General features: G+C 45.2%; 3 protein-coding genes across 6 annotated transcripts; 1 reads left to right on the top strand and 2 right to left on the bottom strand.

The window, feature by feature from the left end:
- Nucleotides 1-2,818: 2,818 nt before the first annotated feature.
- LOC135559090 (E3 ubiquitin-protein ligase RNF114-like) lies at nucleotides 2,819-12,197 on the bottom strand. Its single transcript, XM_064993457.1, has 6 exons — nucleotides 11,915-12,197; nucleotides 11,112-11,262; nucleotides 10,840-10,946; nucleotides 10,415-10,529; nucleotides 4,259-4,366; nucleotides 2,819-4,156 (listed from the first exon to the last, which is right to left on the bottom strand). The coding sequence occupies exons 1-6, from the start codon at nucleotides 12,088-12,090 to the stop codon at nucleotides 4,091-4,093; spliced, it is 723 nt and encodes a 240-aa protein (XP_064849529.1). The 5' UTR covers nucleotides 12,091-12,197; the 3' UTR covers nucleotides 2,819-4,090.
- Nucleotides 12,198-34,532: 22,335 nt separating this feature from the next.
- On the top strand, nucleotides 34,533-41,451 carry LOC135559089 (spermatogenesis-associated protein 2-like). The gene is made up of 3 exons (XM_064993456.1): nucleotides 34,533-34,593; nucleotides 36,783-37,617; nucleotides 37,792-41,451. Exons 2-3 carry the CDS (start codon nucleotides 37,282-37,284, stop codon nucleotides 39,130-39,132), a joined length of 1,677 nt encoding a protein of 558 aa, XP_064849528.1. The 5' UTR covers nucleotides 34,533-34,593; nucleotides 36,783-37,281; the 3' UTR covers nucleotides 39,133-41,451.
- A 15,027-nt stretch (nucleotides 41,452-56,478) lies between these two features.
- LOC135559087 (EMILIN-3-like) lies at nucleotides 56,479-134,449 on the bottom strand. Of its 4 annotated transcripts, XR_010458435.1 has the most exons (9): nucleotides 134,318-134,449; nucleotides 101,754-102,230; nucleotides 86,268-86,390; nucleotides 78,924-79,237; nucleotides 78,487-78,809; nucleotides 77,938-78,288; nucleotides 75,462-77,668; nucleotides 74,839-74,900; nucleotides 56,479-58,984 (listed from the first exon to the last, which is right to left on the bottom strand). XR_010458435.1 is itself a non-coding variant. In XM_064993453.1 (7 exons), the coding sequence occupies exons 2-7, from the start codon at nucleotides 102,026-102,028 to the stop codon at nucleotides 76,532-76,534; spliced, it is 2,523 nt and encodes an 840-aa protein (XP_064849525.1). In that variant the 5' UTR covers nucleotides 102,029-102,230; nucleotides 134,318-134,449; the 3' UTR covers nucleotides 75,083-76,531. The 4 variants fall into 4 exon arrangements, 3 of the variants coding, with proteins under 3 accessions (XP_064849525.1, XP_064849526.1, XP_064849527.1); XM_064993453.1 differs by lacking the exons at nucleotides 56,479-58,984; nucleotides 74,839-74,900 and having other exon boundaries at nucleotides 75,083-77,668; XM_064993454.1 differs by lacking the exons at nucleotides 56,479-58,984; nucleotides 74,839-74,900 and having other exon boundaries at nucleotides 75,083-77,665.
- Nucleotides 134,450-144,179: the final 9,730 nt, after the last annotated feature.

Below are 144,179 nucleotides of genomic sequence, written 5' to 3'. Positions count from 1 at the left end.
CTTGCTGTTTGGGGTTTTAGGCTGAGTTTCTGTACAGCACTTTGTTACATCAGCTGATGTAAAAGGGCTTCATAAATAAATTTGATTGATTGAAGAAGTAGAAATGCTTCACTGTCCCAATAATTACGGAGGGCAATGTATGTGAAGGTTGTGCTGTTTCTGCATGTCAATGTATATGTGTAGTTGTTTGTGTGTTTTTTTTGTTTTCCAAACTTTTCCCTTGAGACATTAAAAAAAGTAGAAAGGGAAGAGGGAGAGTTGCGTTATTGACTAGAATGGTGGGGATTGGGCGTGCAGGCAGCTCGGGTTGGCTGGGTGGTGGGCTGAAATTTGATATAGAGGATTTTTTAATAAAGACAAGTCTTTGTACATTATTATTAAAAGTTAATTTGTTAAGCAATTGGTTCAAGACGCAACAATATTGATTATTTAATTATCTTTGATCTAGTTCAGGCTTATCAATCACCTAAAATATACTTAATAATGATATTTTACCTAGCTTGATGACTGTGGGCATTTTTGCTTACTTTTTGTTGTTCTACAAATGGCTAGAAGGGCCATGGGTCATATTAGATTGTGCAGAAATGCAGGAAATTAGCTTTAGATGACCACCACCAGGTTATGCCTCCCCCCACTTCTAAAACCAAAGTTGCACCCATGGTAACAACACATTCACTACACCAATCAGGTGTATGTGACAATAATTTTCTTATTTTTTTTTTGGTAGATTTCAAATGCAAGGATCACTTAGATGTTGGTAGCTGCACCAAAATTACAATGAACAATGAATGTTCCAAAAACATACGTATTAACCGAGCTATTGATTGATTGATTGTTCAACATTTTCTTTACAGTCTTTACAACTTAAGATTTAAAAAGCAGGCAAGAACGTAAATCTTCAGATTTCAATGTTAGTCATATTATTTTCCTCTGCTTCCTACACATTCCAGACCTAGAAAGGCCTCACGTTTTTAACTTCCATCCTGGTTTCCTTGGTAGCGCGGATACATTTATTTTTTGTTTTTTTAAACAACAAATTGACATCCTTAGAAGTGCTGAGCGATTATTTGAAATGTATATTATTTTTAATTTTTTTAAACAACTAATTGACAGACGTCGGTTCAATTATTTGAATTCCATTTAGTTTTTTTTCTGTGAGCTGAAGGCCACATTGCCCAGTTTCTCCAGAGATAAATCAGATCAAGCCCGAACTGTGCAATGTAATGGGGAGTTGTATTTTCCAACAGGCCAATATTCTACACATTTTACCACAGAACAAGTGGTAATTAACTACAATGATCATAATCCATTGTCCAGTCTGTCTGTTTCTTTTATGCCTGCTACTTTAGGTTAGTGTGGGACAAACACAGAGAGGAGATATAAGAATGCGAGAGGAGAGAGAGCAGTTGGTTCATGAGGCATCTCTACCTGGAAATACATGATCTAAGTGATTGATAGTTGGTTTCAGCAGTCATAAAAGTCTGCCTTATTTACTTTGAAAAAACTACATTCTGATTTTGTCAGCCAGCAGCTCTATGGAGATGAGATGACTTAGAATGAAATAAAGTAATGAAATAAAACAAAAGTAATATATACAACTGAAATATTTTAAAGTCGTGAATAAATGGTTAATAGATTATAAGCCGTTGTGGGCAGTCACTACCATCATGGGACTTTAATTATTTTATTCTATGTTGATACAGCATTCAACCCACAAATGCATAGTACATTTAATGTGGGGGGGGGGTTTTGTTATCGAAAACTGATAATTTTTTTCAATAATCAAACCGAAACTGACCTCAAAAATAACTAAATGCTCAGTTCTATTCCTTGGCCATTCATGACTGTTGTATTAAAACTAACATTGATGTATCTTTTATGAACTTGTGGCAGTAACTCCGGCATGAAGTGAAAGCACTGTAAAAGTGGAAGATATAGTATCTCTCCAAAGGTAGAGCAAATTATTTATTAAGGAAATATCATTTCACAAATAAAGACCCTTCTTTAGTGATCTATCTGAATCTTACTAAATGTTCACCATCAATATTAATGGTCATGTTCAGGAGTACCAGAAAATAGGCGAAAACATTTTGAAATGGAAAAGAAAATGTCCTTATTCAACAAATTAGTGCCCTCCCCTTTTCTAAATATGTTATATTTTGCTGCTATTGAAAGCCACCCAGCTCTGACAAAGCAAGGGTGTAACCGTGGAGTACAAGATATGCAGGCTTTTGTTCCATCCCAGTGCTACATCTAATATGGTTGATCGTGGTCCATATTAAAGACCATGATTAGTTGATTATTCAAAACATGTGTGTGTGTATGTAAGTACTGGACTGGAACACAAGCCTGCACTCACAATAGCAAGACTAGATTTGAAGACCACTGCTCCAGATTCTGGAAATGAGACCCTGCCTCCAAAGTTTACTGGGTGGTGTGGCTCTACTGCCCTCCTCTGGCCAAACATGGGTAATCAAATCCAATTGTCCAATTATAAACAACATATATACTGCCCGGCTGTATTAGGTTCTTATTTAATATCTTAACTTGTCAATGCTATATGAATTCGATTCTCAAATGAACATCATCTACCAGGAGGGGGGTGTAGCATGCGCATGGGAAACCATGAGAGATTACACAGAGGGATGCCACATTGAAATAATAGGGCTCCTTTGACACATGCATCGAAGTCCAACACTCAGACTGGAGCCTCCACCAGCATAGGCTCTCACAAGGCACACACACGAGACCCATGTCTCTACTTTGGAGAAAATCTAAAAGTATACAGGAAAAAAGACAAAAACACTTAAAGGCCCAGTGCAGTAAAAAACTTGATTTTCATGTTTTATATATTTCTACACCATGAGGTTGGAATAATATTGTGAAAATGATAATGCCCTTTCAGTGAAAGAGCAGTTTGAAAAAACTTGCAGCCTGTTTTGGTGGGAGGAGTTTTGGCCTGCCTGGTGATATCACCAGGTGGTAAATTAGTTAATAGACCAATAGGTTAGAGCGTTCGATCCTCTGCCAAACCCAGCTAGTTTTCAATTCTCCCACTCCGACAGTCCTAGGAAAATTCTTGCTTGAAATTGCTCTTTGCTAAGAAGCCATTTGTTTTTGACCATTTTAATTGAAAACAATCACAGTAAGGTACTTAATTGTTACCTAGAAATGATTTGGTATTAAGATAAAAACAGCTGTGAGTAAACAATGTCAAACTACAGGGAACACATCGCTTCTCATCAGCAGAAGTAACACATCTTGGAGTACACATTCCTCCCGGAATAATAGTTACTGGCAGTTTACACTTTACAATGATTGCTTGCATTGAGGAGCAATGTCTCATCTATAGGGAATGACAGAGGCCTTTAGTGGCCAAAAGGCCACATTAGCATGGCAGTGCAATTAAAGGCTTCCACCATTTTAATATAGTCAACTGGGTGGGACTTCCAACTTCATTGGCTAATCCTTCCTGGTGACCCTGTTGGAGTCGTGTCCAACTGGGTCATCAGGAGGGATCAGCCAATCGTGAAGAAGAAAACGGACTACTTTCAAATGGAAGCCTCAAAAAGGCAATGCCCATGCTGTCAGATTCTAAAATGGCACAGATAGAAAGATGAGTCCTCTATGTTATCGTTGCATTTTGTTGGCAAAAGGTAGCCACCCAGTGGTTAAACCTCTCTTTGCAGGATCAAGTCATAACAGTAGAAAACAAACAACTGTGGAAGTCTCCGGTTCAGTAGGCCTATATGACAATGCTAACAATGAACAGATGAAATAGTCATGATTCAGCAGAATTATGAACGGTCTAACAACACAACACTTCTTCGGAGAGAGACACAGGGACATCACTCCACTTCTATACCAGAAAGCACATAAACTGTTTAACTTGTATTGTTTTATTTATGTTGGAATGATAATTGTAAAGTGATAAGAGGAGTTGCTTGGTAGGCCTCAAAGCTTCCTGGTTATGCAGCCTTACTATTCTTTTTCCTATGGTTACACCACTAGCCCAGTTCAATGATGGTGCAGTGCAACTATATGTTCCCTCAAAGCCACCTTTTCCTCCTTCCTCAAGGCAGACACCACCTCAGTTCTCCATGAGGGAGCGTTGTAGAGCCTCCTGGATCATAGTGTGTTCGTCTGTGGAGTAGTCCTGGAGAGAAAGAAAAGCAAGGCATTAATAAAAGATTTTCTTTACAGGAGGTCCCGAAAACAATAACTGAATTGTGACCAGTGTGTCTTAAGGCCCACTTACCACAAAGGTGTCATAAGAGAAGGTGTGTCTAATCTTTAGGTGCTGGAAGAAGTCAGCGCTTCTGTAGTTGGGGTCCCCCCAAGGCATAGAGGCACAGATAGGACACACCTGCAAGACAACAGAATATAACTTCTTCGTTCATCTCTGGACACAGATGGGACTTTAGCTTGACTTCACATGTAACATAAAGCAGTAATAGACAAAACATCACATACTGTGTTAAAGCAGCAGTAAACATGCACACTCACGCTGTCAAATGTCCGGCCAGATTGTCACTGGCCTTATCCCAATAGAAACCCTTTTGAATGCGGTCTCATGAAATCTAAAAGGTGCGTAGCGCTATGCCTGTTTTTGGAGTAACACACACATTCTGTAACATGATCCTCTCTACAGTGTTCTTAGACCCCTGAATAGCCACATACAGAAGGGGACGCTAGGTTTGCTTTTACATTACCACATTATGTAACATGATCCTCTCTACAGTGTACTTAGACCCCTGAATAGCCACATACAGAAGGGGACGCTAGGTTTGCTTTACATTACCACATCCTGTAACATGATCCTCTCTACAGTGTTCTTAGACCCCTGAATAGCCACATACAGAAGGGGACGCTAGGTTTGCTTTACATTACCACATCCTGTAACATGATCCTCCCTAGTGTTCTTAGACCCCTGAATAGCCACATACAGAAGGGGACGCTAGGTTTTTTACATTACCACATCCTGTAACATGATCCTCTCTACTGTGTTCTTAGACCCCTGAATAGCCACATACAGAAGGGGACAGCTAGGTTTGCTTTACATTACCACATCCTGTAACATGATCCTCTCTACTGTGTTCTTAGACCCCTGAATAGCCACATACAGAAGGGGACGCTAGGTATTTGCTCCTGCTGTACATTACCACATTCTGTAACATGATCCTCTCTACTGTGTTCTTAGACCCCTGAATAGCCACATACAGAAGGGGACGCTAGGTTTGCTGTCTTACATTACCACATCCTGTAACATGATCCTCTCTACTGTGTTCTTAGACCCCTGAATAGCCACATACAGAAGGGGACGCTAGGTTTGCTTTACATTACCACATTCTGTAACATGATCCTCTCTACAGTGTTCTTAGACCCCTGAATAGCCAGTCTCGAGTTGAACAGGTAGCACTGGGACAGGTATCTCTGAGCACTCCTGGTCCATACAGAAGGGGACGCTGAACAGGTTTGCACTTTACATTACCACATCCTGTAACATGATCCTCCCTAGTGTTCTTAGACCCCGTTGGTTCCTTGCACGTCTCCCTCTATCCTGTCACCTCATTTTTCTTGTCTGTGCTTTCAGCCTTGGTACAGTAGCTAGCTAGTTTGATTTGCACTGTTTTTAACAACAGATAGCTACTCAACCAGGCATTAGATTAGAGCAGGGGTCTCCAACCTCTTTTAGCAAAAAATACAAAAATTAAACGCCGCAAACAATTCATTATTTCTAGCTTTTAAATATCTTCTCTTATCCTCTAACATGCAACTCTTTCCTGGGTCCTTGGTGTACAAGATCAAATCAAATGTATTTATATAGCCCTTCGTACATCAGCTGATATCTCAAAGTGCTGTACAGAAACCCAGCCTAAAACCCCAAACAGCAAGCAATGCAGGTGTTGAAGCACGGTGGCTAGGAAAAACTCCCTAGAAAGGCCAAAACCTAGGAAGAAACATAGAGAGGAACCAGGCTATGAGGGGTGGCCAGTCCTCTTCTGGCTGTACTGGGTGGAGATTATAAAACAGAACATGGCCAGGATGTTCAAATGTTCATAAATGACCTGCATGGTCAAATAGATAATAATAATCACAGTAGTTGTCGAGGGTGCAGCAAGTCAGCACCTTGGGAGTAAATGTCAGTTGGCTTTTCATAGCCGATCATTAAGAGTATCTCTACCGCTCCTGCTGTCTCTAGAGAGTTGAACAGGTAGCACTGGGACAGGTAGCCCGTCAGGTGAGCAGGTCAGGATTCCATAGCCGATCATTAAGAGTATCTCTACCACTCCTGCTGTCTCTAGAGAGTTGAACAGGTAGCACTGGGACAGGTAGCCCGTCAGGTGAGCAGGTCAGGATTCCATAGCCGATCATTAAGAGTATCTCTACCACTCCTGCTGTCTCTAGAGAGTTGAACAGGTAGCACTGGGACAGGTAGCCCGTCAGGTGAGCAGGTCAGGATTCCATAGCCGATCATTAAGAGTATCTCTACCACTCCTGCTGTCTCTAGAGAGTTGAACAGGTAGCACTGGGACAGGTAGCCCGTCAGGTGAGCAGGTCAGGATTCCATAGCCGATCATTAAGAGTATCTCTACCACTCCTGCTGTCTCTAGAGAGTTGAAAACAGCAGGTCTGGGACAGGTAGCCCGTCAGGTGAGCAGGTCAGGATTCCATAGCCCCGCAGGCAGAACAGTTGTACAGTTTCAAGAGATGTTTTTCTCAATATACCGTACCTTGTCAAATAATGGTAAATAAACTACTAAGGGGCCCCATGAAATTATATTTTGTATTTTCCAGTTTTAGCCATGTTCCCGCTGTTAGGCCTACTGCTACAGGACGTTATGGCAGAGTTTGCAAAACAATGGCCACTCAATTAACAGGGGTAATAATCATGACGTCTTCAGGTACACCAACATAAATTCTGTAGAGTGCACGGTATTATGGGTAAAATGTAGGAAAATACTGGTATTAACTGTAATTGGAAGCCTCTTGTAAAAATTACTCTGTATAACACGTTCTTTACAGTAATAACTTAAGCACACTGTAGATTCAAATGATCAGTTTCAGGCTGACTATTTGAGTAAATGTTTTCTTGAAGCAGCTGTGAAGTGGAATATCATTTTAAGCAACTGTTGGGTAGGCACCTGGACTTGTATATAAGTATCTTTATTGGTAGCCAATTTAATTACTGCAAGTTCTCTTAGCTAACCTCGCTAGCTAACGTTTGCTAGCTCAAGTTGACACAAGACATTCCAGTCTGGTAAATATCTTGCTGTGCGACCTAGAAAAACCCAGAACATAAAAGATGGGTTTCCCTGTGATGAAGCCGCTGAGTGACAGAATACACAGAGTGCAGAAATGCTTTAATAACAAACGTGTATTCCATCCGTAAATACAAATACAATTATTAAATTACGAGCCTAGTTGGTTTAGACACGGAAAAAGACCGGAAGATGAATTTGGATTGGTCTGCCATGTAGCTTCTGTCAGTATGTGTTTATTTTCCTTTCGAACACATTGTTTTGAAAGATATCACAATAGCCATCGAGAACTACAAAAGTTTTGTTTATTTTCTCAACAACATTGATGCCATGAATTTAGCAAGCGCTATTGACAGATCAGTTGGAAAATAGTGATAGCTGCCTGCAGATTAATACTAAAGCTAAAGACATGACAATGTTTGTATTGGTAGGAGTAGGAGTTGGGATTATGCCGGTTCATTGTTTACCTACCTGAACAAGAGACTCCACTTTGCCAGATGATTAAATTAGCCAGGTGTGAATACGGTAATCTATTGTATTTCATGAACATGTGTCAGATAAGCGTCATCTAATAATTATTAAATATTTTTATCTGGACACTTTGTTTTTGATATCAACCATTTCACCGTTCACACCTTCTGTATCCTGTGCATGTGACAAATACACTTAGATGTTATTTCATATACTGTGTGTTTACCAGAACAACAGAACCGGCGCAAAGGTCAGATTAGGATATAGGCTAAGGACCAGATAGTGTATTTTTACCTGGTGTTCTTCCTTGTTGTAGGCTACTACTTACCACTTTTAGTCTTGAAATCTTTGGTTATTTACAAAAATACTCTGTTTAGCACATGACCTCACATGTGAATCCTTAAAAGAGATGGATGGGGCTAAGGCTTAAAAGGGTGTGAATGATACTGAATGGGTGTCGACAAAGAAGAGCTCTCCAGTAGGTGTACCAAAACATTGAAAGGCCATTTACTCAAAAGTGAGTTTATCAAAAGTTTATTAGTGTTCAACGCAGAATAACTTTCCCATTGTTCCTCAACTGCAGTGTATGATATACCATGTTCTAGCTCGGAGTCTCTACTTTTATCCAATGTAAAAAACACAATTTCAAATGTTGCTACATAAGACCGAATCAAGGTGGTTGGTAGAGAAAGAAAGGAAAATGTTGAGAGTCTGGTAAAATAATCAGTGTTATTGAGTAAGTTATAGCAATGTTTAATTAGTTATCTAGTGTTAGAAGGTGTATTTAGCCATCGTATTAAACATTTGTTCAATGGATAAATTGATTTAAGACTATATTGGATACGGTGCATTTGGAAAGTATTCAGACCCCTTGACTTTTTCCACATTTTGTTACATTACAGCCTTATTCTAAAATGTATTAAATTAATAGTTTATTAATCTACACACAATACCCCATCATGAAAAAGTGAAAACAGGTTATTTAAAAATAAACAAAACTTCCTTATTTGCATAAGTAATGAGACCCGAAACTGAGCTCAGATGCATCCTATTTCCATTGATCATCCTTGGTCAGGGAGGTGACCAAGAACCAGATAGTCACTCTGACAGAGTGACTGAGTTCCTCTGTGGAGATGGGAGAACCTTCCAGAACGACAACCATGTCTGTGTAGCCGATGTGAAATGGCTAGCTAGTTAGCGGTGGTGCGCGCTGGTAGCCTTTCAATCGGTGACGTCACTCGCTCTGAGACCTTGAAGTAGTGGTTCCCCTTGCTCTGCAAGGGCCACGGCTTTTGTGGAGCGATGGGTAACGATGCTTCGAGGGTGACTGTTAATGTGTGCAGAGCGTCCCTGGTTCGCGCCCAGGTCGGGGCGATGGGACGGACGTAAAGTCTATACTGTTACATCTGCAGCACTCCAACAAATCAGGCCTATATATATATACCTTGGACCATCCCTAAGGTTAAGTATAGTGGTGGCAGCATCATGCTGTGGGGATGTTTTTCAGCGGTAGGGAGTGGTCGACTAGTCAGGATTGAGAGAAAAATGAACGGAGCAAAGTACAGCGAGATCCTTGATGAAAACCCGCTCCAGAGCGCTCAAAACCTCAGACTGGGGCAAAGGTTCACCTTCCAACAGGACAACGGTCCTAAGTACACAGCCAAGACAAGACTTTGGGACAAGCCTCAATGTCTTTGAGTGGCCATGCCAGAGCCCGGACTTGAACCTGATGGAACATCTCTGGAGCTACCTGAAAATAGTTGTGCAGCAACACTCCTCATCCAACCTGACAGAGCTTGAGAGGATCTGCAAAGAAGAATGGGAGAAACTCCCAAATACAGGTGCCAAGTTTACAGCGTCACACCCAAGAAGACTTGAGGCTGTAATCGCTGCCAAAGGTGCTTCAACAAAGTACTGAGTAAAATGTCTGAATATTTGCGAAAATGTGATATTTCCGTTAATTATTTTTTTATGCATTTGCAAGGATTTTTTTTTTAAATCTGTTTTTGCTTTGTCATTATGGGGTATTGATGGGGGGGGGGGATTTAATCAACCACTGTATATGGCTGTACAGGTTCCTGGTTTGAGTCAGCCCAAGATGATTAACCTGACGATGGGATGATATGCCATGAATATATACAAATACTTGAACACTTCTCAGTCGGTCACGGGCCGGTACCAGTTGACACCTTTATAAGTTTATGTATTTTTATCAGCCACAAACCATCAATTACCAGCTAATGGGTCAATTACCGGCTAACGGAAACACCGTTACAGAACTAGACATTCTCATGCCCCCCAACCTCCACCACCTCACTCCGTGTTTCTTGGAAGCCGCTATCTATGACCATGACACTCTGGCAGGTACAGAATGACGGATGAGCATAGTGAAGCAGCGCAATAGACTCTTTCACACTCTCTCACAGGGCCCTTAGTACCGGATTTTACAAGCCATCCCCATTTAATTTCCCTTCTTACTTTCTCCCTCGCTCTTGACTTTCTGTCAAGCTCATGCTTATTTCTCCCCCTCTCTGCATCTCATGTTACTGGCTGAGTCAAGCCATCATAGACATAGCTAACAGTAACACACCATCTTTGTCCTCACGTTTCAAACAATCAATGAAAAATGCTTGAGGGAAACTAATTGTCAGGTGAGTCATGTTTCACTGAAGACCCCTTACCACGTGGCGCGTGTCCCGGGCATGCTGGGAAGTGCAGTGCTCCACCAGGCCGTCCTGGTCCAGGTTCTGGTAGTTACAGTAGGGGCATGAGAAAGTGAAGCGGTTCGGCATAGGGCTGGGGAGACAGAGGAGAAGTGGAATGAGGACGTCACTGGATATGTTTAGGGCTCTTTTGTATATATTATATAACCATGATCCCTCTGGGTTTGTGTTATTTCCATGAAACCCAATCACAGCGTTTATGCAAAAGTCAAAGCCACCAGTCAATAAATACATTAGGATATTGAGAGCCATTACAAAGTTGAGAACCTATAAAGATGGGTTGATTAACACATACTGAGAGGCAGAGAATATTACACTATGACCATATATGGATAATTGCACAGCATATCAAAGCTGCTGTACCACCATCCTCCACTTCTCACCCAATAATGTTAGGCTGGGTCTGGGCAGTGGTCCTGACCCCCTCCTCAATATACTCCTGGTACTTGGAGCATGCTGCCGTGTGGCCTCTCATCTGGGATAGACCCACCTGAATGTCGAGAAAACACAAGGCATCAATGCTAATGGTAGTGCACTTTATTTAAAAACATAGACAGACTTATCCACATTTATAATAGAGCATTCACTCACTTATCTTAATTCCTTTGACTATTCACATTGTTTTACAAACTGACAGACTGCTGGACACACACACCTGTGCTCCACAGCCCTTGCAGGCCGCCATTGAGGTGTGTATGAGGGCCTCTAGGTCAGTGGCTTTGGCCCAGTGGCCCAATGGTGCCCTACACACGGCACACACTGGCTTCTGGGGCCGCAGGCACTCCTGCAGACAACTTTGACAAAACCTGGGTGGAGGGAGAAGGGAAAGGAGATCGAGATGTTGCAAGTCATTCATAGGCTAAAATGAAAGCAAACATAGAGCCATCGTATTACAGAAGGAAAACGAAACTTAGACGTCTGGTATGACAAAACCAAACTTTGCTGTTGATTATTGAACCACTATGTTCCTCACTGACAATTGCTTTCTTCACTCTGTGAAATTAGAGGACGGTACGAGTAGAATGTGTTTTGTTGATAAATTCACTTCCTGATACAAACGAAAGACCTGTCCGCTGAGGACATTGGGCGTTGTAGTTCTTTACATATCTACAGAATGCATTTCTAATATAATTTAACTACAAAGGCCACAATTCAATTGAAGCCCATTTCTTGATGTAAACAAAACTGAAAGTAAAGCATAGATTTATGAACATGCAAATATATTACCAACATATAACATTGAAAGCCAAAAGGAAACATTAAATGGCAAGTTAAATATGATTTCCTGTCAGTAAGTTAGCTTGCCGGATCACATACATGTTCAATCCCTTAGCTAGCCAGCTCACAACACAGGTATCTTGCTGGTTGACGCCAGACAAGCTCGTTAGCTTGAACTTGGATGATGTCTAGCTAGCTACGTTCACAGACAAAATTTGATATTTGTGTAAAGATACTCACGTATGTCCACATTGTGTTGTAACAGGGCTATCGAAAATCTCGAGACAAACCGGACATACGAACTCTGTCCCGTCCCTGTCGCCCCCAGAAACATTTTTATTCTGCTGTGCGGAGCTAAAAGACCCTAGCATCGCCATTTCTTCTCTTCTCTGTCGGGTGGTGAAAAGGAGGAGCATCCCTAGCTTTTTTGCTGTTGAAGTTTGACAGATTTGGTCATCTTGAGCTGTGTTCAGCAGGGGTGTATTCACTGGAAACCAAACAGAAGCAAACGGAACGAAACAGGGCGGGACCTTCCTGGATTTCTCCAATAGAAACTCTCTTTGTTGCAAAACCTTTTCGAAAATATTTTGCTACGGGTGTGTACAGTACAATGGTAATGCCGGAGAAGACAGTGTTTGTAGGATATATTGGCAAGGGTGTTGTTAGTCCAGAGAAGTCGAGTGCCGTCAAACTGTGTCAATATATACTCCAAACACCGGCTTCGAGGGCAATATAACTTTTATACGGGTTACCAATATATTTAAATAATGATTGACATATTTTCATTAACGTTATTTTGATTAATTTATTCATACTATTTCATCCTTCCACAAGATATAGTCCCGACACAAATCTAGGGTTGCTCCCCAAGCCAACTAGTTGTTTGTTCTATCGGTTCTGTTTCTAGGGACGCAACCCAGTCGTTCAGTCTTGTTCTTCTGTGTCTATGGACGCGTCCCATTCGTTCAGTCTTGTTGTTCTGTATCTATGGACGCGACCCAGTCCTTCAGTCTTGTAGTTCTGTATCTATGGACGTGACCCAATCGTTCATTCTATTGGTGCTGTATCTATGGACGGACCCAGTCGTTCAGTCGTGTTGTTCTGTATCATGTGACGCGTCCCAGTCGTTCAGTCTTGTTGTTCTGTATCTATGGACGTGACCCAGTCGTTCAGTCTTGGTTTTCTGTATCTATGGATGCAACCCAGTTGTTTGTTCTAAATGTTCAATTGCCATACTGGCTGGCAACGATCGTATCCCTTGTTTGCTAGCTAGCCAAATACGGCTAACTTACAGTCAAGTCAAAAGTTCAGGAGAGTAGTTCAGGAGAGCTAGCTGACAACACAGCTAACACAATCACTTCAAACATGGAAGCTGTAAAGACTGCAAACTAGCTGCACTTCATTTCGTTTTACCTTTTGTAAATTGACATGTCTTTGTATATATCCATAAAAATTATGCCATCTGATTCATGATTTTGACTGGCTGAGAAACGCTGCCTGTCTGTCTCCTACCCAACTTCTACACATTCATTACTACGGGACAGCTGGAGATCGAATTTGAAAATTGAAACAATGTAGCAAGTGTTGGAGAGACAGAAAGCAAGGTTTATACAAATATCCAATGTTGAAAACTAAATGTTAGTCGAAAAGAAATGTTAAATAATGTCTAGATGCTTTTTATAGTGGAGATTTATAGTACCTTCTCCGCTATGCAATCTGGTTTCCGAGCTGGTCATTGGTGCATCTCAGCCACACTCAAGGTCCTAAACTATAACCATAACTGCCATCGATAAGAGACAATACTGTGCAGCCGTATTCATGGACCTGGCCAAGGCTTTCCACTCTGCCAATCACCACATTCTTATCGGCAAACTCAACAGCCTTGGTTTCTCAAATGACTGCCTCGCCTGATCCACCAACTACTTCTCTGATAGAGTTCAGTGTGTCAAATCGGAGGGCCTATTGTCCGGGCCTCTGGCAGTCTCTATGGGGGTGCCACAGAGTTCAATTCTCAGGACGACTCTCTTCTCTGTATACATCAATGATGTTGCTCTTGCTCCGGGAGATTCCCTGATCCACTTCTACGCAGACACAACCATTCTGTATACTTTTGGCTCTTATTTGGACACTGTGCTAACTAACCTCCAGACGAGCTTCAATGACATACAACTCTCCTTCCTTGGCCTCCAACTGCTCTTAAATGCAAGTAAAACTAAATGCATGCTCTTCAACCGATCGCTGCCTGCACCTGCCCACCTGTTCAACATCACTACTCTGGACGGTTCTGACCTAGAATATGTGGACAACTACAAATACCTAGGTGTCTGTTTAGACTGTAAACTCTCCTTCCAGACCCACATTAAGCATCTCCAATCCAAAATTAGATCTAGAATTGGCTTCCTGTTTCTCAACAAAACATCCTTCACTTATGCTGCTAAACTTACCCTCGTAAAACTGACTATCCTACCGATCCTCAACTTCGGCGATGTCATTTACAAAATGCTTCCAATACGCTACTCAGCAAACTGGATGCAGTCTATCACAGTGCCATCCGTTTTGTTTCAAAATCACCTTACACCACCCACCACTGCGACCTGCATGCTCTCGTCGGCTGGCCCTCGCTACATATTCGTCGCCAAACCCACTGGCTCTAGGTCATCTATAAGCCTATGCTAGTTAAAGCTCTGCCTTATCTTAGTTCACTGGTCACGATAACAACACTCACACGTAGCACACATTCCAGCAGGTACAGTGGGGCAAAAAAGTATTTAATCAGCCACCAATTGTGCAAGTTCTCCTTCTTAAAAAGATGAGAGAGGCCTGTAATCTATGACAGACAAAATCAGAAAAGAAAATCCAGAAACTCACATTGTAGGAATTTTAATGAATTTATTTGAAAGTTATGGTGGAAAATAAGTATTTGGTAAAGATAAAGTTTATCTCAATACTTTGTTATATACCCTTTGTTGGCAATGACAGAGGTCAAACGTTTTCTGTAAGTCTACACAAGGTTTTCACACACTGTTGCTTGTATTTTGGCCCATTCCTCCATGTAGATCTCCTCTAGGGCAGTGATGTTTTGGGGCTGTTGCTGGGCAACACAGACTTTCAACTCCCTCCAAAGATTTTCTATGGGGTTGAGATCTGGAGACTGGCTAGGCCACTTCAGGACCTTGAAATGCTTCTTACGAAGCCACTCATTCGTTGCCCGGGCGGTTTGTTTGGGATCATTGTCATGCTGAGAGACCCAGCCACGTTTCATCTTCAATGTCCTTGCTGATGGAAGGAGGTTTTCACTCAAAATCTCACAATACATGGCTCCATTCATTCTTTCCTTTACATCCTTTACATCCTTTACACAGATCAGTCGTCCTGGTCCCTTTGCTGAAAAACAGCCCCAAAGCATAATGTTTCCACCCCCATGCTTCACTGTAGATATGGTGTTCTTTGGATGCAACTCAGCATTTTTTGTACTCCAAACACGACGAGTTGAGTTTTTACCAAAACGTTCTATTTTGGTTTCATCTGACCATATGACATTGTCCCAATCTTCTTCTGCATCATCCAAATGCTCTCTAGCAAACTTTAGATGGGCCTGGACATGTACTGGCTTAAGCAGGGGACACGTCTGGCACTGCAGGATTTGAGTCCCTGGCGGCATAGTGTGTTACTGATGGTAGACTTTGTTACTTTGGTCTCAGCTCTCTGCAGGTCATTCACTAGGTCCCCCCTTGTGGTTCTGGGATTTTTGCTCACCGTTCTTGTGATCATTTTGACCCCACACGGTGAGATCTTGCGTGGAGCCCCAGATCGAGGGAGATTATCAGTGGTCTTGTATGTCTTCCATTTCCTAATAATTGCTCCCACAGTTGATTTCTTCAAACCAAGCTGCTTACCTATTGCAGATTCAGTCTTCCCAGCCTAGTGCAGGTCTACAATTTTGTTTCTGGTGTCCTTTGACAGCTCACAATACTCGTCTTGGCCATAGTGGAGTTTGGAGTGTGACTGTTTGAGGTTGTGGACAGGTGTCTTTTATACTGATAACAAGTTCAAACAGGTGCCATTAATACAGGTAATGAGTGGAGGACAGAGGAGCCTCTTAAAGAAGAAGTTACAGGTCTGTGAGAGCCAGAAATCTTGTTTGTTTGTAGGTGACCAAATACTTATTTTCCACCATCATTTGCAAATAAATTCATAAAAAATCCTTACAATGTGATTTTCTGGATTTTTTCTCTCTAATTTTGTCTGTCATATGATGAAAATTACAGGCCTCTCTCATCCTTTTAAGTGGGAGAACTTGCACAATTGGTGGCTGACTAAATACTTTTTTGCCCCACTGTATATCTCACTGATCATCCCCAAAGCCAACACCTCATTTGGCTGCATTTCCTTCCAGTTCTCTGCTGCCAGTGACTGGAACGAATTGCAAAAATTTCTGAAGCAGGAGACTTATATTTCCCTCACGAACTTTAAACATCAGCTACCTGAGCAGCTAACCGATCGCTGCAGCTGTACATAGTCCATCTGTAAATAGCCCACCCACTGCTCTTTTGCACACCAATATCTCTACTTGCACATCATCATCTGCTCATTTATCACTCCAGTGTTAATCTGCTAAATTCTAATTCTTCGCAACTATGGCCTAATTATGGCCTACCTCCTCATTCCTTTTCACACACTGTACACTTTTCCTTTTTTCTACTGTGTCATTGACTTGTTTGTGTTATTGGCTTGTTTGTTTACTCCATGTGTAACTCTGTGTTGTTGTCTGTGTCACACTGCATTGCTTTATCTTGGCCAGGTCACAGTTGCAAATGAGAACATGTTCTCAACTAGCCTACCTGGTTAAATAAAGGTGAAATAAAAGTTTTTTTTTAAAACACTGCTTTGCTTTACCTTGGCCAGGTCGCAGTTGTAAATGAGAACTTGTTCTCAACTGGCCTACCTGGTTAAATGAAGGTTAAATATATATATATATATATATATATATATATATATTTAAATGATCACGTTCCCGCACTGACTGACTGGGTGGAGGCTCATTGATTTAACGTTACGTTAGCCTACATGATACACAAGTAAAGTAATACTGGTGTAGTAAAAAAAGTAAAGTCCCAGAGCGCTAAGAACCTTGGCGTGATCCTGGACAACACCCTGTCGTTCTCAACTAACATCAAGGCGGTGGCCCGTTCCTGTAGGTTCATGCTCTACAACATCCGCAGAGTACGACCCTGCCTCACACAGGAAGCGGCGCAGGTCCTAATCCAGGCACTTGTCATCTCCCGTCTGGATTACTGCAACTCGCTGTTGGCTGGGCTTCCTGCCTGTGCCATTAAACCCCTACAACTCATCCAGAACGACGCAGCCCGTCTGGTGTTCAACCTTCCCAAGTTCTCTCACGTCACCCCGCTCCTCCGCTCTCTCCACTGGCTTCCAGTTGAAGCTCACATCCGCTACAAGACCATGGTGCTTGCCTACGGAGCTGTGATGGGAACGGCACCCCAGTACCTCCAGGCTCTGATCAGGCCCTACACCCAAACAAGGGCACTGCGTTCATCCACCTCTGGCCTGCTCGCCTCCCTACCACTGAGGAAGTACAGTTCCCGCTCAGCCCAGTCAAAACTGTTCGCTGCTCTGGCCCCCCAATGGTGGAACAAACTCCCTCACGACGCCAGGACAGCGGAGTCAATCACCACCTCCCGGAGACACCTGAAACCCCACCTCTTCAAGGAATACCTAGGATAGGATAAAGTAATCCTTCTCACCCCCCTTAAATGATTTAGATGCACTATTGTAAAGTGGCTGTTCCACTGGATGTCAGAAGGTGAATTCACCAATTTGTAAGTCGCTCTGGATAAGAGCGTCTGCTAAATGACTTAAAGGTAAATGTAAATTATATAGCTGTCAGCTATATTTGCCATGACTTACCGTTCTTTGTGCAGCTTCAAATGTCGAACAAAGTTGGAAATTGTTGCGCCTCCATCTGTAATTTTCTTCCCGCATGTTTTGCAAGTTGCAATCCGTTTTTTGTTGATACAGCCTTGTCTTTATATCCAAAAATAATAATTTTGGATATCATCTTTCCAAGGGCTCCATCTGAGTTCACCTGCCGACAATCCTCGTCACTGCCACTCATAACAGGGCCTGTTAGATAACACACACACCTCATTGCAGTGTAATATCCACCTAACGTTGACCTGCTCCACTACCTCAGGGCCTGTTAGATAACACACACACCTCATTGCAGCGTAATATCCGCCTAACGTTGACCTGCTCCACTACCTCAGGGCCTGTTAGGTAACACACACACCTCAATCCAGCGTAATATCCACCTAACGTTGACCTGCTCCACTACCTCAGGGCCTGTTAGGTAACACACACACCTCATTGCAGCGTAATATCCACCTAACGTTGACCTGCTCCACTGCCTCAGGGCCTGTTAGGTAACACACCTCATTGCAGCGTAATGTCCACCTAACGTTGACCTGCTCCACTACCTCAGGGCCTGTTAGATAACACACACCTCATTGCAGAGTAATATCCACCTAACGTTGACCTGCTCCACTACCTCAGGGCCTGTTAGGTAACACACCTCATTGCAGTGTAATATCCACCTAACGTTGACCTGCTCCACTACCTCAGGGCTTGTTAGATAACACACACCTCATTGCAGCGTAATATCCACCTAACGTTGACCTGCTCCAATACCTCAGGGCCTGTTAGGTAACACACACACCTCATTGCAGCGTAATATCCACCTAACTTGGACCTGCTCCACTACCTCAGGGCCTGTTAGGTAACACACACACCTCATTGCAGCGTACTATCCACCTAACGTTGACCTGCTCCACTACCTCAGGGCCTGTTAGGTAACACACACCTCATTGCAGCGTAATATCCACCTAAAGTTGACCTGCTCCACTACCTCAGGGCCTGTTAGATAACACACACACCTCATTGCAGAGTAATATCCACCTAACATTGACCTGCTCCACTGCCTCAGGGCCTGTTAGGTAACACACCTCATTGCAGCGTAATATCCACCTAACGTTGACCTGCTCCACTACCACAGGGCCTGTTAGGTAACACACACACCTCATTGCAGTGTAATATCCACCTAACGTTGACCTGCTCCACTACCTCAGGGCCTGTTAGGTAACACACACACCTCATTGCAGCGTAATATCCACCTAACGTTGACCTGCTCCACTACCTCAGGGCCTGTTAGGTAACACACACACCTCATTGCAGCGTAATATCCACCTAACTTGGACCTGCTCCACTACCTCAGGGCCTGTTAGGTAACACACACACCTCATTGCAGTGTAATATCCACCTAACGTTGACCTGCTCCACTATCTCAGGGCCTGTTAGGTAACACACACCTCATTGCAGCGTAATATCCACCTAACGTTGACCTGCTCCACTACCTCAGGGCCTGTTAGGTAACACACACGCCTCATTGCAGCGTAATATCCACCTAACTTGGACCTGCTCCACTACCTCAGGGGCTGTTAGATAACACACACACCTCATTGCAGCGTAATATCCACCTAACGTTGACCTGCTCCACTACCTCAGGGCCTGTTAGGTAACACACACACCTCATTGCAGCGTACTATCCACCTAACGTTGACCTGCTCCACTACCTCAGGGCCTGTTAGGTAACATACACACCTCATTGCAGTGTAATATCCACCGAAACGTTGACCTGCTCCACTGCCTCAGGGCCTGTTAGGTAACACACCTCATTGCAGCGTAATATCCACCTAACGTTGACCTGCTCCACTACCTCAGGGCCTGTTAGATAACACACACACCTCATTGCAGACTAATATCCACCTAACGTTGACCTGCTCCACTACCTCAGGGCTTGTTAGATAACACACACACCTCATTGCAGCGTAATATCCACCTAACGTTGACCTGCTCCACTACCTCAGGGCCTGTTAGGTACACACACACCTCATTGCAGCGTAATATCCACCTAACGTTGACCTGCTCCAATACCTCAGGGCCTGTTAGGTAACACACACCTCATTGCAGCGTAATATCCACCTAACTTGGACCTGCTCCACTACCTCAGGGCCTGTTAGGTAACACACACACCTCATTGCAGCGTACTATCCACCTAACGTTGACCTGCTCCACTACCTCAGGGCCTGTTAGGTAACACACACCTCATTGCAGCGTAATATCCACCTAACGTTGACCTGCTCCACTACCTCAGGGCCTGTTAGATAACACACACACCTCATTGCAGAGTAATATCCACCTAACGTTGACCTGCTCCACTACCTCAGGGCCTGTTAGGTAACACACACACCTCAATCCAGCGTAATATCCACCTAACGTTGACCTGCTCCACTACCTCAGGGCCTGTTAGGTAACACACACACCTCATTGCAGCGTAATATCCACCTAACGTTGACCTGCTCCACTGCCTCAGGGCCTGTTAGGTAACACACCTCATTGCAGCGTAATATCCACCTAACGTTGACCTGCTCCACTACCTCAGGGCCTGTTAGATAACACACACACCTCATTGCAGAGTAATATCCACCTAACGTTGACCTGCTCCACTACCTCAGGGCCTGTTAGGTAACACACACCTCATTGCAGTGTAATATCCACCTAACGTTGACCTGCTCCACTACCTCAGGGCTTGTTAGATAACACACACACCTCATTGCAGCGTAATATCCACCTAACGTTGACCTGCTCCAATACCTCAGGGCCTGTTAGGTAACACACACACCTCATTGCAGCGTAATATCCACCTAACTTGGACCTGCTCCACTACCTCAGGGCCTGTTAGGTAACACACACACCTCATTGCAGCGTACTATCCACCTAACGTTGACCTGCTCCACTACCTCAGGGCCTGTTAGGTAAACACACCTCATTGCAGCGTAATATCCACCTAACGTTGACCTGCTCCACTACCTCAGGGCCTGTTAGATAACACACACACCTCATTGCAGAGTAATATCCACCTAACATTGACCTGCTCCAATGCCTCAGGGCCTGTTAGGTAACACACCTCATTGCAGCGTAATATCCACCTAACGTTGACCTGCTCCACTACCACAGGGCCTGTTAGGTAACACACACACCTCATTGCAGTGTAATATCCACCTAACGTTGACCTGCTCCACTACCTCAGGGCCTGTTAGGTAACACACACACCTCATTGCAGCGTAATATCCACCTAACGTTGACCTGCTCCACTACCTCAGGGCCTGTTAGGTAACACACACACCTCATTGCAGCGTAATATCCACCTAACTTGGACCTGCTCCACTACCTCAGGGCCTGTTAGGTAACACACACACCTCATTGCAGTGTAATATCCACCTAACGTTGACCTGCTCCACTATCTCAGGGCCTGTTAGGTAACACACACCTCATTGCAGCGTAATATCCACCTAACGTTGACCTGCTCCACTACCTCAGGGCCTGTTAGGTAACACACACGCCTCATTGCAGCGTAATATCCACCTAACTTGGACCTGCTCCACTACCTCAGGGGCTGTTAGATAACACACACACCTCATTGCAGCGTAATATCCACCTAACGTTGACCTGCTCCACTACCTCAGGGCCTGTTAGGTAACACACACACCTCATTGCAGCGTACTATCCACCTAACGTTGACCTGCTCCACTACCTCAGGGCCTGTTAGGTAACATACACACCTCATTGCAGTGTAATATCCACCGAAACGTTGACCTGCTCCACTGCCTCAGGGCCTGTTAGGTAACACACCTCATTGCAGCGTAATATCCACCTAACGTTGACCTGCTCCACTACCTCAGGGCCTGTTAGATAACACACACCTCATTGCAGACTAATATCCACCTAACGTTGACCTGCTCCACTACCTCAGGGCTTGTTAGATAACACACACACCTCATTGCAGCGTAATATCCACCTAACGTTGACCTGCTCCACTACCTCAGGGCCTGTTAGGTAACACACACACCTCATTGCAGCGTAATATCCACCTAACGTTGACCTGCTCCACTACCTCAGGGCCTGTTAGGTAACACACACACCTCATTGCAGCGTAATATCCACCTAACTTGGACCTGCTCCACTACCTCAGGGCCTGTTAGATAACACACACACCTCATTGCAGCGTAATATCCACCTAACGTTGACCTGCTCCACTACCTCAGGGCCTGTTAGGTAACACACACACCTCATTGCAGCGTAATATCCACCTAACGTTGACCTGCTCCACTACCTCAGGGCCTGTTAGATAACACACCTCATTGCAGCGTAATATCCACCTAACTTGGACCTGCTCCTCTACCTCAGGGCCTGTTAGGTAACACACACACCTCATTGCAGCATACTATCCACCTAACGTTGACCTGCTCCACTACCTCAGGGCCTGTTAGGTAACATACACACCTCATTGCAGTGTAATATCCACCGAAACGTTGACCTGCTCCACTGCCTCAGGGCCTGTTAGGTAACACACCTCATTGCAGCGTAATATCCACCTAACGTTGACCTGCTCCACTACCTCAGGGCCTGTTAGGTAACACACACACCTCATTGCAGCGTAATATCCACCTAACGTTGACCTGCTCCACTACCTCAGGGCCTGTTAGATAACACACCTCATTGCAGCGTAATATCCACCTAACTTGGACCTGCTCCTCTACCTCAGGGCCTGTTAGGTAACACACACACCTCATTGCAGCATACTATCCACCTAACGTTGACCTGCTCCACTACCTCAGGGCCTGTTAGGTAACATACACACCTCATTGCAGTGTAATATCCACCGAAACGTTGACCTGCTCCACTGCCTCAGGGCCTGTTAGGTAACACACCTCATTGCAGCGTAATATCCACCTAACGTTGACCTGCTCCACTACCTCAGGGCCTGTTAGATAACACACACACCTCATTGCAGAGTAATATCCACCTAACGTTGACCTGCTCCACTACCTCAGGGCCTGTTAGGTAACACACACCTCATTGCAGTGTAATATCCACCTAACGTTGACCTGCTCCACTACCTCAGGGCCTGTTAGGTAACACACACCTCATTGCAGCGTAATATCCACCTAACGTTGACCTGCTCCACTACCTCAGGGCCTGTTAGATAACACACACACCTCATTGCAGAGTAATATCCACCTAACGTTGACCTGCTCCTCTACCTCAGGGCCTGTTAGATAACACACACACCTCATTGCAGAGTAATATCCACCTAACGTTGACCTGCTCCACTACCTCAGGGCCTGTTAGGTAACACACACACCTCATTGCAGCGTAATATCCACCTAACGTTGACCTGCTCCACTACCTCAGGGCCTGTTAGGTAACACACACACCTCATTGCAGCGTAATATCCACCTAACATTGACCTGCTCCACTGCCTCAGGGCCTGTTAGGTAACACACCTCATTGCAGCGTAATATCCACCTAACGTTGACCTGCTCCACTACCTCAGGGCCTGTTAGATAACACACACACACCTCACTGCAGCGTAATATCCACCTAACTTGGACCTGCTCCACTACCTCAGGGCCTGTTAGGTAACACACACACCTCATTGCAGTGTAATATCCACCTAACGTTGACCTGCTCCACTATCTCAGGGCCTGTTAGGTAACACACACCTCATTGCAGCGTAATATCCACCTAACGTTGACCTGCTCCACTACCTCAGGGCCTGTTAGGTAACACACACACCTCATTGCAGCGTAATATCCACCTAACGTTGACCTGCTCCACTACCTCAGGGCCTGTTAGGTAACACACACCTCATTGCAGCGTAATATCCACCTAACGTTGACCTGCTCCACTACCTCAGGGCCTGTTAGGTAACACACACACCTCATTGCAGGGTAATATCCACCTAACTTGGACCTGCTCCACTACCTCAGGGCCTGTTAGATAACTGGCACACACACCTCATTGCAGTGTAATATCCACCTAACTTGGACCTGCTCCACTACCTCAGGGCCTGTTAGATAACACACACACCTCATTGCAGCGTAATATCCACCTAACTTGGACCTGCTCCACTACCTCAGGGCCTGTTAGGTAACACACACACCTCATTGCAGCGTAATATCCACCTAACTTGGACCTGCTCCACTACCTCAGGGCCTGTTAGGTAACACACACACCTCATTGCAGTGTAATATCCACCTAACGTTGACCTGCTCCACTACCTCAGGGCCTGTTAGGTAACACACACACCTCATTGCAGCGTAATATCCACCTAACTTGGACCTGCTCCACTACCTCAGGGCCTGTTAGGTAACACACACACCTCATTGCAGTGTAATATCCACCTAACTTGGACCTGCTCCACTACCTCAGGGCCTGTTAGATAACACACACACCTCATTGCAGCGTAATATCCACCTAACGTTGACCTGCTCCACTACCTCAGGGCCTGTTAGGTAACACACACACCTCATTGCAGCGTAATATCCACCTAACGTTGACCTGCTCCACTACCTCAGGGCCTGTTAGGTAACACACACACCTCATTGCAGTGTAATATCCACCTAACTTGGACCTGCTCCACTACCTCAGGGCCTGTTAGGTAACACACACCTCATTGCAGTGTAATATCCACCTAACGTTGACCTGCTCCACTACCTCAGGGCCTGTTAGGTAACACAACTCATTGCAGCGTAATATCCACCTAACGTTGACCTGCTCCACTACCTCAGGGCCTGTTAGATAACACACACACCTCATTGCAGCGTAATATCCACCTAACGTTGACCTGCTCCACTGCCTCAGGGCCTGTTAGGTAACACACACACCTCATTGCAGCGTAATATCCACCTAACGTTGACCTGCTCCACTACCTCAGGGCCTGTTAGATAACACACCTCATTGCAGCGTAATATCCACCTAACTTGGACCTGCTCCACTACCTCAGGGCCTGTTAGGTAACACACACACCTCATTGCAGTGTAATATCCACCTAACTTGGACCTGCTCCACTACCTCAGGGCCAGTTAGGTAACACACACACCTCATTGCAGTGTAATATCCACCTAACGTTGACCTGCTCCACTACCTCAGGGCCTGTTAGGTAACACACACACCTCATTGCAGTGTAATATCCACCTAACGTTGACCTGCTCCACTACCTCAGGGCCTGTTAGGTAACACACACACCTCATTGCAGCGTAATATCCACCTAACTTGGACCTGCTCCACTACCTCAGGGCCTGTTAGGTAACACACCTCATTGCAGCGTAATATCCACCTAACGTTGACCTGCTCCACTACCTCAGGGCCTGTTAGGTAACACACACACCTCATTGCAGTGTAATATCCACCTAACGTTGACCTGCTCCACTACCTCAGGGCCTGTTAGGTAACACACCTCATTGCAGCGTAATATCCACCTAACGTTGACCTGCTCCACTACCTCAGGGCCTGTTAGGTAACACACACACCTCATTGCAGTGTAATATCCACCTAACGTTGACCTGCTCCACTACCTCAGGGCCTGTTAGGTAACACACACACCTCATTGCAGTGTAATATCCACCTAACGTTGACCTGCTCCACTACCTCAGGGCCTGTTAGGTAACACACACACCTCATTGCAGTGTAATATCCACCTAACGTTGACCTGCTCCACTACCTCAGGGCCTGTTAGGTAACACACACACCTCATTGCAGTGTAATATCCACCTAACGTTGACCTGCTCCACTACCTCAGGGCCTGTTAGGTAACACACACACCTCATTGCAGTGTAATATCCACCTAACTTGGACCTGCTCCACTACCTCAGGGCCTGTTAGGTAACACACACCTCATTGCAGTGTAATATCCACCTAACTTGGACCTGCTCCACTACCTCAGGGCCTGTTAGGTAACACACCTCATTGCAGTGTAATATCCACCTAACGTTGACCTGCTCCACTACCTCAGGGCCTGTTAGGTAACACACACACCTCATTGCAGTGTAATATCCACCTAACGTTGACCTGCTCCACTACCTCAGGGCCTGTTAGGTAACACACACCTCATTGCAGGGTAATATCAACCTAACGTTGACCTGCTCCACTACCTCAGGGCCTGTTAGGTAACACACACACCTCATTGCAGCGTAATATCCACCTAACGTTGACCTGCTCCACTACCTCAGGGCCTGTTAGGTAACACACACCTCATTGCAGCGTAATATCCGCCTAACGTTGACCTGCTCCACTACCTCAGGGCCTGTTAGGTAACACACACCTCATTGCGACGAGGCAGATCAGTCTACTGTGGTTTTACTGTGGGTCCTCGTACTACCTCTTCTCCACGTGAGGAACAACTCGATGAAGACATAATAACAATGGAAAGCGTGTCTTTTTGAAACTGTTTTGCTATGGGTGTGTACTAATGAATTCACCCCTGGACACAACGCGGGCCAATGTTCAGATATAAATGTTTGATGTAGAGCATCCTACATTTATTCACCACCAACTGAATTTAGCTCTGCCCGGAGTTCCCCTGAAGTACTTAATTAAAAATACTTTAAAGTAGTACTTCACTATTATATTTTTTAAAACTTTTACTCAACTAGATTCCTAAAGAAAATAATGTACTTTTTACTCCATTCCTTTTCCCTGACACCCAAAAGTACTCGTTACATTTCGAACGCTTAGCAGGACAGGAAAATTGGCCAATTCACGCACTTATTAAGAGAACATCCCTGGTCATCCCTACTGCCTCTGATCTGGAGGACTCACTAAACAGAGAACATCCCTGGTCATCCCTACTGCCTCTGATCTGGAGGACTCACTAAACAGAGAACATCCCTGGTCATCCCTACTGCCTCTGATCTGGAGGACTCACTAAACAGAGAACATCCCTGGTCATCCCTACTGCCTCTGATCTGGCAGACTCACTAAACAGAGAACATCCCTGGTCATCCCTACTGCCTCTGATCTGGAGGACTCAGTTAACAGAGAACATCCCTGGTCCTCCCCACTGCCTCTGATCTGGTGGACTCACTAAACAGAGAACATCCCTGGTCGTCCCTACTGCCTCTGATCTGGAGGACTCACTAAACAGAGAACATCCCTGGTCATCCCTACTGCCTCTGATCTGGAGGACTCACTAAACAGAGAACATCCCTGGTCATCACTACTGCCTCTGATCTGGAGGACTCACTAAACAGAGAACATCCCTGGTCATCCCTACTGCCTCTGATCTGGAGGACTCACTAAACAGAGAACATGCCTGGTCATCCCTACTGCCTCTGTTCTGGAGGACTCACTAAACAGAGAACATCCCTGGTCATCCCTACTGCCTCTGATCTGGAGGACTCACTAAACAGAGAACATCCCTGGTCATCCCTACTGCCTCTGATCTGGAGGACTCACTAAACAGAGAACATCCCTGGTCATCCCTACTGCCTCTGATCTGGAGGACTCACTAAACAGAGAACATCCCTGGTCATCCCTACTGCCTCTGATCTGGAGGACTCACTAAACAGAGAACATCCCTGGTCATCCCTACTGCCTCTGATCTGGAGGACTCACTAAACAGAGAACATCCCTGGTCATCCCTACTGCCTCTGATCTGGAGGACTCACTAAACAGAGAACATCCCTGGTCATCCCTAATGCCTCTGATCTGGAGGACACACTAAACAGAGAACATCCCTGGTCATCCCTACTGCCTCTAAACTGGAGGACTCACTAAAAAGAGAACATCCCTGGTCATCCCTACTGCCTCTGATCTGGAGGACTCACTAAACAGAGAACATCCCTGGTCATCGCTACTGCCTCTGATCTGGAGGACTCACTAAACAGAGAACATCCTGGTCATCCCTACTGCCTCTGATCTGGAGGACTCACTAAACAGAGAACATCCCTGGTCCTCCCTACTGCCTCTGATCTGGAGGACTCACTAAACAGAGAACATCCCTGGTCATCCCTACTGCCTTTGATCTGGAGGACTCACAAAACAGAGAACATCCCTGGTCATCCCTACTGCCTCTGATCTGGAGGACTCACTAAACAGAGAACATCCCTGGTCATCCCTACTGCCTCTGATCTGGAGGACTCACTAAACAGAGAACATCCCTGTTTGTCCCTACTGCCTCTGATCTGGAGGACTCACTAAACAGAGAACATCCCTAGTCATCCCTACTGCCTCTGATCTGGAGGACTCACTAAACAGAGAACATCCCTGGTCATCGCTACTGCCTCTGATCTGGAGGACTCACTAAACAGAGAACATCCTGGTCATCCCTACTGCCTCTGATCTGGAGGACTCACTAATCAGAGAAAATCCCTGGTCATCCCTACTGCCTCTGATCTGGAGGACTCACTAAACAGAGAACATCCCTGGTCATCCCTACTGCCTCTGATCTGGAGGACTCACTAAACAGAGAACATCCCTGGTCATCCCTACTGCCTCTGATCTGGAGGACTCACTAAACAGAGAACATCCCTGGTCATCCCTACTGCCTCTGATCTGGAGGACTCACTAAACAGAGAACATCCCTGGTCATCCCTACTGCCTCTGATCTGGCGGACTCACTAAACAGAGAACATCCCTGGTCATCGCTACTGCTTCTGATCTGGAGGACTCACTAAACAGAGAACATCCTGGTCATCCCTACTGCCTCTGATCTGGAGGACTCACTAAACAGAGAACATCCCTGGTCCTCCCTACTGCCTCTGATCTGGAGGACTCACTAAACAGAGAACATCCCTGGTCATCCCTACTGCCTTTGATCTGGAGGACTCACTAAACAGAGAACATCCCTGGTCATCCCTACTGCCTCTGATCTGGAGGACTCACTAAACAGAGAACATCCCTGGTCATCCCTACTGCCTCTGATCTGGAGGACTCACTAAACAGAGAACATCCCTGTTCGTCCCTACTGCCTCTGATCTGGAGGACTCACTAAACAGAGAACATCCCTGGTCATCCCTACTGCCTCTGATCTGGAGGACTCACTAAACAGAGAACATCCCTTGTCATCCCTACTGCCTCTGATCTGGAGGACTCACTAATCAGAGAAAATCCCTGGTCATCCCTACTGCCTCTGATCTGGAGGACTCACTAAACAGAGAACATCCCTGGTCATCCCTACTGCCTCTGATCTGGAGGACTCACTAAACAGAGAACATCCCTGGTCATCCCTACTGCCTCTGATCTGGAGGACTCACTAAACAGAGAACACCCCTGGTCATCCCTACTGCCTCTGATCTGGAGGACTCACTAAACAGAGAACACCCCTGGTCATCCCTACTGCCTCTGATCTGGAGGACTCACTAAACAGAGAACACCCCTGGTCATCCCTACTGCCTCTGATCTGGAGGACTCACTAAACAGAGAACATCCCTGGTCATCCCTACTGCCTCTGATCTGGCGGACTCACTAAACAGAGAACATCCCTGGTCATCCCTACTGCCTCTGATCTGGAGGACTCACTAAACAGAGAACATCCCTGGTCATCCCTACTGCCTCTGATCTGGAGGACTCACTAAACAGAAAACATCCCTGGTCATCCCTACTGCCTCTGATCTGGAGGACTCACTAAACAGAGAACATCCCTGGTCATCCCTACTGCCTCTGATCTGGAGGACTCACTAAACAGAGAACATCCCTGGTCATCCCTACTGCCTCTGATCTGGCGGACTCACTAAACAGAGAACATCCCTGGTCATCCCTACTGCCTCTGATCTGGAGGACTCACTAAACAGAGAACATCCCTGGTCATCCCTACTGCCTCTGATCTGGAGGACTCACTAAACAGAGAACATCCCTGGTCATCCCTACTGCCTCTGATCTGGCGGACTCACTAAACAGAGAACATCCCTGGTCATCCCTACTGCCTCTGATCTGGAGGACTCACTAAACAGAGAACATCCCTGGTCATCCCTACTGCCTCTGATCTGGAGGACTCACTAAACAGAGAACATCCCTGGTCATCCCTACTGCCTCTGATCTGGAGGACTCACTAAACAGAGAACATCCCTGGTCATCCCTACTGCCTCTGATCTGGCGGACTCACTAAACAGAGAACACCCCTGGTCATCCCTACTGCCTCTGATCTGGAGGACTCACTAAACAGAGAACATCCCTGGTCATCCCTACTGCCTCTGATCTGGAGGACTCACTAAACAGAGAACATCCCTGGTCATCCCTACTGCCTCTGATCTGGCGGACTCACTAAACAGAGAACATCCCTGGTCATCCCTACTGCCTCTGATCTGGAGGACTCACTAAACAGAGAACATCCCTGGTCATCCCTACTGCCTCTGATCTGGAGGACTCACTAAACAGAGAACATCCCTGGTCATCCCTACTGCCTCTGATCTGGAGGACTCACTAAACAGAGAACACCCCTGGTCATCCCTACTGCCTCTGATCTGGAGGACTCACTAAACAGAGAACATCCCTGGTCATCCCTACTGCCTCTGATCTGGCGGACTCACTAAACAGAGAACATCCCTGGTCATCCCTACTGCCTCTGATCTGGAGGACTCACTAAACAGAGAACATCCCTGGTCATCCCTACTGCCTCTGATCTGGAGGACTCACTAAACAGAGAACATCCCTGGTCATCCCTACTGCCTCTGATCTGGCGGACTCACTAAACAGAGAACATCCCTGGTCATCCCTACTGCTTCTGATCTGGCGGACTCACTAAACAGAGAACATCCCTGGTCATCCCTCCTGCCTCTGATCTGGCGGACTCACTAAACAGAGTACATCCCTGGTCATCCCTACTGCCTCTGATCTGGCGGACTCAGTAAACACAAATGCTTCATTTGTAAAGTGTAGGATTGTGCCCCTGGCTATCCTTACAAGTTTAAAACAAGAAAATGGTGCCGTCTGGTTTGCTTAATATAAGGAATTTTAAATGATTTATACGTTTACTTTTGATACCTAAGTATATTTTAGCAATTACATTTACTTTTGATACTTAAGTATATTTTAAACCAAATGCTTTTAGACTTTTACTTAAATGGTATTTTACTGAGTGACTTTCACTTTTAGTTGAGTCAATTTCTATTAAGGTAACTTTACTTTTACTCAAGAATGACAATTCGGTACTTTTTCCACCACTGTCAAAACATTGATCATAAAAATGTGCATTACATATACAGTGGGGCAAAAAAGTATTTAATCAGCCACCAATTGTGCAAGTTCTCCCACTTAAAAATATGAGAGAGGCCTGTAATTTTCATCATAGGTACACTTCAACTATGACAGACAAAATGAGAAGAAAAAATCCAGAAAAACACATTGTAGGATTTTTAATGAATTTATTTGCAAATTATGGTGGAAAATAAGTGTACCTATGATGAAAATGACAGGCCTCTCTCATGTTTTTAAGTGGGAGAACTTGCACAATTGGTGGCTGACTAAATACTTTTTTGCCCCACTGTATTACTCTATTGTAGCCATTCAATGTATTTACATGGAAAGAGGAAGCTACAGACATTTAAACCTAGCTTCACTGGTAGCTCACTAGTGGCCCATCACCAAAAAGTAATGACAAATGCATGATGTTGGAACGGATGCAATGATAGTATCCTCACACAACATGGATACAGATAGCACATAACATAGTTATGTGCAAAACATAGAGGGATATCTTCAAACCATCAATGTAGTACCTTGAGACAAGGCTGAGTATAGCCCATGATCTCCCCCACGGCATCTCACTCACAGCACTCCATCCACCTTCTTGGTCAAATAGCCCTTAGAATGCCAATAGTGTTCAAAGCTGTCATCAAGGCAAAGGGTGGCTACTTTGAAGAATATAAAATCTATTTTGATGTGTTAAACACTTTTTTGGTTACTACATGATTCTATATGTGTTATTTCATAGTTTTGATGTCTTAACTATTGTTCTAAAATGTAGAAAATAGTAAAAATGAAAACCCTTGAATGAGTAGGCGTGTATATCATTTTTTCATTACCCAACACTCACCTTATTCTACTACTTTGACCCTATCTGATCCTACCCAACGCCCACGACCTGAGAGGACGGGACACTACTGTTAACAGCAATTTCCTGAATTATCTTATGACCACAACAAAACTACTTATTTCACTTAACGAAAGATTGAACTAAATGGTGTTTCTTTAAAAATAGGGACCTGGCTGACATGGATTGGTTCCTCACCTTATTCTCCTTGTATCCATGGTTGTTGGTAATTTACCAGGTAGTCAAAACATATACAAGGACTGAAGCGTCCTTACTCAACTAGAGATTGAACAGTTTTTTCTTTGAAAGGATAGTCCTGTCTGACATAAAAATGCATTAAGGAGAAAGGATCCAAAGACACAGAGGCTGGTTAACTTTCTGCACATCTCTTCATTTACCATGCTGGCTGCCATGGTTAACACAAACGCAGGACATTCAATTCTACTTGAATTCAAGTAGCAATAAGTATGCCTACCTCTCAGGGAGGTCAAACAGGTGTGTGTGTGTGTCTTAGTCAGATTATCCCGTGTCCACAGCAACACTAATAATTATTATCTACCCCCAGTGAATGTGATTTACTATGGTCTTAGCCATGCTCTCACTAACCCTCATATTATGTCTTTCTCCCCTTCCAGGGTGCCTGAGGCTCTTGGACTGAGGACACCCTGACCTGACACCTGGATGTGCCTGACCCACTCCCCACACACCCAGAAACTTGGGTTTCATTACTTACCATGTGACTGAGGACACCCTGGCCTGACACCTGGATGTGCCTGACCCACTCCCCACACACCCAGAAACTTGGGTTTCATTACTTACCATGCGACTGAGGACACCCTGGCATGACACCTGGGTGTGCCTGACCCACTCCCCACACACCCAGAAACTTGGGTTTCATTACTTACCATGTGACTGAGGACACCCTGGCCTAACACCTGGATGTGCCTGACCCATTCCCCACACACCCAGAAACTTGGGTTTTATTACTTACCATGTGACTGAGGACACCCTGGCCTGACACCTGGATGTGCCTGACCCACTCCCCACACACCCAGAAACTTGGGTTTCATTACTTACCATGTGACTGAGGACACCCTGGCCTAACACCTGGATGTGCCTGACCCACTCCCCACACACCCAGAAACTTGGGTTTCATTACTTACCATGTGACTGAGGACACCCTGGCCTAACACCTGGATGTGCCTGACCCATTCCCCACACACCCAGAAACTTGGGTTTTATTACTTACCATGTGACTGAGGACACCCTGGCCTGACACCTGGATGTGCCTGACCCATTCCCCACACACCCAGAAACTTGGGTTTTATTACTTACCATGTGACTGAGGACACCCTGGCCTGACACCTGGATGTGCCTGACCCACTCCCCACACACCCAGAAACTTGGGTTTCATTACTTACCATGTGACTGAGGACACCCTGGCCTAACACCTGGATGTGCCTGACCCACTCCCCACACACCCAGAAACTTGGGTTTCATTACTTACCATGTGACTGAGGACACCCTGGCCTAACACCTGGATGTGCCTGACCCACTCCCCACACACCCAGAAACTTGGATTTCATAACTTACCATATGACTTTATTAAAAGCTATCTAGCCATATCTTGAAGTGTGAGTACTTTCTCTATGGTCATTATGGATATTGTCTGAGCCTGCTGGCCACTGATACTGGTATTACCCTTTCCTTATTGAAATGGTGGATAAAGGAAGACTATGCTATCATTTTCAATTCAAACACAATGAAGACATTGTTAGATTGCTTTTATACTGCCTATCTCTCCATCTCTCTCGCAAATCAAATACAGATTTGTTCAAACTGGATGTGTGACTTCTTTTCCCAATGATTTCCTAAGGCTTATTCCATACCAACGCTAGATGAGGCTGAATGGACACAACACCACACACAACCACAAGGCAACTAATTCATCTCATTGGTACATGATATGTTCAGTCTGTTGAATATTTCATTCATGAAAATATGGATTATATCTCTATTTGAGTTACATATGAGGTTCTGTTGTGATCACAATAAAATCCTAACAATTCAATAAAGAGTCCCACAGTCAGGCAGACAAATCTGAATGTTCTTTCATAAAGTGACAATTAGTTTCCCTGGCTGATATGGCTTCTACTTAAATATACTATCCTAGTAAATTAATAATATGACATTCTCTGCTATAAACCTTTCTCCAATATAATCGGATAATTTACACAGACCCACTGCGGATCTTCGTGTGAAAAGGCGTTCCATGGGCTGTTTTGCCAACGAGCTCAATGTTTTCCAAAAACAGATGATCCCAATAATTTAGGTATCCTAGTAAATCAAATTTCATTTGTCACATACACATGGTTAGCAGATGTTAATGCGAGTGTAGCGAAATGCTTGTGAAACATTACTCCCTCTGGTATGTTCTATTGTGACCTGTCTGGGACTCGTTGTTTCCCTGTTTACTACTCAAAGAGATTTTACTTATTAAGACGAAGACGATATTTACTGCAATACACTGGTCTCAAATATATTCGCATAAGCAGGCTATACAGAACCATGGCGGACCCACTGTAAAATGAGTCTTTTTTTCTGTTATTGCTTGTTTCAACAGACTCAAACCCATCCTCTGCCTTCCTCAGTCTTTTCAACCTCCTCTCTCTTTCCCTCCAATCCTCCCCCTTCTGAAAAGGTTCAACTTTTCCCAGCCTAAATGATTTCTTAGCCTCCTCGAGAGACAGCCCTGTACTCCCTCCTCTTTAAAGTGGAGCCTCACCCACAGCAATCAACCCGTCTTTATTCCGGGCGAGTGGCCGTTCTACCGTCGTCTCCAGGCGCGTTCCTGAACAGGGCCAAGCCCCTCTCCGGAGAGTGCCCGTGCGCCAGCTGATCCGGATGAACTGTCACAACCGGGAGCCTGCGCACTGAGGCCACGGGGATTTCCAGCAGTACAGCGGAAAAGGTAAGGTGCTGAATGTCCGTGGCGTCTCTCTCACTCTGATGAAACAGGTTTTACAACAGCAGAACATTAAACATGCATAGCTCGCCTTTGACGCGTCTGTCTGGACATGTGTGAAGGGCCCAGAGATGTCCGTTCTCTGTGCGGCTGGGGACCATCAAACAGTTCCTAGCTAACGGTAGTTAGCTCCTGTGGCTAACGCCCATTAGCACCACAGCTTGCCAGCTCTGGCTTGTACATGACACTTCCACTGCGTACCCAGCTGACCATTGTTAACGTTGCAAGGCGTTATTGTTCAATTCGATGTATAATAACGTTTTAGTCGTGGTTAACTGGTGGGAATAACGCAGGCTAACATGGTCGGCAAGCTAACCCAGGTGGTTGTGTGTTTTCAGATGCTAACTAGTTAGCTAGCTTGCTAAGCGGAGTACTAGAAGTTCGTCCCTTGCGCAGCTGGTCCTTTTTGCCTTCAATCTCGGTCACCAAATAGTTTCGCCAGGTCAAACACATTTTCACTAATATTAAATCATAGCACGTTTTTGGGTTCATTCAGTGGTTTCATGTAAAATAATTATCTTTGAAGTACAATTTTTATATTCCTAGAATACAAGTTGAAAATGGTACTGTTTCTGCTTCCTGTTGTTTATTTTTTAAATATAATTTATAGCAGTGAGTGTCGAAACAACGGTTTTAAATGTCCCAATTCACAATAATTATTCTGAAATATGTTGTGATATGTTGAAGACCAATGCATAAAAATGTTCCCTATAAACACCTGTCACACTTGTGTTCAGATGACTTGTGTTTTGCCAAATTAGTACCTTTTTAAACTGCTCATGCAGTTTAACATTTACCAAGCGGTACTCCAGACTGAAATTGATTAGGTTGTTCCACTATACTCAATTGCACACGCAGATTAATCACTCATGTCAAGAATGTATGGAAATCAATGGAACTGGGATAATTGGCTGCTGCTATGTGCCATTTGCACTCTTCTAAAAAAAAAAAAAAACACAACACACTTGGGTATACTACATGTCGATAGATTAGAACATTTATCAACTCATCTCCTTGTGGGACAATGTTTATGGTAGATGGCCAATACTAAACAAGGCAGTAGCAGTGATTTGCTGATTCCCTTTTCAATTCAAATATAGCCATCTCTTAGTTATGCCTTTCGATTTTGAAATTGTTGCATGTTGATCATTTTATTTACAGCGATCTGGATGAATAGAATTGCAGAATTAGCAAGTGCCGGGATGATACAAGTATTGTGAAAGTAGTTAGTATCGTGGGAAGGAAACACAAAGCATATTTAATTTCTTTAGGAAAACAGCCCTAATGTTGGAAACTAACGTCATTATGTTGTCATCCAGAGTCACATGTATTTATTGTCCAAGCTATAGCGCACAACATTTTATAGGACAAAGAGTTTGGTCTGCTTTGTTTTCATTTTTGGCCTGGATTTTTTTGGGATGGGGGAAAAACTCTGAACTTCATTGTCCTAGAATTTGCCAGCATATTTGCAGCCCTATAGGTAGCTAAACCTTACACTGATGCAAACACTAATTTGAATGTCAAAAGGATATTGCTGTGAAATGCAGATTTGAGATTAATTTACATTTTAGGTCAGACTGCATGGTAAAACATTGTCAATTATATTTCTCTATTTTGAAATCCATACAATTATGCAGGTAATATAGGTAACTTCAGAGCTTGCTCTATTCATGAATCAGCATACCATGTAGCCATCTGCCTTTTGAGCTGTTCATTTTTCTGTTGATCATTCATGCAAAGTGGATGTGAGTGCAGTTTTTTGCTAAATGGTTAGCTAGCTATTTAGTGCACTGTGGGGCAAAACATACATCCATCCATGCTACACACTGCACATTTAGTGTCAGTAACAGAGGGGGTGTGTCACTCACTAGGATACACATTCCCTTCCCCTCAATCACGCACACACACACTGAGATCGATGTTCTCTACCCCCTTTGTTTCAATGGGCCATTTAGCATGTTTGGAACATATTTGGCTGCTTCTGTGTCACCTGATGTCAGCATTGCATGAATGCAGAGAAAGAAGGGAAATGTCCCAAGCTCAATACGTCATCTTTATTGGCACAGTGAAGTGTGTGTGGTGTGCGCATATGTGTGTTCAATATCCTACCGCATATCCCTCTTTTGTCGTTGCAGCTTGGAGTTTAAAAAATGCACAACATCATGATCGTGACCTTCTCTGCCTGGTGACCTTGAATTCACTACTTTTGACAGGGCAGAGGCTAGAGCTCCAGATGCAACTCAGGACCACCAAACTGTGAACCACCAGCCCCCTCTGACCTCATTTTATTTCCCACATTTTCCCTGGAGAGCCCACATAGACTGCTAATAAAATTTACCAGAGATGCCCCAAAGCAGAGGGTGGTCTTACAGGCAAAAGCCTAACCACCCCAATTACCCTAAACCAGGAAGCAGTTAAGTTCAATACTACTACCGATCCCCTTTCGTCTTTAGAATGGTGACCGCTTCCTGATTGAGGCCAGAGGCGTTTTCTAGTGCATTTCGCAAAATCCTCAGCGGAGTCTATTTGTGTGCATGTCCTGAGATGGCGGCAGAGAGGGGCTGCTGAGTGTCGTCCCGGTCCTTGGCATGAGAGGGGAGTGTCACGGCTGAGCAGTTCACTGCTGCGCTGCCAATGGATGCTAAACTGCAAGAGGACCTGTTCCGGAGGTACGTGGCATGCCTGGAGAGGCGGCTGGAGGACGGAGGGGGGAATGCGGGCCCTGGGAAAGGCACATCACAGAGGGGCAGCGAGGCCCTACTCTCCACGGCCACGGCCCTGCTGGGGGCCTACCAGCCAGACCCGGGCCAGAGGTTCCGCATGGTGCGCTTCTATGAGGTGGTGGAGAATGCCATGCGCTGCCTGAGAGGCTGCAGTCTGCGTGGCCTGGAGAGAGCCTTCCTCACCCTGGAGATGGTCTGCACCAACCTGCTGCTCTTCCCCTGGAAGAAAGAGTTCCGCTGCATCAAGGTACCATCATCTAAAGCTTCTGGAATGGACTTGTTTCTCTCATCTGACTGTTCTGATGGCAGGATTGTTGTCCTATATTAATATGGTCCCTGAGGTTAAACATTGTATTGCATTTCAATGAATTTGCTGGAACAGTCCTTAATAATTGTGTCCTCCTTTGTCTCCCTCTTCTAGACTTTCACAGGCCCGTATGTCTACCACCTTCAGGCTGTCTTGTGCGACGCCGATCTCCGTTCCCTCCTGCGTTCCATGGGCTACTCCCATGAACACGAGCTCCAGTTCCATGTCCGGGACCACCCTGGTGGCCCGGCCCACCTCCGGCAGCTAGCCTTCGAACTCTTCCTGGCCCAGGCAGAGTGTCGTCTCCTTGGGGAGGTGGTGGCTCTGGCCCGGGGCTCAGCCTCTGAGCTGGAGGCCCTGGAGCAACGGAGGGGCTGCCGGGACGACGCAGCCGGCTGTGCCGAGGTCCTTCGGCGGCGGGACAGCCTCGGGGCTGACATGGCCCGGCTCTCTGTGCGACCAGTGGACATAGGTCACCCTCACCATCTGAGGAGAGGGGGAAGGCCGTCCAAGTCAGTGGATGTGACGGATGGAGCTGGGCATTGGCACACAGCCAGTAAGCCTGTCCTGAAAGCCTCTCTGAGCCTTAGGAAGGAACCTCTGTTTGTGGATGCAGAGGAGGACATGAAGGATGAGATCATCAGGCCCAGCACCTCCATATCCATGTTTTCTGTGGCTGCCCCGCCTTCTTTCAGCCCCTTGGCTGACTTCTTCCCTATCCAATCACCGCCCTCTGTTGATGCCTACTCCTCCTACCACCTCTCCTCATTGGATGAGATTGATCTGTACACAGAGAGGGGTGGGCCTGGGGTTGGAGGTCGACAGACGCCTTCCAGACCTTCATCCAGGGAACCCTGGGATGCCAGGGATGGCTGGGCGTTCAAAGCCCATGGCGGACTCTCTTCTCTGGGGGTGAAGTGTCAGGGTTGTGGCCTGGGCTGCTCCAGCCTGGCCTCCTGCCCTAGGTGTGACATGATCTTGTGCCCGGCCTGTCGCGACATCGACCCCTCCCCCTGTTGTGGCCTGCAGGAGTACCCAACCCCCAAATCACCCCGCCCTATGGATGGCTACCTCCCAGTCAAGGAGAAGCTGTCAGTATACTCCAACACCCACTCTCCCCACCCCCATATGCACCCTCATCCCCTCACCCTCACCCAACAGCACACCCACCCCCACCCCCAGATGGTAGAGAAACCCCTTATGGCCACCAAGCTGTTTCCCAGCAAGTCGGTAGCCAATGCTGACCGAGCAAGTCTGGGGGGGTCGCGGTGCGGGTTCTGTAACAAGCCGGGCGCGTCTCACACCTGTGTGAACTGCTCCAAGGTATCGTGTGACTCGTGCATTAGCCTGTACGGCAAAGACTTGTGCACACGTAAAAACCCCCAGCACAGCTTTGTCCCCAACCATCAGCTCAACTTTAAGTCTGGAACCATATCACACCTGGTGTACCGATGAGCAGGGAGTGAACTCTCTCACTTTCCTCTCACCCTTCGCTTGTACCCTTGCACTCTCCCCTGCCCTTTCTTTCCTCCCCTCCCTCATATCGTCTCTATTAGATGTATGCCTCTGGAATACATACATTACACATGTTCATAGGGAGTCCTCTCTCTCTGCCTTGTAAAAGATCATGCTTTTTTAACTGGTTCCTCCTCTTCCTTACTGCTCCACCCCCTCTAGCTTAGTCATGTGACGTCGTAGGGCTTCCCAATCCCTTAAATCTATTCCTCCTTCAAACGAAACGCGCCAGGCGGCTCGAAGGAAAGCCGCCCAAACAAAACACAAGCTGACATAACTTGTCAGCCGAGGAGACTCCGTTAGATGTGTCGTACAGAAGAGTTCTGAAACTGGATTGTGTGCACTGATGAACTTTTTAACCTTGAAAACCAATAGGAAAGAACACTGAACTTACACTGGAATTAAATAGTATATATTTTCAATGGTTCATTCCGTAGATCAATGTAAGACTGTTCGTTGGGTGGTGAAAGAGGCTGGAGTGAACATTTGGTGTGGGGGTTGATGCTTTAAAGGGATATTTTGAGACCGACTATTATGGCAACTGACCACTATTTAAAGAACAATCACTTGTACATTTACCCTTAAATATTTAAAGTGTATGGCTGAGGTTTACATGCTGCTGTGGAAATTGGAGATGTTTTGTTGTATCAGTTACATTTTCACAACACACCTAAATTCTCATTGCTATCATGCTGATATGTCATCCAGCTTCTTGGAGGTGGCTGTTGTTAGTAATCCAATAAACTGGAGGACCCTAAGAAATGAAGTCTAAAGCCAGTGACAGTCCCGAAAATATATATGAACTTCACTCTTTGCTACACTGGCATTTAGACACTACAGGGAGGAGTTTCTGTTTATGACAGGGAGGAGTTTCTGTTTATGACAGGGAGAAGTTTCTGTTTATGACAGGGAGAAGTTTCTGTTTATGACAGGGAGAAGTTTCTGTTTATGACAGGGAGAAGTTTCTGTTTATGACAGGGAGAAGTTTCTGTTTATGACAGCTTACCCAGATGGTAATTCTCCCAACTGATCTTCAGTTAGTGTTTTACAACCTGTTCCTTCTCCTATTTACAGTGGGGTTTGAAACTATTGACACCCTTGATAAAGATAAGCAAAATAAATCAAATACTGAGCTATACTGTCTGCTGAAAAGAATGTGCCAAGAATACCTATTTTCATGTCAATTAACTAATGTAAACACTTGGAGTTTACTGAATGACATTGGCATTTGTTTTGTAGCTGCTGCTTTGGTCAGAGGTGAAAATAAATGTCTTTGGCCATGCACACCAGTGGTGGGTTTGGCCTTGAAATGAGAATGCAGAAAATAACATTCTTACTGTAAAATATGGTGGTGGATCTTTGATGTTATGGGGCTATTTTGCTTCCACTGGTCCTGGGGCCCTTAAGGTGGGGGCGGCAGGTAGCCTAGTGGTTAGAGCATTGGACGAGTAGCCAGAAGCATTTCGCTACACTCGCATTAACATCTGCTAACCATGTGTATGTGACCAATAAAATTTGATTCAGAAGGTTGCAAGATCGAATCCTCGAGCTGACAAGATAAAAATCTGTTGCTCTTCCCTTGAACAAGGCAGTTAACCCACTGTTCTTAGGCCATCATTTTAAATAAGAATTTGTTCTTAACTGACTTGCCTAGTTAAATAAGGTCAACAGTATCATGAACTTTCAGCAACACAATAATCCCAAGTACACATCAAAATTCACAAAAATTGTGCAATTTTGCAATGTCAATCTGTCTCAGGACTTCTATCCAATTGAAAACCTGTGGTTTGTTTGAATTGAAGAGGAACGTCCATAAACAAAGGATTCTGTATAGAGCAATGGTCTGTATAGAGGAATGGTCTGTATAGAGCAATGGTCTATCATCCCTTTGGGAATTTTATTTCTCTAAATAGTTATGTTAGTATGAAATATAAATTCCCTTTTTTTTGTGGCATAAAATATTGCTCAGTATTTTAATTGATTTAATACATTTTTGCTAATCTTTATAAAGGGTGTACATTGGGGTGAAATACTCTATAACCCGACCCACAGTTCAGTTCATTTACTTAATATGGGCAAACAGTAGCTGCAGGGGTGATTTAGACTCTGCTACACATAGGTCTACCTGTGGGCAAACGTCATGACACTTCACACTTACAAAGTTAAACGTTCTGGCCATGCTGCAATCCTTATGTGGTGAGTGATGAAGAACACAGGACTGTAAAATTCACAGTTTAATAAAGAGACTTGTGGATAAGGTTATGGGTTAGAAAAATACACAACACACAAAGGGAAGTGTTTTGTTTCTGGCTGATGAACCCAATTGGCCACTGCTGTCTTACATTATTCTTTCAACAACCGCTCTAGCTAGAGAAGGGTGATTTTTGTCAGCGTCTATGCACTATTGGGGCGGCAGGTAGCCAAGTGGTTAGAGCGTTAATAATGTACTGTGTTGTAAAAACATGCAGTAAGCAACATGTCAGGATACTAGGCTCATCCTACTGTGGTGACGCCTAATGCGTCATCTAATGTGCACTTGTTATTTCCCACCATACGTTCATTTTGGTGCGTCCCCCTCAGATGATTATCAGCTGCTGTGAGACATTTTGGTGACGTCCCCCTCAGATGATTATCAGCTGCTGTGAGACATTTTGGTGACGTCCCCCTCAGATGATTATCAGCTGCTGTAAGACATTTTGGTGCGTCCCCCTCAGATGATTATCAGCTGCTGTAAGACATTTTGGTGACGTCCCCCTCAGATGATTATCAGCTGCTGTAAGACATTTTGGTGACGTCCCCCTCAGATGATTATCAGCTGCTGTAAGACATTTTGGTGACGTCCCCCTCAGATGATTATCAGCTGCTGTAAGACATTTTGGTGACGTCCCCCTCAGATGATTATCAGCTGCTGTAAGACATTTTGGTGACGTCCCCCTCAGATGATTATCAGCTGCTGTAAGACATTTTGGTGACGTCCCCCTCAGATGATTATCAGCTGCTGTAAGACACGTGGATCTCAAGACGGACGACTCTTCCTCGTGTGCAGCAAATTCAAATTGTTTAAAAGAAGAAATGAGTATGACATCCCGGCATTTAGAGTATACTAAATTTCAGCTCTACGGATCCCCAACGGAGTCCGTTTTAAAAAGGCCAACTGAAATCCTTTCCTCAATGATGTACTGTAATTGCTTGTTCTATTACTTGGTGAAAGCTATATAGAGGAATGCATTACATTAGTCATTACCTCAAGGAAGTGTGCTACTGCATTTTTTGGAGCTTGGTTGAAATGTCTTCCTAGAGTGGCCTTAAGGAGCAGTGCAATTCACTTTTGACCTCTTCTCCTCGTTCATCTAGTGATGTTTCCGAACGGGCCAAAGAGATGGATATGTTCCAATACCTATAAATGTTCTTCTTTCCAGGAGCTCTTTCACCGGTGCTCTGAGAAGGCCAGCTGAGGTGATCTCTAGTTGGCTGTCACGTCCCACTGTTTGTTTCTGTCACAGACACAGCTTCTGTGCAGAGTATCATATCTTTACAATGTCTGGCTAGAAACATGTTAACATCTCAGGAACCAATAGGACACACTTAAAATCTCTGCAGAATCTGTACTGAATATGCATGAAAGAAACACCCATTGTCTTCACAGACCAAAAGGAACACAGAGAGAAGAGGCCATTGGGCATAACCTACTCTATATTCTAGCCAGTAGAGAAATAGAAACAAATGACAAACTAGTAGTCACAGCAAGCCCATGACAAAATGTCATTGAGCAGCTTTGATGCCGCCAATTTGATTCGCTGTCATTTGTATATATTTTTTCACACATGAAACTTCCTATGTGACAGAGAAATCAATCATCCCTTTTCTCTCTTTGTGGTTATCTTACCAGTATGAAAAGTGGTGGTGTTGCCCCGACCCCCAAATCCTCTCCTCACCCGGCATGCTCTGTAGACCCAGCCCGGAACCTTAACTTTACCCCCTCTCCTCCCCCTCCACCTGTTGACACTGAGGAGCATCGCAGAATGTGTGTGTAGAGGGATTCAATTCCCACTATCCCTACGCGGCCATACAGGGGGAGATGACGGGGAAAATAGCCAACATTGTAAATTGGTGAAAAGTATGTACAGTTGAAGTCGGAAGTTTACATTCACCTTAGCCCAATACATTTAAACTTAGTTTTTCACAATTCCTGACATTTAATTCTAGTAAAAATTCCCTGTCTTAGGTCAGTTAGGATCACCACTTTATTTTAAGAATGTGAAATGTCAGAATAATAGAGAATTATATATTTCAGCTTTTATTTATTTATTCACATTCCCAGTGGGTCAGAAGTTTACATACATTCCATTAGTATTTGGTAGCATTGCCTTTAAATTGTTGAACTTGGGTCAAATGTTTCGGGCAGCCTTCCACAAGCTTCCCACAATAAGTTGGGTGAATTTTGGCCCATTCCTCCTGACAGAGCTGGTGTAACTGAGTCAGGTTTTTAGGCCTCTTTGCTCGCACATGCTTTTTCAGTTCTGCCCACATACATTCTATGGGATTGAGGTCAGGGCTTTGATGGCCACTCCAATACCTTGACTTTGTTGTCCTTAAGCCATTTGACCACAACTTTGGAAGTATGCTTGGGGTCATTGTCAAATTGGAAGACCCATTTGAGACCAAGCTTTAACTTCCTGACTGACGTCTTAAGATGTTGCTTCAATATATCCACCTAATTTTCCTCCCTCGTGATGCCATCTATTTTGTAAAGTGCACCAGTCCCTCCTGCAACAGAGCACCCCACAACATGAGGCTGCCAACCCCCGTGATTAACTGTTGGGATGGTGTTTTTCGACTTGCAAGCCTCCCCCTTTTCCTCCAAACATAACGATGGTCATTATGGCCAAATAGTTCTATTTTTGTTTCATTAGACCAGAAGACATTTCTCCAAAAAGTACAATCTTTGCCCCCATGTGCAATTGTAAACCGTAGTCTGTTTTTTTTATGGCAGTTTTGGAGCAGTGGCTTCTTCCTTGCTGAGCAGCCTTTCAGGTTATGTTGATATGGGACTCGTTTTACTGTGCATATAGATACTTTTGTACCTGTTTTCTCCAGCATCTTCACAGGGTCCTTTGCTGCTGTTCTGGGATTGATTTGCACTTTTCGCATCGAATTCTGTTCATCTCTAGGAGACAGAACGCGTCTCCTTCCTGAGCGGTATGATGGCTTCGTGGTCCCATGGTGTTTATAGTTGCGTACTATTGTTTGTACAGATGAACGTGGTACCTTCAGGCATTTGGAAATTGCTCCCAAGGATGAACCAGACTTGTGGAGGTCTACAATTTGTTTTTCTGGGGTCCTGTCTGATTTTCTTTTGATTTTCCCATTATGTCAAGCAAAGAGACACTGAGTTTGAAGGCAGGCCTTGAAATACATCCACAGATGCAGCTCCAATTGACTCAAATAATGTCAATTAGCCTATCAGAAGCTTCTGAAGTAATTTTCTGGAATTTTCCAAGATTTTTTTAAAGGCAAAGTCAACTTGCTGTATGTAAACTTCTGCCCCATTGGAATTGTGAAATAATCTGTCTGTAAACAATTGTTGGAGAAATGACTTGTCATGAACAAAGTAGATCTCCTAACTGACTTGCCAAAACTATAGGTTAACAATACATTTGTGGAGTGGTTGAAAAACAAGTTTTAATGGCTCCAACCTAAGTGTATGTAAACATCCGACTTCAACTTGAATGTGTGTGAACACAGCAAAAAAAGAAACGTCCCTTTTTCAGCCCCGTCTCTTTCAAAGATAATTCGTGAATATCCAAATAACTAAACAGATCTTCATTGTAAAGCATTTAAACACTGTTTCCTTGCTTGTTCAATGAACCATAAACAATTAATGAACATGCAACTGTGGAACGGTCATTAAAACACTAACAGCTTACAGACGGTAAGCAATTAAGGTCACAGTTATGAAAGGTTAGGACACTAGAGGCCTTTCTACTGACTCTGTAAAGCACCAAAAGAAAGATGCTCGGGGTCCCTGCTCATCTGCGTGAACGTGCCTTGGTATGCTGCAAGGAGGCATGAGGACTGCAGATGTGGCCAGGGCAATACATTGCAATGTCAGTACTGTGAGACTTCTAAGACAGAGCTACAGGGAGACAGGATGGACAGCTGATCGTCCTCGCAGTGGCAGACCATGTGTAACAACACCTGCACAGGATCGGTACATTCGAACATCACACCTGCGGGACAGGTACAGGATGGCAACATCAACTCCCCTAGTTACGCAAGGAACGCACAATTCCTCCATCAGTGCTCAGACTGTCCGCAATAGGCTGAGAGAGGCTGGACTGAGGTCTTGTAGGCCTGTTGTAAGGCAGACCCTCACCAGACAACACCGGCAACAAAGTCGCCTATGGGCACATCCACCGTCGCTGGACCAGACAGGACTGGCAAAACGGTTCTTCGCTGACGGGTCGCGGTTTTGTCTCACTACGGGTGATGGCCGGATTCAGGGTTTTTTCATTGAAGGCTTGAGTGTTAGACCGAGGCCTGTACTCTGGAGTGGGATCGATTTGGAAGTAGAGTGTCCGTCATGGTCTGGGGCGGTGTGTCACAGCATCATCGGACTGAGCTTGTTGTCATTGCAGGTGATCTCAACGCTGTGCATTACAGGGAAGACATCCTCCTCCCTCATGTGGTACCCTTCCTGCAGGCTCATCCTGACATGACCCTCCAGCATGACAATGTCACCAGCCATACTGCTCGTTCTGTGTGTGATTTCCTGCAAGGCAGGAATGTCAGTGTTCTGCCATGGCCAGTGAAGAGCCCGGATCTCAATCCCATTGAGCACGTCTGGGACCTGTTGGATCGGAGGGTGAGGGCAAGGGCCATTCCCACTAGAAATGTCCGGGAACTTGCAGGTGCCTTGGTGAAAGAGTGGGATAACATCTCACAGCAAGATCTGGCAAATCTGGTGCAGTCCATGAGGACATGAGGAGGAGCAGTACTTAATGCAGCTGGTGGCCACACCAGATACTGACTGTTACTTTTGATTTTGACACCCCCTCCTTTGTTCAGGAACACATTATTCCATTTATGTTAGTCACATGTCTGTGGAACTTTTTCAGTTTCAGTTGTTGAATCTTGTTGTGTTCATACACATATTTACACGTTCATTTGCAGAAAATAAATGCAGTTGACAGTGAGAGGACGCTTCTTTTTTGCTGAGTTTATTTATATATTTGAATGACTATTGTAGCTGGAAACGGCAGATTTTTTTTTATGGAATATCTACATAGGCGTACAGAGGCCCATTATCAGCAACCATCACTCCTGTGTTCCAATGGCATGTTGTGTTAGCTAATCCAAGTTTATAATTTTAAAAGGCTAATAGAAAACACTTTTGCAATTATGTTAGCACAGCTGAAAATAGTTGTGCTGATTTAAAGAAGCAATAAAGCTGGCCTTTAGGCTAGTTGAGTATCTGGATCATCAGCATTTGTGGGTTCGATTACAGACTCAAAATAGCCAGAAACAAATACCTATCTTCTGAAACTCGTCAGTCTATTCTTGTTCTGAGAAATTAAGAAGAAAAAAATAAATTGCCAAGAAACTGAAGATCTCGTACAACGCTGTCTACTACTCCCTTCACAGAACAGCGCAAACTGCCTCTAAACAGAATAGAATGAGTGGGAGGCCCCGGTGCACAACTGAGCAAGAAGACAAGTACATTAGTGTCTAGTATGACAAACAGATGCCTCACAAGTCCTCATTCATTAAATACTACCCGCAAAACACCAGTCTCAACGTCAACAGTGAAGAGGCGACTCTGGGATGCTGGCCTTCTATGCAGAGTTGCAAAGAAAAAGCCATATCTCAGACTGGCTAATAAAAAGATTAAGATGGGCAAAAGAACACAGACACTGGACAGAGGAAGATTGGAATAAAAGTGTTATGGACAGACAAATCTAAGTTTAATGAGGTGTTCGGATCACAAAGAGAAACATTTGTGAGAATCTGAAAGAAATTAAAATATGCTGGAGGTGTGCTTGGCGCCATCTGTCAAGCATGGTGGAGGCAATGTGATGGTCTGGGGTTCTTTGGTAGTGGTAAAGAGGGAGATTTGTACAGGGTAAAAGGGATCTTGAGGAAGGAAGGCTATCACTCCATTTTGCAAAGCCATGCCATACCCTGTGGACGGTGCTTCATTGGAGCCAATTTCCTCCTACAACAGGACAATGACCCAAGCACAGCTCCAAACTATGCAAGAACTATTCAGGGAAGAAGCAGTCAGCTGGTATTCTGTCTATAATGGAGTGGCCAGCACAGTAATAGGATCTCAACCCTATTGAGCTGTTGTGGGAGCAGCTTGACCGTATGGTAGGTAAGAAGTGCCCATCAAGCCAATTCAACTTGTGGGAGGTGCTTCAGGAAGCATGGTGTGAAATCTCTTCAGATTACCTCAACACATTGACAACTAGAATGCCAAAGGTCTGCATGTAATTGCTGCAAATGGAAGATTCTTTGATGAAAGCAAAGTTTAAAGGACACAATTTATTATTTAAATTAAAAATCATTATTTATAACCTTGTCAATGTCTTGACTATATTTGCTATTCATTTTGCAACTCATTTCATGTACAGTTGAAGTCGGAAGTTTACATACGCCTTAGCCAAATACATTTAAACTCAGTTTTTCACAATTCCTAACATTTAATCGTCTAAAGAATTCCCTGTCTTAGGTCAGTTAGGATTCCCACTTTATTTTAAGAATGTGAAATGTCAGAATAATAGTACAGTCGTGGCCAAAAGTTTTGAATGACACAACTATTCATTTTCAGTTTGTATGATGGCAATTTGCATATACTCCAGAATGTTATGAAGAGTGATCAGATGAATTGCAATTCTTTGCAAAGTCCCTCTTTGCCATGCAAATGATCTGAATCCCCAAAAACCATTTCCACTGCATTTCAGCCCTGAAGAGAGATCACTCTGCTGATTGAGTTTGAAAAACAGACTCGAAGCTTCAAAAGGAGGGTGGTGCTTGGAATCATTGTTCTTCCTCTGTCAATCTTGGTTACCTGCAAGGAAACAAATGCCATCATCATTGCTTTGCACAAAAAGGGCTTCACAGGCAAGGATATTGCTGCCAGTAAGATTGCACCTAAATCAACCATTTATCGTATCATCAAGAACTTCAAGGATAGCGTTTCAATTGTTGTGAAGAAGGCTTCAGGGCGCACAAGAAAGTCCAGCAAGGGCCAGGACCGTCTCCTAAAGTTGAATCAGTTGCGGGATTGGGGCACCACCAGTACAGAGCTTGCTCAGGAATGGCAGCAGGCAGGTGTGAGTGTATCTGCACGCATAGTGAGGCGAAGACTTTTGGAGGATGGCCTGGTGTCATGAAGGGCAGCAAAGAAGTCACTTCTCTCAAGGAAAAACATCAGGGACAGACTGATATTCTGCAAAAGGTACAGAGATTGGGCTGCTGAGGACTGGGGTAAAGTCATTTTCTCTGATGAATCCCCTTTCCGATTGTTTGGGGCAGTCGGAAAAAAGCTTGTCCGGGGAAGACAAGGTGAGCGCTACCATCAGTCCTGTGTCATGCCAACAGTAAAGCATCCTGAGACCATTCATGTGTGGGGTTGCTTCTCAGCGAAGGGAGTGGGCTCACTCACAATTTTGCAGCCATGAATCAACAATGGTACAAACACATCCTCCGAGAGCATCTACTCCCAACCATCCAGGAACAGTTTGGTGATGAACAATGCCTTTTCCAGCATGATGGAGCACCTTGCCATAAGGCAAAAATGTAAACTAAGTGGCTCGGGGAACAAAACATCAATATTTTGGGTCCATGGCCAGGAAACTCCCCAGAATTTAATCCCATTGAGAACTTGTGGTCAATCCTCAAGAGGCGGGTGGACATAACCCCCCCCCCCCCCCCACACAAATTCTGACAAACTCCAAGCATTCATTATGCAAGAATGGGCAGCCATCAGTCAGGATGTGGCCCAGAAGTTAATTGACAGCATGCCAGGGTGGATTGTAGAGGCTTTGAAAAAGAAGGGTCAACACTGCAAATATTGACTCTTGCGTCAACTTCACGTATAGTGAGGGAACAAAGTATTTGATCCCCTGCTGACAAAGAAATGCTCAGTCTAATTTTAATGGTATTTGAACACAGACAGATTAACAACAACAAAATCCAGGAAAACGCATGTCAAAAATGTTGTAAATTGATTTGCATTTTAATGACGGAAAAAAGTATTTGACCCCCTCTCAATCAGAAAGATTTCTGACTCCCATGTGTCTTTTATACAGGTAACCAGCTGAGATTAGGAGCACACTCTTAAAGGGAGTGCTCCTAATCTCAGTTTGTTACCTGTATAAAAGACACCTGTCCACAGAAGCAATCAATCATATTCGAAACTCTCCACCATGGCCAAGACCAAAGAGCTCTCCAAGGATGTCAGGGACAAGATTGTAGACCTACACAAGGCTGGAATGGGCTACAAGACCATCGCCAAGCAGTTTGGTGAGAAGGTGACAACAGTTGGTGCGATTATTCGCAAATGGAAGAAGCACAAAATAACTCTCAATCTCCCTCGGCCTGGGGCTCCATGCAAGATCTCACCTCATGGAGTTGCAATGATCATGAGAACGGTGAGGAGTTAGCCCAGAACTACACTGGAGGATCTTGTCAATGATCTCAAAGCAGCTGGGACCATAGTCACCAAGAAAACAATTGGTAACACACTACGCCATGAAGGACTGAAATCCTGCAGCGCCCGTAAGGTCCCCCTGCTCAAGAAAGCACATATACATGCCCGTCTGAAGTTTGCCAATGAACATCTGAATGATTCAGAGGACAACTGGGGGAAAATGTTGTGGTCAGATAAGACCAAAATGGAGCTCTTTGGCATCAACTAAATTTGCCGTGTTTGGTGGAGGAGGAATGCTGTTTAAGAACACCATCCTCACCGAAAACATGGAGGTGGAAACATTTTAATGACTCCAACCAGTGGACAGGACAACTTCACCGCATCAAAGGGACGATGGACGGGGCCATGTACCGTCAAATCTTGGGTGAGAACCTCCTTCCCTCAGCCAGGGCATTAAATGGTTTGTGGGTGGGTATTCCAGCGTGACAATGACCCAAAACACACGGCCAAGGCAACAAAGTAGTGGCTCAAGAAGAAACACATTAAGGTCCTGGAGTGGCCTAAACAGTCTCCAGACCTTAATCCCATAGAAAATCTGTGGAGGGAGCTGAAGATTCGAATTGCCAAACGTCAGCCGCAACCTTAATGATTGGAGAACATCTGTAAAGAGGAGTGGGACAACATCCCTCCTGAGATGTGTGCAAACCTGGTGGCCAACTACAAGTAACGTCTGACCTCAGTACTTGTGGCAAAACCCTTGTTGGCAATCACAAGTCAAAGAGGGGTCCTTATTTTCCTCCATTAAAATGCAAATCAATTTATACAATTTTTGACATGCATTTTTTCTGGATTTTGTTGTTGTTCATTAAATTGATAAAATACCAAGTAATTTCTTGGACATCCATTTTTTCTGGATTTTGAAGTTCAATAAATTGAATAGAACTGAAATTTCTTGGTCAGTGGGCAAAATCAAAAGCAGGGGATCAAATTATTTTTCCCTCACTGTAATTGTTAATAAAAGCCTTTGACATGAAACACTTGTAATTATACTATAGTACTCTCACATCTGACAAAAATATCTAAAGACACTGAAGCAGCAAACTTTGAACATTTATATTGGTGTCCTTCTCAAAACTTTTGGCCAGGACTGTAGAGAGTGATTTATTTTAGCTTTTATTTCTTTCATCACATTTCCAGTGGGTCAGAAGTTTACATACACTCAATTAGTATTTGGTTGCATTGCCTTTAAATTGTTTAATTGGGACACATTTTTCGGGTAGCCTTTTTCCCACAATAAGTTGGGTGAATTTTCCATTGCTCTTGACAGAGCTGTTGTAACTGAGTCAGGTTTGTAGGCCTCCTTGCTCGCACACACTTTTTCAGTTCTGCCCACAAATTTTCCATGGGATTGAGGTCAGGACTTTGAATCCAATTCTGCATTGAATTTGATGTTGTGTCTTTGCTTAAGTTTGCCCACAAATTTAGGATTTTTACCACAATCTTTTTGTTGTCCTTAAGCAAACCCATCTTTATACTTGGGGTCATTGTCCATTTTGGAAGACCCATTTGAGACCAAGCTTTAACTTCCAGACTGATGTCTTGATGTTGCTTCAATATATCCACATAATTGTCCAACCTCATGATGCCATCTATTTTGTGAAATGCACTTGTCCCTCCTGCAGCAAAGCACCCTCACAACATGATGCTGCCAACACCGTGCTTCAAGAATGGGATGGTGTTACATCGGCTTGCAATATATCTTTTTCCTCCAAACATAACTATGGTCATTATGGCCAAACAATTCTATTTTTGTTTCATCAGACCAGAGGACATTTTAAAAAAAGTACGATCTTTGTCCCCATGTGCAATTGCAAACCTTAGTTTTACGGTTTTGGAAGTGGCTTCTTCCTTGCTGAAATGTTGAAAGGCCTTTCATGTTATGTTGATTTCATGTTATGTTGATATAGGACTCGTTTTACTGTGGATATTGATACTTTTGAACAGGTTTCCTCCAGCATCTTCACAAGGTCCTTTGCTGTTGTTCTTGGATTGATTTGCACTTTTCGCACCATGACGGCTGCGTGGTCCCATAGTGTTTATACATGCGACTATTGTTTGTACAGATGAATGTGGTACCTTCAGGCATTTGGAAATTGTTTCCAAGGATGAACCAGACTTGTGGAGGTCTCCAATTTGTTTTTCTGAGGTCTTGGCTGATTTTTTTGATTTTACATGATGTCAAGCAAAGAGGCACTGAGTTTGAAGGTAGGCCTTGAAATACATCCACAGGTACACCTCCAATTGACTCACTAAGCTGGTAATTTCTGATATTTGTTCAATTGATCAGCCTAAAAATAATAAAAATCAGAAGCTATTGATTTAGACATAAATCCATGGTAAATTGTTTAACTAGACACCCTAAGAAATACAGTGCCAAATTTTTGGAAAAATTGATTTCTTTTCGAATTTTCCAACTGTTTAAATTAGTGTATGTAAACTTCAACCCACTAAAGAATTGTGATACAGTGAAAAATAAGTTAAATAATCAACAAATAATTGTGGGAATGACTCCAATTACTTGTCATGCACAAAGTAGGTGTCCTAACCAACATATCAAAACTATAGTTTGTTAACAAGAAAGTGGTTGAAAAACAAGTTTTAATGACTCCAACCTTTGTGTATGTAAACTTCCAGTAACATTCAACTGTATGTTTTTGGAAAACAAGTACATTTTTTTTCCCATTTTGAACGGTAGTGTGTATGTGTGTGTGCTATGAGGTTGCACACAGAACCATGTCAACATTTTGGACACACCTACTCATTCAAGGGTTGACTTGGCCTTAACCTGGATATTTTTATTATTTTTCCATTGTCTAGAGTGAAGACAACATTTTGAAATTACATTGTCATGTGTGTAACCAATACCATCCCATTTTGGACACACCTACTCCCTCTCAGGTCTTTTGGGTCAAACATGAGCAATGGACATTTAGAGGAAATTTGTACTTTGGTTGATGAGGTTAATTTTACATTTTTGGTTCCAATCCTGTGTCTTTGTGAGAAGCAAAATAGGTTAACTGCATGTCTTTGCATGGAGGAGGTGTGATGTTGAAGATGCAGCACTGTCTGTAATTTATTTACCATAAAACCAGATGCTGCCACATCATTTCTGCAGTGGGGATGGCAAACCCATCTGGTTTGTGTTTTTAGTGGGACTATCATTTGTTTTTCAACAGGACAATGACCCAAAACACACCTCCAGGCTGTGTTAGGGCTTTTACCAAGAAGGAGATTTATTGATGGAGTGCTGCATCAGATGACCTTGGCTTCCACAATCCCCCGATAAACCCAATTGAGATGGTAAAACTTGTAAGAATAATGAAAAATACAACATTAATATATCTTGGTCATCAGAAAGAAATGAGTCTCTTGACTGCATCTTCATGTCTTTCCTTGATGTTAATTAATTAAAATGTCTTTAGAATATGGCATATATCTTGGTCATCAAAAAAAAGTTTTAAAAAACATGTCTTTATTAGTATGTCTTGAAAAAAGTAAAAAAACAGATTCGGCTGCATGGTCTTCATCAGGGAGTACAAAAAAAGGAATACAATGTCCTTGGGATTTGAACAGCTAGTCCTAATTGAAAGAAGGAGTGGTTACAAAATTTCAATTATACCAGCTCAATTAGCCAGAAAGACGACATTATCTCTCTAAGCTGAATCACACTAGACCTATTGCTTGCATGATAATCATACATGAATTAGAATAGAGTAAATTACCCATTGTAATTCATCACCTCAAAATAATTTCGCTCACGTTTATATTATTAAAATAACAAATAGGGAGAGACTACAGGAAGTGGCCGAAGTGCACATGACATCAGAAGCGCAGAAAGATTGAAACTATGAGCTGGTGATTTCTGATATTTGTTCTGAAATGATCATGTTAAAAATACTTGTGTAATCTTCACAAAAAAATACAGTTTTAGGCTTACAGCATAATATAGATTTAGACATAAATTTGGCAGCAGGTAGGGTAACATGGTGTAACTAGACACCCTAAGAAATATGTTCAAATGCTGATGCAAAAAAGCTAAGTTTGCTAAAAATGTGATATGTGGATGATGGTCAACCTTATGGAAAACAAACTATGAAGGCAAATAAGTGGCTAGTTTTTTAAGCTTTTTTTGTTATTTAATGAAATGTTGTTTTCAGAAAAGTACCGGGGTAACTGGAAGTTACTTGTGGATGGCCAGCATCCACAGTCCCGGAGTCGACTCTTCACTGTTGACATTGAGACTGGTGTTTTGTGGGTACTATTTAATGAAGCTGCCAGTTGAGGACTTGTGAGGAGTCTGTTTCTCAAACTAGACACTCTAATGTACTTGTCCTCTTGCTCAGTTGTGCACCGGGGCCTCCCACTCCTCTTTCTATTCCGTTTAGAGCCAGTTTGCGCTGTTCTGTGAAGGGAGTAGTACTCAGCGTTGTACGAGATCTTCAGTTTCTTGGCAATTTCTCACATGGAATAGCCTTCATTTCTCAGAACAAGAATAGACTGACTGAAGTTTCAGAAGATATGTATTTGTTTCTGGCCCTTTTGAGCCTGTAATCAACCCCACAAATGCTGATGCTCCAGATACACAACTAGTCTACAGAAGGCCAGTTGTATTGCTTCTTTAATCAGAAGAACAGTTTTCAGATGTGCTGACAATTTCAAAAGGGTTTTGTAATGATGAATATTAGCCTTTTAAAATGATAAACTGCGATTAGCTAACACAACGTGCCATTGGAACACAGGAGTGATGGTTGCTGATAATGGGCCTCTGTACGCCTATGTAGATATTCCATAAAAAATCTGCCATTTCCAGCTACAATAGTGATTTACAACATTAACAATGTCTACAGTATTTCTGATCATTTTGATGTTATTTTAATGGACAAAAAAACAAGGATATTTCTAAGTGATGCAAAACTTTTGAATGGTTGTGTGTGTATGTATATATGTGTAAGTATACACAATGTGTAGACACCCCTTCAAATGAGTGGATTAGGCTATTTCAGCCACACCCGTTGCTGACAGGTGTATAAAATTGAGCACACAGCCATGCAATCTCCATAGGTAACATTGGCAGTGCAATGGCCTTACTGAAGAGCTCAGTGACTTTTAACGTGGCACCGTCATAGGATTCCACCTTTCCAACAGTTCGTCAAATGTCTGCCCTGCTTCTTGCTGCCCCGGTCAACTGTAAGTGCTGTTATTGTGAAGTGGAAATGTCTAGGAGCAACAATGGCTCAGCTGTGAAGTGGTAGGCAACACAAGCTCACAGAATGGGACCGTGGAGTGCTGAAGCTTGTAAAATCAGCACAAGAACTGTTCATCGGGAGTTTCATGAGATATTTCTATGGCCGAGTGCTCAATGCCAAGCGTCGGCTGGAGTGATGTAAAGTTTACCATAAGGGAAGGCTAGTTACCCCATCAAATGAAGGCTTTGGTGGGACAAAAAGGAGGATTATGAATTAAGTTAATTAAATGTTTTCACAATTCTGTGCTGGCGCAAAAACTTTAATCTTCACATGTATACACACATTGTAGATTTTCCATAATTTATGACAAGTAGTAATACATTTACTTTTTAGTTTTTCAGTTGATTTTCAGACGTAGATACCTGTGATATCGACGCTCACCTTGAATGCAACTGCAATCTGTCCTTGTGACCAGCAGAGGGTGGTAGGTACCTACAGACCACAGCTTGTTGGACTTAACCTCTGACAAAATAAGTACTAAATGTAAGGCATCCTATTTGTCTTTAAATAATATTACATTTTAAATTATAGTAGCGTATAAGTGACCAATACATAATATACATACAGTATTGTCAGCATGGCAACAATATATTTGATTCATCAAATAATTTGTCATAATATGATCGGATTTGGTCTGAACAATAAAGTACAGCAGTCTGATTGGTTATTGAGACATGGATGATACAGGGTTGCCATAACAATACACAGGCATACAATACAGCAGTCTGGTTGGTTATTGAGACATTGATGTGCATTGATACAGGGTTGCCATAACAATACACAGGCATACAATACAGCAGTCTGATTGGTTATTGAGACATGGATGATACAGGGTTGCCATAACAATACACAGGCATACAATACAGCAGTCTGGTTGGTTATTGAGACATTGATGTGCATTGATACAGGGTTGCCATAACAATACACAGGCATACAATACAGCAGTCTGATTGGTTATTGAGACATGGACGATAAAGGGTTGCCATAACAATACAGCAGTTGCGCATAAATTGATGTAACCTTTAGGGGTAGATTTGGGATGGAACAGTACTCTACCATAGTGCTAGGTGGAGCTTTCATCCTATTAATTACACCAATTAATTATTTTCTAATCTAAGAAGTGCAGCTAGGTCACTGCTCTGTGAGCAGAGTGTTTTGTGTGCAGCAAATGGGTGTGTGTGTGTATGTGTATGCAATGGGTGTGTGCCTTTGCAGCGTGTGTGTGCATTTGTGGTGTGTGTATGTGTGTGCCTTTGCAGCATGTGTGTGTGCCTGTGCAGTGTGTGTCCATGCAGCATGTGTGTGTGCCTGTGCAGTGTGTGTCCATGCAGCATGTGTGTGCCTGTGCAGCGTGTGTCCGTGCAGCATGTGTGCGTGCCTGTGCAGTGTGTGTCCATGCAGCATGTGTGTGTGCCTGTGCAGCGTGTGTCCGTGCAGCATGTGTGTGTGCCTGTGCAGCGTGTGTCCGTGCAGTATGTGTATGTGCCGGTGATACGTGCTGCACCTCGTGCCGTGGGTTTCCCTCAGAGACAGTGGGCTCCTCTGTGTCATGTGCAGGGGACTCACAGCACCCCTCATCACCCAGCATCAACAGGACATTCTGGGCTATATTTAGACTGGGATAACAGCTAGACCCATGGCATGCTACATTTGGACCTGATTCAAAGTGGACACCATAGCAGCCTAAACTAAACACCATATGTGACCGACCACCTCGATTCGGCTCATGTAGCAAAATTTGAAATAGTTTTTTTTACATTGGACAAAACTAAAGACTCAGAGCTAGAAATGGTATATAATACCCTGCAATTGAGGAACAATGTCAAAGTAGTTTTGCTTTGAAAGTTGATCAACTTATAAACCCCACTTTTGAGAAAATTGCCTGTGAATGTTTTTGTACACTTACTGGAGATCTCTTCCTTCTCTACACCCATTTATCATCGTTCACACCCTGTTAAGCTTTAGCCCCACCCATCTCTTTAAAAACTGTTTCACCGAGTCTTGGCTGAACGACGACATGAATAACATAGACCTGGCGGGCAGGATAGAACGGCTGCCTCTGGAAAGATAGGGTTGGCGGTCTGTGTATATTTGTAAACAACAGCTGGTGCACGAAATCTAAGGAAGTCTTGAGGTTTTGCTCACCTGAGGTAGACTATCTCATGATAAGCTGTAGCCCACACTATTTTTCATCTATATTCTTCGTAGCTGTCTATTTGTCACCACAAACCAACGCTGGCAGTAGGGCCACATTCAATGAGCTGTATACGACCATAATGAAACAGGAAAACGCTCATCCAGAGGCGGTGCTCCTAGTGGCCGGGGACTTTAATGCAGGGAAACTTAAAACCGTTTTACCTCATTTCTATCAGCATGTTAAATGTGCAACCAGAGGGAAAAAACTCTGGACCACCTATACTCCACACACAGAGAGGTGTACAAAGCTCTCCCTCGCCCTCCATTTGGCAAATCTGACCGTAACTATATCCTTCTGATTCCTGCTTACAAGCAAAAATAAAGCAGGAAGCACCAGTGACTAGATCAATAAAAAAAGTGGCCAGATGAAGCAGATGCTAAACTGCAGGACTGTTTTGCTATCACAGACTGGAATATGTTCCGGGATTCTTCCGATGGCATTGAGGAGAACACCACATCAGTCACTGGCTTCATCTTTGCACTCTCTGTTTCCTGCGTCTAACTCCACACCTACGACACCCGGAGCAGTTCCCTTAGCCTCCATATACAGCTACTTCATTTCACACACATCACCATGTTGAAACATTGACTTTCTTCAGATGTATCACATGGGAAAAAGACAACAGTTGAAATAACCGTTCATTTTCAGGTCCCATGATAATATTTATTTACTATTTTATGGAATAGTTCCTGTGATGGATTTTGTTGTGGTTGATATTGTGATGATGAGGAGACTTGCTGTGAGACAGCCTGTCTTAGAAGCACTGAAATTTAGTGGAAGAGTCCAGACTATGTGAAAGGATGTCCAAAATCAACTGCTAGCCCAAAACTCTATACACTTAGATCTGAAAGAATTGTATAAATATAACCAAAATGGTAACAGCTCCACCATGCCTTTTAATTTGCTAGTTGGATTGTCTGCCATATTGCTTAAACCTTTCCAATCCTGTCAGATTTACGGAAATACATAGAGATTAGGGTCAATGGGTTGAATTGGGATGTTTATTAATCTGCTGAACCGACATTGTGGAAGGAGATGCCTAATCTGAATGTGCTTGATGTCACTTCCTCCCACTAAGCAACTTCAATTTCCTGATCTGTGATCAGTGATGCTGATCTGCTAGACCTCAGATTGGGAGAGTCACTAATTACGTGCTACATGGAAACCAATCTGTATTTAGATAGCTCCAGGAAGTACCCTCTTATTGGTTCATCCAACCTTCCTCTTTTTAACATCACCCAACCTGGAGCACGTGTTTACCTATTGTAGCCAATTTGGAGGTGCTAGTTTCTAAAGTCTTCCTCTCCGAGTGTGTTTTATTGAAATGGCGGAGCCTGTCAATGCCAGGGGCCATCCACAAGAGACTGTTGTTTTTGCATGAAAAGATGGTTTGTTTTCAAGCACTGAGACCTGCTCAGAATGTCTAGGCTGAGTTTGTAGGCCAGAATGTTCCAATACAAGTCGAAAGGTTTACAAGCCTGATGGAAGAGGTGGAATACAACGTGTGGTGGTACTGACCTGAAGGCCTGGGTTTGAAGCCCCCTGGTGTCAGATCTGGGTAAACCCCACCCCAGCTCTTGAGGCCTGTAGCCACTGGTTCTCTTCCTTTGCCTTGAACCAGAGAGTGACTTAGACCTGGGAAACAAAGTGAACATGCAGTATTCTCTGGCCTGTCAGTGACATTGGTTGGTCTTTACAGTGCTGCAGCCCTGGAGTTCTCGGACTGGGGACACTTGGGTTTAGGTTGATGTTCTCACTGATCTTGTGTTAGTATGTTGTAAAACCAAAGCTTCGCCAGGTGAGTCGCTGTGCTTCAAGGCCCTTGTCTTGCCAGGTTCCTCTCTGTCCTAGCAGAGCCATGATCTGACCCATTCTGATCCATTCTGGGCCAGTCCAAATGAAGGGCCCAGAGCTGCTCAGCCTTGGTATAGCTAACCTCTGTTATTACACAGGAAATATATTGGATAATCTGGTAGGTGACCTGTTGCAGAGGTAAGCACTGACTAATTGGCAAGCCTTAAAAACCTCTTTAATTTATTTCAGTGTTTTCAAACAAGTTTAAATGGTTCATCTGCTAATAGATTTAAATTCAATACAAAAATTGCATATCATATAAATGGCCAATTGTATTGTCCAATATTATTGTGTATTGTATTTTAGAAAAGATAAACAAAAAGGTCTTAAATCACTAAAGATGCTACCTTAACGAACAAGAGTTTAGAATTGTTTCGCTGAGGGTTATCTGGTGTCATGGAACTACTAAACCTCATCCAGCTACGTACTGTAACACTTTCACATGATTAGTTCCTCACTCATTTTAAATAAGGAATAATGTGAGGATTTGTCCATCAGCTTTAGAATCAGAATTATTGAATAGTTTGGTATGACAAATGCTTTCCCCTTGTCATGCAGTAGAAGATATCGCATGAAATTATTGAAAAAAAGGTTTGCTAGGCTGTTCCCATAGCATAATCCTTTTGGATCCTTGTAGAACTCTGTGGAAAGGGTTCTACATGGAACCCAAAAGGGTTCTTCAAATGGTTATTCTATGGGAACAGCTGAATAACTCTTAGGTTCTAGATTATACACTAGGACATTGTTTTTCTAATAGTGTAGTTTTGGCGGGTGGGGATTGGTTCAGAAAAGGGCTAGAAAGAGGGGGGAGGAGGAAGGAGAAGAGGAAGATCGTGGTCAGAGCTGTAGCCTGCCCATCCTTTCTCTGACTGCATCCTTAAATAAAGGTTACCTAAAGACATTGAAATTCTCTCACTCCACCAAAATAAGGACTCACAGTTAATCTTTGGTTCTCATTGTAATATCTTGGCAACTTCTAACCATTCTTTAAAACAAGGATTGACAGTTAATCTTTGGTGACTTCGAACTAGTGGTCTGTGATATGTGCTGATGCAGTAAACCTGCCGACAGTGCAGCTCTCATGCACTGAATCAAATCCTATCCCTCCGTTTACTCTCTAGTCCACCTGACATGGAAAAATGGTCTTCTTCTGTGAAATGGGGGAGATTAGTCCCTGACTGTCCCTTTGTTTTGGAAATACCACTGAAATACTAAAGAACAAACCATAAAATCTCTGTTATCAGAGGATTTGATGCCTCCTGCTGGTTAATCTTCGAACTGCATCAAAACATTACATTAGAAACATTAGATTTTCTTCTTTCTTTCTTTTACAAGTGCCAGTCTGTTTTTGCTATTATGTCAACTCCCTAGTAAGAACTGATCTGGACCAGGCTACTACCAAAACACTTCAGCATACTAATATTATGTCAACTCCCTAGTAAGAACTGGATCTGCATACTAATATTATGACCAGGATCTACTACCAAAACACTTCAGCATACTAATATTATGTCAACTCCCTAGTAAGAACTGATCTGGACCAGGCTACTACCAAAACACTTCAGCATACTAATATTATGTCAACTCCCTAGTAAGAACTGATCTGGACCAGGCTACTACCAAAACACTTCAGCATACTAATATTATGTCAACTCCCTAGTAAGAACTGATCTGGACCAGGCTACTACCAAAACACTTCAGCATACTAATATTATGTCAACTCCCTAGTAAGAACCAATCTGGACCAGGCTACTACCAAAACACTTCAGCATACTAATATTATGTCAACTCCCTAGTAAGAACTGATCTGGACCAGGCTACTACCAAAACACTTCAGCATACTAATATTATGTCAACTCCCTAGTAAGAACTGATCTGGACCAGGCTACTACCAAAACACTTCAGCATACTAATATTATGTCAACTCCCTAGTAAGAACTGATCTGGACCAGGCTACTACCAAAACACTTCAGCATACTAATATTATGTCAACTCCCTAGTAAGAACTGATCTGGACCAGGCTACTACCAAAACACTTCAGCATACTAATATTATGTCAACTCCCTAGTAAGAACTGATCTGGACCAGGCTACTACCAAAACACTTCAGCATACTAATATTATGTCAACTCCCTAGTAAGAACTGATCTGGACCAGGCTACTACCAAAACACTTCAGCATACTAATATTATGTCAACTCCCTAGTAAGAACTGATCTGGACCAGGCTACTACCAAAACACTTCAGCATACTAATATTATGTCAACTCCCTAGTAAGAACTGATCTGGACCAGGCTACTACCAAAACACTTCAGCATACTAATATTATGTCAACTCCCTAGTAAGAACTGATCTGGACCAGGCTACTACCAAAACACTTCAGCATACTAATATTATGTCAACTCCCTAGTAAGAACTGATCTGGACCAGGCTACTACCAAAACACTTCAGCATACTAATATTATGTCAACTCCCTAGTAAGAACTGATCTGGACCAGGCTACTACCAAAACACTTCAGCATACTAATATTATGTCAACTCCCTAGTAAGAACTGATCTGGACCAGGCTACTACCAAAACACTTCAGCATACTAATATTATGTCAACTCCCTAGTAAGAACTGATCTGGACCAGGCTACTACCAAAACACTTCAGCATACTAATATTATGTCAACTCCCTAGTAAGAACTGATCTGGACCAGGCTACTACCAAAACACTTCAGCATACTAATATTATGTCAACTCCCTAGTAAGAACTGATCTGGACCAGGCTACTACCAAAACACTTCAGCATACTAATATTATGTCAACTCCCTAGTAAGAACTGATCTGGACCAGGCTACTACCAAAACACTTCAGCATACTAATATTATGTCAACTACCCCTAGTAAGAACTGATCTGGACCAGGCTACTACCAAAACACTTCAGCATACTAATATTATGTCAACTCCCTAGTAAGAACCGATCTGGACCAGGCTACTACCAAAACACTTCAGCATACTAATATTATGTCAACTCCCTAGTAAGAACTGATCTGGACCAGGCTACTACCAAAACACTTCAGCATACTAATATTATGTCAACTCCCTAGTAAGAACTGATCTGGACCAGGCTACTACCAAAACACTTCAGCATACTAATATTATGTCAACTACCCCTAGTAAATATTATGTCAAACTAAGAACTTATCTGGACCAGGCTACTACCAAAACACTGGACCAGCATACCAAAACACTTAGCATACTAATATTATGTCAACTCCCTAGTAAGAACTGATCTGGACCAGGCTACTACCAAAACACTTCAGCATACTAATATTATGTCAACTCCCTAGTAAGAACTGATCTGGACCAGGCTACTACCAAAACACTTCAGCATACTAATATTATGTCAACTCCCTAGTAAGAACTGATCTGGACCAGGCTACTACCAAAACACTTCAGCATACTAATATTATGTCAACTCCCTAGTAAGAACTGATCTGGACCAGGCTACTACCAAAACACTTCAGCATACTAATATTATGTCAACTCCCTAGTAAGAACTGATCTGGACCAGGCTACTACCAAAACACTTCAGCATACTAATATTATGTCAACTCCCTAGTAAGAACTGATCTGGACCAGGCTACTACCAAAACACTTCAGCATACTAATATTATGTCAACTCCCTAGTAAGAACTGATCTGGACCAGGCTACTACCAAAACACTTCAGCATACTAATATTATGTCACCACTTCAGCATACTAATATTATGTCAACTCCCTAGTAAGAACTGATCTGGACCAGGCTACTACCAAAACACTTCAGCATACTAATATTATGTCAACTCCCTAGTGATCTGGACCAGGCTACTACCAAAACACTTCAGCATACTAATATTATGAGTAAGAACCATCTGGACCAGGCTACTACCAAAACACTTCAGCATACTAAAAAGTAAGAACCAATCTGGACCAAAGCATACTAATATTATGCCTAGTAAGAACTTCTGACCAGGCTACTACCAAAACATCACATACTAATATTATGTCAACTCCCTAGTAAGAACAGATCTGACCAGGCTACTACCAAAACACTTCAGCATACATACTCATGACATCTAGTAAGAACTGATCTGGACCAGGCTACTACCAAAACACTTCAGCCAATAACAACTCCCTAGTAAGAACATCTGGACCAGGCTACTACCAAAACACTTCAGCTAAATATTATGTCAACTCCCTAGTAAGAAGATCTGGACCAGGCTACTACCAAAACACTTCAGCATACTAATATTATGTACTCCCTGTAACAATTGATCTGGACCAGGCTACTACCAAAACACTTAGCATTATAAATGACAACTAATATTATGTCAACTCCCTATAAGGATCTGGACCAGGCTACTATGTAAAGATCAGGCTACTACCAAAACACTTCAGCATACTAATATTATGTCAACTCCCTAGTAAGAACTGATGGACCAGGCTACTACCAAAACACTTCAGCTAGTAAGAACTGATAGCTAACCAAAACACTTCAGCATACTAATATTATGTCAACTCCCTAGTAAGAACTGATCTGAGAACCAAAAATCAGCATACTAATATTATGTAGAGACATAAGGCTTACCAAAACACTTACATACTAATATTATGTCAACTCCCTAGTAAGCCTGATCTGGACCAGGCTACTACCAAAACACTTCAGCATACTAATATTATGTCAACTCCCTAGTAAGAACTGATCTGGACCAGGCTACTACCAAAACATTCAGCATACTGATATGTATAGGCATCTGGACCAGGCCCCCATACTAATATTATGTAAGAACTGATCTGGACCAGGCTACTACCAAAACACTTCAGCATACTAATATTATGTCAACTGATAGTAAGGATCTGGACCAGGCTACTACCAAAACACTTCAGCATACTAATATGTGCAACTGATAAGGATCTGGACCAGGCTACTACCAAAACACTTGCCTAATATATGTCACTCCCGGATCTGGACCCTACTACCAAAACATGTGCATACTGATATTATGGCAACTACCCCTAGCATACTAATATTATGTGCCTGATCTGGACCAGGCTACTACCAAAACACTTCAGCATACTAATATTATGTCAACCCCCTAGTAAGTGCCTGATACTTCAGGCACCCTAGGCTGATCTGGACCAGGCCTACCAAAACACTTCAGCATACTAATATTATGGTAAGAACATCTGGACCAGGCTACTACCAAAACCCTAGTATGTGCCTGATATAGGACCAGGCTACTACCAAAACACTTCAGCATACTAATATTATGTCAACTCCCCTGATATAGGCACCGAACCTGGACCAGGCTACTACCAAAACACTTCAGCCTAATATTATGTCAACTCCCTAGTAAGGATCTGGACCAGGCTACTACCAAAACACTTCAGCATACTAATATTATGTCAACTCCCTAGTAAGAACTGATCTGGACCAGGCTACTACCAAAACACTTCAGCATACTAATATTATGTCAACTCCCTAGTAAGAACTGATCTGGACCAGGCTACTACCAAAACATGTGCCTAATATTATGGCAGTAAGAACTGATCTGGACCAGGCTACTACCAAAACACTTCAGCATACTAATATTATGTCAACCCTAGTAAGAACCGATCTGGACCCTACTACCAAAACACTTGCCTGATATAGGAACCCGATCTGGACCCTACTACATGTGCCAATATTACACTGGACCAGGCTACTACCAAAACACTTGCATACTAATATTATGTCAACTCCCTAGTAAGAACTGATCCCCTACCAAAACACTTCAGCATACTAATATTATGTCAACTCCCTAGTAAGAACTGATCTGGACCAGGCTACTACCAAAACCTTCAGCATACTAATATTATGTCAACTGCCTAGTAAGAACTGATGGACCAGGCTACTACCAAAACACTTCAGCATACTAATATTATGTCAACTCCTAGTAAGAACTGATCTGGACCAGGCTACTACCAAAACACTTCAGCATACTAATATTATGTCCTGATATACCAAAACACTTCAGCATACTAATATTATGCTAGTAAGGACCAGGCTACTACCAAAACACTTCAGCATACTAATATATGTCAACTAGTAAGAACCGATCTGACCAGGCCCCAAAACACTTCAGCATACCTGTCAATAGTAAGGATCTGGACCAGGCTACTACCAAAACACTTCAGCATACTAATATTATGTCAACTGCCTGAATATCTGGACCAGGCTACTACCAAAACACTTCAGCATACTAATATGTGCCTGATAGTAGGATCACCAGGCTACTACCAAAACACTTCAGCATACTAATATTATGTGTAAGAACTGATCTGGACCAGGATACCAAAACACTTCAGCATACTAATATTATGTCAACTCCCTAGTAAGAACTGATCTGGACCAGGCTACTACCAAAACACTTCAGCATACTAATATTATGCCTAAGAACTGATCTGGACCAGGCTACTACCAAAACACTTCAGCATACTAATATTATGTCAACTCCCTAAGATATCTGGACCAGGCTACTACCAAAACACTTCAGCATACTAATATTATGTCAACTCCCTAGTAAGAACTGATCTGGACCAGGCTACTACCAAAACACCCAGCATACTAATATTATGTCAACTCCCTAGTAAGAACTGATCTGGACCAGGCTACTACCAAAACACTTCAGCATACTAATATTATGTCACCCTAGTAAGGATCCCCCTACCAAAACACTTCAGCATACTGATAGTGGACCAGGCTACTACCAAAACACTTCAGCATACTAATATTATGTCAACTCCCTACTACCAAAACACTTCAGCATACTGATATTATGTCAACTCCCTACCAGGCTACTACCAAAACACTTCAGCATACTAATATTATGTCAACTCCCTAGTAAGGCATCTGGACCAGGCTACTACCAAAACACTAGCATATAATATTATGTCAACTGATAGTAAGAACTGCACCAGGCTACTACCAAAACACCCATACTAATATTATGTCAACTGCCTAAGATGATCTGGACCAGGCTACTACCAAAACACTTCAGCATACTAATATTATGTCAACTCCCTAGTGCGATCTGACTACCAAAACACTTCAGCATACTAATATTATGTCACCCTAGTAAGGATCTGGACCAGGCTACTACCAAAACATTCAGCCTAATATTATGTCAAAGTAAGAACTGATCTGGACCAGGCAAAACACTTCAGCATACTAATATTATGTGCCTAGTAAGAACTGATCTGGACCAGGCTACTACCAAAACACTTCAGCATACTAATATATGTCAACTTAGTAAGAACTGCTGGACCAGGCTACTACCAAAACACTTCAGCATACTAATATTATGTCAACTGAGTAAGAACCGATCTGGACCAGGCTACTACCAAAACACTTCAGCATACTAATATTATGTCAACTCCCTAGTAAGGATCTGGACCAGGCTACTACCAAAACACTTCAGCCTAATATTATGTCAATAGTAAGAACTGATCTGGACCAGGCTACTACCAAAACACTTCAGCATACTAATATTATGTCAACTCCCTAGTAAGCCTGATCTGGACCAGGCACTACCAAAACACTTCAGCATACTAATATTATGTCCTGATAGTAAGAACGATCTGGACCAGGCTACTACCAAAACACTTCAGCATACTAATATGTCCTGAGTAAGAACTGATCTGGACCAGGCTACTACCAAAACACTTCAGCATACTAATATTATGTCACTCCCTAGTAAGAACTGATCTGGACCAGGCTACTACCAAAACACTGTGCATACTAATATTAGTAAGCCTGATCTGGACCAGGCTACTACCAAAACACTTCAGCATACTAATATTATGTCAACTCCCTAGTAAGAACCTGATATGTCAACTCCCTAGTAAGGATCTGGACCAGGCTACTACCAAAACACTTCAGCATACTAATATTATGTCAACTCCCTAGTAAGAACATCTGGACCAGGCTACTACCAAAACACTTCAGCATTCATGTGCATAAGAACTGATCTGGACCAGGCTACTACCAAAACACTTCAGCATACTAATATTATGTCAACTCCCTAGTAAGAACCGATCTGGACCAGGCTACTACCAAAACACTTCAGCATACTAATATTATGTCAACTCCCTAGTAAGGCATCTGGACCAGGCTACTACCAAAACACTTCAGCATACTAATATTATGTCAACTCCCTAGTAAGAACTGATCTGGACCAGGCTACTACCAAAACATTGCCTGATATTATGGCACCCAGGAACCGATCCCAGGCTACTACCAAAACACTTCAGCATACTGTCAATATAAGACTGGACCAGGCTACTACCAAAACACTGCATACTAATATTATGTCAACTCCGAACTGATCTGGACCAGGCTACTACCAAAACACTTCAGCATACTAATATTATGTCAACTCCCTAGTAAGAACTGATCTGGACCAGGCTACTACCAAAACACTTCAGCATACTAATATTATGTCAACTCCCTAGTAAGAACTAATATGGACCAGGCTACTACCAAAACACTTCAGCATACTAATATTATGTCAACTCCCTAGTAAGAACTGATCTGGACAGGCTACTACCAAAACACTTCAGCATACTAATATTATGTCAACTCCCTAGTAAGAACCGATCTGGACCAGGCTACTACCAAAACACTTCAGCATACTAATATTATGCCTGATAAGAACTGATCTGGACCAGGCTACTACCAAAACACTTCAGCTACATGTGCCTGATTTAGGCTACTACCAAAACACTTCAGCATACTAATATTATGTCAACTCCCTAGTAAGAACTGATCTGGACCAGGCTACTACCAAAACACTTCAGCATACTAATATTATGTCAATATAAGGATCACCAGGCTACTACCAAAACCCCATACTAATATTATGTCAAGTGTAAGAACTGATCTGGACCAGGCTACTACCAAAACACCAGCTACTAATATTATGTGCCTGATAAGGCATCTGGGGCTACTACCAAAACACTTCAGCATATGCCTGATATTATGTCAACTCCCTAGTAAGAACCTGATCTGGACCAGGCTACTACCAAAACACTTCAGCATACTAATATTATGTCAACTCCCTAGTAAGAACTGATCTGGACCAGGCTACTACCAAAACACTTCAGCCTGATCCCTAGTAAGAACCACCCAGGCTACTACCAAAACACTTCAGCATACTAATATTATGTCAACTCCCTAGTAAGAACTGATCTGGACCAGGCTACTACCAAAACACTTCAGCATACTAATATTATGTCACCCTAGTAAGAACTGATCTGGACCAGGCCTACCAAAACACTTCAGCATACTGCCTGATCCCTAGTAAGGCTGGACCAGGCTACTACCAAAACACTTCAGTGCCTCCCTAGTAAGAACCGATCTGGACCAGGCTACTACCAAAACACTTCAGCATACAATATTATGTCAACTCCCTATAAGAACTGATCTGGCACCAGCATACTAATATTATGTCAACTCCCTAGTAAGCCCTACCAGGCTACTACCAAAACACTTCAGCATACTAATATTATGTCAACTCCCTAGTAAGAATGATCTGGACCAGGCTACTACCAAAACACTTCAGCATACTAATATTATGTCAACTCCCTAGTAAGAACTGATCTGGACCAGGCTACTACCAAAACACTTGCATACTGTCAACTCCCTATAAGCAGGGTGCATACTAATATTATGTCAACTCCCTAGTAAGAACTGATCTGGACCAGGCTACTACCAAAACACTTCAGCATACTAATATTATGTGCCTGTAATACCAGGCACCAAAACACTTCAGCATACTAATATTATGTCAACTCCCTAGTAAGAACTGATCTGGACCAGGCTACTACCAAAACACTTCAGCATACTAATATTATGTGCCTGATCTGGACCAGGCTACTACCAAAACACTTCAGCATACTAATATTATGTCACCCGGCCCCCTACGTGTGCCTGATCTAGGAGGGGGCTACTACCAAAACACTTCAGCATACTAATATTATGTCACTCCCTAGTAAGAACTGATCTGGACCAGGCTACTACCCACTTCAGCATACTCAACTCCCTAGTAAGAACCGATCTGGACATCAGCATACTAATATTATGCCTAAGAACGATAGGCTACTACCAAAACACTTCAGCATACTAATATTATGTCAACTCCCTAGTAAGAACCGATCTGGACCAGGCCTCAGCATACTAATATTATGTCAACTCCCTAGTAAGAACCGATCTGGACCAGGCTACTACAAATGTGCCAGCATATAATATTATGTCAACTCCCTAGTAAGAACCGATCTGGACCAGGCTATACCAAAACCTCAGCATACTAATATTATGTCAACTCCCTAGTAAGAACCGATCTGGACCAGGCTACTACCAAAACACTTCAGCATACTAATATTATGTCAACTCCCTAGTAAGAACTGATCCCAGGCTACTACCAAAACATTGCCTAATATAGGCACTCCCTAGTAAGAACCGATCTGGCTACTACCAAAACACCCTACCAAAACACTGTGCCTGATATATGGCACCCTAGTAAGAACCGATCTGGACCAGGCTACTACCAAAACAAGTGCCTGATATAGGCACCCAGGCCCCCCAAAACATGTGCCTGATATAAGAACCGATCTGGACCAGGCCTACCAAAACACTTGTGCCTGATATTAGGCACCCTAGTAAGAACCGATCTGGACCCTACTACCAAAACATTGCCTGATATAGGCACCCTAGTAAGAACCCCCTACATGTGCCTGATATAGGCAGGGGCCGATCCCCCTACCAAAACATGTGCCTGATATAGGCACCCTAGTAAGCCCCCCTACCAAAACACTGTGCCTGATATAGGCACCCTAGGCCCCCTACATGTGCCTGCATACTAATATAGGCAGGGGGAACCCCTACATGTGCCTGATATATGCACCCGGTCCCCCCAAAACATGTGCCTGATATAGGCACCCGATCCCCCTACCAAAACATGTGCCTGATATAGGCAGGGGCCCCCCTACATGTGCCTGATATAGGCAGGGGCCCCCTACATGTGCCTGATATAGGCAGGGGCCCCCCTACATGTGCCTGATATAGGCACCCGGCCCCCTACATGTGCCTGATATAGGCAGGGGGCCCCCCTACATGTGCCTGATATCTATAGGCACCCGAACCGATCCCCCTACATGTGCCTGATATAGGCACCCAGGCCCCCTACATGTGCCTGATATAGGCACCCGGCCCCCTACATGTGCCTGATATAGGCACCCGGCCCCCTACATGTGCCTGATATAGGCACCCGGCCCCCTACATGTGCCTGATATAGCACCCGGCCCCCTACATGTGCCTGATATAGGCACCCCCATGGGCCCCCTACATGTGCCTGATATAGGCACCCGGCCCCCCTACATGTGCCTGATATAGGCACCCGGCCCCCTACATGTGCCTGATATAGGCACCCGGTCCCCCTACATGTGCCTGATATAGGCACCGGCCCCCCTACATGTGCCTGATATAGGCACCCGCCCCCCTACATGTGCCTGATATAGACACCCGGTCCCCCTACATGTGCCTGATATAGGCACCCGGCCCCCTACATGTGCCTGATATAGGCAGGGGCCCCCTACATGTGCCTGATATAGGCACCCGGCCCCCCTACATGTGCCTGATATAGGCACCCGGCCCCCCTACATGTGCCTGATATAGGCAGGGGGCCCCCCTACATGTGCCTGATATAGGCACCCGGCCCCCTACATGTGCCTGATATAGGCACCCGGCCCCCCTACATGTGCCTGATATAGGCACCCGGCCCCCCTACATGTGCCTGATATAGGCACCCATGTGCCCCCTACATGTGCCTGATATAGGCAGGGGCCCCCCTACATGTGCCTGATATAGGCACCCGCCCCCCTACATGTGCCTGATATAGGCATGTGGGGCCCCCTACAGTGTGCCTGATATAGGCACCCGGCCCCCCTACATGTGCCTGATATAGGCAGGGGGCCCCCCTACATGTGCCTGATATAGGCAGGGGCCCCCCTACATGTGCCTGATATAGGCACCCGGGCCCCCTACATGTGCCTGATATAGGCACCCGGCCCCCCTACATGTGCCTGATATAGGCAGGGGGCCCCCTACATGTGCCTGATATAGGCACCCGGCCCCCCTACATGTGCCTGATATAGGCAGGGGGCCCCCCTACATGTGCCTGATATAGGCACCCGGCCCCCCTACATGTGCCTGATATAGGCACCCGGCCCCCCCTACATGTGCCTGATATAGGCAGGGGCCCCCCCATGTGCCTACATGTGCCTGATATAGGCAGGGGGCCCCCCTACATGTGCCTGATATAGGCAGGGGCCCCCTACATGTGCCTGATATAGGCACCCGGCCCCCTACATGTGCCTGATATAGGCACCCATGGCCCCCTACATGTGCCTGATATAGGCACCCGGCCCCCTACATGTGCCTGATATAGGCACCCCGGCCCCCTACATGTGCCTGATATAGGCACCCGGCCCCCTACATGTGCCTGATATAGGCAGGGGGCCCCCTACATGTGCCTGATATAGGCACCCGCCCCCCTACATGTGCCTGATATAGGCACCCTGATATAGGCAGGGGGGCCCCCTACATGTGCCTGATATAGGCACCCGGCCCCCCTACATGTGCCTGATATAGGCAGGGGCCCCCCTACATGTGCCTGATATAGGCACCCGGCCCCCTACATGTGCCTGATATAGGCAGGGGCCCCCCTACATGTGCCTGATATAGGCACCCGGCCCCCTACATGTGCCTGATATAGGCAGGGGCCCCCCTACATGTGCCTGATATAGGCACCCGGCCCCCCTACGATGTGCCTGATATAGGCAGGGGGCCCCCTACATGTGCCTGATATAGGCAGGGGGCCCCCTACATGTGCCTGATATAGGCACCCGGCCCCCTACATGTGCCTGATATAGGCACCCGGCCCCCTACATGTGCCTGATATAGGCACCCGGCCCCCCTACATGTGCCTGATATAGGCAGGGGCCCCCTACATGTGCCTGATATAGGCACCCGGCCCCCCTACATGTGCCTGATATAGGCACCCGGCCCCCTACATGTGCCTGATATAGGCACCCGGCCCCCCTACATGTGCCTGATATAGGCACCGGCCCCCTACATGTGCCTGATATAGGCAGGGGCCCCCTACATGTGCCTGATATAGGCACCCCCCCCTGATATACATGTGCCTGATATAGGCACCCGGCCCCCCCTACATGTGCCTGATATAGGCACCCGGCCCCCTACATGTGCCTGATATAGGCAGGGGGCCCCCTACATGTGCCTGATATAGGCAGGGGGCCCCCTACATGTGCCTGATATAGGCACCCGGCCCCCTGATATAGGCACCCGGCCCCTACATGTGCCTGATATAGGCAGGGGCCCCCCTACATGTGCCTGATATAGGCACCCGGCCCCCCTACGGTGTGCCTGATATAGGCAGGGGGCCCCCCTACATGTGCCTGATATAGGCAGGGGGGCCCCCTACATGTGCCTGATATAGGCACCCGGCCCCCCTACATGTGCCTGATATAGTGCCAGGGGCCCCCCTACATGTGCCTGATATAGGCAGGGGGCCCCCTACATGTGCCTGATATAGGCACCCGGCCCCCCTACATGTGCCTGATATAGGCACCCGACCCCCCTACATGTGCCTGATATAGGCACCCGGCCCCCCTACATGTGCCTGATATAGGCACCCGGCCCCCCTACATGTGCCTGATATAGGCACCCGGCCCCCTACATGTGCCTGATATAGGCACCCGGCCCCCCTACATGTGCCTGATATAGGCACCCGGCCCCCCCCTACATGTGCCTGATATAGGCAGGCACACGGCCCCCTACATGTGCCTGATATAGGCAGGGGGCCCCCCTACATGTGCCTGATATAGGCAGGGGGCCCCCCTACATGTGCCTGATATAGGCACCATGTGCCGGCACCCCCCTACATGTGCCTTATATAGGCACCCGGCCCCCTACATGTGCCTGATATAGGCACCCGGCCCCCCTACATGTGCCTGATATAGGCACCCGGTCCCCCTACATGTGCCTGATATAGGCACCCGGCCCCCCTACATGTGCCTGATATAGGCAGGGGGCCCCCCTACATGTGCCTGATATAGGCACCCGGTCCCCTACATGTGCCTGATATAGGCACCCGGTCCCCCTACATGTGCCTGATATAGGCAGGGGGCCCCCCTACATGTGCCTGATATAGGCACCCGGCCCCCCTACATGTGCCTGATATAGGCACCCGGCCCCCTACATGTGCCTGATATAGGCACCCGGTCCCCCTACATGTGCCTGATATAGGCACCCTGTCCCCTACATGTGCCTGATATAGGCACCCTGTCCCCTACATGTGCCTGATATAGGCACCCGGTCCCCCTACATGTGCCTGATATAGGCACCCTGTCCCCTACATGTGCCTGATATAGGCACCCTGTCCCCTACATGTGCCTGATATAGGCACCCGGCCCCCTACATGTGCCTGATATAGGCACCCGGCCCCCTACATGTGCCTGATATAGGCACCCGGTCCCCCTACATGTGCCTGATATAGGCACCCTGTCCCCTACATGTGCCTGATATAGACACCCGGCCCCCCTACATGTGCCTGATATAGGCACCCGGTCCCCCTACATGTGCCTGATATAGGCACCCGGCCCCCCTACATGTGCCTGATATAGGCACCCTGTCCCCTACATGTGCCTGATATAGACACCCGGCCCCCCTACATGTGCCTGATATAGGCACCCGGCCCCCTACATGTGCCTGATATAGGCACCCGGTCCCCCTACATGTGCCTGATATAGGCACCCTGTCCCCTACATGTGCCTGATATAGACACCCGGCCCCCCTACATGTCCCTGATATAGGCACCCGGCCCCCCTACATGTGCCTGATATAGGCAGGGGGCCCCCTACATGTGCCTGATATAGGCACCCGGCCCCCCTACATGTGCCTGATATAGGCACCCGGCCCCCTACATGTGCCTGATATAGGCACCCGGTCCCCCTACAGTGTGCCTGATATAGGCACCCGGCCCCCCTACATGTGCCTGATATAGACACCCGGCCCCCCTACATGTGCCTGATATAGACACCCGGTCCCCCTACATGTGCCTGATATAGGCAGGGGGCCCCCCTACAGTGTGCCTGATATAGGCACCCGGCCCCCTACAGTGTGCCTGATATAGGCACCCGGACCCCCTACAGTGTGCCTGATATAGGCAGGGGGCCCCCTACATGTGCCTGATATAGGCAGGACCCATTGATTTGTGTAATTTGTAACACTCATCTCCTGTCCGACTGCTTTAAAAAAAGTTTCTATAACAAAATGTGATACCATATCCCGTGAAAGTTAATTACTTATGATTCAGGAAATACAACTCCAGAGATTGATGGGGAGGGGCGAGGAACACATATACCCCACTTCAATCAAGCAGGCTTCAGTCACCCACTTGTCTTCAGTCACCCTAAAGATTGAAGCGGGAGACAACAGCTCACACTGGACAGACAGGTGTCCTGCGATGGACAGCTCGCACAGCTTCCTCACCTATGGAGCTGGATCAAAGGTGATCTCATTGAAGAAGAGACCCAGGAGCCTCTCTACGTAGCCTGTAATGTTTTTGAAAGGGGAAATGTTTGTTAAATGGGTAGTGCATGTTATTGTATTTTATGATTCTATCAATTCGTTAATGTAGCAATCTACTCATTCTGCAATGTGTTTTCTATTTGTTTTCTCATTCTACAGGGTGTTTTTTATTTGAAATATGCAACATATGGTTGTGCAGTTTGTGAAACTTCAATGTTTTATTTTGAATTTTAGTGTATGTGAATTGCTCAACTGATGCAGATTTGAAATGAATAACTATAACCCCCCCAAAAAATAAAAATAAAATACATTATCATGACTCGCCCCAATGACACAAGATACATCAACTGTAAGACAACAACCACACAATGAAAGGGCAAAATATTATATTCCTTTTGTGGACAACATTCCTTGGGGCCAGTTGTGTGTTCTAAGACTAAATGCAGGGGGCTGGGGGATGGAAGATAAAAACCTTATACTGCAGTGACTCAGCTGTGTTATAGAAAATATACAAGTCAAAGCAGCCACAGTTGCATTATTTGACGTCAGCTACCGTGTCAGACACATCAAACTCTGATACTTACATTACGGTCAGCGCTTGCAAGATCCACTGTCTATGATGGCGTCCGTATTCAGGACTAGCATCTTGGCACGACTCATCGAATGTTCTCCCCCATTGGTAAAGCTGCCGCCTGCCCACCCGAAATGAAAAGCAGCCACGGCTATCTGATGTCTTCATACGTTCTGTTTGAGCGAGATACTGGCTTATGGTTTGTTAACAAGACCAAATCAAGGCGTAGGCGCACGTGATGTCGGTTTTAAGGCAGAACATAATATGTTGATATGATAAGACACTACCGTTGGGGTTTTACACTTCCTGCTTCATGTGATGTTGCATCAAGCCAGAAGTAAAGCCTTGGTAATGCCTGTCCAGAGATAGAGGAAGGAGTATCTGTCCTGCCTCCTGAATCCAAGCGTTTGACATGGGGGAGGGGACCAGTGACTTTATGATCCAACTTTATCAATGTAGAAGCAACAGTCATTTTGATGATGTTCGGGACCTTTAAGGAGAAATACTAAAAAATGAATGTTCACCAAATGTATAGCACCTTTCATATTGACATACAGTATTTTTAAAGGACAGTCCACACAGAGAGTAGACTTGCATTGTAGAAACCCATAGTCCCAACCCACTGGGCACACACTGGTTGAATCAACGTTGTTTCCACTTCATTTCAATCAAATTACGTTGAACAAATGTGGAATAGACATTGAATTGACGTCTGTGCCCAGTGGCATATCATTTGCTTTGTTTTTGTTGTTCATTTTTCACAAATATGTCTAATACAGTATAACAATGAAGTCATCTTTTCTTCAAATAAGTTAAAAAGTCAGTTCATATCAATATAAAATGTGAAAACAAAACTATAAAAAAAAACTAAATACCCCTTTTGAAGAAAAACTCGAGGGAAAATATTGCCCAACTATACAACCAAGGGTGCATTTCAATAGCTTCAAATGGCCTATTCTACTCATCTCCTCTCCTTCACTGATCTGAAAATGCAGGAATAAATCTGTTCTCAAGTTTCCCATTTGAGCATTTGAAGGACAGCAGAAGATGGGAGGACATACGTCTTTCTCCGTAGCACAAGTGTTACTGGTCTCCCCTCTGATTGGCTGAGCCCTTTCCGACACAGTCTTTCATTTCTCCCTTCAGCTGTGTAGAGTGACTGGCCATCGTTCCTTTGACCTGTGACAGGTGCAAGACTGAGTGTCTCTCCAGCTCTGTCCTGATCCTCTCCAGGTTGTCCGCCAGCTCCGCCAGGCCACCACACTGTCCCTCCACCTGGGCCACTCGACTATCCACCTCCTCCACCTCCCTCTGCACCCCCAGGGCCGTACTCCGGCAGCCCTGCAGCTCCCCAGCCAGTCTCCTCCTCATGCTCACCAGCTCCCCCTTCAGTTGGGCTAGTCGGTGCTCCCCGGCCCCCAGGAGGTAGGCCTGGCGCCCCACCAGCTGGGTGATACCCTGGACCTGGGTGGCTAGCTGATTCTCCCTGTGTGTCCACGTGGCATTAGCATGGCCCACTTCCTTACTGAACAGGCTAACAGAGTCCCTCAGGCCCTTCAGGGTGCGGTTGACTGAGTTGACTTTGATCTTGAGGAGAGTGATCTCTCCCTGGACAGAGCCTTCCTCGTCCTCCTGGGCAATGCGGCTCAGAAGGGTCTGCAGGGTAGTATTGAGACGGTCCAGCTGGTCAGCATGGGAGTCCAGACGGCCTGACACCTTCTTCTCCACCGCCTCACACTCCTCCACTAGGCCTGTCCGTGCGCCTCCTCCAGGGGGAGTGGCGTGGGAGCAGGAGGAGGTGCAGAGGAGCTCCAGGTCTGTGAGTTTCCTCTGGATGCAGTCCAGGTCTCCTTCCACCCTCCTCCTGACCGACTCAATCTCTGTCTCCAGGGCGGGCATCACCTGACTCTTCAGCAGAGCTGAGGCGGTGGTGTTACTCAGCTCCTCCAAAGCCACAAACACCCTCTCCTCCAGGGACTTCAGCTTGTCCTTCAGCAGGGTCTTGAAGCCATCCAGACCCCCAGGCACCTTGCCAACCCCTACATCCCCAGACTCGGTAACATTGAGCCTGGCATCTATGTCTTCCAGACGGGCCTCTATCAGGGTCTCAATGTGGATGGTCTGGTCAGTGAGAGAAGCCTGAAGCTCCAGCTGGGACTCTTTTAAGCCCTTCACTGACTCCTCCAGCATCAACATCCTCTGCGACAGGCTGTTCACCTGCTGGGACAGTCACATGTCAGGCATATAGTGTAGCAATAAGACATTTTGCTAATATTTTAGTAATATACAAGTTTTAGCCATTTAGCAGATAATATTTCATATTTACATTGAATAACTGTAACCCAATTTTCCTAGTGCATTTTTCAAGGTGTGTATGCCCATAACATTTGATGTGGTAGCTACTGTTTGAAGTATTGATGAATTTCTGTTGCCTCAATAAAAATATGCCATGTCCAGTAGCATTGAGAAACACCAAAGTTCATTGGTACCTGTCCACAGCAGCTCTCAGTGAGGGTCAGTCCCTGTATCTGGGCCTGCAGGGTACCCAGCTCCTCTCTCAGTCCAGTTTCTCTGCCGTCCAGAGACTGCTGTATGTGCTCCTGGCCGTTCATGTGTTCATTATGGCACTGTCTCTGAACCTCTCCTATCCTCTCCTCACAGTGGTTCTCCAGGCCAGACAGACGCCTCTCAAAGCCGTCCAGGATGTCAGCGCGGACACCTGCTAGTTTAGCATCCAGCAGCTCCTCCAGGGTGGAGGGAGAGACTGACCCAGTGATGGGCCTGCCAGTCGCAGCTTCCAACAGCTTTTTCAACTGCCCTTCATGGCCCAGAACCATGCCCTGAGGAAAGACAATGGTTTGGCTTTAGGAACACCTCAAATTCTTTGACACTGTAAATGAATGACAGCCCAGTCTCAGAATCTCAGTGTCAGAATGTTACCAATCAGCAAAAGTGATATTATTGATTTAGACATCTGCTACATTTCCATAAGCTAGCATAAACCAGTCTAATAACATTAACAAAACCGTAGCACCCACCTGTATCTCCTCAAGCACATGTCCTTTGGCTTTGAGCTCATCCTTTACCTCTGTCACCCTCCCAGCCAGGTCTCCGAACCCAGGGAGTCCCTCTCCCCCCTCCAGGCCATCTGGGGTCCCGTCTGGGATCACCCCAAAGCCAACAGAGGTGTCTGAAAGACGGGGGATGGTGGAGAGCAAGGAGCCCAGCATATTTTTTGTGTCCTCCCGGAGAGAGAGGTGCAGGCGGTCTTCTAGGCTGGCCATCACCCCGTTCAGAATGTCCAGATCCTGGGTCAGACGAAGCAGGTCTTCCTCCATACGATCGAGACGGTCTCCACCAACTTTATGACCCAGAGAGAAAGAGAAAACGTTATTACATAGGGCAAGGGAGGGAGAAGTGAATCACAGTTTGAAAATATAAATGGGCAAATATTTCACCCACTGTCTGGACTCACCATAGTTGGGTTTGCCGTTCCCGGTGGGCAGTTGTCCAGTGGGGATGGGTCTGCTATTAGGCTGATTTGGGAAGGGGCTCCCTGGCTCCAGATTAGACCCACCAGGAACAGGTTTTTGGATCAGGGGAGGTTGGGGGTGCCCATGGGGGTACCCCTTGATCCCTGGTCGGTGTGGGGCACCCCCTTTGAAAGGGGGCAGAGAGGTGGGTCCATCGTAGCAGTTCTCCCCAGAGTAGCCAGGACAACACCTCCACTCCAGCGCAGTAATTCTCTTATAGCCCACCTTATACTTAGGCTTGTAGAAGGTCCGGTACCTGGAGTGGATGGAGAGGAGAGAAGATAACAAGAGGTCAGTGACTATCTTAGAAAATGAGATGGGAGGAGAGAAGAGGGTAGATCAAAGGCTCAAGGTTTGTATATTGATACTGGGGAGGGTATGAACAGTAGATTTGGAGATAAAGAGACACTTTAGTGTGATGATGATGATGATGATGCATTCTCAGATGAAGGATTGTTACAAGGGTCATTGACCTCACTGAGACTGTTATGTCTTAAGGTGTCTACTCTTCTACTGAAGAATAGTGATCTCTACTCTCTCTTTCCTCTCTCTCTTCCTCTCTCTCTTCCGAGGTTAGCTAGCCAGCTATTTGTCGTCCTTAACGTAGGAAATGCTGCTAGCTAGCTAGCCAACAGCTAGCCAACCTCTACCGAATTGAACTCCAACTACCCGGTCAACATTCCGCGTCGCTCCACAGGTAGTATCACATTTTCATTTCACTTCATTACAGTACAACGGTTTGATTTGTTTGATCGTAGCTAGCCAGCTACATAGCCGTCTTTGTATCTAAGACAATTGTGTAGTCTAGAGCGATTTTCTAGGTTAGCTGGCCAGCTATTGTCGTTCTTCTAACGTAGCTAGCCAGCTAGCCCCCGAATAGCAGCACTGTAGTAACTATTACAGTACAACGGTTTGTTTTGTTTGATCGTAGCTAGCTAGCTACATAGCCGTCTTTGTATCTAAGACAATTGTGTAGCCTAGAGCGATTTTCTAGGTTAGCTGGCCAGCTATTGTCGTTCTTTTAACGTAGCTAGCCAGCTAGCCCCGAATAGCAGCACTGTAGTAACTATTACAGTACAACGGTTTGTTTTGTTTGATCGTAGCTAGCTAGCTACATAGCCGTCTTTGTATCTAAGACAATTGTGTAGCCTAGAGCGATTTTCTAGGTTAGCTAGCCAGCTATTGTCGTTCTTTTAAAGTAACGTAACGCAATCAACCTGCTAGCTAGCCAGCTAGCCCCGAATAGCAGCACTGTAGAAACTATTACACTCGACGGAACGACTTGATTAGTGTAGTGTCAACATCGCAGCCACTACCAGCTAGCCTACTCCAGCAGTACTGTATCATTTCAATCATTTTAGTCAATAAGATTCTTGCTACGTAAGCTTAACTTTCTGAACATTCGAGACGTGTAGTCCACTTGTCATTCCAATCTCCTTTGCATTAGCGTAGCCTCTTCTGTAGCCTGTTAACTATGTGTCTATCTATCCCTGTTCTCTCCTCTCTGCACAGACCATACAAACGCTCCACACCGCGTGGCCGCGGCCACCCTAATCTGGTGGTCCCAGCGCGCACGACCCACGTGGAGTTCCTGGTCTCCGGTAGCCTCTGGAACTGCCGATCTGCGGCCAACAAGGCAGAGTTCATCTCAGCCTATGCCTCCCTCCAGTCCCTCGACTTCCTGGCACTGACGGAAACATGGATCACCACAGATAACACTGCTACTCCTACTGCTCTCTCTTCGTCCGCCCATGTGTTCTCGCACACCCCGAGAGCTTCTGGTCAGCGGGGTGGTGGCACCGGGATCCTCATCTCTCCCAAGTGGTCATTCTCTCTCTCTCCCCTTACCCATCTATCTATCGCCTCCTTTGAATTCCATGCTGTCACAGTTACCAGCCCTTTCAAGCTTAACATTCTTATCATTTATCGCCCTCCAGGTTCCCTCGGAGAGTTCATCAATGAGCTTGATGCCTTGATAAGCTCCTTTCCTGAGGACGGCTCACCTCTCACAGTCCTGGGCGACTTTAACCTCCCCACGTCTACCTTTGACTCATTCCTCTCTGCCTCCTTCTTTCCACTCCTCTCCTCTTTTGACCTCACCCTCTCACCTTCCCCCCCTACTCACAAGGCAGGCAATACGCTCGACCTCATCTTTACTAGATGCTGTTCTTCCACTAACCTCACTGCAACTCCCCCCCAAGTCTCCGACCACTACCTTGTATCCTTTTCCCTCTCGCTCTCATCCAACACTTCCCACACTGCCCCTACTCGGATGGTATCGCGCCGTCCCAACCTTCGCTCTCTCTCCCCCGCTACACTTTCCTCTTCCATCCTATCATCTCTTCCCTCTGCTCATACCTTCTCCAACCTTTCTCCTGATTCTGCCTCCTCAACCCTCCTCTCTTCCCTTTCTGCATCCTTTGACTCTCTATGTCCCCTATCCTCCAGGCCGGCTCGGTCCTCCCCTCCCGCTCCGTGGCTCGATGACTCATTGCGAGCTCACAGAACAGAGCTCCGGGCAGCCGAGCGGAAATGGAGGAAAACTCGCCTCCCTGCGGACCTGGCATCCTTTCACTCCCTCCTCTCTACATTTTCCTCCTCTGTCTCTGCTGCTAAAGCCACTTTCTACCACTCTAAATTCCAAGCATCTGCCTCTAACCCTAGGAAGCTCTTTGCCACCTTCTCCTCCCTCCTGAATCCTCCTCCCCCTCCCCCCCTCCTCCCTCTCTGCAGATGACTTCGTCAACCATTTTGAAAAGAAGGTCGACGACATCCGATCCTCGTTTGCTAAGTCAAACGACACCGCTGGTTCTGCTCACACTGCCCTACCCTGTGCTCTGACCTCTTTCTCCCCTCTCTCTCCAGATGAAATCTCGCTTCTTGTGACGGCCGGCCGCCCAACAACCTGCCCGCTCGACCCTATCCCCTCCTCTCTTCTCCAGACCATTTCCGGGGACCTTCTCCCTTACCTCACCTCGCTCATCAACTCATCCCTGACCGCTGGCTACGTCCCTTCCGTCTTCAAGAGAGCGAGAGTTGCACCCCTTCTGAAAAAACCTACACTCGATCCCTCCGATGTCAACAACTACAGACCAGTATCCCTTCTTTCTTTTCTCTCCAAAACTCTTGAACGTGCCGTCCTTGGCCAGCTCTCCCGCTATCTCTCTCAGAATGACCTTCTTGATCCAAATCAGTCAGGTTTCAAGACTAGTCATTCAACTGAGACTGCTCTTCTCTGCATCACGGAGGCGCTCCGCACTGCTAAAGCTAACTCTCTCTCCTCTGCTCTCATCCTTCTAGACCTATCGGCTGCCTTCGATACTGTGAACCATCAGATCCTCCTCTCCACCCTCTCCGAGTTGGGCATCTCCGGCGCGGCCCACGCTTGGATTGCGTCCTACCTGACAGGTCGCTCCTACCAGGTGGCGTGGCGAGAATCTGTCTCCTCGCCACGCGCTCTCACCACTGGTGTCCCCCAGGGCTCTGTTCTAGGCCCTCTCCTATTCTCGCTATACACCAAGTCACTTGGCTCTGTCATAACCTCACATGGTCTCTCCTATCATTGCTATGCAGACGACACACAATTAATCTTCTCCTTTCCCCCTTCTGATGACCAGGTGGCGAATCGCATCTCTGCATGTCTGGCAGACATATCAGTGTGGATGACGGATCACCACCTCAAGCTGAACCTCGGCAAGACGGAGCTGCTCTTCCTCCCGGGGAAGGACTGCCCGTTCCATGATCTCGCCATCACGGTTGACAACTCCATTGTGTCCTCCTCCCAGAGCGCTAAGAACCTTGGCGTGATCCTGGACAACACCCTGTCGTTCTCAACCAACATCATGGCGGTGGCCCGTTCCTGTAGGTTCATGCTCTACAACATCCGCAGAGTACGACCCTGCCTCACACAGGAAGCGGCGCAGGTCCTAATCCAGGCACTTGTCATCTCCCGTCTGGATTACTGCAACTCGCTGTTGGCTGGGCTCCCTACCTGTGCCATTAAACCCCTACAACTCATCCAGAACGCCGCAGCCCGTCTGGTGTTCAACCTTCCCAAGTTCTCTCACGTCACCCCGCTCCTCCGCTCTCTCCACTGGCTTCCAGTTGAAGCTCGCATCCGCTACAAGACCATGGTGCTTGCCTACGGAGCTGTGAGGGGAACGGCACCGCAGTACCTCCAGGCTCTGACCAGGCCCTACACCCAAGCAAGGGCACTGCGTTCATCCACCTCTGGCCTGCTCGCCTCCCTACCATTGAGGAAGTACAGTTCCCGCTCAGCCCAGTCAAAACTGTTCGCTGCTCTGGCCCCCCAATGGTGGAACAAACTCCCTCACGACGCCAGGACAGCGGAGTCAATCACCACCTTCCGGAGACACCTGAAACACCACCTCTTCAAGGAATACCTAGGATAGGATAAGTAATCCTTCTCACAACCCCCCCCCCTTAATGATTTAGATGCACTATTGTAAAGTGGCTGTTCCACTGGATGTCAGAAGGTGAATTCACCAATTTGTAAGTCGCTCTGGATAAGAGCGTCTGCTAAATGACTTAAATGTAAATGTTAAATGTATCTCATTCCCTACATTTAAAAAAAGTAGAAATCCTTTCTCTCTGTGATGTCACTACAGAGGACCTTTGAGAGGCTTCAGTCACATCAGAGAGAATCTGACATCCCAGCTCACACACTCATTACAGAGATGAGCTATAGACACACAAACACATACGCACTGATGCATGCACACAAACGGACACAGCACAATTTCACTGTAAACTTATACTGAAAAGGTGGCCTCTGTAATAACCATAATGTGAGTTTGTTTATAATCCACTGAGATGGAAATAAATTGTCAAATTTGACAAGAATCCAATTATTATGAAAACTAGCAGGCCATTAACACTTTCCAACCTTTGAGGCCTGAGCAGAGTCACAGAGCCACTGACCACAAACACAGCTGGAAGTGCAGCTGGAGGGACAGTGTGGAGTTAACTTGTAATACAATGGCACCACCAGAGGGCAGCACATATACATGAGTCCCAATGCATGGTACACCACCTAATTTGTTGTGCCTGTCAAAACTATACGGAAAGTCTACAGCAGTGGGGTGAGTCTCATAAACCACGGTCCCATCCACAGTTTTATGCGAGTCAAGACATACCATATAAAAACAAATCATGACGGCTGTGATGGAAACAGGAAGTTTCCATACAACAGATCACTTGTTCTTTCGATATTGTGGGATCTTTTGGTGTCTTTAAAAGGATTTTTACAAGAAAATATTTATGCACAAATATTGATATAATAATTATCATACAGAAGTAAATATGGAGTCATGGTGTGTGGTCCTCCCACTACGACTAGGGATTGGCCTACCGTGCAGTTTATTAGGCTACAGATGAAATAAGTTACGATGAACTTCACAGGGTGGTGAAAGTGCTGAGCCTGATGCTCCTTTCCAATAACTATCAAGGGTTTTATTCTGGTGACATGATGATCGATGATTGGCTGCTCTTTTTACAACAAAAAAACATTCTGGCTCTTATCCATAATATCATCATCTAAACTAGCCTACCTGCAGACCACTGTATCCGCGAGATGTTGGCTAGAGCGAAAGTACCAAGACCAGAGTAGACACATTTGCAATTTAAAACTGTTTTTATGGCAAAACTCAGTAGAGGTGAAAATGCTGCCACGAACCGGCTCAAAGCCGAAATGCGATGGAAACTATTTGAACATTAGATTCTTATTGAGTACATGAAAACTTGCATTTCGTATGCGCTACGTAACCACTCGCATATTTTTATCTGCAATGAGCCAGTTTGTTGGAAACACCACTGGTGGGTTTCAGATTTTAGAATATTCGCATGAAAATATGTTGCAAACTGGATGGAAAGCTAGCTACTATCAGTATCTATACACCAAGTCACTTGGCTCTGTCATAACCTCACATGGTCTCTCCTATCATTGCTATGCAGACGACACACAATTAATCTTCTCCTTTCCCCCTTCTGATGACCAGGTGGCGAATCGCATCTCTGCATGTCTGGCAGACATATCAGTGTGGATGACGGATCACCACCTCAAGCTGAACCTCGGCAAGACGGAGCTGCTCTTCCTCCCGGGGAAGGACTGCCCGTTCCATGATCTCGCCATCACGGTTGACAACTCCATTGTGTCCTCCTCCCAGAGCGCTAAGAACCTTGGCGTGATCCTGGACAACACCCTGTCGTTCTCAACCAACATCATGGCGGTGGCCCGTTCCTGTAGGTTCATGCTCTACAACATCCGCAGAGTACGACCCTGCCTCACACAGGAAGCGGCGCAGGTCCTAATCCAGGCACTTGTCATCTCCCGTCTGGATTACTGCAACTCGCTGTTGGCTGGGCTCCCTGCCTGTGCCATTAAACCCCTACAACTCATCCAGAACGCCGCAGCCCGTCTGGTGTTCAACCTTCCCAAGTTCTCTCACGTCACCCCGCTCCTCCGCTCTCTCCACTGGCTTCCAGTTGAAGCTCGCATCCGCTACAAGACCATGGTGCTTGCCTACGGAGCTGTGAGGGGAACGGCACCGCAGTACCTCCAGGTTCTGATCAGGCCCTACACCCAAGCAAGGGCACTGCGCTCATCCACCTCTGGCCTGCTCGCCTCCCTACCATTGAGGAAGTAAAGTTCCCGCTCAGCCCAGTCAAAACTGTTCGCTGCTCTGGCCCCCCAATGGTGGAACAAACTCCCTCACGACGCCAGGACAGCGGAGTCAATCACCACCTTCCGGAGACACCTGAAACCCCACCTCTTCAAGGAATACCTAGGATAGGATAAGTAATCCTTCTCACCACCCCCCCTTAATGATTTAGATGCACTATTGTAAAGTGGCTGTTCCACTGGATGTCAGAAGGTGAATTCACCAATTTGTAAGTCGCTCTGGATAAGAGCGTCTGCTAAATGACTTAAATGTAATGTAAATGTAATGTATCTATTATGTACCTGCCTGTATCCTCTCCCATGTTACGATACGTAGTGTCAGAGGCTGGTGGGTCTGAATTGAGTAACTATCATTCCAATTCCAATTGAATTTGAAATTCCAATGAAATGATTGAATTCACTCATGAAGTGAAGAATTTACATAGCATTACATTCTAATTTAAAACATCTTCAACTCATGGAATTGGAATTGAATTGGAATTCAACTGTTTTGACTTTTTGAATGAGAATTGAATTGTAAAAACAAAACATCTTTGGAATTGAATTAAATTGGAATTGAATATTTTTTTGAAGAGTGTAGACTTACATGACGACAGGACACTTCTGCCCCCAGATGCACTTGGTGGTGTACTCTGCCTTCACATAGGTGGCCATGCCGTCCTCAATCGTACATGTGATGTTCTTCTGGACCACATACGCACAGTGGTTTCTGTTGGAGATCAAAAGAGAGAAGAGAACAACAACAAAATACAATATCATCGAGTGCTCAATCTGACGTTGTGTCTCCTGTAGGACTTTGTGTACTAAAGCTGTCTATAACAACATTAGAGACAGTTGCTAATCCAACACACACAGCTGCTTTTCATAACGACCAAGGAATTCAATCATTTTGTACCACATTTTCTGAAAGTTTAGTGATGAAATGTCCAATGACACTTGATTCTCCCATTCAGTGCACTATACTTTAGGCCAAAATAAAATGTGAAGACATGTATGTGTCATTGAGATTTCCCTCATGAAAATAAAACATACTAATCGAGCGATTTATGTGATTTAAGTTAATATGTTAACATAAAATTAAACACGTGACAACACGTTAGCACATGTGAGAACATGATCTCATGTGAAATTGATGTGAAATACATGTGACAACATGGGGATGCAAAATCTCAACATCTGATAACATCAAACTTCACGTGACAATCACACAATTATTGACTTGATTCCGGGCAACTTGCAAAATGCAGAAATGTATTCTTGCCAATACATCTGTGGTTGATCTCTGTCATGGCCACATACCTGCTGGCAATGCAGGAAATTCCTCTTAATGGCATCATAGAGGTTATGAGTTCAAATCCCAGGTGTGGTTGTGTCCAAGTGTGCTAACCAATGTTGAGGTCAGTTCCATTTACATTCAATTCAGAAAGTAAACCAAAATCCACTTTGACATTTTACGGGAATTAGAATTGGAATTTCTGTGTACTTCCTGAATATAGTTAGTTGTTGTATATTTTGAGTACCAGGATGTGTACTCATAGCATGTGCGTACCAATTTGTCATGTGTCTTCACTGACATTTTCAACCTCTCCCTGACCGAGTTTGGAATACCTATTTCTGTAATACCTGTTTCAAGCAGACCACCGTAGTCCCTGTGCTCAAGGAAGCGAAGGTAACCTGCCTAAATGATTACCGCTCACGTCAGTAGCCATTGTTGTGTCTTGACTATCATTAATGTGGTTGACTGTTATTTTATAAAATATTTACATACCATGTAAAATTATTATGCAACAATTAATTAAGTAGTAATCTGGGGCACCATGGAAAAAGTTATTTAACGAGTTACTATCTCCCAACTAAACTATAAAGACAAATATCTCTTACATCAGTCAATTCATTAATTCTTATTTACCTTCAGTCTCATTCTGAATTGCACAAAATCCTTGGATGTCTGCACGAACCCTAGCATAAATGATGAATCAGCGATATACAAATTTATTTATTTACTAACTAAATAATCACATAGAATTACATAAACACACAAACAGAATAGCGTACACCTTGATTACTACATAATGTAATGAAAAGTCCCTAGTGGACTAAACCCGATATGACGACTTGGAACACAATGGAAATGGGTGGGGACAGATAAAGATCGGGAAAGACAGAATGGATCCACTACATACAGTTGATAACTACGCTCATTCAAAAGAATTGCAAAGTACACTACTGTTCAAAAGTTTGGGGCCACATAGAAATGTCCTTGTTTTTTAAAGAAAAATTATTATTTTGTCCATTTAAAATAAAATCGAATTGATCAGCAATACGGCGTAGACATTGTTGATGTTGTAAATGTCTATTGTAGCTGGAAATAGATGATTTTTTAAATGGAATATCTACATAGGAGTACAGAGGCCCATTATCAGCAACGTTGTGTTAGCTAATCCAGCTAATCCAAGTTTAGAATTTTAAAAGGCTAATTGGTCATTAGAAAACCCTTTTGCAATTATGTTAGCATATTAATGCCCATGATTTCTGAATGTTTGACGAGCACGTGTCCACATACTTTGGTCATGTAATGTACAAACCTAAAAAGTAACTTCTATTGTTATTACCAACTTTGTAAAAGTAGCCTACATAAAGCCTTCAAATAAAAACTTAATTTCGGTCTGGCCTGAAGCTTGCTCTAGCAAACTTACAACATTGTAGAAAATAATCTGGGCCCTCAGAGTTTCCCTTGCCAGTGAGCTCCGGACAGACATAGCTGTAGGCTATTTGCGTAAGGGATAAGAAGTAATCAGGTAGGCCTATTTTATGAAGTTTCCACTGGATCAGAGGATGACATTTTCCCCCTTCATGCTGAGTGGTTATCGAAAGGGAGAGAGCTGGAAAGATCTTTCAGATACATTGAGGAACAATTGTCATTCTCAATAGATGTAAAAACAGACTTTGTTTGCTTGCTATTTGAGAAGCTCCACAGCTCCTTAGTGGTGGTGCATTTAGAGAATCAGAAATACTATCAGATCCCCGAATGGGCCTATAGGCCTACTTCTATGTGAAATCAAGTGAGCATAGTCAACATTGACAGGAGCGCTGCAAACAAAAGAGAATGATTAAATTGACAAAACTGAAAATAAATACAATAAACCAAAACATGTTTCTCATAAGCGTAACATAGGCTGTGCGGTCTGCAAACAACTTGTCCACTCCGACAATGAGAGCAAAAATAATATATTGAATGCATTTACAGAAATTACCTGTCTCCTGTGTTGTGACTCTAGGGGCAGTATTTTCATTTTTGGAGAAAAAAAAAGCGTTCCCGTTTTAAACAGGATATTTTGTCAGGACAAAATGCTAGAATATGCATATATATAGCTTTGGATAGAAAACACTCTAACGTTTCCAAAACTGTAAAGATATTGTCTGTGAGTATAACAGAACTGATATTGCAGGCGAAATCCTGAGAAAAATCCAATCAGGAAGTGCCCCATGTTTTGAAAGTGCTGCGTTCCAATGAGTCCCTATTGAGCTGTGAATGCCCTATCAACCAGCTTACGCTTTTTATGTATTCCCCAAGGTGTCTACAGCATTGTGACGTAGTTTTACGCATTTATGTTGAAGAATACCCGTAGGCAGCTACATTGCGTAAGTGGTCACATGATGGCTCCCAGAGAGATTCTCGCGTAAAATACAGAGGTAGCGATTACTCTAATCGGTCCTACTGAAAAAACGAATTGTCCCGATGGATATATTATCGAATAGATATTAGAAAAACACCTTGAGGATTGATTATAAACAACGTTTGCCATGTTTCTGTCGATATTATCGAGCTAATTTGGAATATTTTTTGCAGTTTTCGTGACTGCAATTTCCGGGCGATTTCTCAGCCAAACGTGAAGTACAAACGGAGCTATTTCGCCTAAAAAATAATATTTTGGGAAAAAAGGAACTTTGCCTATCTACCTGGGAGTCTCGTGAGTGAAAACATCCGAAGTTCATTAAAGGTAAACTATTTAATTTGATTGCCTTTCTGATTTGTGACAAGGTTGCCTGCTGCTAGCAAGGCATAATGCTATGCTAGGCTATCGATAAACTTACACAAATGCTTGTCTAGCTTTGGCTGTAAAGCATATTTTGAAAATCTGAGATGACAGGGTGATTAACAAAAGGCTAAGCTGTGTCTCAATATATTTCATTTGTGATTTTCATGAATAGGAATATTTTCTAGGGATATTTATGACCATTGCGTTATGCTAATTAGTGTCAGGCGATGATTACGCTCCCAGATCCGGGATGGGGAGTCACAAGAAGTTCCTAAAAAGCGTTGTAGATTATTCATTTTGTAGAAATGACAGGAATTAATGGTAAATGTACTACTTCTAGTACACAGTACCAGTTTAAAGTTTGGACACAAAAACTCTTGAATGAGTACTTCTTTTATTTTCTTCATTGCAGAATAATAGTGAAGACATCAAAACTATGAAATAACACATATGGAATCATATAGTAACCAAAAAAGTGTAAAACAAATCAAATTACATTTTTAATTTGAGATTCTTCAAATAGCCACCTTCTGCCTTGATGACAGCTTTGCACACTCTTGGCGTTCTCTCATGAGGTAGTCACCTAGAATGCATTTCACTTAACAGGCCTTCTTAAAAGTTCATTTTGTCACACCCTGATCTGTTTCACAATAATTTGAGATTGTAGAAAATAGTAAAAATAAACAAAAACTCTTGAATGAGTGTTCTAAAACTTTTGACTGGTAGTGTATATTTTATATACACCTAAAATGTATTTCTATTCAAAACCATACCTAACCATAACCCTAACCCTATCCCTAACCCTAAACCTAACCATAACCCTAACCCTATCCCTAACCCTAAACCTAACCATAACCCTAACCCTATCCCTATCCCTATCCCTATCCCTAACCCTAACCCTAACCCTAACCCTAACCATAACCCTATCCCTAACCCTATCCCTAACCCTATCCCTAACCCTAACCCTAACCCTATCCCTATCCCTATCCCTATCCCTAACCCTAACCCTAACCCTAACCCTAAACCTAACCCTAACCCTAAACCTAACCCTAACCCTAACCCTATCCCTAACCCTAAACCTAACCCTCACCCTAACCCTAACCACTAACCCTTTACCCTCACCCTAATTGTAACCTAACACTAATTGTAACCCCTTAGCTTATAGCCTTCGTCCTCATGGCGACCTTTCCCATGTCCCCTAAGCTTAGGGGTTATGGTTTTCCTTATTTTACTATCTTTGTGGGGACATTAAGTGGGATTAAGTCCCCACAAGGATAGAAGAACCCCACCTATATTTCCACTGCCCTGGAGACAGCTAACTCAAGTCATATATCTGCTGTTGTGGTCTGCCTGTGACATATCCCTTAGGAACAGACAAGGACAGCAGCGGCTGTGAACGAATACTATATTGAGTGACAGATCTGGTCAGTAAAGAACAGAGATACAAAGGGACCCCTCCCTGTGCAACTGGGTCCTGGACATCCTGACTTGCAGGAGGTGGTGAGGGTAGGAAATAACATCTCCACCCTGCTGATCCTCCACAATAGGGCCCCATAAGGGTGCCTGCTCATATTCACCCACGACTGCGTGGCCATGCATGCCTCAAACTCAATCATCATGTTTGCAGACGACACTACAGTGGTAGGCTTGATTACCAACAACGACGAGACGGCCTACAGGGAGGAGGTGAGGGCCCACGGAGTGTGGTGTCAGGAAAATAACCTCAAATTCAACGTCAACAAAACAAAGGAGATGATCGTGGACTTCAGGAAACAGCAGAGGGAGCACCCCCCTATCCACATCGACGGGACAGTAATGGAGATGGTGGAAAGTTTTAAGTTCCTCTACGTACACATCACGGACAAACTGCAATGGTCCACGGGCTATGTACAGGTGCAGCGATCTGTAAGCTGCTCTGACAGCTGGTGCTTAAAGCTAGTGAGGGAGATAAGTGTTTCCAGTTTCAGAGATGTTTGTAATTTGTTCCAGTCATTGGCAGCAGAGAACTGGAAGGAGAGGCTGCCAAAGAAAGAATTGGCTTTGGGGGTGACCAGTGATATATACCTGCAGGAGCGCGTGCTACGGGTGGGTGCTGCTATGGTGACCAGTGAGCTGAGATAAGACGGGGCTTTACCTAGCAGAGACTTGCAGATAACCTGTAGCCAGTGGGTTTGGCGACGAGTATGAAGCGAGGGCGTACAGGTCGCAATGGTGGGTAGTGTATGGGGCTTTGGTGACAAAACGGATGGCACTGTGATAGACTGCATCCAGTTTGTTGAGTAGAGTGTTGGAGGCTATTTTATAGATGACATCACTGAAGTCTAGGATCGGTAGCATGGTCAGTTTTACGAGGGTATGTTTGGCAGCATGAGTGAAGGATTCTTTGTTGCGATATAGGAAGCCGATTCTCAATTTAATTTTTGATTGGAGATTCTTAATGTGAGTCTGGAAGGAGAGTTTACAGTCTAACCAGACACCCATTTATTTATAGTTGTCCACGTATTCTAAGTCAGAGCCGTCCAGAGTATTGATGCTGGACGGGCGAGCAGGTGCGGGCAGTGATCGATTGAAAAGCATGCATTTAGTTTTACTTGTGTTTAAGAACAGTTGGAGGCCATGGAAGGAGAGTTGTATGGCATTGAAATTCGTCTGGAGGTTAGTTAACACAGTGCCCAAGGAGGGGCCAGAAGTATACAGAATGGTGTTGTTAGCATAGAGGTGAATCAGAGAATCACCAGCAGCAAGAGCAACATTATTGATGTGTACAGAAAAGAGAGTCGGCCCGAGAATTGAACCCTATGGCACACCCATAGAGACTGTCAGAGGTCCGAACAACAGGCCCTCCGATTTGACACCTTGAACTCTATCAGAGAAGTAGTTGGTAAACCAGGCGAGGCAATCATTTGAGAAACCAAGGCTGTCGAGTCTGCCAATAAGAATGTTGTGGATGAGATGGATAGATAGGGAGGAAGGGGGAGGTTGAGGGTGAGACGGAGGGATATGGAGGAAGGGCGAGGTTGAGAGTGAGATGGTGGGGGAGTTTAAGGGGAGATGAAGGGGAGATGAAGGGGGAGGTGGAGGTATAGGGAGGAAGGGGGAGGTTGAGATGGAGGGATATGGAGGAAGGGTGAGGTTGAGGGTGAGATGGAGGGGGTGGGGGAGCTTAAGGGTGAGATGGAAGGGGAGGTTGAGGGATAGGGAGGAAGGGGGAGGTTGAGGTTGAGATCGAGCGATGTGGGGAAGGAGAGGTTGAGGGGAGAGAGTGACTGAGGAAAGGGAGAGAGGGTGTGTGAGATATAGTGAGCAATGGTATGGTGAGTATATTGTGTAGGTGTGGGTCGGGGTGAAAACTGTTAAGTCAGACCCTCTCTCTGAGGGAATTAAAATGAGGAGAAGTAAGGGTGAGGTGGGTAAAACAGGGGGTAAAGGCTAAGTTGGGCTGGGTCAGGGTTAGTCTCCCTGGTGAATTAGGGTAATGAGGGGTGGGGAGGGAGGGGGAAGGGTAAAGACTAAATTGGGCTGGGTCAGGGTCTGTCTGCTGGGGCTGGTAGAGGAAAGGGGTTGTCTCCCTGGTGAATTAGGGTAATGAGGGGTGGGGAGGGAGGGGGGGGGGTAAAGACTAAATTGGGCTGGGTCAGAGTCTGTCTGCTGGGGCTGGTAGAGGAAAGGGTTTCTCTCCCTGGTGAATTAGGGTAATGAGGGGTGGGGAGGGAGGGGGAGGGTAAAGACTAAGTAGGGCCAGGTCAGGGTCTGTCTGCTGGGGCTGGTAGAGGAAAGCAGCAGGTAGCTGGGCTGCTGTCCAGAGTGGTACAGCTCTCAGGGGAAGCCAAGCAACAGAAAAGGACAGAACGGAAAACCCCCAGGGCCAAACAACAACCTGCCATATGGAACTCTCTTTCTCTACAATGGAGAACATCGCAATGTTCTTCACAGTCATCACAGCAATGTTCTTCACAGTCATCACAGCAATGTTCTTCACAGTCATCACAGCAATGTTCTTCACAGTCATCACAGCAATGTTCTTCACAGTCATCACAGCAATGTTCTTCACAGTCATCACAGCAATGTTCTTCACAGTCCCATCTTTCAGCATCACTCCTTTTAAGTTTTTTGATCAAATGAGGAAAAGGGAGAAAAACCCCAGATCCAGCTACTGTATGTTATCACTTGAGTAAGTATTTGGTGATGACAAGAAAATATTAAAAGCTTTACTAGCATTAGAGCACAAAGAATGTAGCCACATTCTGGCCCCTTACTGTAGATCTACTGTACAGTTGAATTACTCTGAGGCTGGAATTCAGTCAAATTTACCACAGTCATTGACAAACTTAAGTCACACACAAACACTTCCCACTGGGCATAAAATAGTTGAATCAGCGATCAAAATAATATGCTGTTTTGAGGGTGACATTTCAACCACAGGTTTATGTCATCAAAGTCACCAAATTTCAAAATAGACAAACCTATAAAATACACTGAATATACAACATTTTAAGGACACCTACTCTTTCCATGACATAGACTGACAAGGTGAATTCAGGTGAAAGCTATGATCCTTTATTGATGTCTGTCTGGGTGAGTACTGGCGGCAGAGAAGTCAGGCGCAGGAGAGCAAAAACTGTGTTACAGCGGTGCAGTTTAATAATAAAAATCCCCAAAACAGAATAATAAATACAATGGGTACAAAACCCTCCGTCGCCACCAGAATAACGTGCACAAGCACTTAAAATAAACAATTCTGGAAAAGGACATGGGTGGAACAGAAGGATAATACACAACATTTAACGATGGAGTTGAAACCAGGTGTGTGGGAAGACAAGACAAAACAAATGGAAAATGAAAAGTGGATCGATGATGTCTAGAAGACCGGCGCCCTCAAGCCAATGTCTCCACGCCTTCAAGGCCTTGACGACAGTCAACATCTCCCGGTCCCCCATGTCATAGTTTCGCTCCGCCAGGCTGAGCATCTCCCAGAAGAAGGCACGGGGCGGAGCTTCGGTGGCGTACCCGAGCGCTGATGGAGCATAGCTTCTATCCCAGCCTCGGAAGCATCCACCTCCACTATGAATGCCAAAGAGGGATCCGGTTGGGCCAGCATGGGAGCCGAGGTAAATAGAGCCCTCAGGTGACCAAAAGCCCTGTCTGCCTCAGCCGACCACTGCAAACGTACCAGGCCCCCTTCAGCAGTGATGTAATGGGAGCCACTGCCTGACCAGAACCCCGGATAAACCTCCGGTAGTAGTTGGCAAACCCTAAGAACTTCTGCACCTCCTTTACCGTGGTGGGAGTCGGCCAATTACGCATGGCTGCAATGCGGTCACTCTCGATCTCCACCCATGAGGTGGAAATGCGGTACCCTAGGAAGGAGAAGGACTGCTGGAAGAACAGGCATTTCTCAGCCTTGACGTACAGGTCATGCTCCAACAGGTCGACCAAGCATTCTGCGCACCAGGGGCACATGCTCGGCGCATGTAGCGGAGTATATCAGAATGTCATCAATATACACCACTACACCCTGCCCGTGCAGGTCCCTGAAAATCTCATCTACAAAGGTTTGGAAGACTGATGGTGTATTCATCAACCAGTACGGTATGACGAGGTACTCATAGTTCCCTGTGGTGGTACTGAAAGCCATCTTCCACTCGTCTCCCTCTCAGATACGCACCAGGTTGTAAGCGCTCGTGAGATCTAGTTTGGTGAAGAAGCGCGCCACGTGCATTGACTCAATCGCTGTGGCTATGAGCGGTAGCGGGTAACTATACCTCACCGTGATCTGATTTAGACCTCGATAGTCAATACATGGGCGCAGACCTCCATCTTTCTTCTTCACAAAAAGAAACTCGAGGAGGCGGGTGAAGTGGAGGACCGAATGTACCCCTGACGCAGGGATTTGGAGACATATGTTTCCATAGCCGCCATCTACGCCTGTGAGAGGGGATACACGTGACACCTGGGAAGTGCAGCGTCTACCAGGAGCTCTATTGCACAATCGCCCCGTCGATGGGGTGGTAATTGAGTTGCCTTCTTTTTGGATAAGGCAAGAGCCAAATCGGCATATTCAGGGGGAATGCGCATGATGGAGACCTGGTCTGGACTTTCCACCATAGTAGCACCAACGGAAACCCCTAAACACCTACCTGAGCACTCTCACAACCACCCCGTGAGAGCCCTCTGTTTCCAAGAAACAGTGGGGTTATGACAAGCTAACCAGGGTAGGCCTAGCACCACAGGAAACGCAGGAGAGTCAATAAGGAAGAGACTAATTCTCTCCTTGTGACCTCCCTGCGTCACCATGCCCAGAGGAGCGGTGGCCTCCCTAATCAACCCTGCCCCCAATGGTCAACTATCTAAGGCGTCAACGGGAAAAGGCACAGCCACGGGAACAATGGGGATCCCTAAACTTTGGGCGAATTATCTATCTATAAAATTCCCATCCGCGCCTGAATCGACGAGCGCCTTATCCTGGGAATACGGGGAAAACTCAGGAAAAGTGACATACAAAAACATATGTGCAACAGAGGGCTCTGGGTGAGAATGGTGCCGACTAACCTGGGGTGACGCCAGAGCGCCCTGCCTGCTGCCTCGATACCCAGAGGAACCAACCCAGCACCGACCGGCAGTGTGACCTCTGCGGCCACAGATGGTGCACGAGCTGGACCCCCTCTGGTCTCGGTGTGCACCGCCTCTCCCAGTTCCATGGGTATCAGAGAGAGGGGTGCGGGGGGATGGAATCAACAGACCCCGGTCTGGACGTCCGCGGGTAGCCAGCAAGTTATCCAGCCGGATGGACAGGTCCACCAACTGGTCGAATGTGAGGGTGGTGTCTCTGCAGGCCAACTCCCGACAGACATCCTCGCGCAGACTGCAGCGATAATGGTCAATCAGGGCCCTGTCGCTTCATCCCGCGCCGGCAGCCAGGGTCTGAAACTCCAGGGCAAATTCCTGGGCGCTCCTCGTCCCCTGCCTCAGATGGAAGAGGCGTTCACCCACCGCTCTAACGGCGGATGAACTCCTCAAATTGGTCCAATGCAGCATCTCCCTCTCTCCACACGGTGTTGGCCCACTCCAGGGCTTTCCCGGTGAGGCATGAGATGAGGGCGGACACCCTCTCACGGCCCGAAGAAGCTGGGTAGATGGTTGCAAAGTCTAGCTGCAACAGGATCTCCTGGCTGTTCGCAGCCGTCCCATCGTATTCCTGGGGAAGGGAGAGACAAATCCCACTGGGACCAGGAGAAGGAGGGGCGCGTAGTGGAGACCCCGGTTGTGCTGGTGGAGGCACTGGTAGAACTCCCTGACTTTCCCAGTTTAACTTTGTCTGGAAAACACGGTCCATGGCGGTGACAAGATGGTGGAGCATTGCTGCGTGCTCCTGGACGTGCTCCTCCACCCCTATACCCGGGGTACATGCTCCTGCTGACTCCATAAGTTTGGTCCGGAATTCTGGGTGTATACAGGCGGCAAAGAAGTCAGGCGCAGGAGAGCAAAAACTGTTACAACGGTGCAGTTTAATAATAAAAATCACCAGAAACAGAATAATAAATACAATGGGTACAAAACCCTCCGTCGCCACCAGAACAATGTGCACATAATTATAATAAACAATTCCAGACAAGGACATGGGGGGGAACAGAGGGTGCAATAACGGAATTGAAACCAGGTGTGTGGGAAGACAAGACAAAATAAATGGAAAATGAAAAGTGGATCGATGATGACTAGAAGACCGGCGATGCCGACCGCCGCCCGACCAAGGAGATGAACCAACTTCGGCGGAAGTCGTGACAATGTCACCTCTTAAATCTACTTCAATCAGTGTAGATGAAGGGGAGGAGACAGGTTAAAGAAGGATTTTTAAGCCTGGAGAAAATTGAGACATGGATTGTGTATTCTGAGGATGAATATGCAAGAAAATGGGATTTAAATGCCTTTGAACGGGGTAGTAGTAGGTGCCAGGCGCACCGGTTTGTGTAATGAACTGCAAAGGTTTTTTAACACTCAGCAGTGTCCCATGTGTGTCATTTGGTCCACCACCCAAAGGACATACAGCCAACTTGACACAACTGAAGGAAGCATTGGAGTCAACATGGGCCAGCAACCCTGTGGAACGCTTTCGACATCTTGTAGAGTCCATGCCCCGACAAACTAAGGCTGTTCTGAAGACAAGGGGGGTTGTATCTAATGTTTGGTCAGATCTTCAGCATTATATTCACTATTAGAAAAAAATACAATAGGCTGGGCAGCAACGCCTAGTGGAGAATCGAATCTATCTACAGCTACCCTTTGGTCTCCCATGTTGTAATCTCATCGATCAACGTCTCAGCCAAATATGACCCAATTATCCACGTTTGAAATTACGTAGTTTGCCCGGTGGGTTGTTATTTTGTCACAAGCCTCAAGGCTGACGTTGAGGAGATCCTGCCTGGTAGTAGTAAGGTTTTAACCTACCCAAAATACAATCAGTGGCCAGTTTATTAGTTACACCCATCTAGTACCTGGTCAAAACTCCCATTGCCTCCAGAACAGCGTAAATTCTTCTGGGCATGGAAACATTGCTCAATTGGTATGAAGGGACCTAACGTGTGCCAGGAAAACATAGCCCACACCGTTACACGACCACCAGCCTATACTGTTGGCACCTGACAGGATGGGGCCATGGACTTATGTTGCTTACGCCAAATCCTGACTCTGCATGACGTAACAGGAACCAGCAATGTTTTTCCAATCCTACATTGTTCAGTGATTGGCCCACTGCAGCCGCTACTTGTTGTATTTAGCTGATAGGAGTGGAACCCGGTCGTCTGCTCCAATAACCATGAAAAGGACCAATGAGTTGTGCATTCCGAGATGCTGTTCTGCACACCACTGTTGTTCTGCGCTGTTATATTCCTGTTGGTGGTCAGAAAGCCTGTTAGTTTGCACGATTCTTGCCATTCTCCTTTGACCTCTCATCAACGAGGTGTTTTCGACCCACAGGACTGCCGCTGAATAAATGTTTTTTGTTTGTCGCAGCATTCTCTGTAAAACAGAGCATTTTTGCAAATTTAAATAAAAATAACCTTATTTACATAGGTATTCAGACCCTTTGCTATGAGACATGAAATTGAGCTAATTTGCATCCTGTTTCCATTGATTATCCTTGAGATGTTTCTACAGCTTGATTGGAGTCCACCTGTGGTAAATTCAGTTGATTGGTCATGATTTGGAAAGGCACACACCTGTCTATGTAAGGTCCCATAGTTGACAATGTATGTCAGAGCAAAAACCAGGCCATGACGTTGAAGCAATTGTCCGTAGAGCTCTGAGACAGGCTTGTGTCGAGGCACAGATCTGGGGAAGAGCACCAAAACATTTCTGCAGCATTGAAGGTCCCCAAGAACACAGTGGCCTCCATCATTCTTAAGTGGAAGAAGTTTTGAACCCCAGATCGTCTTCCTAGAGCTGTTCACCCGGCCAAACTAAGCAATCAGAGGAGAAGGGCCTTGGGCAGGGAGGTGACCGCGAAGACGATGGTCACTCTGACAGAGCACCATAGTTTCACTGTGGAGATGGGAGAACCTTCCAGAAGGACAACCATCTCTGCAGCAGTACACCAATCTGTCCATTATGGTAGAGAGGACAGACGGAATCCACTCCTCAGTAAAAGGCCCATGACAGCGCACTTGGACTTTGCCAAAAGGCAGCTAAAGACTCTCAGACCATGCAAAACATGATTCTCTGGTCTGATGAAACCAATATTGAACTCTTTGGCCTGAATGCCATTCGTCACATCTGGAGGAAACCTGGCACCATCCCTACGATGAAGCATGGTGGTGGCAGTATCATGCTTTGGGGATGTTTTTCAGCTTCAGGGACTGGGAGACCAGCCAGGGTTGAAGGAAAGATGAAAAGAGCAAAATACAGAGAGATTCTGAAATCCTGCTCCAGAGCACTTAGGACCTCAGACTGCGACGAAGGTTTACCTTCCAACAAACCAACGACCCTCAGCCCACAGCCAAGACAACGAGGAGTGGCTTCAGGAGAGGTCTCTGAATGTCCTTGAGTGGCCCAGCCAGAGACAAACCTGAACCCATTTGAAAATAGCTGTGCAGCGACGCTCCCCATCCAACCTGACAGAGCTTGAGAGGATATGCAGAGAAGAATGGGAGAAACTCCCCAAATACAGGTGTGCCAAGCTTGCAGCATCATACCCAAGAAGACTCAAGGGTGTAATCGCTGCCAAAGGTGCTTCAACAAAGTACTGAGTAAAGGGTCTGAATATAAGTAAATGTAATATTTCAGTTTTTTATTTGTAATACATTGGCAAATGTATAAAATAACAGCTTTTTCTTTGTCTTTATGGGGTGTGTGTGTAGATTGATGAGGGCAAAAAAACTACAAAAAACTACTTTTTTTTATTTTTCTCATCAATATTTATACCCCGAATTTAGCATCTCTTGTTTTGTATGATCTTCATGTTAATTATGATTAAACTCACCTTCTACACCTGCTTCCTGACTCCCTGTGTATATTTTACAGATAATGCTTAATGCTCGCTAACGTTCAACCAAGTTGGTTAGCTCTGTAGCTACCTGCAGATTAATGCTAAAGCTATGACAATGTTTGTATTGGTAGTAGTAGGAGTTGGGATTATGCCGGCTCATCGTTTAGCTACATGCCTAAACAAAAAACTCCACTTCGCCAGATGATTACATGACACGTCAAGTTAGCCAGGTCTGCGGGTGATCACGACCATCTATTGTATTTCATGAACATGTGTACATGTCTAGGGGTGGTTATAGCATTTCTTTCACATGATTTATCAATTTAGACAAGCGTGTTGGGCATGTGTCATAATGTCATCATGTGTCATCTAATAATTAGAAAATATTGATACGATATTTTTATTTGGACACTTTATACCTTTGTGCATGAGTCAAATCAACGTAGCTATTTTTTGATAGTGTGTGCTTACCAGAGACAGTAATGTGATAAACAACATGACATGCACCATTGTCAGATTAGGATATAGGCCAAGGATTGGGTATTTTTACCTGGAGTTATTCCTTATTGTAAGCTACTACTTGACATGTGAATCCTTAAAGTGCTGGGTGGGGCTAAGGCTTATGAGGAAAGATGCTGAATGGGTGTAGATAAAGAAGAGCTCTCCAGTAGGTGTACCAAAACATTCAAGGGCCAGAAAAATGAGAGCCTCGTGTTGGCAGGCTCCTCATTCTTTAAACAGATAGCAGTGGCTGCTGTAATTCATGGACATTATAAACATGGAAATATCTGTAGCATATACGCATGGAGCAAGTGAAAGACACATAATGGTTCTTACATCAGCGTATGACTCTGTAAGACTGCTATTGTGACCCAGGAATCTAACTATGGCTTAGGAGGTCCTGTGGGGGGAGGGGGTTGTTTCTTTGTTCACGTGTACTTGTCTAAACGTTAACAATAAAAGCATTTGATCACCAAAAAATAAGGGTTTGATTGAATTGATAATTACTACACGACTAAAACAGAATCAGAAAGCAACCAGCCCCGGTACTAGTTTAGCCTTCCTAGTTCTGCCTCTAATTGAGACCCTCTTCTATATACACATACACACACACAAAGGCATGCACACACAGAGCTCAGAAGATCAATACCCCTGTCATCAGTTCAGCCCTCCACTGTACAATAAACCTTATAACCTTATCTTTGTCTCCATAATGCAGCATGTCATTGTTTCTCCATAATGTTTTTCCTCAGTCACAGATGGTTTGAACCGTAGAGAAAGGCTGACAGTGTGTGAGAGAGAGTCCATTCAGACAGTGTTATTGAAGCGATATGCTAACCATACTATTATTATCCATTGCTCAAGTGAAAACACAGCTGGAGGTGGGTTCCCCTGTAGTATTGTAAATGGCTTTGGATAAGATGGAAATCAATGGAAATCCCTATTGCCATGTAAATCACTTTGAGCACTTGGAGAGGTGCTGTATGAATCCAAGTCATTACAAAGTATTCCTTGTACAGGTGAGGCTAGAGACAGTTTCAGGAGGTGCACTTACTTGTGGCGGCCCATGGGTTTGCCCGGGGTGTAGTGTGAGTTGACTCCAGACTTGTACAGGTTGTATCTGTTCCCATGGCCTCCTCCATAGAAGGTTCCTTTGGCGTCCACCAGTGACAGCAACAGTCCTAGAATAAAGGGCTGCAAAGCGGCTTGAGGCAACCTGGACCTCATTTTCTCTTCTGGGTGGCTTCCAAAATAACCCGTGGAAAAGCACCAAAAAGGAGGACGAAGATGAATAACTGATGGACTGATTGAGAACCAAAGGAGATGCATAAAAAAAAGACAAGCTGTGTATTAGGATCCTGGTGCCTCGAATGTTTTTGTCTGGTCTTCAGTCAGCCCTGAGGGAAACCTATAGACGCATACATCTGCAGAGTCCACAGCATCCTGACCCGTCCTGCACCTCTTCTCTTCTGTTTTCTTCAACACACACTCTCTCAGACAACTGCCAGCGACAGGCAGAGCAGAAGGAAAACTAGAGAAGGGGAAGGGAAGAGGGAAAGAGGGAGAGAGGGAGAGAGCACAACCAAAGGTAAAGTAAAGGAGAGAGAGAGATAGAGAGGGTGTCTAGGAATGCCACTTATCCATATGCAAGTGTGTGTGTGAAAGGGGGGATGTTTCTGACTCAGCTTCTTCTGTCTTTTGTGCTCTGTGCGTGTATGAGGGTGTGTGTGTGGAGCTGTGTGCTCTACTACTGACTATGAGGGGGCAGACTGACAGGCAGTAGCCATTTGTATATCCCCTGTCCCTCCCCAGGCCCTTCCCCTATCCTTAGCCCTGCCCTGAAATGCTACCCAGCCCAGACACAGGGGAACAACCCCATACTTTCTCTCAAATTCAGATAAGATTTATTAGCGTGAATGGCAAGGCCACTGTTGCTAAAGCTATATGACATCAACAATAACAGTAAAAATGAATAATACAATTGGTGATTAGAGAAAGGGGAAATATATATATATATAGTACCAGTCCAAATTTTGGACACACCTACTCATTCAAGGGTTTTTCCTTTTCCATTTTTATTCATTGTGAACAATAGTGAAGACACCGAAACTATGAAATAACAGATATGGAATCATGTAATAACCAAAAAAGTGTTAAACAAATCAAAATATATTTTATATTTGAGATTCTTCAAAGTAGCCAATCTTTGTATCAGGTATCAAGGTAAGACCCAAGTGCAGACTCTGTTGAAGTAACAATGTTTATTGCAACAACAGGGGCAGGCAAACAACAGGTCAAGTCAGACAGGGTTCGATAATCCAGAGTAGAGGCAAAGGTACAGGACAGCAGGCAGGCAGAGTGGTCAGGCAGGCGGGCTCAGAGACAGAACAGGCAAGGGTCAAAACCAGGAGGGAGAGAAAAAGAGAGACTGGGGAAAAGCAGCAGCTGAGACAAACAGCTGGTTGACTTGAACCAATAAGACGAAGTGGCACAGACAGACAGAAGAAACAGGTATAAATACCCAGGAGATAAGTAGGAGATGGGCGACACCTGGAGGGGGTGGAGACAAGCACAAGGACAGGTGAAACAGATCACGATGTAACACTTGCCTTGATGACAGCTTTACACACTCTTGGCATTCTCTCAACCAGCTTCATGAGGAATGCTTTTCCTACTGTCTTGTAGGAGTTCCCACATATGCAGAGCACTTGTTGTCTGATTTTCATTCACTCTGCAGTCCAACTTATCCCAAACCATCTCAATTGGGTTTAAGTCGGGCGACTGCCTAGTTAAATAAAGGTTACTTTTTTAAATGCATTTTTATTGTGAAGGCTAGGGCATCTGATGGAGCACTCCATCTCTCTCCTTCTTGGTCAAATGGCCCTTACAGCCTGGAGGTGTGTTGGGTTACTATCCTGTTAAAAATCAAATGATATTCCCACCAAGCAAACCAGAAGGGATGGTGTATCGCTGCAGAATGCTGTGGTAGCCATGCTGGTTAAGTGTGCCTTGAAATCTAAATTGATCATTGACAGTGTCACCAGCAAAGCAACCCCTCTCCATCACACCTCCTGCTCCATGCTTCACGGGGGGGAACCACACATGCAGAGATCATCCTTTCATCTATTTTGCATCTCACAAAGACAGCGGTTGGAAAAAAATATATACAAATTTACGTAATCAGACCAAAGGACAGATTTCCACCGGTCTAATGCCCATTGCTCGTGTTTCTTGGCCCAAGAAAGTCTCTTGTCATTGTTGTCCTTCTTGTCAATGTTGTCCTTTAGTAGTGGTTTCTTTGCAGCAATTCAACCATGAAGGCCTGATTCACACAGTCTCCTCTGAACAGTTAATGTTGAGATGTGTCTGCTATTTGAACTCCGTGAAGCATTTATTTGGGCTGCAATCTGAGGTGCAGTTAACTGTAATGAACTTCTCCTCTGCAGCAGAGGTAACTCTGGGTCTTCCTTTCATGTGCTGGTCCTCATGAGAGCCAGTTTCATCACAATGCTGGATGGTTTATGCGACTGCACTTTCCGCATTGACTAACATTCATGTCTTAATGTAATAATGTTGTTTCTCTTTGCTTATTTCAGCTGTTCTTGTCATAATATGAACTTGATCTTTTACCAAATAGGGCGATTTTCTGTATACCATCCCTACCTTGTCACAACACAACTGATTGGCTCAAGCAAATTAGGAAGTAAAGAAATTCCACAAATTAACTTTTAACATGCCACACCTGTTAATTGAAATGCATTCCAGGTGACCAACTCATGAAACTAGTTGAGAGAATGCCAAGAGTGTGCAAAGCTGTCATCAAGGCAAAGGGTGGCTACTTTGAAGAATATCAAATATACAATATGTTTTGATTTGTTTAACCCTTTTTTGGTTACCACATGATTCCAAATGTGCTACTTCATAGAATTTGATGTCTTCACTATTATTCTACAATGTAGGAAATAGTAAACATAAAGAAAAACGCTTGAATGAGAAGGTGTGTCCAAAGGTGTGTCCAAACTTTTGACTGGTACTGTATATTTCTTTATGAATAGAAATACAATAAATTAAATGATCTATTATTAATAATAATGTGATGATCTTAAAAAGCATTTTGATAAGTAAACAAGACATCAAAAAGAAGACGTACAGTGAGATCATTGTATACATGTAACAACATTAAATAGGTGAGATACAACGAGGTTATATATGGAATGTATGCATTTGTCAGCAGTGTATGTATGTGTGAGTGCATAAGGGTGTGTGTGGATAAGTGTATGAGTGTCTAACATGTTATTTGATGCATTCCTTGATGTCTATTTAGAGCAGGGGTGCAACTTTGGTTGTAGAAGTGTAGAATTGAGAGCTTCTAGCGGTGAAGATGCCATTGGAGGAATGGAGGCACTGGCTGGAATGGACAGAACCTGGCCGGGTGTCCAAAAATGTCAAGCCGGATTCCCTGTCTCAACTCTATAGCCCCATGGTTACTACCCCGTAGCCCAAGACCATCCTCCCACTGCGTGCCTGGTGACTCAGCTGGGGTATAGGGAAACAGGTCTGGGAGGCACTGCAGTCCCAACTGAACCCTTGGGGGGGGGGGCAGATAACGGGATGTTTGTGCCTGACGCTGTCGTCAGTCCTGTAGTGGTCCCATTTGTCCAGGCTGGCCTGCCACCGGGCTACCGTCGGACCCTGGCCTTCATGCGACAACACATTTGGTGGCCTACTATGGTTCCTGATATCGCTGCATGTCGCCGCCTGCATGGTCTGTGCTCAGAACATGACTCGTTGCTAGCTCCGGCTGGTCTTCTTCAACCACTGCCTGTCCATCACTGTCCCTTTTCCCACATATCCCTGGAGTTCATCATGGGTCCCTTTTGAGGGAAACACTGCCATCCTGACTGTGGTCGACCGGTTTTCCAAAGTCACCCATCCTCTCCCCAAACTACACTCGGTCAAGGAGACTCCCTCTCGCTCCTGGTGCAGCACGTCTTCCAGATCTGGAGCATGTCTTACTCAGTTCTCATCCCAGTTTTGGAAGGCGTACTTCACCCTCATTTGGTTGCCGGCCGGCCTGTCCTCTGGGTTCCTCCCCCAGTCCAATGGCCAGTCGGAGTGAGCATCCAGGACCTCGAGACTACTCTGCGCTGCTTGGTCTCTCTAAAATCCCCCACCTGGAGCCAGCAGTTTGTGTGGGTGGAATACGCCCGCAACACACTTCCCTGCACTGCCACGGGCCTATTGCAATTTTAGTGTTCCCTAGGGTATCAGTCCCAGGTCTTCCCCGAGCATGAAGAAAACGTTGGCTACAGCCCAGATGTTTGTCTGCCGCTGGAGGAGAGCCCGGTTGGCCCTCCTAAAGACCACCGCCAGGTATCAATGACAAGTGGATTGCCATCGGATGCCGGCTGTCCCGTATCGTCTCAGGCAGAAGGTATGGCTATCCACCTGGGATCTTCCTCTCCGGGTGCAATCCCGTAAACTCTCCCCCTGGTTTATCGGCCCTTTCTCGAATTCCAACATCATTAGCGCCTCTGCTGTTCATCTTCTGTTGTCCCGTACCCTTCGTATACATCCTACCGTTCATGTGTTCAGAGTTAAGCCCATGTCTCACAGCCCTTTGTCTCCTGTTTCCAGCCCTTTGTCTCCTGTTATCTTCTCTTGAAGGTTCGACCTTGGGGCAGGGGGTTCCAGTGCCTGGTTGACTGGGAGGTTTATGTCCTATGTCCCAGAGGAGAGGTACTGGGTCCCTGCCAGGGACATCCTGGACCCAGGCCTCATGGCGGATTTCCAATACCCCGGTCAACCAGGATGCCAGGTAGCGCCCCCTAGAGTGGGGTACTGTCAAAAAATTTATCTGTTTCACATGTCTTTGTGATTGTCTCCACCCCCCTCAAGGGGTTGGCTATCTTCCCCAATATCCCCTGTGTATTTATACCTGTGTTCTCTGTTTGTCTGTTGCCAGTCCGTTTTGTTTTGTCAAGCCTACCAGCATTTTTCACTCTATTCCTGTCTCTTGATTGTTCCTGTATTCTAGTTTTCACTGTTTTGACCTTTTCTGCCTGCCCTGACCCTGAGCCTGCCTGCCGTCCTGTACCTTTGCCCCACCTATAATACTGACCTCTTGCCTACCCTGATCCTGAGCCCACCTGCAGTCCTGAACCTTTGCCCCTCCTATCTGGATTACTGATCCCCGCCTGCCCTTGACCTGTCTTTCGCTTGCCCCTGTTGGATTAATAAGGCTAGGGTCCTTTTTTCTCAATTTCCACCTGACTGACGTGTCCAAAGTAAACTACCTGTTGCTCAGGCCCTGAAGCCAGAATATGCATGTAATTTGTACCATTGGACAGACGACACTTGGCAGTTTGTATGAATGTTAAAATAATGTAAGAGACTATAACACAATAGATATGGTAGGAAAAAATCCAAAGAAAAACCCACCTGAATTTGTTTTTTTTGAGAGCCCATGCTCTTACAATGGAAAGAATACGGGCATTCTGAAATCTAGCTCTCAGGATGCAATCCCTATGGCTTCCACTGGGTGTCAGCACTCAAAATGCAAGGTTTCAGGCTTGTTTATTCCAAAACGAGTAAGAATAATGATTTTTACCAGGGACACAGACTTGGAAATTTGTGTATGCGAGAGCGAGGAAGAGGACAAGCACCTGCTAATATCGATTTCCTATTGAACATACTTCTTTCCGTATGAAATATTATAGTTTAATTACATTTTAGGGTATCTGAGGTTTAATTAGAAACATATTTTGACTTGTTGAAACAAAGTTTAGGGGAAGATTTGTTAAAAGAGTGGATTACTCAAATCAATGGCGCCAACTCAACAGACTTTTTGGGATAAAAATAAGGATTTTATCTAACAAAACTACACTTCATGTTATAGCTGGGACACGTTGGATGACAAATCAGAGGATGATTTTCAAAAAGTAAGTGAACATTTCATCGCTATTTGTGAATTTATGAAACCTCTGCTCAAACAACTGCATGGCATGCAGTAAAGCCTACTGCAAATTTGACAGTGCAGTTAGATTAACAAGAATTTAATATTTTAATCGATATAAGACACTTGTATGTTCATAAATGTTTAATATCCCAAAAATGTGTTATTATTTATTTAAAATGCGCACCCTCCAGTTTCACCGGAAGTTGTCCCGCTGACGGGATGCCTAGCCTTTTAATAAACTGTTGTTAATTCGATGTTGTCTACATCTGGGTCGAACCTGAAAAGTTATCATGTTGTATTTATTATGGATCCCCTTGGCATCAGCTACTATTCCTGGGGTCTGTCAAAATTAAGGCAGTTATCCTCTTACACTTATGGTGGCGCTATTTCATTTTTGGAAGAAAAACGTTCCCGTTTTAAACAAGATATTTTGTCACAAAAAGATGCTCGACTATGCATATAATTGCTACTGTTCGAAAGAAAACACTCTGACGTGTCCAGAAATACAAATATCTTCTCTGTGCGTGCCCTTTAACGTGAGCTTCAGGCAAAACCAAGATGACTTGGCATCCAGGAAATGACAAGGATTTTTGAGGCTCTGTCTTTCATGATCTCCTTATATGGCTGTGAACGCAAGAGGAATGAGTCTGCCCTTTCTGTCGTTTCCCCAAGGTGTCTGCAGCATTGTGACGTATTTGTAGGCAGATCGTTGGAAGATTGACCATAAGAGACCACATTTACCACGTGTCCGCCCGGTGTCCTGCGCCGAAATTGGTGCGCAAAAGTCACCTGCCAGTATTTTTCCATGGGGCACAGAGAGAGAAGCAAGCTTCCATGAACTGCATGTCAATGAAGAGATATGTGAAAAAACACCTTGAGGATTGATTCCAAACAACGTTTGCCATGTTTCGGTCGATATTATGTAGTTAATCCGGAAAAAGTTTCACGTTGTAGGTGACTGCATTTTTGGTTCGTTTCGGTAGCCAGGCGCAATGTAGAAAACGGAACGATTTCTCCTACACACAGACGCTTTCAGGAAACACTGCGCATTTGGTATGTGGCTGGGAGTCTCCTCATTGAAAACATCAGAAGCTCTTCAAAGGTAAATGATTTTATTTATTTGGTTATCTGGCTTTTGTGAAAATGTTGCGTGCTACATGCTACACAAAATGCTATGCTAGCTTTGCATACTCTTACACAAATTAGTCAATTTCTATGGTTCAAAAGCATATTTTGAAAATCTGAGATGACAGTGTTGTTAAGAAAAGGCTAAGCTTGAGAGCAAACGCATTATTTTAATTTTATTTGCGATTTTCAGAAATCGTTAACGTTGCGTTATGCTAATGAGCCTGAGGCTTAGTCACAATCCCGGATCCGGGATGGGGAGTTTCAAGAGGTTATACTATTTAAAAATCGTTGCAATACATTTATAACAGATTTCACAACACACTAAGTGTGTGCCCTTCTCCACTACCACATGTCTACAATACAAAATCCATGTGTGTGTGTGTGTATATAGTGCGTATATTATCATGTGTGTGTGTGTGTATAGTGCGTATGTTATCATGTGTGTATGTGTGTTTAGTGCGTATGTTATCATGTGTGTGTGTGTGTATAGTGTGTATGTTATCATGTGTGTGTGTGTGTATAGTGTGTATGTTATCATGTGTGTATGCATGAATGTGTCTGAGCCTATGTTTGTGTTGCTTCACAGTCTCCACTGTTCCATAAGCTGTATTTTTAAATCTGATTCTACTGCTTGCATCAGTTACCTGATGTGGAATAGAGTTCCATGTAGTCATGGCTCTATGTAGTACTGTGGAATAGAGGTCCATGTGGTCATGGCTCTATGTAGTACTGTGGAATAGAGGTCCATGTGGTCATGGCTCTATGTAGTACTGTGGAATAGAGGTCCATGTAGTCATGGCTCTATGTAGTACTGTGGAATAGAGTTCCATGTAGTCATGGCTCTATGTAGTACTGTGGAATAGAGTTCCATGTAGTCATGGCTCTATGTAGTACTGTGGAATAGAGTTCCATGTAGTCATGGCTCTATGTAGTACTGTGCTCCTCCCATAGTCTGTTCTGGACTTGGGGACTGTGAAGAGACCTCTGGTAGCATGTCTTGTGGGGTATGTATGGGTGTATGGTATGCATGGGTTACCTGATGTGGAATAGTGTAGCATGGGTGTCCGAGCTGTCTGCTAGTAGTTTAAACAGAAACCTTGGTGCATTCAGTATGTCAACACTTGTAGTGATGAAATCAATCTCTCCTTCACTTTGAGCCATGAGATATTTACATGCATGTTGTGCTGTGTACATTGAAGGGCCAGCTGTGCTGCCCTGTTCTGAGCCTATTGTAATTGAGGTCTCTCTTTGTGGCACCTGACCACACGACTGAACAGTTGTCCAGGTGCGGCAAAACTAGGGCCTGCAGGACCTGCCTTGTTGATATTGCTGTTAAGAAGGCAGAGCAGCGCTTTATGATGGACTTCTCCCCATTTTAGCTACGGTTGTATCAACATGTTTTGACCATGACAGTTTACAATCCAGGCTTATTCCAAGCTGTTTATTCACCTTAACTTGCTCAATTTCCACATTAATCATTAGAGAGATTTAGTTTAGGGTTTATTGAATGATTGAATGAATGAAAAATTTTCAATATTTAGAAATAACTTATTCCTTGTCAACCATACTGAAACTAATTGCAGCAGTTATTTCCCTCACTGTAGATCTGCGTGATGAGGTGGAGAGAGGCTGGATGGCGGGCTGCCTTCGGAGGAGTCGGAGGCGATTGAATAAACCCCCACTACCCTCAATTCTGCTAGCAAACATGCAATATTTGGACAATGAAATGGACGAGTTATTGGGAAGATTAAACTACCAATGGGACATTAAAAACTGTAACATCTTATGTTTCACGAAGGCGTGGCTGAACGACGACAATATCAACAACAGCTGGCTGGTAATATGATGTACTGATAGAACAGCGACGTCTGGTAAGACAGGGGGCGACAAGGTGCACGATATCTAAGGAAGTCTCGAGCTATTCCTCACCTGAGGTAGAGTTTCTCATGATAAGCTGCAGACCACATTACCTACCGAGAGAGTTTTCATCTATCTTCTTTGTAGCTGTTTACATACCACCACAGTCAGAGGCTGGCACTAAGATAGCATTGAATGAGCTGTACTCCGCCATAAGCAAACAAGAAAACGCTCAACCAGAGGCGGCGCTCCTAGTAGCCGGGGACTTTAATGCAGGGAAACTTAAATTAGATTTACCACATTTCTATCAGCATGTTAAATGTGCAACCAGAGGGAAAATAACTATTGAACACCTCTACTTCACACACAGAGATGCATACAAAGCTCTCTCTTGACCTCCATTTGGCAAATCTGACCATAATTCCATCCTCCTGATTCCTGCTTACAAGCAAAAATTAAAGCAGGAAGCACCAGTGACTAGATCAATAAAAATGTGGTCAGATGAAGCAGATGGTACGCTACAGGACAGTTTTGCTATCACAGACTGGAATATGTTCCGGGATTCCTCCGATGGCATTGAGGAGTACACCACATCAGGCATTGGCTTCATCAATAAGTGCATCGATGATGTCGTCCCCACAGTGACCGTACGTACATACCCCAACCAGAAGACATGGATTACAGGCAGCATCCGCACTGAGATAAAGGCTATAGCTGCTGCTTTCAAGGAGCAGGACTCTAACTGGGAGCTTAAAAGAAATCCCGCCATGCCTTCTCACGAACCATCAAACAGGCAAAGCATCAATACAGGACTAAGATTGAGTCGTACTACACCGGCCCTGACGCTTGTGGGATGTGTCAAGGCTGGCAAACTATTACAGACTACAAAGGGAAGCACAGCCAAGAGCTGCCCAGTGCCCCGAGCCTACTGGATGAGCTAAACTACTTCTATGCTCGCTTTGATGCAAATAACACTGAAACAGGCATGAGAGCACCAGCTGTACCATGAGACTGTGTGATCACGCTCTCCGCAGCTGATGTGAGTAAGACCTTTAGACAGATCAACAATCACAATGCCTCAAGGCCAGATGGATTACCAGGACATGTACTGCAAGCAAGCACTGACCAACTAGCAAGTGTCTTCACTGACATTTTCAACCTCTCCCTTTCCATGTCTGTAATACCAACATGTTTTAAGCAGACCACCATCGTGCCTGTGCCAAAGAACACTAAGGTAACCTGCCTAAATGTCAACTGACCTGTAGCACTCATGTCTGTAGCCATGAAGTGCTTTGAAATGCTGGTCATGGCTCACATTAACGCTATCATCCCAGAAATCCTCGACCCACTACAATTTGCATACAGCCCCAACAGATCCACAGATGATGCAGTCTCTATTGCACTCTACACCGCCCTTTCCCACCTGGACAAAAGGAACACCTATGTGAGAATGATATTCATTGACTACAGCTCTGCGTTCAACAACATACTGCACAACATAGTGCACTCAATAAGCTAAGGATCCTGGGACTAAACCTCTCCCTCTTCAACTTGTTCCTGGACTTCCTGACAGGGCGCCCCCAGGTGATAAGGGTAGGTAACAACACATCTGCCACGCTGATCCTCAACGCAGGGGCCCCTCAGGGGTGCGTGCTCAGCTCCCTCCTGTACTCCCTGTTCACTCATGACTGCACGGCCAGGCACAACTCCAACACCAATTTGACATTTTCCGAAGTAACAGTGGTAGGCCTGATCATTGACAACAACGAGACAGCCGATAGGGAAGAAGTCAGAGACCTGGCCGTGTGGTGCCAGGACAACAACCTCTCCCTCAATGTGATCAAGACAAAGGAGATGATTGTGGACTACAGGAAAAAGATGCCCGATTATGCCCCCATTCTCATCAACGGGGGCTGCAGTGGAGCAGGTTGAGAGCTTCAAGTTCCTTGGTGTTCACATCACCAATAAACTAACATGGTCCAAGCACACCATGACAGTCGTGAAGCGGGCTTGACAAAACCTATTCCCCCTCAAGAGACTGAAAAGATTTTGCATGGGTTCTCAGATCCTCAAAAGGTTCAACAGCTGCACCATTGAGAGCATCCTGACTGGTTGCATCACTGTCTGGTATGGCAACTGCTCGGCCTCTGACCGCAAGGCACTACAGAAGATAGTGAGAATGGCCCAGTACATCACTGGGGCTAAGCTTCCTGCCATCCAGTACCTCTATACCAGGCGGTGTCAGAGGAAGGCCCTAAAAATTGTCAAAGACTCCAGCCATCCAAGTCACAGAATATTATCCCTAATAACACACGGCAAGTGGTACCGGAGCGCCAAGTCTTGGTCCAAGAGGCTTCTAAACAGCTTGTACCCCCAAGCCATAAGACTCCTGAACATCTAGTCAAATGGCTACCCAGACTATTCGCATTGCCTCACCCCCTTCTCCACACCACTGCCACTCTCTGTTGTCATCTATCCAGTCACTTGAAGTACCTACCTACATGTACATACTACCTCAACTAACCGGTGCCCCCGCACATTGACTCTGTACCGGCACCCCCCTGTATAAATTGTTATTTTTATTGCTGCTCTTTAATTACTTGTTACTTTCTATTCTTATCTGTATTTTTTTAAACTGCACCATCGGTTAGGGGCTCGAAAGTAAGCATTTCACTGTAAGGCATCAATATGAAATGGCATCATGTCCTTTGCAATGTAATATGAAAGGGCTGCAGTGAGTTCCTGTTGTATTCGGAGCATGTGACTAATACAATTTGAATTGATTTGATTTGACACATTGGCTTTACTCAAAGCCAGTGGCATGTCATTAGTAAAGATTGAAAAAATAAGTGGCCAAGACAGCTGTCCTGGGGAATTCCTGAATCTACCTGTTGGAGAGGCTTCCATTAAACACCCTCTGTGTTCTGTTAGACAGGTAACACTTTATCCACAATATATAAAGCCATAACACCTACGTTTTTCCAGCAGCAGACTATCATCAATCATGTCAAAGCCACACTGAAGTCTAACAAAACAGCCCCCACAATCTTTTTTATCATTAATTTCAATATTTTTTCACCTTTTACTCACTCACTTCACTGAATTCAAAATGACAATGCTTGTCTTTCATAATTTGATCAGTTATACTTGGATGTGTATTGTCAGTGTTGGTTGCTGGCATGTCATGCTTGAATTTGCTAATCGTGCCAGTGGGTTTTGTGATGAATGAGCCATCTGATTCAATGAATGATGGAGCTGATCAACAGATTCATGTTATTTATTTGTTTTCCCATTTGAATTTAGCTTTTAAATGGTTGAAAGACATTTAGGTGACCGCTAAATCAAAAATCTGATATTGTTTTTCATGACATAAAGAACTGTATTATACGTTATATATTATATATAAATTATACATATTATATGGAGACATGGTTGAACAAGGACATGGATAATGTACAGTTAGCTGGGTTTTCCATGTATAAGCAGGAAAGAACAGCATCGTCCGGTAAGATCCGTGGGGGTGGGGAGTGTTTCTTTGTCAACAAAGACTGGTGGGCAATCTCTTATATTAGGGAAGTCTCTATATTAGGGAAGTTCTGCTCGTCTAAGTTAGAATACCTAATGATAAGCTGTTAGACTATACTGTTTACTATTTACCATGAGAGTGTTCATCTCTATTTTTCGTAGCTGTCTATTTACCACCACAAAAACGTATTCTGGCACTAAAACCGCAATCAACGATCCATAAGTATTCATCCAGAGGCGCTGCTCCTAGCGGCCGGTGATTTTAATGCAGAAAAACAAATCTGAACGTTTATAAGAAAACCGACTACACCCTCCGACGAACCATCAAACAGGCAAAGCTTCAATATAGGACAAAGCTCAAATCCTACCAAACTGACTCTGATGCTTGTCGGATGTGGCAGGGCTTGCAAACTGAACAACGCGGCAAGTATCTTCACAATTCGCATACCGCCCAAACAGATCCACAGATGACACAATATCTATTGCACTCCACACTGTCCTGTTCCACTTGGACAAAAGGAACATCTATGTGAGAATGCTGTTCATAGACTATAGCTCAGCATTCAAAGGTGCTTGAAAAGATTTGGCCTTCAAAAAGGTCTACAGCTGCTTCATTGAGAGCATCTTGACTGGCTGCATCACTGCCTGCTATGGCAACTGCTCGGCCTCCGACCGCATGGCGCTACAGAGCGTAGTGCGTACGGCCGAATACATCACTGGGGTCGAACTCCCTGCCACCCAGGATCTCTATACCAGGCGGTGTAAGAGGAAGGACGTAGAAATGGTCAAAGATTACAGCCACCCAAGTCATAGACTGTTCTCTCTGAACCACACGGCAAGCGATACCGATGCACCAAGTCTGGATCCAACAGGATCCTGAACAGCTTTTACTACTAAATAGTTAATCAAATAGCTACCCGGACTATCTGCATTGACTTTTTGCACTAACTCTTTTGACTCATCACATGTGTTGCTGCTACTGTTTATTATATATCCTGTTGCCTGGTCACTTTACCCCTAGTTATATGTACATATCTACCTCAATTGCTTTGTATCCCTGCATATCAACTCGGTGCTGTTAATCTACACGTATTGTTTATGAAGCATGTGACAAGATATTTATTTTATTTGCAGTTTATTTGTATAAACATTTTTTAGTACGCGGTGTGCCCAGTGTGTAGCCTCCACAGTTGGGAACTATGCATGGTAACTAGCTGTCTGCAACTATCACATTCGTTATATGAAGGAGACCAAGGTGCAGCATTGTATGCGTACCTTCTTCTTTTATTAAAGATAGAACACTGAACAAACTAGAAAAACAACAAAACGAACGAAACGTGAAGCTATACGAAAAGTGCAGACAGGCGACTAAACATAGAATAAGGTTGCACAAACACCAAAGGGAAATGGCTACCTAAATATGATCCCCAATCAGAGACAACGATAAACAGCTGCCTCTGATTGGGAACCATATCAGACAACCATAAACATACAAATCACCTAGACCGTACAAAACCCTAGACATACAAAAATCCTAGACAATACAAAGCCCCAATACAAAAACTAGTGTACCCACCCTAGTCATATCCTGACCTAATCAAAATATAAAGAAAACAGAGATATCTTAGGTCAGGGCGTGACAGTACCCCCCAACCCCAAAGGTGCGGACTCCCGGCCGCAAACCTGAACCTATAAGGGAGGGTCTGGGTGGGCATCTACCCTCGGTGGCGGCTCTGGTTCTGGATGCCGTCCCCCCTCTTCATGCTGATCCTGCCGCCTTTGTAGAACCGGACCGTGGATCATCGCCGGAGGCTCTGGACTGCGGACCATCGCCGGATGCCCTGGACTGAGTACCGTCACTGTAGACCCCGGACTGGGAACCTTCTCTCTAGAGCCCGGACTGGGACCGTCTCTGTAGACCCCGGACTGGGGACCGTCGCCGGAGGCCCCGGACTGGGGACCGTCGCTGGAGGGGTGGGACTGGGAACCTTCTCTCTAGAGCCCGGACTGGGACCGTCTCTGTAGACCCCGGACTGGGAACCGTCGCCGGAGGCCCCGGACTGGGGATCTTCGCTGGAGGCCCCGGACTGGGGACCGTCGCTGTAGGCCCCGGACTGGGGATCGTCGCTGGAGGCCCCGGACTGGGGATCGTCGCTGGAGGCCCCGGACTGGGGATCTTCGCTGGAGGCCCCGGACTGGGGACCATCGCTGGAGGCCCCGGACTGGGGATCTTCGCTGGAGGCCCTGTACTGGGGACCGTCGCTGGAGGCCTGGGACTGGGGACCATCGCTGGAGGCTCCGGACTGGGGATTATCGCTGGAAGCCCCAGACTGGGGATGGACTGGGGACCGTCTCCGGAAGCTCTGGACTGGGAACTGTTGCCGGAAGCTCTGGACTGGGAACTGTCGCCGGAAGCTCTGGACTGTGGAGGTGCACTGGAGGCCTGATAAATGGGACCGGTACTGGTGATACCGGCCTGATGACATGCACCTCGGCACACCCGCTCTGCAGTGCTCTCAATGCTAGCACCTCTCTCCGGAATCTTGCGTCGAATTCCTCATCCGACTCCCTGACTGGCTCTGGTTCGCTCCTCGGCTCCACCTACTGTTCCATGTTCCATGGGGTTTCTGTGGCCTATCTCGTTGGTAAAACTCCTCGTAGCGTCGCCGTTCTGCTTTCACTGCCTCTATTTCCTCCTTCGGAAGGCGATACTCCCCAGCCCGCGTCCAGGGTCCTGCTTCATCCAGGATCTCCTCCCAGGTTCATTCCTCCTGAACACGCTGCTTGGTCCATTTTTGGTGGGATCTTCTGTCACGTTCGTTATATGAAGGAGACCAAGGTGCAGCGTGTATTCGTATATTCTTCTTTCATTAAAGAAAGAACACTGAACAAACTAACAAAACAACAAAACGAACGAAATGTGACGCTATACGAAAGTGCAGACAGGCACCTAAACATAGAACAAGATCCCACAAACACCAACGGGAAATGGCTACCTAAATACACTGCGCAAAAAAATAAAGGGAACACTGAGACAACACAATGTAACTCCAAGTCAATCACACTTCTGTGAAATCAAACTCTCCACTTAGAAAGCAACACTGATTGACAATAAATTTCACATTGCTGTTGTGCAAATGGAATAGACAACAGGTGGAAATTATAGGCAATTAGCAAGACACCCCCAATAAAGGAATGGTTCTGCAGGTGGTGACCACAGACCACTTCTCAGTTCCTACGCTTACTGACTGATATTTTGGTCACTTTTGAATGCTGGCGGTGCTTTCACTCTAGTGGTAGCATGAGACGGAGTCCACAACTCACACAAGTGGCTCAGGTAGTGCAGCTCATCCAGGAAGGCACATCAATCCGAGCTGTGGCAAGAAGGTTTGCTGTGTCTGTCAGCGTAGTGTCCAGAGCATGGAGGGGCAACCAGGAGACAGGCCAGTACATCAGGAGACATGGAGGAGGCTGTAGGAGGGCAACAACCCAGCAGCAGGACCGCTACCTCTGCCTTTGTGCAAGGAGGAACAGGAGGAGCACTGCCAGAGCCCTGCAAAATGAACTCCAGCAGGCCACAAATGTGCATGTGTCTGCTCAAACGGTCAGAAACAGACTCCATGAGGGTGGTATGAGGGCCCGACGTCCACAGGTGGGGGTTGTGCTTAAAGTCCACCACCGTGCAGGACTTTTGGCATTTGCCAGAGAACACCAAGATTGGCAAATTTGCCACTGGCGCCCTGTGCTCTTCACAGATGAAAGCAGGTTCACACTGAGCACATGTGACAGAGTCTGGAGAAGACGTGGAGAACGTTCTGCTGCCTGCAACATCCTCAAGCATGACAGGTTTGACGGTGGGTCAGTCATGGTGTGGGTTGGCATTTCTTTGGGGGGCCGCACAGCCATGTGCTCGCCAGAGGTAGCCTGACTGCCATTACGTACCGAGATGAGATCCTCAGACCCCTTGTGAGACCATATGCTGGTGCGTTTGGCCCTGGGTTCCTCCTAATGCAAGACAATGCTAGACCTCATGTGGCTGGAGTGTGTCAGCAGTTCCTGCAAGAGGAAGTCATTGATCCTATGGACTGGCCCGCCCGGTCTCCAGATCTGAATCCTATTGAGCACATCTGGGACATCATGTCTCACTCCATCCACCAACGCCACGTTGCACCACAGACTGTCCAGGAGTTGGCGGATGCTTTAGTCCAGGTCTGGGAGGAGATCCCTCAGGAGACCATCCGTCACCTCATCAGGAGCATGCCCAAGCGTTGAAGGGAGGTCATACAGGCACGTGGAGGCCACACACACTACAGAGCCTAATTTTGACTTGTTTTAAGGACATTACATCAAAGTTGGATCAGCCTGTAGTGTGGTTTTCCACTTTAATTTTGAGTGTGACTCCAAATCCAGACCTCCATGGGTTGATAAATTTGATTTCCATTGATAATTTTTGTGTGATTTTGTTGTCAGCACATTCAACTACGTAAAAAAAAGTATTTAATAAGAATATTTCATTCATTCAGATCTAGGATGTGTTATTTTACTGTTCCCTTTATTTTTTTGTGCAGTGTATGATCCCCAAACAGAGACAACGATAAACAGCTGCCTCTGATTGGGAACCATATCAGGCCACCATAAACATACAAATCCCCTAGACCTACAAAACCCTAGACATACAAAAACCCGAGACAATACAAATCCCCGAGACAATACCAAAACTAGCGTACCCACCCTAGTCACACCCTGACCTAACCAAAATATAAAGAAAACAGAGATATCTTAGGTCAGGGTGTGACAGTAACTCACTAAATCATTTTCACGTCTCTGCTGTTTCTGAGATCGTAGATTAAAAGTACATTTTGGAAAGTATTCAGACCCTTTCATTTTGTTACGTTACAGGCTTATCTAAAAATGGATAAAATACATTTTCCCTCATTAAGCTACACACAAAACCCCATAATGACAAAGTGAAAACAGCTTTTTAGAGATGTTTGCAAATTTAATTTAACATATAAAACAGAGATACCTTATTTACATAAGTATATCATAATAATATTAATAAGTATTCAGACCCTTTGCTAAGAGTCTCAAAATTGAGCTCAGGTGCATCCTGTTTCCCATGATCATCCTTGAGATGTTTCTACAACTTGATTGGAGTCCACCTGTGGAAAATTCAATTGATTGGTCATGATTTCGAAAGGCACACACCTGTTTATATAATGTCCCACAGTTGACAGTGCATGTCAGAGCAAAAACCAAGCCATGAGGTTGACAGAATTGTCCTTAGAGCTCCGAGACAGGATTGTTTCGAGGCACAGACCTGGGGAAGGGTACTAAAACATTTCTGCACCATTGAATGTCCCCAAGAGCACAGTGGCCTCCATCGTTCTTAAATGGGAGAAGTTTGGAACCACCAAGAAGCTTCCTAGAGCTGCTCACCCAGCCAAACTGAGCAATCGGGGAAGAAGAACCTTGGCCAGGGAGGTGACCAAGAACCTGATGGTCACTCTGACAGAGCTCCAGAGTTCCTCTGTGGAGATGGGAGAACATTCCAGAAGGACAACTATCTCTACAGCAACACCAATCAGGCCTTTATGGTAGAGTGGCCAGTCTGAAGCCGCTCCTCGGTAAAAGGCACTTGACAGCCCGCTTGGATTTTGCCTAACAGCACCTAAAGACTCTCAGACCATGAGAAACAAGATTCTCTGGTCTGATGAAACCAAGATTGAACTCTTTAGCCTGAATGTCAATTGTCATGTCTGGAGGAATCTTGGCAGCATCCCTACAGAGATGCATGGGGGTGGCAGCATCATGCTGTGGGGATGTTTTTCAGCGGCAGGGACTGGGAGACTAGTCAGGATCAAGGGAAAGATGTACAGAGCAAAGTACAGCGAGATCCTTGATGAAAACCTGCCCCAGAGTGCTTAGGACCTCAGCCTGGGGTGAAGATTCCCCTTCCAACAGGACAATGACCCTAAGCACACAGCCAAGACAATGCAGTAGTGGCTTCGGGACAAGTCTGACTATCCTTGAGTGGCCCAGCCAGAGTCCGGACTTAAACCGATCAAACATCTCAACTCAAATCAATTTTTATTGGTCACATACACATGGTTAGCAGATGTTATTGCGAGTGTGGCGAAATGCTTGTGCTTCTATTTCCGACAGTGCAGCAATATCTAACATGTAATCTAACAATTCCACAACAACTATCTAATACACACAAATCAAAGTAAATTTATGGAATATGAATATATAGGCAAGATGCAATCTCTGGAGAGACCTGGAAATAGCTCTGCAGTGACACTCCCCATCCACCGTGACAGAGTTTGAGAGGATTTGCAGAGAAGAGTGTGAGAAACTTCCCAAATACATGTGTGCCAAGCTTGTAGCATAATACCCAAGACTCAACGCTGTAATCGCTGCCAAAGGTGCTTCAACAAAGTACAGAGTAAAGGAAATTAATACTTATGTACAAGTGATAGTTCTGTTTTTTTTAAACGTGTTTTTGCTTTGTCACTATGGGGTATTGTAGATAAAATAGTAGAGGAAAACATTTGTGTTCTGTAGCAGAGCTTTCTACTAAATGGGGGCTTTATTCTTGAATCATTGCAGGTGTGCACATAGACTCTCATATTTGAAGGACATTTTTATAACATTTCCTTCAGCTATGCGGAGTCATCTAATTGGTAAATTGTTATAAAGGAAATGACTTAAAGAGAAACAAATAACTGTGGCATGAAACACCTTGGAATCCATAGTAATAAACAAGGCATCCATTGTGTCTTCTGTTTGTGAACAAGAATTTAATCTTTAAACCGATGTATAAGACTTGTATTTTCATGAATGTTTATTATTACTATTTTTGTAATTTGAATTTGGTGCTCTGCAATTTCACCGGATGTTGTTGAGGTGGGACGCTGGCGTCCCAATGAGCCAAAATAAGTTAAATATGGTGCTCAGATTCCTTGTAGCTTCATAGTTCATTAAAACACCAATTCCCTGGGAGAGAAAAAAAACTAAACGATTGTATCCCTGTATTACCTTCTACTGTATTGTTAATGTGAAGATGTGAAATGCTTTCCAGACTTAAGACTTCTCATCCTAGAGAACTCCCTGAGCACAACTGTCAGCTATTGTCCCACAATATAGTAAGCTATGTGACCCACACTGCAGTCCTTTGCTGATAGAGACACCAGAGACTGACTTAATGAAAGCACTTTAGCGAAACAGCATACCACTCAGTTACTTTCATTACTTTAACCCTGCTGTGACCCATCACTGGCTCTTTCTTAGGCACTTTTACTGGACATGATCTTATTAGATGTAGCCATGAAGCTACTCGAGAGAGAGCGAGAGAGAGAGTTTACATTCCTGGGTTGTGACATCAGCAAAGTATCCCAGGGTTAAGACACCTGATCCATTCTCACAGTAGTGACCTGGGAAATTACCCGCTCTCTATAAAGAGAGGGAGATGGAAAAGGAAGTATTTCTTTCACTTATTGTGGATTGGATTTCTCTCCAGTTTAGCAGCTGCTGCCAGAGGAAAGCAATTGGCCTGGGTTACGTGTGTACACAGTCAGCACTATTAGATGGAGACACAGTATGTTGAGTTACCTTCGCCATGATTTTGCCATTGACGCCTCATGGTGTGTGAGGGAGAAGAAGGAGGGTGTTTGTTCTTACGTTCATAGTGTATGTGTGTGTGTGCACATGTGATTGTTCGTTTTCATATAGCCTGAAGTTAGTTTTCATTCATCTTGTATCAACGACCACAATAAATGCATTAACCTCTTCGATATAGGGGGCGCTCTTTTAATTGTTGGATAAAAAAACGTTCCCGTTTTAAACAAGATATTTTGTCACAAAAAGATGCTTGACTATGCATATAATTGACAGCTTTGGAAAGAGAACACTCTGACGTTTCCAAAACTGCAAAGATATTGTCTGTGAGCAAGGAATGAGCCTGCCCGATCTATCGTTTCCCCAAGGTGTCTGCAGCATTGTGACGTATTTGCAGGCATATCATTGGAAGATTGACCATAAGAGACTACATCTGCCAGGTGTCCTCCCGGTGTCCTCCGTCGAAATTGGTGCGTCATCTTCAGCTGCAGGTCTTTTTCCAAGCGATTCAGAGGAGAAAGTAGACATCCATGAACGATATATCAATGAAGAGATATGTGAAAAACACATTGAGGATTGATTCTAAACAGCGTTTGCCATGTTTCAGTCGATATTATGGAGTTTATTTGGAAAACAGTTCGCCGTTTTGATGACTGAATTTTCGTTTTTTTTTGGTACCCAAACGTGATGTACAAAACGGAGCGATTTCTCCTACACAAAGAATCTTTCAGGAAAAACTGAACATTTGCTATGTAACTGAGAGTCTCCTCATTGAAAACATCCGAAGTTCTTCAAAGGTAAATGATTTTATTTGAATGCTTTTCTGTTTTTTGTGAAAATGTTGCCCGCTGAATGCTACGCTAAATGCTACGCTAGCTATCAATACTCTTACACAAATGCTTGTTTTGCTATGGTTCAAAAGCATATTTTGAAAATCTGAGATGACAGTGTTGTTAACAAAAGGCTAAGCTTGAGAGCTAGCACATTCATTTCATTTCATTTGCGATTTTCATAAATAGTTAACGTTACATTATGCTAATGAGCTTGAGGCTATAACTGGATACAGGTTTTTTTCATAGCCAAACGTGAACAAAACGGAGCGATTTGTCCTACACAAATAATATTTTTTGAAAAACTGAACATTTGCTATCTAACTGAGAGTCTCCTCATTGAAAACATCTGAAGTTCTTCAAAGGTAAATTATTTTATTTGAATGATTTTCTTGTTTTTGTGCTGGCTGAATTCTAGGCTTATAGCTATGCTAGCTATCAATACTCTTACACAAATGCTTGTTTAGCTATGGTTGAAAAGCATATTTTGAAAATCTGAGATGACAGTGTTGTTAACAAAAGTCTAAGCTTGAGAGCAAATATATTTATTTCATTTCATTTGCGATTTTCATGAATAGTTAACGTTGTGTTATGCTAATGAGCTTGAGGCTATAAATAGGATCCCGGATCCGGGATTGCTCGACGCAAGAAGTTAATGTATTTTCTGTAGGAAAGCTAATTATCCATCATATATGAGATTCCTGGGAGTGTGTAAACTTATATTTTTATTATCATAAAATTTGTGTATGTTCTCTATAGTTCTGTACAGACATGCTCAAATTAGTTGGTAACCTTAGAGCTCATTGAAATAATGCTTCATTCCTCCTGAAAAGTGAGGAAATTAAAAGATATTTGATCATGTATACTTGCATGCCTTTTGTATGTCATAGAATAAAGCAAAGAAGCTGTGAAAAGAGATGAATTAATGCTAATTATACAAAGACGTGTTAGAAAAGAAAATAAATAATTGGATTATGGTGATATTTCAAACAAAACATTTTCTTTAATTAGTATCACACATCTCCTATCTTGTAATCAGTCATTCAGCCTATTTAAATGGAGTAAAGTAGTCACTGTGCTGTTTGGTATCATTGTGTTCACCACACTGACCATGGACCAGAGTAAAGTAGTCACTGTGCTGTTTGGTATCATTGTGTGCACCGCACTGAACATGGACCAGAGAAAGCTGAGGAGAGATTTGACTGAGGAGATCAGAAAGAAAATAATAGACACGCATGGGGAAGGTAAAGGCTACAAGACCATCTCAAAGCAGCTTGGTGTTCCTGTGACAACAGTTGCAAATATTATTAAGAAGTTTAAGGTCCATGGAACTGTAGCCAACCTCCCTGGGCGCGGCCGCAAGAGTAAAATATACCCCAGATTGAACAGAAGTGTAATGGTTCTCGTCCTCCTCTTCTGAGGAGGAGTAGCGAGAAGGATTGGAGGACCAATGCGCAGCGTGGTATGTGTCCATAATGTTTAAAACCTGTTAGAGATAGGGGGCAGCATTTTCACTTTGGATGAATTGCGTGCCCAAACATAACTGCCTCCTTCTCTGTCCCAGATGGGAATATATGCATATTATTACTGGTGGATAGAAAACACCCTGACGTTTCTAAAACTCTTTGCATTATGTCTGTGAGTATAACAGAACTCATATGGCAGACAAAAACCTGAGAAGAAATCCAAACAGGAAGAGAGAACTCGATTTTCAAAACAGTGCCATTTGAAGTCCATGTTAGTTATGGATGTGCATGCACTTCCTCGGGCTTCCACAAGATGTCACCATCTTTAGATTCTGGTTGTATGATTCTACTATAAAGGAGGGGCTCATAGGAGCTCTTTTACTGAGTGGGATTCCTGGGACTTCCTTCTGATGAAGATATTCAAAGGTAAGTGAATATTTATAGTGTTTTTTGACGCTTTTGTTGACGCCAAACTGGCGTCTATTTCTGTGGCTAATTTGGGTTTTGAGCGTTGTTCTCAGAATATTCTTTTTCCGTAAAGTTTTTTAGAAATCTGACACAGCAGTAGCATAGCGGATACGTTTATCTTTAATTCTGTGAATAACACTTGCATCTTTTGTCAATGTTTATTGTGAGTATTTCTGCAAAATTACCGGATGTTTTGGAATCAAAACATTTCTGCACGTAACGCGCCAATGTAAACTGAGATTTTTTATATATATATATATGCACATTATCGAACAAAACACACAATACATGTATAACATGATGTCCTATGAGTGTCATCTGATGGAGATAATCAAAGGTTAGTGATTCATTTTATATATATTTCTGCTTTTTTTACTTTTTATCTTTGGCTGTGAAAAATGGCTGTGTGTGTTTTTGGATTTGGTGGTGATCTAACATCGCTGTAAAACATTTAAAAAATCGGACATGATGGGTAGACTAACAAGATGTTTAACTTTCATTTGCTGTAATGGACTTGTTAAAGTGTGAAAGTTAAATATTTCCCCAAAATATTTTTTGAATTTCCCGCGACACCTTTTCAGCTGAATGGGGGGGTGTTCCTTTTGAGGGACTCCTAGCCATAACAAGTGTTAATCAAAACGCAACAGAACACTGGAACAAAACAATAAACGTAAATTAACGAAACAGTCAACAAGCACTGACACGGAAGACAAACACCCACAACTCAAAAGTGAAACCAGGCTACCTAAGTATGATTCTCAATCAGAGACAACGATTGACAGCTGCCTCTGATTGAGAACCATACTAGGCCGAACACAGAAATCCCAAATTATAGAAAAACGAACATAGACAACCCACCCAACTCCGCCCTGACCATACTAAAACAAAGACATAACAAAGGAACTAAGGTCAGGACGTGACAGTACCACCTCCCAAAGGTGCGGACTCCGGCTGCAAAACCTAAACCTATAGGGGAGGGTCTGGGTGGGTGTCTGTCCGCGTTGGCGGCTCTGGCGCGGGACGTGGACCCTACTCCACCATAGTCTTTGTCCGCCTCCTCAACCGCCTCCTTGGCCTCTTTCGAGCAGCGACCCTCGCCACTGACCACAGACTGGGGCCGCGAGCAAACGGTCCCGAATGGACGGGAGATTCCGGCAGCGCCGGACCGGCGGGAGACTCCGGCGGCGCCGGACAGGCGGGAGCACCTGTAGGGAGGAGACAGAGAGACAGCCTGGTGCGGGTGGCTGCCACCGGAGGGCTGGTGCATGGAGGTGACCCTGAAGGCGCACTGGAGTTCTTGAGCACCGAGCCTGCCCAACCGTACCTGGTTGAATGCTCCCCGTAGCCAGGCCAGTGCGGCAAGGTGGAATAGCCCACACTGGGCTGTGCTGTCGAACCGGGGACACCATGCGTAAGGCTGGTGCCATGTACACCGGCCCGAGGAGACGCACTGGAGACCAGATGCGCTGAGCCGGCTTCATGGCACCTGGCTCAATGCCCACTCTAGCCCGGCCGATACGAGGTGCTGCAATGTACCGCACCGGGCTAAGCAAGCGTACTGGGGACACCGTGCACTCAACCGCATAACACGGTGCCTGCCCGGTCCCTCTCACTCTCCGGTAAGCACGGGAAGTTGGCGCAGGTCTCCTACCTGACTTCGCCACACTCCCCCCCAATACATTTTTGGGGCTGCCCTCGACTTGCTGCAGTGCTGCCTCCTCATAATGCCGCCTCTTGACTTTCGCTGCCTCAAGCTCTGCCTTGGGGCGGCGATATTCTCCCGGCTGTGCCCATGGTCCCTCGCCCCCCAGAATCTCCTCCCAAATCCGGTTCTCCAAGTATCGCTGCCTCTCGTCACCACGGTGCTTGGTCCTTTGGTGGTGGGTGTTTCTGTTACGGATCTCGTCCTCCTCTACTGAGGAGGAGTAGCAAGAAGGATCGGAGGACCAATGCGCAGCGTAGTAAGTGTCCATAATGTTTCATCAAAACACAACAGAACACTGGAACAAAACAATAAACGTGAATTAACAAAACAGTCCCGTGTGGTAGCAAACACTGACACGGAAAACAAACACCCACAACTCAAAAGTGAAACCAGGCTACCTAAGTATGATTCTCAACCAGGGACAATTATTGACAGCTGCCTCTGATTGAGAACCATACTAGGCCGAACACAGAAAATCCCAAATTATAGAAAAACGAACATAGACAACCCACCCAACGCATGCCTTGACCATACTAAAACAAAGACATAACAAAGGAACTAAGGTCAGAACGTGACAAGAAGGATAGTGTGAATGGTAGAAAATGAACCAAGGATAACTGCCAAAGAGTTACAAGCTGAACCCCAAGGTGAAGGTATGTCAGTTTCTGATCGCTTGTTGAGGGAATGTGGGCTCCATGTAAGAAGACCCAAGATGACACAATTTTCGAAAGGAAAACATAAAAAGCCAGACTGGTATTTGCATAAACGCATATTGACAATCCTTCTGGGAGAGTGTCCTTTGGACAGATGAGTCAAAACTGGAACTTTTTGGCAAGTCACATCTGCTCTATGTTTACAGACAAAGAAATGAAGTTTTCAAAGAAGAGCACAACATAGCTACAGTGAAACATGGAGGAGGCTCGGTTCTGTTCTGGGGCTGCTTTGCTGCACCTGGCACAGGGTGCCTTGAATCTGTCCAGGGCACAATGAAATCTCAAGACTATCAAGGCATTCTGGAGTGAAATGTACTGCCCAGGTCATGTGTCCTCCAACAGGATAATGACCCAAAACACTCAAGGATGGATAAGAACAAAACATGGACTATTCTAAAGTGACCTTCTATGAGTCCTGATCTGAATCATATCTAACATTTTGGAAAGAGCTGAAGCTTGCAGTCTGGAGAAGGCGCCCATCAAACCTGAGACAGCTGGTGCAGTTTGCTCAGGAAGAGTGGGCCAAACTACCTGTTAACAGGTGCAGAAGTCTCATTGAGAGCTGCAGAAAACGTTTGATTGCAGTGATTGCCTCTAAAGGTTGTGCAACAAAATATTAGGTTATGGTTCTCGTAATTTTTGTCCATGCCATTTATTAGTTTTATTATTATCAAAATTATGTTGAATAAAAAATCAAAAGCAAAGTCTGATTTCTATCAAATAGAAAATAAACAATGGTGGATGCTAATTGCTTTTGTCAGTTTCAAGTTATTTCAGAGAAATAACGCGCGGCTCTAGCAGGGCGCCGACACCGGCCTCGGGGATGACCCGGAGGGCGAGGCGCAGGGAGATCCGTACGAAGACGGTGGAACTCCTGCAGCATTGAAGGGTCCAACACCTCCTCGTCCGGAACCCAGCACCTTTCCTTTGCACCGTAGCCCTCCCACTCCACGAGATACTGAAGGCCCCTCGCCCGATGCCTCGAATCCAATATGGATCGAAAGGACTACGCTGGGGCCCCTCGATGTCCAGAGGGGGCGGAGGAACCTCCAGCCACCACCGGCCTGAGGAGAGACACATGGAACGAGGGGTTAATATGGTAATTGGGTGGAAGCTGTAACCTATAACAAACCTCGTTCACTCTCCTCAGGACTGTAAATGGCCCACCAAACCGCGGACCCAGTTTCCGGCAGGGCAGGCGGAGGGGCAGGATTTGGGTCGAGAGCCAGATCCAGGCTCACTGCGGTGACGGTCTGCATTCTCTTTTTGACGCAGCACAGCCCGCTGAAGGTGAACATGGGCAGCTTCCCAGTCTCATCCGCGCGCCTGAACCAGTTGTCCACCGCAGGAGCCTCCGGCTGGTACCCCAGTACGCACTGGAAGGGAGAGAGGTTAGTGGAGGAGTGGCGAAGCGAGTTCTGTGCCAAACAAGACAGTCTGTAAGGCTGTAGGGAGACAAGGCAGAGGGAGGAGATGACAGGACTTAGAGAACCGATCCACAACGACCAGGATCGCGGTGTTACCCTGTGAGAGGGGAGATCGGTAAGAAAATCCACCGACAGGTGCGACCAAGGCCGTTGTGGAACGGGTAAGGGGTGTAGCTTCCCTCTGGGCAGGTGCCTAGGAGCCTAGCACTGGGTGCACACCGAGCAGGAGGAAACATAAACCCTCACGTCCTTAGCCAAGGTAGGCCACCAGTACCTCCTGCTCCAACAGCGCACTGTGGATGACCCGGAGGGCGAGGCGCAGGGAGATCCGTACGAAGACGGTGGAACTCCTGCAGCATTGAAGGGTCCAACACCTCCTCGTCCGGAACCCAGCACCTTTCCTTTGCACCGTAGCCCTCCCACTCCACGAGATACTGAAGGCCCCTCGCCCGATGCCTCGAATCCAATATGGATCGAAAGGACTACGCTGGGGCCCTCGATGTCCAGAGGGGCGGAGGAACCTCCAGCCACCACCGGCCTGAGGAGAGACACATGGAACGAGGGGTTAATATGGTAATTGGGTGGAAGCTGTAACCTATAACAAACCTCGTTCACTCTCCTCAGGACTGTAAATGGCCCACCAAACCGCGGACCCAGTTTCCGGCAGGGCAGGCGGAGGGGCAGGATTTGGGTCGAGAGCCAGATCCAGGCTCACTGCGGTGACGGTCTGCATTCTCTTTTTGACGCAGCACAGCCCGCTGAAGGTGAACACGGGCAGCTTCCCAGTCTCATCCGCGCGCCTGAACCAGTTGTCCACCGCAGGAGCCTCCGGCTGGTACCCCAGTACGCACTGGAAGGGAGAGAGGTTAGTGGAGGAGTGGCGAAGCGAGTTCTGTGCCAAACAAGACAGTCTGTAAGGCTGTAGGGAGACAAGGCAGAAGGAGGAGATGACAGGACTTAGAGAACCGATCCACAACGACCAGGATCGCGGTGTTACCCTGTGAGAGGGGAGATCGGTAAGAAAATCCACCGACAGGTGCGACCAAGGCCGTTGTGGAACGGGTAAGGGGTGTAGCTTCCCTCTGGGCAGGTGCCTAGGAGCCTAGCACTGGGTGCACACCGAGCAGGAGGAAACATAAACCCTCACGTCCTTAGCCAAGGTAGGCCACCAGTACCTCCTGCTCCAACAGCGCACTGTCCGACCGATCCCAGGATAACCAGAGGAGGGTGACGTGTGAACCCAATAGATCAACCGGTCACGAACAGCAGACAGGACGCACAGATGCCCAGCGGGACACTGGACGGGAGCGGGCTCTGCACATAACGCCTGCTCGATGTCCGTGTCCAGTTCCCACATTTCCGGCGCCACCAGGCAGGAGGCGGGGAGTATGGGAGTGGGATCCTTGGGCTGCTCCTCTGTGTCATACTGCAGAGACAATGTGTTTGCCTTCAAGTTCTGGGAGCCTGGTCTGTCGGAAAGATGAACACAAAACGGGTGAAAAACATGTCCCACCTTGCCTGGCATGGTTTCAGTCTCCTCGCTGCCCAGATGTACTCCAGATTGCGTTGGTCAGTCCAGATGAGAAAAGGGTGTTTAGCCCCCTCAAGCCAATGTCTCTACACCTTCAAGGCCTTGATAAAAGCCAACAGCTCCCGGTCCCCCACGTCATAGTTTCGGTCCGCCGGGCTGAGCTTCTTCGATAAGAAGGCACAGGGGCGGAGCTTAGGTGGCGTACCCGAGCGCCGGGAGAGCACAGCTCCTATCCAAGCCTCGGACGCACCCACCTCCACTATGAACGCCAAAGAGGGATCCGGATGGGCCAGCGCAGGAGCCGAGGTAAACAGAACCCTCAGGTGACCAAAAGCCCTGTCCACCTCAACCGACCACTACAAACGTACCGGGTCCCCATTCGGCAGTGAGGTCCCTGACCAAAACCCCGGATAAATCTCCCGTGGTAGTTGGCGAACCCTAAGAACCACTTCACCTCCTTTACCCTGGTGGGAGTCGGCCAATTACGCACGGCTGAAATGCGTGCGTAATTGAGGTGGAAATGCGGTTATTGTCCATCTCTACCCCTGACGCTGAAAAGCGGTACCCTAGGAAGGGGATGGACTGCTGGAAGAACAGGCATTTCTCAGCCTTGACGTACAGGTCATGTTCCAACAGGCGACCAAGCATTCTGCGCACCAGGGACACATGCTCGGCGCGTGTAGCGGAGTATGTCAGAATGTCATCAATATACACCACTACACCCTACCTGTGCAGGTCCCTGAAAATCTCATCTACAAAGGCTTGGAAGACTGATGGCGCCTTCATCAACCCAAACGACATGATGAGGTACTCATAATGCCCTGAGGTGGTACTGAAAGATGTCTACCACTCGCCTCCCTCCCGGATACGCACCAGGTTGTAAGTGCTCCTGAGATTTAGTTTGGTGAAGAAGTGCATTGACTCAATCGCTGTGGCTATGAGTGGTAGTGGGTAACAAAACCTCCCAGTGATCTGGTTCAGACCGCTATAGTCTAAACACGGGCACACACCTCCCTCTTTCTTCTTCACAAAAAGAAACTCAAGGAGGCGGTTGAAGTGGAGGACCGAATGTACCCCTGACGCAGGGATTTGGAGACAAATGTTTCCATAGCCGCTGTCTCCGCCTTTGAGAGGGGACTCCTTGGAAGTGCAGCGTCTACTAGGAGATCTATCGCACAATCGCCCCGTCGATGGGGTGGTAATTGAGTTGCCTTCTTTTTGGATAAGGCGAGAGCCAAATCGGCATATTCAGGGGGAATACACATGATGGAGACCTGGTCTGGACTTTCCACCATAGTAGCACCAACGGAAACCCCTAAACACCTACCTGAGCACTCTCACGACCACCCCGTGAGAGCCCTCTGTTTCCAAGAAACAGTGGGGTTATGACAAGCTAACCAGGGTAGGCCTAGCACCACGGGAAACGCAGGAGAGTCAATAAGGAAGAGACTAATTCTCTCCTTGTGACCTCGCTGCGTCACCATGCCCAGAGGAGCGGTGGCCTCCCTAATCAACCCTGACCCTAATGGTTGACTATCTAAGGAGTCAACGGGGAAAGGCACAACCACGGGAACAGTGGCGATCCCTAAACTATGGGCGAATGATCTATCTATAAAATTCCCATCCGCGCCTGAATTGACAAGCGCCTTATGCTGGGAATACGGGGAAAACTCAGGAGAAAGTGACATACAAAAACATATGTGGAACAGAATGCTCTGGGTGAGAATGGTGTCGACTCACCTGGGTTGAAGCCAGAGCGCCCTGCCTGCTGTCTCGATACCCAGAGGAACCAACCCGGCACCGACCGGCAGTGTGACCTCTGCAGCCACAGGACATCCTCGTGCAGACTGCAGCAATAATGGTCGATCAGGGCCCTGTTGTTTTCATCCTTCGCCGGCAGCCAGGGTCCAAAATTCCAAGGCGAACTCCTGGGCGCTCCTTGTCCCCTGCCTCAGATGAATGAGGCATTCACCCGCCGCTCTACCCTCGGGTGGGTCGTCGAAGATTGCCCGGAAGCGGCGGGTGAACTTCTCAAACTGGTACAACATCGCATTGCCCTCTCTCCACATGGCGTTGGCCCACTCCAGGGCTTTCCCTGTGAGGCACGAGACGAGGGCGGACACCCTCTCACGGACCAAAGGAACTGGGTGGACGGTTGCCAGGTAAATGTCTAGCTGCAACAGGATCTCCTGGCAGTTCGCAGCCGTCCTATCATATTCCTGGGGAAGGGAGAGACGAATCCCACTGGGACCAGGAGAAGGAGGGGCGCGTAGTGGAGACCCCGGTTGTGCTGGTGGAGGCGCTGGTAGAACTCCCTGTCTCTCCCAGTTTACCTTTGTCTGGACAACGCGTTCCATGGCGGTGACAAGATGGTGGAGCATTGCTGCGTGCTCCTGGATGTGCTCCTCTACCCCTATACCCGGGGTACCTGCTCCTGCTGACTCCATACGTTTGTTCCGGAATTCTGTAAGGGTTGCGTACTGGCGGCAGAGAAGTCAGGCGCAGGAGAGCAAAAACTGTGTTTCAACGGTATAGTTTAACCTCTCTAGGGTATGTGGGACGCTTGCGGTTTAAAGATTAACTTCTTGTGAATCCAACCACAGTGTCAGATTTCAAAAATGCTTTACGGCGAAAGCATACCGTACGATTATATGAGAACATCGCCCAGCAGACAAATCATTACAAACCTTAACCAGCCAAGTAGAAGAGTTACACAAGTTCGAAATAGAGATAAAATTAATAATAGACCTTTGATGGTCTTCATATGGTTGCACTCAGAAGACATTAATTTATTCAATAAATGTTCCATTTGTTCGATAAAGTCTCTTTATATCCAAAAACCTATCTTCAGTAATCCACAGGCTCAAACGCAGTCACAACAGGCACACAAAAAAATCTAAATTGTATCCGTAAAGTTCATAGAAACATGTCAAACGATGTTTATATTCAATCATCAGGTTGTTTTTAGCCTAAATAATCAATAATATTAATTTTAGCCTAAATCGCTAAATAATTTTAGCCTAAATAATCAATAATATTTTAACCGGACAATAACGTACAAAAGGTAAACAAGAAAGTTACTCTCTCGGTCGCGCTCATGAAAAAGCTCTGTGACACGTCAGGGTCCACTCATTCAGACTACCCTTACTCCCTCATTTTTCAGAATACAAGCCTGAAACAATTTCTTAAGACTGTTGATATTTAGTGGAAGGCATAGGAACTAACAATTTGAATCCTCAGTCAATGGATATTGTAATGGCATTGAATAGAAAACTACAAAAAAAGAAAAATCCTAATTCCTGAATAGATTTTTCTCAAGTTTTCGCCTGCCATATCAGTTCTGTTATACTCACAGACACCATTTTAACAGTTTAGCGTGTTTTCTAAAAAAATCTACCAATTATATGCATATCCTATCTTCTGGGCCTGAGGATAAGGCAGTTTAATTTGGGCACGCTTTTCATCCAAAATTCCAAATGCTGCCCACTACCCTAGAGAAGTTAATAATAAAATCACTGTAAAGAGGAACAATCAATACAATGGGTACAAACCCCGTCGCATACCAGAATAACGTGCACAAGCACTTACAATAAACAATGGGGGTAACAGAGGGTTAAATACACAACATGTAATGATGGAATTCAAAACTGGTGTGTGGGAAGACAAGACAAAACAAATGGAAAATGAAAAGTGGATCGATGATGGCTGGAAGACCGGCGACGCCGACCGCCGAACGTTGCCCGAACAAGGAGAGGAACCAACTTCGGTGGAAGTCGTGACAAGTAATGGGTGCAAAACAAATCTTGATTGAGTTAGTATACTTATGTATATGATAAATAAATTGCTATTTATCATTGTGTAGCATAAAATTCTCAATCAATCTCTCAATGTAAATGCAAAAACACAGATATTAAAAACATGTTTTTTTTAAAAATCTACTTTTAAAAAAATGTTGATGAAGTTTCATGTAGTTTTTTTTTTTTTTCAGTTTCACTAGCTTTGAGTTCAACTTACTTGTAGTTTAAATACCGAACCAAATGATATGGGGATTTCCAGGTCAGTCTATGCAACACTAGTGGCAACACTGGTGGCATTGTGAACAAAGAAAGGTACACAAAACCATTTGTACAAAAATAAAAGCCCTTTCCAAAAATCTAACTGGACTGCTCTAAGCTAAATTACATCTAAATGGGCCAATAGATGTATGAGATTAGATTATATTTTAGACACCCACACACACACTTCCACACAGAGACACGTACAGCCCTTCTCTCTCCGGAGGGACTATAGTCTACTCAGCGTCTGGATTTGATTACCAGACTACCACAACCTCCCCAACTGCAAAACATTCACACAGAAACACAGCCATCATCTCATCCATATTCCATACCTCATTATACAGCTCCCCAGTGCCCTGAAACACCCAAGCAATGTCTCCTATTATCCAAGGACAGAACCAAGCTATGTACCTCTATCCCCTCGCCATGCTGGGCAAAGACCTGGCTGTAAGCTATCGTACCAAAACGACTGTGTGTGTGTGTGTGTGTGTGTGTGTGTGTGCAAGGGGGCGTGCGTGTGTGTGAGTGTGTAGGAATGGGAGCCTGTATTTTAACCCTAAAAGTGCAAACTATTATACTTTGTCTTTAAAGCGCCACTGGGGTTATATTTTTTTACCCTAAATCGGTAATGATTGCAAAGAGTCTGTCAAGCAGTAAGACTTTTCCTTTAATTACATTTTTGTAACACAAGTTATTGGTTTTATTTCCCCATTTATTTCCCCAACATATTTTAGAAAATTTTCACACATTTATAGTCACAATTTATTATTAGAAATATACGTTTTGGGCTGTTTTTGATGTTTTTAACAGTTATTTTTACACATTTATAGTCACATTTTATTATTAGAAATATACGTTTTGGGCTGTTTTTTGGGCTGTTTTTGATGTTTTTAACAGTTATTTTTACACATTTATAGTCACATTTTATTATTAGAAATATACGTTTTGGGCTGTTTTTTGGGCTGTTTTTGATGTTTTTAACAGTTATTTTTACACATTTATAGTCACATTTTATTATTAGAAATATACGTTTTGGGCTGTTTTTTTGGGCTGTTTGTTTGGGATGTTTTTAACAGTTATTTATATACATTTCATCCATAGAAATTTGTCATGAAAATGTTTCTGTTATTCAATCAAAGTGTTGCTGTAATACTCAGAGGTTGAGAAATTGGCAATTGAGCTAATCTGACGTACTGGTACAACCTAAGTTAACCACCGATAAGGGCATTAAAGGCAACATGGGAGCTGGTGCCATCACACTTTTAGCTAAAAATTTGGAACGCTATGGGAAATCAACTCAAAACTATTCTGGCTCGAGGTGGCTTGGGCTGGTTTTTAGAATTTAGAAAAAAAATCTAATCAGAAATGCCTGATTTACGTAAGTATTCAGACCCTTTGCAATGAGACTCGAAATTGAGCTCAGATGCATCTTGTTTCCATTGATCACCCTTGAGATGTTTCTACAACTTGATTGGAGTCCACCTGTGGAAAATTCAATTGATTGGACATGATTTGGAAAGGCCTGTCTATGTAAGGTCCCACAGTTGACAGTGCATGTCAGAGCAAAAACCAAGCCATGAAGTCAAAGGATTTGTCCGTAGAGCTCCAAGACTGGACTGTGTCGAGGCACAGATCTAGGGAAAAATACCAAAACATTTCTGCAGCATTGAAGGTCCCCAAGAACACAGTGGCCTCCATCATTCTTAACTCTTGTGTAGTGTTCACGTCACGCCCTGATCTGTTTCACCCCTTTTGGACAAACAGAAAGGCTATACAGCTGCTTCTCATTGAGTCTCCCCATGTTCCAGTTGTTTTAGGATTTTCTTGGCTTAAAAAAAAAAGTTCAACCTGGGTTGTAGTCCGTTTTGCCATTCCCATTGCCTCAAATCAGCGCAGCCTTCCCCAAGAAAGCCTCTTCAGGCTTAAGTCAAGTCTGAGATTTCTCTACCGTCCCCACAGAATACCACGACCTACTGGAGGTTTTCAGCAAGACACAGGCTACTTCTCTTCCCCCGCATCGTCCTTATGATTGTGCCATTGATCTCCCAGTCACCACACCACCTTGTGGTAGGTTACATTCTCTATCTGGGCCAGGAGACCAAGGCCATCGAGGAGAACATAGGAATCTCTGGCTGCTGGGGCCGTCAATCTGCATCTCCTGCAGGTACAGGGTTTTTCTTTGTGAAGAAGAAGGACAAGACTCTTCGTCCGTTCATTGATTACCGGGGCGTTAATGACATAACGATCAAGAATCATTACCCCCTACCACTCCTTTCCTCAGCTTTTCAATCTCTCCAGGGCACCACAATCTTTTCCAAACTGGACCTTCAAATGCTTCCCACCTGTTTCGGATACGCGAAGGAGATGAGTGGAGACAGCATTCAGCACAACCAGCGGACCTTATGAGTACCAGCTTATGCCGTTTGGACTCATCAACTGTCTTCCAGGCCCTGGTAAACAATCTGCTCCGGGACATACTAAACCAGGTTGTGTTTGTATACCTTGACGACATCCTGGGATTTTCCCGGTCTGCCCAAGAACATGTTCTGCAGGTTAGCATGTCCTTCAGCACATCCTGGAGAACCAATTGTTCGTAAAATCCGAGAAGTGTGAGTTCCACCACTCTACCATCTCCTTTCTGGGATATGTCATTGCTGAGGGAAATGTCCAGATGGATCCTGGAAAGGTGAAAGCAGTGGTGGATTGGCCTCAACCCACGTCCAGGGTGCAGTTGCAACATTTCCTAGGTTTTTCCTAGGTTTTTCTAACTTCTACCGCCATTTCCTTCGGGGTTACAGCACCCTGGCGGCCCCCTTCTCTGCACTCACCTCTCCCAAAGTACCGTTTACATGGTTTCCAGCTATGAACATCCTTTGTGGACCTGAAGCATAGGTTCACAACAGCACCCATCCTCATCCATCTGGACCCGTCCCGTAAATTTGTGGTTGAGGTGGATGCTTCTCATGTTGGAGTGGGGGCCATCCTGTCCCACCAAAAGCTCCCTGTTCCTTCCTGTCCCCACAACTCAGCTCTGCAGAAAGAAACTACTGCGTGGGTAACCGAGAATTCCTGGTGGTCAAGATGGAGGAGTGGAGTCACTGGCTGGAGGGAGCTGAACATCTTTTTTTGGTCTGGACCGACCACAAGAAACTGGAATATCTTGCTCCGCCCCCTACAGCCACTTCCTGTCCCTCATCACCCCTGGTCTAATATTTCTCTGGATTTCGTTGCTGGGCCTCCTTCGTCAGATGGCAACACCACCATCCTGACGATCGTGGACAGAATCTCCAAGGCCGCCCATTTCATCCCTCTCCCTAAATTATCTTCAGCCAAGGAGACGGCCCAGCACGTCTTCCATATCCATGGGCTCCCGGTTGACGTTGTCTTGAACCCGGGGTCCTCAGTTCTTGTCACAATTCTGGAAGGCGTTCTGCACCCATATTGGGTCGTCAGCCAGCCTGTTCTCTGGGTTTCATCCCCAATCTAAAGGCCAGATGGCATGAGCCAATCAAGATATGGAGACGGCACTCCGGTGTCTGGTTGCCACCTAGAGTCAGCAACTGGTCTGGGTGGAAAATGCCAGGAACACTCTCCCTTGCTTGGCTACAACACTATACAATTTTGAATGATGAATGGGGTATCAGCCCCCGCTTTTCCCAGAGCAAGAAGTTGAGGTCAACGTACCTTCATCCCAGATGTTCGTCCGCCGCTGTCGGCGTACCTGGAAAAGAGCTAGACCACCTCTCAAGACCACCTCCAGGTATCATCGACAAGCGGACTGCCACTGGACTCTGGTTCCTCACTATCAGGTTGGGCAGAGGGCTGTCCCCTCGGGACCTACCCCGCTGGGTAGAATCCCTTTAACTTTCCCCCAATTTCATTGGTCCTTTCCCCATTTCTAGAGTCATTAGTCCCACTGCTTTCCATCTGCTGTTGCTGTACCCTCCGTGTTCACCCTACTTTTCATGTTTACAGGATTAAACCCTTGTCTCACTGTCTGTCTTCTGCTTCTAGGCACCCCCCCCCCGTGTCATCGATGGCCAGCCAGCGGTTACGGTGAGACGCCTCCTGAGGGTTCGACCACGGGGCAGGGGTTTCCAGCATCTGGTTGACTAGGAGGGTTATGGCCTGGAGGAGAGGTGCTGGGCTCTGGCTAAAGACATCCTGGACCCAGCTCTTTTTGCAGATTTTTACTGCCGACACCCCAGTCAGCCAGGTATGCGCCCATGTAGGACGCCAGGTGGAGAGAGAGGGGGTACTGTAACGCCCTATCCCTGTGTTTCCTGTCTCTCTGTGCCAGTTCGTCTTGTATGTACAAGTCAATCACCGTGTTTTCCCCATGCTCCTGCTTTTCTATTCTGTTTTACTAGTCCTCCTGACCTTTGCTTGTTTTTTCTGGACTCCATTCCTGCCTGCTTGACCGTTCTGCCTGCCCTGACATTGAACCTGCCTCCCATTCTGTACCTCTGGAACTCTGAACTGGTTTTGACCTTTTGCCTGTCCATGACCATTCTCTTGCCTACCCCTTTTGGATTGTTAACAAACATCTTGGACTCTAACCATCTGCCTCCTGTGTCTGGATCTTGTGCCCTTATAGTTCTGGTCTGTGGGACCCATTTTTGATATTTACTTAAATAAATAAAAATTAAACCTGAGACTCATTGGCCTTAGCTCATTTTTTGTGAAGAAAATAAAAACAATTTGATTGAGTGCACACTGTGCACCCCCTACACATTTATATTACATACAGTATGTAGTGTTTGGGTCCATTGGCCCAAGGGTAAAAAACAAAGCATGGGAAAGTGTGTGTGTAGGTGAAAACAAGTAAAACATTTAACCAAAAGGTTTGCTGTGTGCCTTCACTCTGTTTTTCTCCTCCGCCTGTTGTTCCAACCTGCACAATATTTAGAAACATTGTAAAAAAAAAAATCAGTATTTTACCACACTACCTCAGCATGTGTGTGCATGAATAAATAACTTTGCATGTGTGGCTCCTTACCACAATCAATCTGTATGGCAAAAATAATCTGTGCTCAAAGGTCCTTAGACATAATTTTTGCAGAGAGAGAAGCTAGTGTGGAAGGAACATCTTCCACTTTGGAAGATGAAGAATTTTCAGAATATGAGGATCATGTCTCTATCAATTCGGAGCCTGACAGTGAGTTCGAAGAAGAGGATGAGATTAACCATCAGCCAGCCCGTCAGCAACCAGCTCATCAGCACCCTGCAGGAAGAGAAATATGGATGTCAATTTTTTTTTAATTGAATGGTGTTCTTGCCCAAGGAACGAGCCTCCCCGCATGGCTGCCAATGTGATAAGGATGCAACCAAGGTCGACGTGGATGGTTGTTACTCATGTGCAGGACATAAAGTGTCCTTTTGAACTGTTCATCCCAGACACCATCCAAATATTAACCATGTATGCTGTCTATATTGCTTATAATTGATATAAGTCAACATCTAAATACTAAGCATTTTTACATAAATGGTTAGGGCTGTATTGTCTCTTGTAACTAACCATTCCGGATCCGGGAGCGTAATCATCAACTGACACTAATTACCATAACGCAACGGACATAAATATTACTAGAAAATATTCATATTCATGAAATCACAAGTGAAATATATTGAAACACAGTTTAGCCTTTTGTTAATCACCCTGTCATCTCAGATTTTGAAAATATGCTTTACAGCCAAAGCAAGACAAGCATTTGTGTAAGTTTATCGATAACCTAGCATAGCATTATGCCTAGCTAGCAGCAGGCAACCTGGTCACGAAAATCAGAAAAGCAATCAAATGAAATTGTTTACCTTTGATGAGCTTCAAATGTTTTCACTCACAAGACTCCCAGTTAGATAGCAAATGTTCCTTTTTTCCAAAAATATTATTTTTGTAGCCGAAATCACTCCGTGACTGAGAATTCGACCGGAAATTATGGTCACGACAACGCCGGAAAATATTCCAAATTAGCTCGATAGTATCAACAGAAACATGGCAAACGTTGTTCATAATCAATCCTCTAGGTGTTTTTCAAATATCTATTCGATAATATATCAACCGGGACTGGTGGCTTCTTAGTAGGGAAGAGAGAAACAATGGCCGCATTTGTCCTTTACACACAAAACAGACTTCAGCTGACCACTGACGCAATGTTGACGTTCAGGCTCATTTTTCAAAATAAAAGCCTGAACCTATGTATTGTGACACTAGACACATTAGGGAAGCCATAGAAAAAGGAATCTGGTTGATTTCCCATTCACTGCTCAATAGGGACGCATAGGAATGCAGAGGTTTCTAAATAAGAGTCACTTCCTGATAGGATTTTTCTCAGGCTTTCACCTGCAATATCAGTTCTGTTATACTCACATACAATGTTGGCCATCCTAAGCTGTCAATTATATGCATATTCTAGCATCTTGTCCTGACAAAATAGCCCATTTACTTAGGGAACGTTATTTTTCCAAATATGAAAATAGTGCCCCCCTAGATTCAAGAAGTTAAAAACCTAATAATGCTGCGGGTCCATCAGCCCAGGGAAAATTGGGTGAATAACAAAAACATGAACACCACAAAAGGGTTAAATGGAAGAAGTTTGGAACCACCAAGACTCTTCCTAGAGCTGGCCGCCCGGCCAAATAGAGCAATCAGGGAGATGGGCCGTGGTCAGGGAGTTGACCAAGAACCCAATGGTCACTCTCGCAAAGCTCCAGAGATCCTCTGTGGAGATGGGAGAACCTTCCAGAAGGACAACCATCTCTGCAGCACTCCACCAATCAGGCCTTTGTGGTAGAGTGACAAAGTTACTTCTCAGTAAAATGCACATGACAGCCCGCTTGGAGTTTGCCAAACGGCACCTAATGGACACTCATCAGTCTGATGAAACAAAGATTGAACTCTTTGTGTCGCTGAAACCTGACACCCTCCCTACTGTGAAGCATGGTGTGGGGATGTTTGTCAGTGGCAGGGACTGGGAGACTAGTCAGGATAGAGGGAAAGATGAACGGAGCAAAGTATCCCTAGCTGTGTACTCAGAGCATGCGCAGACCAGCTGGCTGGAGGGTTTATGGGCATATTCAATCCCTCCCTATCCCAGTCTGCTGTCCACACTTGCTACAAGATGTCCACTATTGGTGCTGTACCCAACAAGAGCAAAGATAACTGAACTAAATGACTATTGCCCCATAGCTCACTTCTGTCATGACTAATTGCTTTGAAAGGCTAGTTAAGGATCAAATCACCTCCACCTTACCTGACACCCGAGACCCACTTCAATTTGCGTAGCGTCCCAAAATTTCCACAGATAATACAATACCCTGCACGCTCCCATTTGGACAAGAGGAATAACTATGTTAGAATGCTGTTCATTGACTATAGCTCAGCCTTCAACACCATAGTACTCTCCAAGATCATCATTAAAATCAGGGCCCTGGGTCTGAACCCCAACCTGTGCAACTGGGTTCTGGACTTTCTGACATGCCGTCCGCAGGTGGTGCAGGTAGGAATCAACACTTCCAGTACGCTGATCCTCAACACAGGGGCCCCACAAGGGTGGGCTTAGCCCCCTCCTGTACTCCCTGTTCCCCCATGACTGCGTGGACACACACGGCTCAAAGTCAGTCATCAAGGTTACAGATGACACAACAGTAGTAGGCCTGATTACCAACAATGACGAGACAGCCTACAAGAAGGAGGTGAGGGTCCTGGCAGAGTAAAGCCAGGAAAATAACATCAACAATGTCAACAAAACAAAGGAGCTGATCGTGGACTTCAGGAGACAACAGAGAACGCACGCCCCTGCTCACATAGATGGGACCACAGTGGAGAAGGTGAAAAGCTTCAAGTTCCTCGGAGCACACATCACTGACAATCTGAAATGTTCCACCAACACAGACAGTGTGGTGAAGAAGGTGGAACAGCGCATAAGGAAGTTGAAGATATTTGGCCAAACTTTTACAGATGTGCAAACATCCTGTCGGTCTGTATCACCCCCTGGTACGGCAACTGCACCGCCCGCAAGGGCAGACCTCCAGAGGGTGGTGAGGTCTGCCCTATGCATCACCAGGAGCACGCTGCCTGCCCTCCATGACACCTACAGCACCCGATGTCCCAGGAAGGCCAAAAAGATCATCAAGGACATCAACCACCCGAGCCACGGCCTAGGCCATCAAGAAAGCGAGGTCAGTACAGGTGCATAAAAGCTGGAACCGAGAGACTGAAAAACAGCTTCTATTTCAAAGCCATCAGACTGCTAAATAGTCAGCACCACCCGGTTACTCAAATCTTAGAAGCTGCTGCTCTATGTACATAGACTTGGAAACACTGGCCACCTTAAATGGGACACTAGTCTCTTAATTCAAGTTTACATACTGTTTTACTCATTTCATATGTAAATTCAGCAAAAAAAGACAAAGATAATAAGATAATTCTCCATTTAAACTTGTCTTTACGAATATGTAAAGTTAGTTTTGATTTAGAATGGCCCGTTATCAAATGGGCAGGGGAAAAAATACATAAATAAATTAGAAATTAGAAATAAATTATAGCCTATGCACTCGAATAGCGAATGGAGGCTTTCCCACTTGTTTGTTTTTCAATCATGCCACATAGGCAACTCTGGTTATTTCACTCCATGCATCAACAACTGTTTGAGGAGCGACAGGGCATATTCTGCCCAAAATCTGTGTGCCATGAGCTCTTGCCGCTCTCCAACCCTGTTCCTGTTCCTAGTGCTTACTTTGGGAAATCAAATGAAATCTGTTCAGGAATATCAACAGTAACATGTTTTCACAACAAAACATATTTAAATAAAATGTTGACGCCCCCTCTCTCTGAGAGATATATTCTGAAGCTAAAGGTATTGTGTCAGTCTATTATGAAAATATAAAAATCCCCTATTAATAGGCTATTCAAAGTCAAATACAAATTCACTATAATTGATGGTTAAACTCTTGGTGACGGGGCAGTATTTTCACGTCCGGATGAAATGCATGCCCAAATTCAACTGCCTGCTACTCATCCCCAGAAGATAAGATATGCATATTATTAGCATAGAAAACACTCAAAAGTTTCTAAAACTTGTTTGAATCATGTCTGTGAGTATAACTTATTTAGCAGGCAAAACCCCGAGGACAAACCATTCCAATTTGTTTTGAGGTCACTCTCTTTCCAATCAAATCAAATCAAATGTATTTATATAGCCCTTCGTACATCAGCTGATATCTCAGAAATCCAGCCTGAAACCCCAAACAGCAAGAAATGTAGGTGTAGAAGCACGGTGGCTAGGAAAAACTCCCTAGAAAGGCCAAAACCTAGGAAGAAACCTAGAGAGGAACCAGGCTATGAGGGGTGGCCAGTCCTCTTCTGGCTGTGCCGGGTGGAGATTATAACAGAACATGGCCAAGATGTTCAAATGTTCATGAATTACCAGTATGGTCAAATAATAATAATCACAGTAGTTGTCGAAGGTGCAGCAAGTCAGCACCTTGGGAGTAAATGTCAGTTGGCTTTTCATAGCCGATCATTCATAGCTTTTCATAGCCGATCATTAAGAGTATCTCTACCACTCCTGCTGTCTCTAGAGAGTTGAAAACAGCAGGTCTGGGACAGGTAGCACGTCAGGTGAACAGGTCAGGATTCCATAGCCGCAGGCAGAACAGTTGAAACTGAAGCAGCAGCACAGCCAGGTGGACTGGGCACAGCAAGGAGTCATCATGTCAGGTAGTCCTGAGGTATGGTCCTAGGGCTCAGGTCCTCCGAGAGAGAGAAAGAAAGAGAGAAAGGGAGAATCAGAGAGAGCATCCTTAAATTCACACAGGACACCGGAAAAGACAGGAGAAGTACTCCAGATATAACAAACTGACCCTAGCCCCCCGACACATAAACTACTGCAGCATAAATACTGGAGGCTGAGGCAGGAGGGGTCAGGAGACACTGTGGCCCCATCCGATGATATCCCCGGACAGGGCCAAACAGGAAGGATATAACCACACCCACTTTTCCAAAGCACAGCCCCCACACCACTAGAGGGATATCTTCAACCACCAATAGCCCACAAAGATCTCCGCCACGGCACAACCCAAGGGGGGCGCCAACCCAGACAGGAAGATCACATCAGTGACTCAACCCACTGAAGTGACGCACCCCTCCTAGGGATGGCATGAAAGAGCACCAGTAAGCTAGTGAGTCATCCCCTG

Source organism: Oncorhynchus masou, chromosome 17 (assembly GCF_036934945.1).
Source record: "Oncorhynchus masou masou isolate Uvic2021 chromosome 17, UVic_Omas_1.1, whole genome shotgun sequence".
Taxonomy (NCBI): Eukaryota; Metazoa; Chordata; class Actinopteri; order Salmoniformes; family Salmonidae; genus Oncorhynchus; species Oncorhynchus masou.
Note: the sequence above shows the minus strand (reverse complement) of the source record. Positions and strands in the feature narration are given on the sequence as shown.

Bases quoted from the DNA above. Each gene is read 5' to 3' on its own strand.
- LOC135559090 (XM_064993457.1), bottom strand. From the start codon at position 12,090: ATGCTCCTCCTTTTCACCACCCGACAGAGAAGAGAAGAAATGGCGATG. The intron at 10,947-11,111 runs GTGTGTGTGTCC...CTCGACATTCAG, and splicing joins GCAAGGGCTGTGGAGCACAG to GTGGGTCTATCCCAGATGAG. The intron at 4,367-10,414 runs GTAAGGGGTCTT...GTTGTCTTGCAG, and splicing joins CCCGGGACACGCGCCACGTG to GTGTGTCCTATCTGTGCCTC.
- LOC135559089 (XM_064993456.1), top strand. From the start codon at position 37,282: ATGGATGCTAAACTGCAAGAGGACCTGTTCCGGAGGTACGTGGCATGC. The intron at 37,618-37,791 runs GTACCATCATCT...TCCCTCTTCTAG, and splicing joins AAGAGTTCCGCTGCATCAAG to ACTTTCACAGGCCCGTATGT.
- LOC135559087 (XM_064993453.1), bottom strand. From the start codon at position 102,028: ATGCATCTCCTTTGGTTCTCAATCAGTCCATCAGTTATTCATCTTCGT. The intron at 86,391-101,753 runs GTAAGTGCACCT...GATCTCCAACAG, and splicing joins AAACCCATGGGCCGCCACAA to AAACCACTGTGCGTATGTGG. The intron at 77,669-77,937 runs GTACCAATGAAC...TGACTGTCCCAG, and splicing joins CTGAGAGCTGCTGTGGACAG to CAGGTGAACAGCCTGTCGCA.